This window comes from Natator depressus, chromosome 4 (assembly GCF_965152275.1).
Source record: "Natator depressus isolate rNatDep1 chromosome 4, rNatDep2.hap1, whole genome shotgun sequence".
NCBI classification, from domain to species: Eukaryota; Metazoa; Chordata; order Testudines; family Cheloniidae; genus Natator; species Natator depressus.
In genome coordinates, this window is record NC_134237.1 from 4,404,156 (window position 1) to 4,548,334 (window position 144,179).

Consider the following 144,179-nt stretch of genomic DNA (forward strand, 5'->3'; position numbering starts at 1 on the left):
GACTTCTGGGCTTCCAGAGCCTGGGCTCTAGCTCTGCAAGGTGGGAGGGTCCCAGAGCTTGGGCTGCAGCCTGCGCCCAGATGTCTACCCTGCAATTAAACAGCCCCACAGCCCAGCACCCATAGCCTGAGTCAGGGGACAAGGGCCAGCCATGGGTTCTTATTTGCAGTGTAGACATACCTTAGAGAGTTAGGCAGCAGCTGAACAAGGGGATGCCAGTTGTGCCTAAATGCTGGACTTAGGTGCCTAAAGTGGGAGTTACACACTAAGGTGCCCTTGTGAATCTCACCCCTGCGGACTCTGCAGTAGTAGCAGTGAACATTTATATGATGGCAATGGGCAATGCCCCCTCTTGGGATTGGAGTCACAGCAGGGAATTCAAGATCTGAGCTCCCATTTGTGCAAGGGAGAACTTGCATGCGTAACTCCCATGCAAAGTAGATTGATGGAGAAACAGTTGCCCTGATCTGTGCTGAAATAACCTGTGGGATATCTATTCTGTATAGTTAATGGGAAATTTGCTTGCAGGCAGCCAACATGGCTTTTGTAGCAGGAACATGTTATTAGAAGCCATTTAAAAAAGCAATCAACTAAAAAAAGGTAGAACTAACAAAAAAAATCCAATAATTAGAAACCAATAATTAGACCAACTTCAAGTGCAATGTCTTAATTGCAACTGTTTGACGCTGTCACCATGGTAAATGGGCAAAGGGAGTGCGCAGAAGGAACTGATAAAGGGAAAGGGAACTCCAGCAGTGCTCTCTTTTTCTAGGTGCAATTCTAATTCTTCTGAGACCGATTCATCATTCGCTGCCTTTCACTGAAGGCTTTCAAGAATCATGTACTTCCCAGTGGGCAACGATGCAAACAACATCCCTTGTCTCCCACTTTGTGACTGCTGACTACAGATCAACACAGCAAGAGTGGAACAATTACTAGTAAGTAACTTAAGTTTTACACAATGCCTTCTAAATATTTTCTTTAACTGACATGTTCTAGGCATGGAGAAATGGCTCATTCATCCATCAGCACAAGGAGTTGCCCTTTGGCAAGGGAGAAAGTCTTTGGGAATCTGATGTGTTAGCAATGAAAACAAGAGCTCTCAAATAAATGTTTAACTGCGGGAGGACCCGAGTATCTGTTTCCAAGGCTTTAAAGTTTCCATATACAGACTGAGCCTCTTTGTGATGGAGCAGGTTTTTAATCATTACGGAAAAGAGAGAATTTATGAACAAGAACACCAGGAAAATAAACTGCAGCTGCTTTCCCTTAAAATCAATAGGAAAGCAAAGGGAGAAAGGACAGTTTGATTTTCTGCCACGCTGTTTTTATACAACTACTTGAACAATTCAGTTTCTTTGATTTTTCACTTAACTTATTATGCCCCACTTTTATTTAAATGAACCTGCCTATAAGGGGCAGCTGTTTAAAGAAAAAAGACCTTTGGCAAAGCCTTTGGGAGGAACTCTTCCAGTAACAAAATCGCAATTGATGTTCAAATGCAGCAGTCCAGCAGTTGCTAAGTGTCCACAGTCTCATCGCTTCTAGGTGTGCCATTGTTCAGTGCTGAGCTGGACTTGCTGGTAAGAAATGAGAACCAACACACCATGTTGCAATCACCATTTTTATTTAGCCCGTGTTTGTTGAACTAAATGTATACCCATCTATCTATCTCTCTAAAATTTTGCTAAGTGATCCAAAGGCAAGTTAACAGTGAAAGTTGTTAATAAGTGAAACAATTTACCAAAGGATGTGGTAGATTCTCCTAAATCAAGTCTCTCTAAAAATAGCATCTAGCTCTTGAGGCTATGAACTGGATGCAGGAATCACTGGGTGAAATTCTATCCTCTGTGTTATGCAGGAGGTCAGACGAGATGATCCAGTTCCTTCTGGCCTTAAAGTCTTTCAGCTGATGGAGCAACAGCAGTGATTTCAATGGAGTTTGGATCTGGCTCTGGAGGAATATCTCTAGTATTGCTAAGCTATCCTGCAATAATGTATATGTGAAATCTTGGTCCTGTTGAAGTTAATGGAGAATTCTGCCATTGATTTAAATGGTGCCAGGATTTTACCTAATGAATCTAGTGTTTAAGATAGAAGCAGGGACACAGCAGCGGGTAGAGATGAAAGGATCAGAGGCAGTTACACTATAATGGATTTCAGTGAGAGATCCTGGGCTTGTGTGACCATTTGCCCTGCACGATTTGTAGCGATTTACACCAGCACTGGGTGGATGTAGAGCATCATCATTTTGATATGGTAATGTTTTATTCCCACTGTGTGCTGGTATAAATAAGTGTGCCGCGGAGGTGCAATGGAGACCTGGGCACCAAATCTATACAAGAAATATCCTTAGAAGAAAATAGATTTGTCTCACTGTACAGTTAACAGAAGTAGCCATTATTTTTTTCCGTTTTATACAAAGAAACATTATTGTATGAATATTTCTAATTGGTTTCTTGCTTTTAAACTATTTCAGGGAATACATTGTTCATTAGTGTGTGATAATGTATTGGTTAGTTGTAGAGAATAGGGTTAGGCTCTATTGTCTGTGAGCATTTTTAACCAACACCTCTTCTTTGCTTGGCCTTTGAACTAGTGATAGGTGGATCTTTTGTTTCTTAAATTAGACCAAAAGAGACAAAGGAAATAGGGGTGGGGAAGAGAGAGGAAGTTGGAAGTCTGGAGAAGATGTGTATCTAGCAGATGTGTTTACTTAAAAGTGTTTGCAGTGTGAAGTGTGTCCTTATGGGAAAGGCAAGAGTTAACTAAGTTCATCGTATCATGTATTATTGCTTGCAGGTTTCTAATGATCAATCTATCAAGGATCTTAAAGACAGAATCATGAAAATATACAAAACACAACAAAGGGAGCTGAAGAGAAACAAAGAGCCAGGAAAGATTTCATACAGATAAACTCTCCTTCTCATTGTTAAATGCATTTCCTTAATTTTTCCTACCATATAATTTTTTTCAGTTATGTTTTTATCTCAGATTATAACAATTTATCTTTTTTCTTCCTCATCCCTTATAATGGAGGTTGACAGGGTACCATTATGGGCCCAATCCTGCTGTCTTTACTCATGTCAATGGCAGCTTTGTCTCCAGAATTGGGCCCTGTGGATTTTTTCAAAAACAAACTGACTGTGACTCTAGCAATGAAAGGAATGACACTAGCTAGGACATGGCCAATGTTGAGAAAATATTTGTTTATGCCTTTGCATGATGAATAGGCTAAGGGGAAATTTTCAATGCTTGGGGATTGACTCTGACCTTTGCTCCGTAAAAGTGAATATTCCCCCAGAATAGCTGTGGTCCCTCTGGGCAGCGGAAGAGCCGTACAGCTTCTGGACTGCATTGCTCTCTTTGTTTTGGCAGTTTCAGGCTTGAGTTTCAGAGTTTGTGGTTGTCAGCAATGCTTTCCTATTTACACTGGTGGTAAACATGCATTAACCATGATTATGGATGAGTTTTGACTTGCTGTATGAATTATTCATCCACCATGTATGTTGTTCTGCCTATCCATTCCGTGGCCGGCTCCTTGACTGTTTATCAGGAGTGACAAACAGCAGATGAGGAGAGCGACTAAGATTAGCATTGTCTGAAAAGTGTCAAAACCTTTGGATGAATCTGTAGGGCCCATATGGTTTTTGCCTCTCTCTGATCTATCTGTAGGACTGTCCCTCTCTCAACTCACCTAGTAACACTATGGACCTGATCAGTCCAAGCTGCTGCAACATTCTGCCGTTAACAGTGCAGCATGTTGTGGCAGTTGGCATGCATTGCAGTCAAGGGACATAAACTAGCTTTTCTGCAGTAACATGCCACAGGCTGGGTGGCATCCTTCAGCTGAGCAGTCAGTTTATGATATGCCTTTCACTTCACCGAGCACTATGCCTGGCGACGCTGCACTGCTCTCTTTCATAGAGTCAGTTTCCATACTGTTGTCCCGGCTCCTTCATGGTATTCTTAGATTTTTGAAGGCCAAACGGTCATCTTAACTGACCTACTCCATAACAGAGGCCAAAGAATTTCCCCTGGTGATTCCTGTATATATTGTGAAACACCTACAACAAAGAATATTCCACACTTTTACAGTAATAACTTGTATTAAATTACACTTGGCTTGTTTAGTAAATGGAAATATTTTCAATACAGATAAAATCTATATATACAGCTGCATTTAATCTATTGATTTACTGACCCACATTTCTTTTGGAGAAGGCAACCTGTTCTGGATTAAGCATTCAGAACTAGGAATGTGATAGCGAACAGGGTGTGTACACCTCATGGAGAACAATCCTCAAAATGCGGCGATGGAATCCCTCCCACATAATGCTGCTATACACACAGATCTGTCAAAATAAACACAGCAATATACCACACCATATCAGTTATCCGTTATACAGTTCACCTACCTCCCTGGGTTATTTTGTTTTGTTCACAATGGACAGTATCAACCCCTAAATCTGGTGTTAGCATTGTTTAGCACATGATTCGTTCAGTCTAGATACTTGTTCTGCTTAGAAACCAACAGCACAGAGTATTTTGCAACTTTTTTGCAGCACGATTCCTCACTGGAATCACACCAGCCATCTCTATGCCTCTTCAAGCAGCAGCACACTAACCGGGATTATCAGACGGATTCTTCTCTCATTTATATCAATGGTGTTGATCCTCATTTAAACCAGAGTAAGAAGGAGAATCAAGCCCATTGCTTCTTTTGGCTTCTGCAATAGGAACAGATAGAGAGACCTTTTTGCCAATACCAATGCATTTAATACTTGAGCTTGTCGAACTCTTGGAAATCAGCTGCTGAGCTATGTGATTCGCTATCCTTTAACTTGAACTCCAACAGTCAGGCTATGCTGTATGTATCTCCTGGAAACACTAGGGTGCTGCTGGCACATTGGTTTTCATGCTAAAAAGCACCCTTCCTTATGTTTTCACACTGCAAAGCTGCTCCTGCAAAGCACGGAGACAGAGGATGTATCACTTGTGTCATCATAAAGCTACACCTTTTTACTACCTGTATCCCAGAACCCAAGCACCCAAAAGCATACCTACAGGTTCTGCACCGAACGGAGCAGGCTGCTGAGGTGCAGCCATGTGAAAACTCTCAGGGAGACCAGCCAGGTTAGAATTTGTGCTTTTTAGATCATTCTCTTCACTATGTGCTTCACAGTATAATTGATACCATACAAAGAAGTCCCCATTTTAAAAATAAATCCCTTCAACCTTTCTTTTTATTTTAAACACCCACAATATTACATAAACATTTTCTAGAGGTGAGGCTTTAACTAGGCTTGGAAATCTATTTTACAGAGATGAAATCTACTTTTACAGTGAGATATACTGCCTGTGCTTAACCCTTTGCCTCCAAGGAGGCTTACACAACACATCACTTTCCCTCTTCCTGCGGCTGAGATGTCTCGCTGGGGTAGTGCTGCCTCTGGGCTCACCTAGGAATGGATTTAGTGGCAGACCTCTTTGCCTAATGCCAAGTGAAAAGATTAAGTGTGAAAGCAGGAAGAGTGAGATGCTGCTAATGGCTTTTTGCTCCCAGGATCTATCTGTGAGCTCTCTCCTTTGTCATTGAGAAAGGTACGGGGGAAGTGAGAAATTGTCAATTAACAATGTCAATGGAGCAGCAGCGGATGATATAGGCAAAACGGTCATATTTGCTGATCCTGAGTGGTGCTGGACTTCTGCAGCTTGTAGGAAAACCCGTGGGATTTGCAGCTGCTCAACTTCTCTCAAGATTTGACCCTAAAGGAAGGGTCGTGGGAAAAATGACTGCTTCATCTTCAGTATTGATATAGTAACAGATGATTTATCTTTTGCTGTTTGCCATTTTCTAGACAAGCTGTATGAAATCAAATGCCTGATAGGCTAACTAAAATTGCAAGAGCTGACATCTTTATTTTGTGTATGTGTAAGCGGTGGAATAGTCCCGCTCTCGTGGGGAACTTTCCTGGCTTCTGCACGACCCCGGTGAAGTGGGCTAGCGAAAGGATCTGAGTCCTCGCTCCCACTTCCTTTACCCAGTGGTCTCCCTGCCCTTGAGGACTCCCCTTCCAATCTCCTGTCTGGCAGAGTCCTTGTAACCCCAACAAGTCTGGGCCCAGGATTCCTGGGGGGCTCGACCCCAACCCTGCTACGGTCACCTAGGACAGGGTCTAGGGTGTCCCCACCCTGGGGGGCGCTCTCTGCCCTGGGCAATTCTCTGACCCACTGACCATTACATACAAGTTAAAGCAAATGCAAGTTATTTAATCAACAATTAATTTTAAAAAGAATAAGGAATAATGGGAAAGGTTAAAGGAAACACATCAACCCACTCTGTGGCAGGGAACATCACAAACAGTGTCTCTGGAAAGTCCGGGCAGTTCACAGTCTGTTCCTTGTAAGTCCCAGGCCTGCTGCTCCAGCCCTGGCTGTGCTGCAGGGATGCTGTGGGTTGGACACGTGCTCTGGTGGTGGCCACACGCTCTCAGGCTCCAAGTGGTAGGACCCCTCTTCCCAGTGTCGCCCCCGCCCTGTCGGGGTTACGATCCAAGCCTCGCCTGCAGAGCCCCTTGGCTGAGGTGTCTCCCTGTGCTGGGCCCGCTGCCCAGGGTCCCCCTCGCTCTCCCCAGCTGCTCACTGCACCCAGCTCCGGACGCTCCAGCCCCAACTGCACCACTCTGTCTCTGCACCGCTGCTGCTCTGCCTCCAGCCCACTGGGCTGCTTCTTTGGCCCCTCTGCCTCTGGTTGCTGCAGCTCTCCTCCCAGGACAGGTCTGCTCTGCCGGCTGCTTGTGTGACTCTGCTCCCAGCACTGACCTGCTTCCTGGGCTGCTTTTCTGGCCCCTCTGGCTCTGGTTGCTGCAGCTCTGCTCCCAGGGCAAGTCTGCTCTCTCTGCACTGTGCCTCTGGCTTTGGGGCTGCAGCTCTGCTCCCAGGACAGGGTCTGCTCTCTCTGGATCTGGCACGGCTCTGCTCCCCAGCTCAGCTCGGGCCCCTGCTTTCCCTTTAGCTCTGCCCCACTCTGTCTGACCCAGGCAAATCCAGCTCACATGGAGGACGGAACCTCCCAGGCTTCCTGACTCCCTGATTAGCCTGCCCGCCCTGTCATTCAGGCTGACCTGGAGCATTGGCCTCTCCCCATTGTTCCTGGGGGCTGTCAGTCTCAGGGTCATGATTCCCCATCGACCCTGCCCCCTTTCAGTACTGGAAGCTGGCAACTAAAGCACCGCTCCGGTGACTGTTAGTAGAGGGCCGACAGTCCCCCCTGACATCTGGCAGCCGTTTTGCATTACTATGTTGGAACTACAGCAGCATGAAGACCAATCAGTATTTCTTCTGCACTCAATGGCAATGCATGTTTGTTGCCATCAATTAGACGTACCTGTTCCTGTAATGTCCCTTGTTCCAGGCAGGGCATTAGTGACCTTGTACAGACAGTCACAGGAGCGTGCGGTGTAGTCGCATACACAGTGGCAGTAGTTTTTAATTAAATGAAAAAGCCTCTATTGCCAGGCTGTGATGAATATAGCTTTTTTTTCTTTGATTGTACATTAGTTGAAACCCTACAGGAGTCAGAAGCGGTTTGTACACACGCTCTCTCCCTGGTGCACTCAGAAAGCAGAGTTCTTTTACACACCATGTTATGCATTTCTCTACAGCTCAGTTCAGACAAAAATAATCAGTGCAGCTCACACGAAAAGAGGATGGTGTGATTGCTCACTGCTGACCACCGCATGGCAGCCAAGTCAAATGTAAACCTTGAAAGCCTGCCTCCAGGTGCCCTAGGTAAAGAGGGTTGAACAGATTCCCACAGCACGATTTTCGATGGCCAAACGCTGCTCCGGTGTGAAATCAAAAAATTTCAGACGGGGTGCCGGAATTCTGTCTGATCCTGGTGAAGAGCATGTGATTAGATGGAGGTTCCTTATGGCTTTGCACCGTGCACATTCATTCAGGATTTAACCAGAATCTGGCATATTGAGTTATTATTCTTTGTTTTATTGAGAAGTACAATCTCCGCTTTTCTGGGCTCCCTCCTCCACTTTTCCGCTCTGCCCTCCTCATGACAAAGCAGAATCCCACCTTCAGCTTACTATATTGCTTAGCACAATGAACTTCTCCCTTCTTGTTGACCCCCACAAAAAGTAGGCAGAGGGCACTGCCAGCAGGAAGAAGCATGTCAATTTCTTCAAGAAGAAAAGGAGTATTTGTGGCACCTTAGAGACTAACCAATTTATTTGAGCATATTCTCTAAGGTGCCACAAGTACTCCTTTTCTTTTTGCGAATACAGACTAACACGGCTCTTACTCTGAAATTTCTTCAAGGAGACACTGAGAGGGCTTTTTACAGTGTCAGAGGGCCTGTTAAATTGCCTTTTCCTTTGCCATTCTAGTCTACCGATGTCCTACTTCGGTATCCCAGATGAGTCACACAAACAGTGGGAGATAATTATCTCAATGAAATAAGGAGTCCCTCTAGTAAGGTGTTTTCACTTTACTTCTGTTCTTCTATGCTTTAATCAGTCTGTAGTGGCTTACAAAGGGGAACTGCAGGCATCAGACTTGTGTACTTGGCTAACTGAGCTATACATTCCTCCTGTTCTGATTACACAACATCCTAATTACACTTATAGGAGCTCCTGACTTGACCATGGTCCTGCAAAGCTAATCAATCCCCAGATTGGAAGTCAAAAAGGATTTTCTGGGACATGCACCAATGTATCTGCATTATCTTCTCTAATGCTTGTACATGAGAATTCTCATCGTATATTTCAACATAGCCAGCCCTGAAATCTATACTAAACTCAGGTTCGTAGTGAATTTAATAAAATCACAGGACTGGAAGGTCCTCAAGAGGCCATGTAGTCTTGAGGATTAATTATACCTAGACCGTCATGGCCAGGTGTTGGTCTAATCTGTTCTAAAAAAACCTCCAATGATAGGGATATATATTACACAATTGAAAAAAAACAATCAACCCACAAATGCATTTGTGGAACAAAAGGACTCAGTCATACCACTGTTAAGTCTGTTTCTTGTTTCACCCCTGCCCCTTTGTCTGTTTAGGGCCAGACCGTGCCTTTAGGCCTAACCTCAAGAGGCTGCATCATCTGCAGGGTAGCCCCAGAGGCTTTCTGCCTCAAAGACACTTCTGTGACTTCTGGGTCACAATGCATCCCTTCCTTCCTTCTCACTTGTTGGGATAGTAGTTAGCTGCTGACTTATACCACTATTCCATCCCTACACCACCCAGCTACCTTGGCCAACAAGCAGAGGGTGCGTGTATGTAGAACCAATGCCTTGCCCATTTCCCACCTCTGTGTTCCAGGCAGGTGAGAAGAAACAAGTCCTGCTTACGTTTGGGGTATGCCTACAAGGCAATAAAACATCCGTGGCTGACCCGTGTCAGCTGACTCAGGCTTGGGCTGCAAGGCTATACACGATCGTTCCCCTCTATTCGACATTGGTGAGGCCTCATCTGGAGTACTGTGTCCAGTTTTGGGCCCCACACTACAAGAAGGAGGTGGAAAAATTGGAAAGAGTCCAGCAGAGGGCAACAAAAATGATTAGGGGACTGGAACACATGACTTATGAGGAGAGGCTGAGGGAACTGGGATTGTTTAGTCTGCGGAAGAGAACAATGAGGGGGGATTTGATAGCTGCTTTCAACTACCTGAAAGGGGGTTCCAAAGAGGATGGATCTAGACTGTTCTCAGTGGTAGCAGATGACAGAACAAGGAGTAATGGTCTCAAGTTGTAGTGGGGGAGGTTTAGGTTGGATATTAGGAAAAACTTTTTCACTAAGAGGGTGGTGAAACACTGGAATGCGTTACCTAGGGAGGTGGTGGAATCTCCTTCCTTAGATATTTTTAAGGTCAGGCTTAACAAAGCCCTGGCTGGGATGATTTAGTTGGGGATTGGTCCTGCTTTGAGCAGGGGGTTGGACTAGATGACCTCCTGAGGTCCCTTCCAACCCTGATATTCTATGATTTCAGTGTAGACGTTTGGGCTTGGACTGAAGCCCGAGCTCTGGGACTCTCCCCCTTTGTGGGGTCCCAAAGCAATTTTATAGCCCGGCTACCTGAGCCTCGTGAGCCTAACATGGGACAGCCACGGGTGCTTTATTGCCGTGCAGGCACACCCTTACGGACCTGAACCCAAGGTCAGCCTTAATTATGGAGCTTCCTGACTTCTGAGTACTTTGCTTTGGAACATTCACATTCTTTTAACAGAGCTGTTGAAATGGAATGTCCTAGCTCTCGTTTTAAAGGATGAGGACACGCACAAACTGAGGGACTGTTTGCTGGAGAACAGGAGAATGCTGTGTCCCAGGTGCATATCCTTGTCCAGGATCCTCTTTGCAGTCTTTCCTCCCCTACCACTCTGACTCCTCATCTTATCTATGGCTACCACTTGGCCAAAATTCCCCAGCAGAAAGAACCCTTTTAAGGCAGATTTGGGGCTGACTTTGAAATTCTCTGGGCTTTATGGTTCTAGTTCTATTCCTATTGACTTCAGTGGTTCATATGGAACAGATTCATTTAGATGGCAGTCAACATATTCCGAACCTTAGACATTTTGAAGCTGATCTTTTTCTCACTGAAGTCAATGGCAAAATTCCCTTTGACCTCAATGGAAGCAGAATGAGATCCTTACCGGAGGAGACATATTCCCTTCCCAGAATCACTGTAAAGGTTCCTTTTGGGTGTCTGATTTTATAAATCCATGTTAAACTCCTCATTTTATTGGTATTACTCCATCTTTCATTGTAGGTGATTTTAATGAGTTGATTATTTCATAATACTACAAGGAAGGCCTGTGATATCATCCCAGATAATTATCAATATTATGCCAAATATGTATGATGAATTAAAACTGTTTAAAGCCATAGCAAGGCTTCGTTGTTATGGGCATAATTTGTAATCCTCATTACAGAATAATTGCTTCTTAGCAGGAGTAAGGCAAATGTAATCCTTCCTTCATGTCACTGGAAATTTGATTTCCCCTTGGTGCTCTATCGGTTCATTTGGCTCTCAGCCTCAAAAGCCTATTGCAGAAGTGGGGCAGTAAGTAGTATAAGAGGAAGAATGGTTATATGACCCACGCTTTCTATGATATGCAAACTGATAATGCAAAGTGCAGTATTCCAATTGGAATGCAATAAAATCTGCCAGGGGAGAGTTGCACACCAGGATCCCAGACTCGGTGCTCTGAAGCAGTCAGTGCCTCACTTGACAAGAAGTTGGTTTTCACACATCCATAACACAGGGCCCACTGAGTGCCCAATGGAGTCACAGTGCCACTTCAGGTTCTGTCGAACTGAATTCATGCCACATGGGTGACACGAACGAAGAGCCTCTCCAATCTTGGCCTCTTGAGGCTAAAGATTTCGAAGACTTCCACGGTGGTTTCAAAGCTGAATTACAGGCAACAGTGAAAGCGACCAGCAGCACTGTTAGGTACTTTGCCTGGGACTCAACACCTCTTTGTGACCCTTGTCAGGGAATCCCACAGCTGAACCAGTCCCACTAAGTTCCAGGACATCATGCCTGATGAAGAACACTGTCCAGCCAGCCTTGGATCAACAAATATAGCTGCTGGGCTACCTACTGCAAGTGTCTAAAGCAAACGGGGGGGGGGGGGCAAAAAGAAGATAAAGACCAGGGTTCAGCTGTACAAAAGCCCAGCACGTAGAAGGACTCAGACCCACAGATGCAATGACAGCCACCAGCCAGGAGTCCCCATGTGATGACTGACCCAGGCAGAATCGACTGCAAATGGAAACAGAAGCAGAGTTATTTTAGACAATAGGGGTTGCAAGGCTTGGCGCCTCAATATGGCAAATGAAGCAGGCAGTGTTGACTGCCAATAAAGCTGATACATTACATCTGAGTGTGTGGTGTTGTTGGTTTTTTGCTAGGATTAAGACATGGAGAATTGTAAAGAGATGCAATGTGGTGAGTAAGGCATGAGAGCCAGTGGGATGGAGCCAGGTGGCCCCACAACCTGGAGCAGTTAGTTACAGCAATCCTTCACCAACCCCCAGTCAGAAGGGAACAGGCAGGGAAAATACTAGCCGACACTGTGCCAGCAAAGGGTGTATGGTAGGAGATGTGCCCAGCTGGAATCAGTAACATTAGAACTCTAAGAACTGGCTTTTCCTGAGTTCATGGGGACACAAAACAAAGGCAAATTTGTTAGGGGTCTCTAGACCAATCCTGGACTTGGCCAGGTCATGAACACCACCAGAAGAACTTTCCTCACTCTGATTCCATTCCTACCTGACATTAGGAAGTCTTCTGCAGAGACACACAAACCAAACCAAATGTTTGAAATTCTGATAATGGCTCAGGTTCAATTCTGTCTGAATTCTGAAAGATGGATTTTGGGACATTCCTTTTGTATCCAAATCATTTTGCTCACCCCGAAAAACAACATATCCTTTGGATTACTATATATAATATAAAATATTAGTGGAAAGGACCTTATAAAGAAAACATGATTCCTGCGCTGGGAAAATAAGAGGCAACTGTATGATGGAATTTTGATTTAGAATATAATACACTTATTTTACTGTAAACATCTGAGTTCGTCCCAGTGGAAAGTTAATATCTGCATCACAGCATAGGTCTCTTCAAGTACAATACACCAGAGACTAAAATAATTCCATTTCATTTTGTAGTTAAATACCAAAAAATAAAGTGTTTTACAAACGCTAGGGATCATGAATAGGCACTTGACTTTTATGGGGAAAAAATACTGTAAGACTAGAAAGCTACATTTTCAGACTTTAGGCTATTTTTACTGTACTTCTCAATTGAAAGTTAACCTCAAAGTGTACAATAACTCCTACCTTCAGTGGCTGGTGGAAGTCTGAATTCCCAATGAACACTAACTAAGCCAAAACAAGCCTTAAAACTACTGTTTCAACCACCCAAGATTAGGGGCAGCAAAGTCCTAACAAAGAATGTATAAATGGTTTTATTATATTATCATTATTAACTTACTTTAAAATACACTGACAGTCAAGAGACATTCATACCAATTATTTCCGCATAGAAAAAAGCACTAATTCTTCCAGAATCTTTCCACAGTGAGGGCTGGGCTTCCAATGGCATCACCATTCACTGTGGCATACAGGATAAACCTCGTCCTCTACAGAATGTGAGGACAGACTGCAGTGGAGTGCTGATGTTTGAGGGGTAAACTCTTTGGCCATATCTGTGTTCATCTGTTTCTAATGTGAGAGTAGCAGATTTTTAGCTTATGCATAGGAGTGGCATAAGGTAAATGGAGAATTAGGGATAGAGAAGAGAGAACTGGAATGAGATGCCTAATTCTCCTCACACGGTGCTGATAGTTTGCCTCTTGATCTTTTCAGAATATACTTTTGCTTTGGGCTGTCAGATTTTTCTGGAAGTGGTGACCAACCTACACAATAGAATGGCTGGCTCCTAGCATGGCTTATGGACACATCCACCTAACGAGTCTGTTATGTTTGGGGATGCCCTGGAGTGGAAGATGGCAGCCTTCCTGGGGCCCACTCTGTTAAGTGCGAATTCACTATGAATACCATCAGCTCGGCGACCGAACATTGCTCAGCGATCTCCTGGTCATCAGAGCAGCACCTCAACAAGTCCTAGACTTAGAACTAATCTATGAACTAAAACAACAATCAACATTCCATTCAAGCCGCTGGCAATGTGGGCACAATCCAGACCTAACATTTGTGTCTAAAGATCAAAGTGGTAACACTCTCATCGTAACACGTCAAGTACTACTGGCATTTCCAAACAGCAAACACAGGCCTCTAATGATATACATAGGCATCAAAATTCCTGTGTTCTTTCTGAAACAAGTACCATGATGGAATTTTGCTAAAGCTGATTGTGATGCCTATAAGCAGACTATTCACAGGGCTCCTGAAAGTAGCAGGAAAGAAGAATATTTCCCGAGGCTTCCGGAAAAAGAACACTCCTGCAACTCTCTCATCCAGCAGGGAGTTGCTCTGGCAATACAATCAGACCAGGAGCTCTCAGACCGCAAAAGCTCTGCTACACTCCCTTTACACAGCAAGACACCAGCACTGGCTTGATTGCGTGCAAAACCTTGATTTTTCACATTCAAGTTGTAAAGCATGGACACTACCACGACATCTTGGGGCCGCTATCCCACAGAGTACTGGCCACCAAAACTCTGGCCAAACCAATAGCCTCCAAACTGGTGGAGAACACATAAGGACCACTTGATAAACACACAAGAAGAGAAGTGTACCAACAACTCTACCAAACATTTGCTTCAATCCCCCGAGGAGAACCTTTCACTGTCAGCATTGAGGAAGTAAAAGAAGGACTTGCCACAATGAAAAAAGGGAAGGCTGCAGGGCCTGATGGTATTCCACCAGAATTCTCCACCATCTCGGCCCCAAAGGACTCCAATGGCTAGCAACATTGTACTCTGCTACATTAAGGACAGTAAGGATCCCTGAAATATGGTGTGAGGCAATGGTAATTGCCATTCCAAAGCCTGGAAAGACCCCTGATGAAGCGGGAAGCTATTGGCCAATTTCTCTACTATATACAACCTATCATCCTCAAAAGAATACGCCCTTTTACTGAGTCAATTATCCCTGTTGAATAGGCACTCACAACTCACATTGAGGCTGGCTATTAAAAAAAACCTAAAGACTGGCACAGTATTTGTTGACCTGTCATCTGTGTATGATACTGTATGGATTAAGGGCCCGATGCTGAAACTTGCTAAAATTATACTTTGCTACCAAACATTTCACCTGATGTGGACCATGCTGAGTAACAGATGCCTGCAGGTGTACCTGGATAATAAGACGAGCTCACCCCATATCATAAACAACAGGCTACCACAGGGCTCTGAACTTGCATCAACCCTTTTAAATATTTACATAAGTCACATGCCTCCAGCTAAATCATGAAAATTCAGATATGCAGATGATCTTGCAATAACAATCCAAACATCAAACCTCCATGACATTGAGAGAACATTAACTGAGGACCTCCAAAATATGGAACAATATTTCCAGAAATGGAGGCTCAAACCAAACCCTGGAAAAACAATAGTAAGCGCATTTCATCTTGATAATAAGACTTCCAAAAACACACGGAAAGTAGCTTTCTATGGTAAAAATGTGCAATACGAATACAGTCCAACATATTTCAGGGTGAAACTCAACCACACCCTCTCCTTCCATGATCATCTTGAGAAGGTAGCCACAAAGATAAAAAAGAGAGCCAATATAATCCAGAATGGTGGGGGGCGGGGAGGGATAGCTCAGTGGTTTTTAGCATTGGCCTGCTAAAACCAGGGTTGTGAGTTCAATCCTTGAGGTGGCCATTTAGGGATCTGGGGCAAAAATTGGGGATTGGTCCTGCTTTGAACAGGGGGTTGGACTAGATGATCTCCTGAAGTCCCTTCCAACCCTGATATTCTATGATTCTATGAACTAGCAGGCACAACCTGGGGTGCATCAGCATCTGTGTTGCAAACATCTGCAATAGCACTTGTATGTTCAGTAGCTGAATATTGTGCACTGGTATGGAGCAGATGCAGCCACACATGACTTGTGGATACCCAGATAAATAGAGGGATGCAGTGTATCACAGGAACCCTTAAGTCAACTCCAACACAATGGCTACCTATTTTGTCTAACATTGCTTCCCTGCCGATACGCCGAACTGCTGCAACATTCTGCGAAGCTCAGTGAATCCAAGAAAACAGATGTCTTCCTATTCACCAAGACCTTGACAACGCCCACCCCTGCAATATCTTAAGTCCAGCAAGCCTTTCCGGGAACATTAATTTAGCCTCATGCAATCAGGTTATGATCAAAAGGAGGCTTGGAAAGCGGATTGGTCTAAATAAGCACCTTGTGCTAGATCCCACACAGAAGGTTCCTGGGTTTGACTTTCCATGGTAATCTAGATCAACTCTAAACCGAATTCGAACCAACCATGGCAGATGCGGATAGCTAAAACAAATGGAAAATCAAGGATGCCGCAGTATGCGAGTGTGTGTCCCCACGACAGACCATTGAACATATCACTACCTACTGCCCAATTTATAAATATCAAGGAGGCATCACTGCAATAAATTCTGCTACTGCTGATGCAGCCATTTGCCTCGATCAACTTCAGGTGAAATTGCAGTTGTGCTGCTCTACACCAGCCATATGAAAGAAGAAGGGGATGCCCCAAAGAGTCATCTCACCAAGTATCCTCCAAGCCTTGAGGTTGACCCAGTGTACAATAGTGTGATTGCAGTGCATAGGAGTCAGTTACACTAGGAAACATGCAGACTAAAAACTGTTCCACAGATTCATCTAAAAATGCAAATGCAAAAAGCAACTCTACTATTATTAGGCTTGGAAGAATTTGATTTTCATCAGTAAATGTCCGCAAACATCAATTTCACCATACACATACAAAAAAGACATTTCCATTGATGGGAATCAAAATTTGCAGAGAGGGAAACTAAGAAAAATGTGGTGAGAGAACTTATTAGAGTTTGATTTAAGATATATTTCCTTTGTATATTTTAATGTGCGACTTTGACAATTTGAATCCCTGCTGGGCCTGATCCGGAGCAAGGATTTGAACCTGCATATCCCAGGCCTCTAGCTACTGAACTACTGATTGTTCTGGGTGGGTGTTTCTCTCTTTTTGTCTTGTTTTTTCTGAAAAAATTCAAAATATCTCATTTTTATCCAGGTGAGGAACAAAACCAAATTCTGGAACCTTCGTTTTTTTGGTTTTTTTTTTTTGGTTTTTTTTTTGCTAAGTGGAATTCTTGTTTTCCAGCCAGCCCTGATTACTGATCCATTAGGTCCTTTCCTGATCTCTGCACCATGAAAAACAAGCCTCAACTTTCCGTCCAGTGTTTCCCTGATGATCAACATCTCAGATGCTCAGGTGATCACAGAGAAATGTCCAGTTGGTTGTGTGAAGTCATGGGTGTGATTCTGCCATCTCCCAATCAATTACAGTCAAGCTATTAGAGCACAGATATAAATGATAATTGTTGCTCACAGATGTGTTGATAAAGGCATAAAATGAGAAGCAAAAGCATTTAGGAAGAAAGAATGTGTGTCTGATGTATATGAAAATGCGCATCCCTATTTCTCAGCAATGAAACACTGGACAGCTGAAGCCTATAATTTATGTCTAATCTCAGTTTCATTTGCTTCACTGACAGCTATATGGTAATAAATGGTGCATATAGACTCAGTAATGGGATAAAGAGTACATTCCATGCCCACCTCCTCAGTAGCCATGCTATGGGAAAAATAACAGCACAAGCATCTCTTCAATGATTGGTGCTCACACCACAGGCTCCCAAGAGGCTCCTGCCCCACCCCGCCAGGCTGCTGGAGTTGGACAGCCCTTCACTCTTCAAGCCAGGCACTGCTGTAGCATCGTCTGTTTTTTTCACAGAGGGTCTGGAGCGCCCAGAAAATACTTTGGAGGTCATTATTATTTCCATCATTGATCTGTGTGATGGTCGCACGCAGACACTCCAGTCAGGATAGGCAGCCTGCTGTGCCAGAAGCTGTACAAACACACAGCAAGAGACAATTCCTGCCCTGAAGAGTTTGCAATCAATATGAAGAGAAACATGGCGTGAGTGTAGCAAGTGGTGGAAGGGAGATGAGAGTCACAGTAATAGGAACTCAAGGTGGTATAGACCAGACCTGTGAATAATTTGCCGGTTCTCAGCCAGGGAATTGTGACTCTGGATTTTTCTTTAAGATAAACAGAAGACATTAATGAGCCACATGCCGAGCCACTAGCAGTTTATTTTAAACATTTCTGCAGAGGTGGGACTTGAGAATGGAAGTGAAGGACATAGTAATGGCTTAATGGATAGGTTGGAGGACAGCATTGTATACGGAAGAAGCAGTATGGAAGAAGGCACAGAGGGTGTTTGTGGGAGAAGTTCCTCAACAGCCCATTCCTTGGTTATTGGGGAGCCAGGGCTCCTAGACTGCCCCAGACTAGCCCTGGGCCAGGGCATCTGAGCTTCCAGGCTCTCGGCTCCTTGACAGTCTGGAAGCTCTGGCTCCCATGTTCTCTGAGCTGCCCAACTCCCTACTTGGCTGCTGTGGCTCCTGGCTGCTCAAGGAGCCTTGGAAACAGTTTGAAAAAGGTCGAGACAAGCAGTAGGAGAGCACAGAGAACCTCACAAATTCACAAAAAGCTTGAAAATTTTCACAAAAACATACACACAAATCCTCACCTCCAGAGACGGTTGGGAATCTTCTGATAAAATGTTGATTTCAACAAATCTCTCTATTTGAAAAAGAAATGGAACAAAAGTTTTGAAATTGTCAAGATGTGTCATTTCAACATGTTTTAAATTAAATTTTCGTTTTCTGGCTTGAAGTGCTTTTTTGTTTTGAAATTTTAATTTATAGGAAGAAAAGGTTAAAACTATTTTGAAAGGTCAAAATTGAAACAAAACATTCAGATAAATGGAACCATTCTGATAAGTGGAACCTTAATATAAAGTGTGATAATTCAGAGCTTAATCCTGCACCATTCAAGCAAATGGGATTTTTCTGTTGACATATGTGAAAGTAGCATCAGGACCTAAGTGCCTAACTATACACATGTGTATTATATCTATTCATATTTAGCATGAAACTTCAGCATGTGCTTAAATTCTATTGAAGTCAATGGGATTTAGGCATATGCCTAAAGTTAAGCTAGTGTTTAATTGCATTGCTGAACAGGAATGGGTTTAAACTGCAGTTCAATCCAGCTGAGGTGGCATTCATGTTTGCTCACAGAGGGAAGGATGTAGAAAACTGGAGAGAGGTAGTGTCTGCATCATCAGTGGAGATTTTTGCCACAGTCATATGCTGTCTCAGGCTCTTGATGGGTTCATCACTTTTCCTAGCATCCCATTGATAGGAATAGACCACAGTTCTTCTGGCAACTATGGATGACAAGGTAGTTGTGAATATTCCTCTCAAAATGCAAACCTTGCAAAAGACACACAATGGGTGAAGTGATATCTTTTACTGCACCAACTTCTGTTGGTGGAAGAGACAGCTTTTCCAGCTATACAAAGCTCTTGTTCAGGTCTGTGTAGCTCGAAAACTTGTCCCTTCTCCACTAACAGAAGTTGGTCCAATAAAATGTTACCTCACTCACCTGGGATCAACACACCTACAACACCACTGCAAAGAGCCTTGCATTGATATTAATTATCATTTTTTGTATTACTGTAGCACCTAAGAGCTCCAGTCATGGACCAGGACTCAGCTGTGCCAGGTGCTGTATAAAAATAGAACAACAGAAAGTGTATCTGCTCTGCTTACAATATCTCTAAAGTACACATGGCAGCTCCAACTGATGCAGCGGCACAGGAGCCAGGAAACAGAGCTGTAAACAGGGGAGTCTGAGGGGGAGTTTTCAAGGGGAGTTTGGGGGGAAGACTAAGAGAGCCAGGCAGAGGGACAGACAGGCTAGTGAAGGGAGTGTGTGGTGGCCTGGCAGTGTTGTGGTGCTTGTTGGGGGTTTGTTTTGCTGGGGGGGGGGTGTTTTGGTTTGGTTTGTGTTTCCCAGACTAACAGGACTTAGGTGGGAAGGCTCTGACAGATACAGAGGCAGCAGTGGGAGTGACCCAAGCATTGGAAGACACAGTGAAGATGGATGTAGAAGCTGCGGCATCCCCCTGGAGGGGATACCTGAAAAGAGTTTCATCTGCATGAAGTGCCACCCGATAGAGCTGATGGAAGAAAAGATCCGAGGGTTGGAGATGCAGGTGGAGACTCTGGCTGAGTTTAGAAGGGGGTTTGAATGGATGATGGAGCAAAGACATGAGAAGGCTGAAGGGAAAAACTCAGACTTGCAGATGGAAGCAGGACCAAAGAACTCTGACGGGAGACTGCTGGGTGAGGAAAGTGGACAGTGGAAGCACGGGACTAAGAGAACCAGGCAGAGGAAAAGATGAGCTAGTGAAAGAGGAATAGAGCTCAGGAACAGGTTTGCAGAGTTGGAAAATGAAGAAGGGGCACAGCAGGTCATCAATGAAGGTGAGAGGGCAAGGAAGAAGAGAAGAGCAGACAGTCCTATAGGAAGAGGGGAAGAGTCAATGGAGATAACAACACCAAATATGAGCCCCAGGAGGATATGGGATGGGTTGCAGAGGATTGCAAAGGAGACGAGGAATCGAAAGGACTTGCAGCCAGAGGGAACAGGGGATAGACCAGAGAATTGAACCATCACCAGGAAAAGGCAGGTCTACGTGATTGGGGACTTCATACTGAGAAGACTAGTCAGGCCTGTAACCAGAGCTGATCCAGAGAACAGAAGGGTGTGCTGTCTGCCAGGTGCTAAGATACGGGATGTGGACCTGAGGCTGAAGAGGATCCTAACGGGAGCTGGAAAGAATCCACTGATTGCCCTTCATGTGGGAACAAATGATACGGCTAGATTCTCGCTGGAACATATCAAGGGAAACTATGCCAGGCTGGGGAAGATGCTTATGGAAATCAAGGCTCAGGTGATCTTCAGTGGGATTCTGCCTGTTCCTAGAGAAGGGCAACAAAGGTGCAACAAGATTATGATGCTCAACAGCTGGCTCAGGCAGTGGTGCTATCAGGAGGGTTTGGGATGTATGGCTACTGGGAAGCATTCATGGACAGAGGACTGTTCTTTCAGGATGGACTTCACCTGAGTAGGGAGGGAAATAGACTTCTAGGATGGAGGCTGGCACAACTGATTAAGAGAGCTTTAAACTAGGAATTTGTGGGAGATGGTTGGGAGATGTCCAGCTAATCTCCACGCTGGATTTTAACATTGAGAGGAAAGAAAACAAAGTAAGAAAGGATACAGCCATGGGTAGGAGTATGGGCATAAGGAGGAAGGGTAATGTGGATACCCGTCTAATAAGTGATACTGGCAGTAGAATGTCTGTGCCTAATTGGGTAAAGAATGTGAGTGAAGCCAAACAGCAAAAATTAAGATGTTTGTACACTAATGCGAGGAGCCTAGGAAACAAAATGGAGCTCCTTGTGCAGGAAGTGAAACCAGATATTCTAGCGATAACAGAAACATGGTGGAATAGTAGTCATGACTGGACTACGGGTATTGAAGGGTATGTGCTGTTTAGGAAAGACAGAAATAAAGGCAAAGGTGGTGGAGTAGCATTGTCTATCAATGATGAGGTAGACTGTAAAGAAATAAGAAGTGATGGAATGGATAAGACTGAGTCTGTCTGGGCAAAAATCACATTGGGGAAGAAAGCTACTAGAGCCTCCCCTGGGATAGTGCTTGGGGTTTGCTATAGACCATCGGGATCTGATCTGGATATGGATAGAGCCCTCTTTAATGTTTTTAACGAAGTAAATACTAATGAGAATTGTGTGATCATGGGAAACTTTAACTTCCCAGATATAGACTGGTGGACAAGTGCTAATAATAATAACAGGGCTCAGATTTTCCTGAATGTGATAGCTGATGGATTCCTTCACCAAGTAGTTGCTGAACTGACAAGAGGGGATGCCATTTTAGATTTGGTTTTGGTGAGTAGTGAGGACCTCATAGAAGAAATGGTTGTAGGGGACAACCTTGGTTTGAGCGATCATGAAGGTGGTGGATGGTGGTGAAACACTGGAATGAGTTACCTAGGGAGGTGGTGGAATCTCCTTCCTTAGAAATTTTTAAGGTCAGGCTTGACAAAGCCCTGGCTGGGATGATTTACTTGGGGATTGGTCCTGCTTTGAGCAGGGCGTGGACTAGATGACCTCCTGAGGTCCCTTCCAACCCTGATATTCTATGATTCTATAAGCTAATTCAGTTCAAACTAAATAGACGGATCAACAAAAATAGATCTGTGACTAGGGTTTTTGATTTCAAAAGGACTAACTTAAAAAAATTAAGGAAATTTAGTTAGGGAAGTGGATTGGACTGAAGAACTTGTGGATCTAAAGGCAGAGGAGGCCTGGGATTACTTTAAGTCAAAGCTGCAGAAGCTACTGGAAGCCTGAATCCCAAGAAAGTGGAAAAAATTCATGGGCAGGAATTGTAGACCAAGCTGGATAAGCAAACATCTCAGAGAGGTGATTAAGAAAAAGCAGAAAGCCTACAAAGAATGGAAGATGGGAGGGATTAGCAAGGAAAGCTACCTTATTGTGGTCAGAACAAGTAGGGATAAAGTGAGAAAGGCCAAAAGCCATGTAGAGTTGGACCTTGCAAAGGGAATTAAAACCAATAGTAAAAGATTCTATAGCCATATAAATAAGAAGGAAAAAAAAGAAAGAAGTGGGACCGCTAAACACTGAGGATGGAGTGGAGGTTAAGGATAATCTAGGCAGGGCCCAATATCTAAACAAATACTTTGCCTCAGTCTTTAATGAGGTTAATGAGGAGCTGAGGGATAATGGCAGGACGACAAATGGGAATGAGGTTATGGAGGTATATATTACCACATCCGAGGTAGAAGCCAATCTCGAACAGCTTAATGGCACTAAATCGGGGGGGGGGGGGAAATAATCTTCATCCAAGAATATTAAAGGAATTGGGACATGAAATTGCAAACCCATTAGCAAGAATTTTTAATGAATCTGTAAACTCAGGGGTTGTACCGTATGACTAGAGAATTGCTAATATAGTTCCTATTTTTAAGAAACGAAAAAAAAGTGATCGGGTAACTACAGGCCTGTTAGTTTGACATCTGTAGTATGCAAGGTCTTGTAAAATTTTTTGAAGGAGAAATTAGTTAAGGACATTGAGGTCAATGGTAATTGGGACAAAATAGAACATGGTTTTACAGAAGGTAGATTGTACCAAACCAAATTGATCACCTTCTTTGAGAATGTAACAGATTTTTTTAGACAAAGGAAATGCAGTGGATCTAATTTACCTTGATTTCAGTAAGGCATTTGATATGGTTCCACATGGGGAATTATTGGCTAAATTGGAAAAGATAGGGATCAACATGAAAATTGAAAGGTGGATAAGGAACTGATTAAAGGGGAGACTACAGCAGGTCACACTGAAAGGTGAATTGTCAGGCTGGAAGGAGGTTACTAGTGGAGTTCCTCAAGGATTGGTTTTGGGACCAATCTTATTTAATCTTTTTATTACTGCCCTTGGCACAAAAAGCGGGAATGTGCTAATAAAGTTTGCAGATGACACAAAGCTGGGAGGTATTGCCAATAGAGGGAAGGACCGGGATATCATACAGGAAGATCTGGATGACCTTGTAAACTGGAGTAATAGTAATAGGATGAAATTTAATTGTGAAAAGTGCAAGGTCATGCATTTAGGGATTAATTCAAGAATTTCTGTTAAACTGGGGACGCATCACTTGGAAGTAACAGAGGAGGAGAAGGACCTCAGAGTATTGGTTGATCACAGGATGACTATAAGCCGCCAATGTGATATGGCCATGAAAAAAGCTAATGTGGTCTTGGGATGCATCGGGCGAGGTATTTCCAGTAGAGATAAGGAGGTGTTAGTACTGTTATACAAGGCACTGGTGAGGCCTCATCTGGAATATTGTGTGCAGTTCTGGTCTCCCATGTTTAAGAAGGATGAATTCACACTGGAACTGGTACAGAGAAGGGCTACTAGGATGATCTGAGGAATGGAAAACCTGTCTTATGAAAGGAGACTCGAGCTTGGCTTGTTTAGCCTAACCAAAAGAAGGCTAAGGGGAGATATGATTGCTCTCTATAAATATATCAGAGGGATAAATACCAGGGAGGGAGAGGAATTATTTAAGCTCAGTACCAATGTGAACACAAGAACAAATGGATGTAAACTGGCCATCAGGAAGTTTAGACTTGAAATTAGATGAAGGTTTCTAACCATCAGAGGAGTGAAGTTCTGGAACAGCCTTCCAAGGGGTGCAGCGGGGGCTAAAGACATGTCTGGCTTCAAGACTTAGTTTGATAAGTTTATGGAGGGGATGGTATGATGGGATAGCCTAATTGTGGCAATTAATTGATCTTTGACTATTATCAGTAAATATGCCCAATGGCCTGTGATGGGATGTTAAATGGGGTGGGATCTGAGTTACAACAGAGAATTCTTTCCTGGGTGTCTGGCTGTTGAGTCTTGCCCACATGCTCAGGGTTTAGCTGATCGCCATATTTGGAGTCAGAAAGGAATTTTCCTCCAAGGCAGATTGGCAGAGGCCCTGGGGGTTTTTCGCCTTCCTCTGCAGCGTGGGGCATGGGTCACTTACTGGAGGATTCTCTGCACCTTGAAGTCTTTAAACCACGATTTGAGGACTTCAATAGCTCAGACATAAGTTAGAGGTTTGTTACAGGAGTGGGTGGGTGAGATTCTGTGGCCTGTGTTGTGCAGGAGGTCAGACTAGACTATTATAACGGTCCCTTCTGACCTTAAAGTCTATGATTCTGTGAGAATACAACTACATTCCTTTTGGGTGGGTTGGGCTGACACGAGCATATTACAGCTGTGCTCAAGTCGGTGCATTGGGCCCCATTCTCATCTGGAGTAATTCCTTCAAGTTAGATTTGCAGCGGTTTATCTGAGCTCCAAACCTGGGCTTTCCTCTAGCTTCTGGGTGCAGTTGAAAGTGTTGGTTGTGACCTTTACAGCACAGAATGATCTGGGAGCCAGTTATGTGAGGGATTGCCCTTGACACTACAGCACATTGTGTGAAGATTAGCTGTGAGTCTCCTGATGTCAGTTTCTGCAGCTAATGCTACAGATATTGGCAGGAATTTCTCCATTGAGGGCCGCCATTTTGGAATTCACTTGTTTTAGTAGTAAAGAAATTAATACCTACTAAATAAATTAAAAGCCTAACACATACAGAGTGCTTCACATTTTTCAGAGCACTCTAAACACATTAACTAATTCTTCCTATAATTACATTAACTAATTAATTCTTCCAGAAGCCAGGTGTAGCATACTTCACAGCAGGATGTGCATTGAGCCATTTTTACTTGATAGATGTTTCTATGCTTGCTTATTACATGCTGTTTGTTTATCTGATCCAATGAAAGTTGTTCTTTATTGCTGCTCCTTCAGGATGGTTTTGTGTACTTTTAAAACATTATGTATAATTACCTAGCTGACACAGCGAGAGGCCCCCTTTAAAGTCAATAAAATAAATAAGTAAATATATACAGTCGTTTAGGGCCAGCATAGATTTTCTATGGAATATTTACACCAATACCCTTGTAAAATAAAGTTAGATTTCTTCTTCAATTACATGCAATCCAGCAATTCAGCACATCCTAGCCTGCTCACTCAATCAGTGAAAGGACCAGTGGTATCAACCTTCTTTGAAAATGCTCAGGACAGAGCCACACTTCCAGTGACAGACACATCTGACTGACACTTAACAAGAGGTTTACAGGAAAGAAGGATTGGCTTGACAAAATGTCCTACTGAGATTAGGGCACTTCTGCTGTGCAAAACGTCACAGTTTTGAACATGAAGTTAGAAGCACTTTTGACTTCTAATACTGATGCTACCATGTTTCTGTTTTCAGCCTTTGTGGTTCTAGATTATGGAATGAATATATGAATTTTGCCTAATTCGGAACCCACTCAAGTATCCTGCTTTTAAACTGAACTCCAATATTATTCAAATTCTATGTCTGAGAGTGTGGGAAAATACCAGAATGAGAAACTAATAAAAATCTTAGACACACTGGTGGACCAGACCCTCAGCTAGTTTAAATCACTGTAGTTCCATTGTTTTTAATGAAGCCAGGTCAATTTACCTGAGCTGACAATCTGTACACGCTACCTATAGCATAGCGCCCATTGACCAAATTTCTGAATTTTAGTATCCAACAGTATTTTGGACTCAGCTCATCTTGTAATTTCAGGAAAAAATAATTTATTACCATTTGGTTGTTGCTCAGTGCTATCAGCCCAAGCAAAAATGTACCACGTGTATATGTCCCCATGGGTGAGCATTTAATTCTGTTCAGGTTCTTATACCACCTTTATCGCTACAGCATCTCCGCACCTACACTGACGGTATGCAGCCCTCATGAAGATCATTGCTGCCATTCCCCTTTAAAAAGATCCACAAAAATAGAAAGCAAGGGCATAAAGTAGTTTTGATTTGATTTGTCTGACTTTGACTAATTTTCCTATTCCCTCCCCTCTCTCTGCCTTTATAAAAGTTAAAAAGGATTGTCTTTTTGATATTGTACCATAATCAGCTCCCTAGTAACAACCTCACCCATCTAAATGACTTTTAATTAAGGCTGATGAAAAAATTTCAGTTAAAACACTTTTTGCAATGGAAAACTGGGTTTTCAACTAAACAAAGTTGTTTTTTTAGGTTTTTTTTTTTTTTTGCAAAAAGTGTTTGCTTTCCTCAGAAAAATCCAACTTTTATATTTATATATATATATATATATATATATATATATATTCATTCCAAACAACTTGATGGAAAATTGAAAATATAATAATTCAGAAATGCCCCATTGTTCATCCTGGGAGTTGTAGTTCAGTTGCCTCACTCTCGTCTAGGCACTGGCGGCAACCAAAGCATCCCAAACTTTAGAACTATGGAATGAAAGAAAGAGAGCACATTTATATCTGTCAAGGAAATTGCAGGCAACTGGTGCATGCGATATTGTAGCCTGATCCTATTGGATAATCTCAATACTATTCTAGGAGAAGTAGTTTAACATATAACTCCCGATATGAAGGCTATGGGAAACCAGTGAGGGCCTTACAGGCATAGCTCATCTTTGTGTGGGAAGTTGGGATTGGAGGAGCCATGCTGAATCCAGAATTCCTCCTGGGCATGCCAGAGAATGAATGATGGAGTATGGCCTCCATCACAATCTAAATGCAGGGGCAGGGTATTCTCTGGTCAACTTCCCACCTAACTGTGCTGGGCTGGAGAAAGGGTTGGGGCAGCATATTGCTATGTCCCTTTCCATTTGGGCTGGTTTGCATCATCCCCACCACTAACATGGAGAAGTGGCAGCACTCTGAACAAGGGACCAAAGTGCAGGACACCTTGCATCCTGTCCCACCACCTGGCAGCAGCACCAAAACTCTAGGCATCATATATTGCTATGAACAGTAAGTCATCAAACCAGACTGAAGATAGCAGGAGTCAAATGCAGCATGGAACTACTGTCTGCAGGTAGACAAAAACCCCACATCATTTTGCTTTCAAATGTCAACATTATTTTAAAAACACACACTCCTTTCATGCATTAATAAAGCTTGGGAGTGAGTGAGATAATTGGAAAACTGCATTATATTTATTAAAATGCACTTCAGTTTAACTGAAATACTGATACAGTGCTGCAGTATTACTCCAGGGTGTCTCCTTAATTTACTCCACAGTATATACTTAAAAATAAAAAAAATGATCTCCTTCATGGAATCATGGAAGTTACAGCACAGTACATGCAGGTTCTTAGTCCTTCATGAGGCAGAGAGATCTCTCTTATCTCTCCACCACCAATGCAGGGTATGCTTTTCACATCAGCATGCTAGTCTCCACATGTGTTTTAGTCTTTTTAACCCACTCTGCCTAGCACTAGCTGAGGGGCTGTTTTAGTGAAGTCCATGCTGGCCTCATTGTATATAGTTGTCAAGGTTCCTTCCCCACTCTGAACTCTAGGGTACAGATGTGAGGACCTGCATGAAAGACTCCCTAAGCTTATTCTTACCAGCTTAGGTGAAAAACTTCCCCAAGGTACAAACTTTGCCTTGTCCTTGAACCCTATGATGCCACCACCAAGCGTGTTAAACAAAGAACAGGGAAAGAGCCCACTTGGAGACGTCTTCCCGCCCAAAATATCTCCCCAAGCCCTACACCCCCTTTCCTGGAGAAGGCTTGATAAGAATCCTCAGCAATTTGTACAGGTGAACACAGACCCATACCCTTGGATCTTAAGAACAATGAAAAATCAATCAGGTTCTTAAGAGAAGAATTTTAATTAAAGAAAAGGTAAGAGAATCACCTCTGTAAAATCAGGATGGTAAATACCTTACAGGGTAATCAGATTCAAAACATAGAGAATCCGTCTAGGCAAAACCTTAATTACAAAAAGACAGAAAAACAGGAATATACATTCCATCCAGCACAGCTTATTTTACCAGCCATTTAACAAAAGGAAATCTAACGCATTTCTAGCTAGACAAATCGCTCCACCAACTAAGAACGGCAATGCACCACCACCCACAGAATCGAGAAAGAGCTATCAATCTGTCAGATTACTTACTAACAGAAGTTCTGAGACTGCATTCCTGATCTTAGGACAGAAGAATCCCATGCACCGCTACAGACTAGGGACCGAATGGCTCAGCAGCAGTTCTGCAGAAAAGGACCTAGGGGTTACAGTGGAGGAGAAGCTGGATATGAGTCAACAGTGTGCCCTTGTTGCCAAGAAGGCCAATGGCATTTTGGGATGTATACGTAGGGGTATTGCCAGCAGATAAAGGGATGTGATCGTTCCCCTCTATTCGACATTGGTGAGGCCTCATCTGGAGTACTGTGTCCAGTTTTGGGCCCCACACTACAAGAAGGAAGTGGAAAAATTGGAAAGAGTCCAGCGGAGGGCAACAAAAATGATTAGGGGACTGGAACACATGACTTATGAGGAGAGGCTGAGGGAACTGGGATTGTTTAGTCTGCGGAAGAGAAGAATGAGGAGGGATTTGATAGCTGCTTTCAACTACCTGAAAGGGGGTTCCAAAGAAGATGGATCTAGACTGTTCTCAGTGGTAGGAGATGACAGAACAAGGAGTAATGGTCTCAAGTTGCAGTGGGGGAGGTTTAGGTTGGATATTAGGAGAAACTTTTTCACTAGGAGGGTGGTGAAGCACTGGAATGGGTTACCTAGGGAGGTGATGGACTCTCCTTCCTTAGATATTTTTAACATCAGGTTTGACAAAGCCCTGGCTGGGATGATTTAGTTGGGGATTGGTCCTGCTTTGAGCAGGGGGTTGGACTAGATGACCTCCTGAGGTCCCTTCCAACCCTGATATTCTATGATTCTATGATCTGTTCCTGGCAAAAGCATCACACAGACAGACAGACCCTTTGTTTCCCCCCATTCCTGATTTGAAAGTATCTTGTCTCCTCATTGGTCATTTTGGTCAGGTGCTAGCGAGGTTATCTTAGCTTCTTAACCCTTTACAGGTGAAAGGATTTTGCCTCTGGCCAGGAGGGATTTTATAGTACTGTATACAGAAAGGTGGTTACCCTTCCCTTTATTTTTATGACAATAATATATAGTAAAAATCCGTGCAGGATACAAGCCAGGGAGAGGGTTTCTGACTATAGCTGTACTAGGTGTAAACTCATATCAGATTTGACCATTGGAAAGAAAAGGAAGCATGGCCCCGGGTTTTGATTGTTCGTGTGACCACCATATTAATTCATCCTTCACAATGGGAAGTCCCATGGAGGGGCAGCTGTGGGAAGGGGAGTCCTGGGCAGCCAGGCTGCAGGGAGAAGGAGGAGGAGAAGCAGCCTTGAAGCTCCTGCATGAAACTCAGCACAGGTAGCCTTGTGACTGCAGCATGTTCTCAACATCTGTAGGCAAATCCCGGGGCTCTCATAGAGAAAGTCTGTGAGGCAAACCATGCTGACTTCTGCCACCCAAATCCCCTTCCACAGGTTTTTCCATCAAATGGAGAGATCTGACCCAACAGTATAATGTACTAGCCCAGAGCTCATTATGCTCCTGAAGCCTGATCCTACTTCTGTTGTAACCAGTTGCAAAACTCCCCTTGACTTCAGTGGTGCAGGACTGGGGACCTTTAGGGCCTAACCCTGCAACTCTTACTCATGCAAATGTAATAGGGTGTCTCTCGATTGGCTGTCAGCACAAGGAATTGAACCTGCACCTGTAGATCTAAAATCCTGCACCTCTATTCCTTGAGTTATGAGATGCAGCTGTCTCTTCAACCTCTTTGTGGTCCAGCCACTAGAAGGGAACAGAGAGCCACACTGTGTTAGCATAAGGTACACAAGCAAAGGTTTAAGAACTCCATTTGGCTCAGTAAGGACAGGGAGAAGTTTACCCCATGCAGTGGGACTGCCTAGGTCTATGAAGTACAGAAGTGATGCATAGATCTTACGTGGGCTCTCTGTACAGAGGCGAATTCATGCAGACTTGTGTCCAGTATTTGGGTTTGCATCAATGACTATGCTGACTGTTCCAAGTCTTAAAATCTGGATGCTAATCATCGTGGATGCTAAACACACTGTGGTTTCTTAATTATGTGCTTGCATTTCATTACTCAAACATAAAATACAGCAAACTATAAATAACAATGTGCTCTGGTAACTAACTTACATTCATGTCATAACAAAAACAACAATGCAAAGCAATGAAATGTTAAATCTTTGATGGGAAATGAGGATTTGGGGGTTGGAAATCACTTCACTGCAATGCACCAAGCGTCTGGCCCAGACTGTCAGGGCAGTAACATAAGTGTGTGTATTTAATTAAAAACAACTACCATATCATGATTAGGGTTATTTTTTATATATATATATATATAAATAAATAAAAGGGGTAAAGGTTTACGTTATCCCTACAGGAAATAAAGGGGTTTTGTTTCTATATCCAACATCTATTTAGACTTGCCACTTGACAATCTTAAACATTGAGCTTCTAAATATGGAAAGTTTGCTCAGCAAATCTGAAAACAGTTTTAAAGTCTTCACATTACAGTGCTGTCAAAAATCACTTAAAAATTTGTGTTCTAGTGAAATGCTCACAATCATTATCATTCAAATACACACACACACAGCACAGTGACAAAACAATCTGGGCAGCGCCTGTGGGAAATGCAATGAAATGCATGATTTACTATATTCAGATTTGTCTATCAATGAGATACAGTAGTAGTGATGTGAAAAGAACTCTGAAAATTGGAATTAATTTGCAAACTGGATACAATTAACTTAGGCTTGAATAAAGACTGGGAGTGGATGGGTCATTACACAAAGTAAAACTATTTCCCCATGTTTATTCACCCCCCATCCCCACTGTTCCTCAGATGTTCTTGTCAACTGCTGGAAATGGCCCACCTTGATTATCGCTACAAAAGCTTTCCCTCCCCCCGCTCTCCTGCTGGTAATAGCTCACCTTAAGTCACTCTGGTTACAGTGTGTATGGTAACACCCATTGTTTCATGTTCTCTATGTATATAAATCTCCCCAATGTATTTTCCACTGAATGCATCCGATGAAGTGAGCTGTAGCTCACGAAAGCTTATGCGCAAATAAATTGATTAGTCTCTAAGGTGCCACAAGTCCTCCTTTTCTTTTTGCGAATACAGACTAACACGGCTGCTACTCCGAAACCTGAAAACAATGTTTCTTAACAGCATGCTCAGCCAGCCCCTTAAAGACACACGATCCCAGATTCATGGTGCTTGCAAAGAAAGGGCTATATTGGCCCGAGATTGTCCCTAGACCTTGCACATGGGTGAGATGGGACAAGGAAAGAGCAAGGGGGTCATTCTTTCCTTGCCTCCTTCACCAGCAGAGTAAGGGCCATTAACAATTGCAGTCCCTAGCATGTGGCAACCTGGAGTCTTTTTTTTCCTCCAGTGCCCCTGGAACTCTGCTTGAAGATGTGCAACATTGCACAGACCCTAACTCAGACCATCTGTACCGATATACTTTGCACAGACTCACTTCCCACAATGTACAACCAACAGAACCATGTGGAGTTGTTAAACAGTTTAATTTATTTGGTACAGTTTAACATGGGCCATACCCAGAGCTCCTAATCCACTCCCTGGCCATCCTCACTTTCAGACCTTGTAACCACCTCTTCTGAATCGAGACTAGAATGTATTCCTACCTCAGGACAGCTCTCTACAGATGCACATTCTGGATGGTGGAGCTCACTTTCTTGGTGTTTTCTTAGTGATTGTGTCCTCTTTTGCCATTAACAGGTACCTTGGCATGGCCTCTCTCTCTCTCTCTGATGTCTTTCCAATTCTTATGTTATTTCTAGCCTCTGTAATTTCCATACAGGACAAACTCAAACAACAATTAGCTCTTTTGAATTGTTTCCTTCAAGCCATCTGCTTATTCCCTCCTTTATCTTGCTGTCTTCAGGCTTAGCTCCAACCCTAGCAAGGCAGGCAGATGTTATCTTATTAAAATCCCAGGTATTACATCTATTCATTTCGTGGACCAGCTTGAATCTAAATTAGTAATATATTATAAGATCTCAAAGACTTGGCAAAATTGATAGATATCATCCTTTTGTCTTCTCCAACCAGCTGTTTCTCTTAATAACAACATACAGATTGCTTAATAAATGAAAAATATATATACTGTAGGCCGGGGTGGAAAACCTTTTTGGCCCGAGGGCCACATCTGGGTGGGGAAATTGCTTGCAGGGCTAGGGGAGGGGGTTAGAGTGTGGGGGCAGAGTGCAGGGTGCAGGAGTGGGTGCGATGTGCAGGAAGGGTCTCAGGGCAAGGGGTTAGGGTGCAGGAAGAGTGTGGAGTGCAGGAGGGGCTCAGGGCAGGGGGTTGAGGTGCAGCAGGGGTGTGGGGTGCAGAAGGGAACAGGCTCTGGCCCAGCGCCGCTTTCCTAGAGGCGCGTACTGCGGCCAGGGCAGGCTCCTTCCCTGCCCCTGCCCTGCCACTCCGGGAAGCAGCTGGCTCCATGTCCCTGCGCGGCCCCTGGGGGTGGGGTGGGGGTGCAGAGGGCTCGCATGTTTCCCTTGCCTGTGGGTACCTCCCCGAAGCTCCCATTGGCTGCGGTACCCCGTTCCTGGCCAATGGGAGCTTTGGGGGCGGTACCCGCAGGCAAGAGCGGCGTGCGGAGCTCTCTGCCGCCCCCAGGTGCTGCAGGGATGGGGGGTGGCCGCTTCCTGGAGTGGCGCAGAGCCCGCGACTGTGGCGATCCCGTGGGCCAGATCCAGAGTCCCGAGGGGCCGGATCCGGCCCGCAGGCTGTAGTTTGCCCACCCCTGCTGTACACCGTTTAGTAAAGACTGCAAAGCAAACTGGATTGTCCTTAACCTTAATCAGTTCATAGATGCTGCATTTCTCACCTCCAAATTCCATAGGAAAGAGAGTACCGACCAAAGCAGCCCCGTTCTTACAGCATTACATCAACCCTTGAGCCAGCAGACCTTTAGGGAAAGAGAAAAGAGCTAGATGGTCACAGCCCTTGCCCAGCAGCTCAGAGGAATCGGGGCGTTAAAGCCCCACCCCTTAGCCTTGTGCTGAGCCCTATTCCTGTTCTGCTATTCACTGTGGTAGAAGGCCAAATGCAAGCTGCTCACCTGATCCTGCCCACTGCTAGCAAGTGGGTGGGTGGGTGGGGGGGGGAAATGGAGGGTAACAAGAAGTAGGAGGAGCCCTGATGCTGCCCTGCAATTTGCAGATCAGCTACATGTCGGGGACTAAATTGCTCCATGAAAAGGGGTGAAGTAACTTAGTCCTGTTCCCAGAGCAAAGAGGAGACCAAGGAAGGAATTGTGACTCTCTGGGTTTGCTCCCAGGGTGGTACTGCTATATGATTCCCCTTCGGGCAGAGCATAAAGCTTCAGTTTAGCCCCGACAGATCTGGAGTTCATGAGGAATCAGTGGATTAGTTAATTAACTAAGGACAGGCCATGCTAATATTAATATCCCACATCAATCACCACCACCAAAATGGATACATGCTGTAAAGTAGTTGCTGGAATGCTCCAAGTGGGTTACAATAGAGCTTGGTAGGAAATAGCTTTCCCAACCCAGGAACATGTCTGAGTTATTGAAACATTTTTCATCCTGAATTGAGACAAAAGTCAAAATCTAAAAAAAATAAACTGACCCTCCCAAAATTTTTGATTCAGGTCAATTGAAAAGTTACTTTTTGATCGTTTAGAAACGTTTTATTTTTGACCATTGGAATTTTCTTCACTGTAACTAGCTTGAATTTCAAACCAGAAAACCATTTTTTCCTTTAAAAAAGTCAAAACAAAGTATTTCAACAACTTCAAAACTTTTTTGTTTTGCAAAAAAGAAAATAAAAAAAATTGAGTTTAAAAAAATTGTTATAACCAACCTTTATCCACCAAAAACCTTCAGTTTTGAGGAACTCGTATTCTCCAACAAAGAGTTTCATTGAAAAATTCCTGACCGGCTTTACTTTGCAATTGGCACACCCCCGTTGCGGCTTTAGAACCACTTAATGACAACATGCAAGGAGATTACAAGAATATCCTGAGTCTGGTCTGTACATTCACCACAGAATGTCATGTGAGGTCTTAAATGAAAGCCAGGTCACACTGGTCATCGAGATCATGATGAAATGTGCATACAGATATTATGTAAGGAGTTACATATACATACTGGAAATATGTTCTTAGATGTTGTATCACAGCAAAGGTGGAGAAAGACAAAAAATGTTTATTCAACTGTCTCTCTGTTGTAGTTTTATTAAGGATTGTAAACTGACACCATGGAAGTTGTCAAAGAGATGTGAAGTCAACAGGAAAAACAAGCCATGGGGGTTACCTTGTCTCAGAGCACAAACAATGAAGGCACAGATGCCCCCTCATCCTGCACCTGGGAAGTGAACAGTCAGTATATTTTTATTCATGAAAACAAGACCTCAGCCAGCCTTGGTTGAAGCCGCTGCAGATACTACATGATGTGATAAGCTTCTTTAGACAAAAGAGTAACTTGTTAAGTTTAGCCTAGTCTCTGGGAAGTGTGGTATAATTTTGTTTTATATGTAACCTTTTGTTTCCAATGTCCTTAACATATCACTGGAATCTTGAATCTTTGATAAGCTTATTGTTGTTTTTCACTAGAAATATATCTCAGCTGTGATATTAAGCAAGGTATGGATCCTGAATTGAATCATACAAGCTGATATGTACATTGTCCCTTTGGGGACAGCAGACCTGGTATTTCTGTAAGCAGTCAGTGGAGAAGGGGCTGGACACTACAGGGGAATGTTTCAAAGGAGCTCAGGGACTGGGTTGCACATATAACCTTGAAGGCAAAGTAAGGGCTGGCTTAGCCCAGAGGAGAGTCCTTGGGTGGCTAACGGGCTGGAGATGGGAGAGAGCTGACACCAGCTAAGCACAAGCTGGTCTCCCTCACACTGGAGGCAGGGGTGTAGCAAGGTGACTCACAGTCCTGCTGCCCCAAGAACCATCACACCTATGTCCTTTGGAGTTTGAGTGAGTGATCTTGTATTTGTTGTACAGTGAAGAGACCTGGTCTGAGATCCACGTTGCTTTAAAATTATTTTACAAGTTGATCTAGATTTAAAAAGTTACTCTCAGTCATACCATAACAGCATAATCCGTTGCTGTAGCTATAACGTGTCATCGCCTCTGTTGGAAAAATCATAGTATACACATTCTGGGGGGCTACATGGTGCCAACACTTGGAAATAGTTTCAGCTTAGGCATTGGATATTAGGAAAATCTTTTTCCACTAGGAGGGTGGGGAAGCACTGGAATGGGTTACCTAGGGAATCTCCTTCCTTACAGGTTTTTAAAGTCAGGCTAAACAAAGTCCTGGCTGGGATGATTTAATTGGGGATTGGTCCTGCTTTGAGCAGGGGGTTGGACTAGATGACCTCCTGAGGTTCCTTCCAACCCTGATATTCTATGATTGCCTTAGGCACTGTTCTTGGGCCTTGCCAACAATTTCTGCCATAGCATGTGATCGAATGAGAAAGATTGGTTTGCTACATCCATATTCCTTCATTCATGCATCTTTCTAGTGGGGGAGGTGGGGAGAGGAGGACGCGGAGGAACCTGGGTGACACATTTGTTTTTGTAAGTTTGGCAATATATGCAATTTATAGTTGCACAGGAGTTTTTTTCTGGTGATTAGGGGAAGGCTGCAACCCCTTGCCCAGAAAGAGTAGCAAAGGAAGAAGGAGTAAAAGTACCACAATTTAAAGAGGTGCATAGTTTTCATTGTACTTTGCCCTCTCTCAACAGGAGTGAGCATGCATATTTAGGTTAGCATTGCAAGCATAGGAATGGACATATGCAGAGTTGGGCTGTGTAGTGGAGTCGTATTGGAAAACCTGGGAAGTGGGTGAGTGCAAGCCCACCCAATGCTAAAGGCCCTTCCCCCAGCCTAGTGGGAGGGACCACTAGACCCAGGGACCAACTGATTGTGGGAGACAACTAAGGAAAAAACAGGGATCGGAGTGAAGGTCAGAGGTTCAAAATGAGGATACTGGATGGGGACACCGAGCAGAGAACCCCGGACAGCGCCCACTGCTTCTCAAAGAATCATAGAATATCAGGGTTGGAAGGGACCTCAGAAGGTCATTTAGTCCAACCCCCTGCTCAAAGCAGGACCGATCCCCAATCAAATCATCCCAGCCAGGGCTTTGTCAAGCCTGACCTTAAAAATATCTAAGGAAGGAGATTCCACCACCTCCCTAGGTAACACATTCCAGTGTTTCACCACCCTCCTAGTGAAAAAGTTTTTCCTAATATCCAACCCAAATCTCCCCCACTGCAACTTGAGACCATTACTCCTTGTCCTGTCATCTGCTACCACTGAGAATAGTCTAGATCCATCCTCTTTGGAACCCCCTTCCAGGTAGTTGAAAGCAGCTATCAAATCCCCCCTCATTCTTCTCTTCTGTAGACTAAACAATCCCAGTTCCCTCAGCCTCTCCTCATAAGTCATCGCTGTTGAGGGAGCCAGCGGACACTGCCCAGTAGAACTCTGCCTGGATGTGTGAAACTAGGAAGGAATGGAAATAGGCCCCACAGTCACAGAGCACCACCTTATCCAACATCCTCCTCCTCGTGTTATAGATGGAGACTTTGGCCAGAGCCAGGAGGAGGTTGACGAGGAGGTCTCGCGCCTACGTGGAGCCACAGATAGGGTATGCAAAGAGGAACAAGTGTGGGGAGAAGTGCAGCCAGAACCTCAACAAGAGGTTCTGCAGGAGCCGGAATAGGGGCTCCAACCTGGCGCATTCGAGATACGCGTGCGCCATGTTCTCCCTCACGCTGCAAAAAGGGCAGGCCTCAGGTGTAGGGGTGAACCACGCCAGGTGCATGCCTGTGCTCACAGCTCCATGAAGGAGCCGCCAACTAATGTCCCCGGCAGGCCGTGGGACCAAGGTGGAATAAAGGCTGGCCCACTGGGGCTCCTCACCCTCTGTAGGTGGAAGATAGTCCTGCCGTTTGGTGTCGGGGTGGGACACAAGGGTGAGGAAATGCAATGTATGGAGCACGAGCGTGTACAGATGGTTTCTAGGTGCGGTTCGAAACCAGACCGGCTGCAGGGTATGCAGCTGGCTAGGAGTGTGGGAGCGGGGGGGTCTCGCGGAACAGGGCCTTAGAAAAATGTCCGGCGGGCCAGGGGTGAGTGCCCTCTCGCAGGGCTTGCCGCAGGAAAGAGAGAGAATCGGGTGACAAGGCGGCCTTCACCTCCTGGAGTATGTGCCTAGGGGTCGGAAGGGTGGAAAGCCCCATGTGTCGTCTGAGCGCGTGGGGCTTCCACCCAATCCCCCCTCTCGTAGTCCAGGAGGTCTCCGACTCTGGTGGTTTCCACCAGGACCAACCTTCGACACACCGAGGGAGACTCCGCCACCTGCACGCGTAGATCGAGGTTGTGTAGCAGGGGCTCCGTGAGGAGGTCCACTCCCTCGGTGGCCACAAATGACCAGGTCGCTGAAAAAAGTCCGGAGGAGCTCCTGGTAGAAGACCGGCAGCTCGGAGAGGTTTCTCGGATGGAGAAAAAAGAGCTGCCGGTCATATCGGAGCCCTCGGAGGAAGGCGTGCGCCAACGTGCTCCACGCCGGACTACCTGCACAGTAAAGGAGCCTCTGCAGGGCCTGGAGGCGGAAGACATGGACCTGGCTGCGCAAGCAAACCAGGCCCTGTCCTCCCTCTTCCAGGGGAAGACTCAGAGACCCAGCAGAGACCCAGTGCAGCCCCAGCTAGAAGAACTCCAGAGCCATCCTCTGGAGCCTGGCCAGGATCCTCGGGGCTGGGATCAGGGTGTTGAGTCAGTGCCAGAGCATGGACAGGACCAGTTGGTTCAGCACCAGCGCCCTCCCTCGCAGGGAGAGACACCGGAACAGTCCTGTCCATCTCCGCAGCCGCTCACCCACCCTGGCCTCCAAATCCTGCCAGTTCTCTGGCAGAGAAGGATGCATGGCGGATAGATAAACGCCAAGATGGAGCAGCGGATCTGCGCTCCACCAGATGGCTTGAAGCACGCGTGGGAGGGAGCTCGCCTGCCACCCATCCCCAACCACCAGGCCAGAGCTCTTGACCCAGTTGACCCAGGCGGAGGAGGCCGCCGAGTAAATGGCCTGGCAGGCTTCCACCCGCAGCAAGTTGTCCGGGTCCTTGACTATGAGGAGCATGTCGTTGGCGTACGCCGACAGGACCAGCCACAGCTCCGGCTCCCAAAGCGCCAACCCCTTGAACCTCCGGTGGAGGAAACGGGGGAAGGGCTAGATCACCAGAGCCTACAGCTGGCCCGAGAGGGGTCACCCCTGCCGTACTTCCCGCCCGAAGCTGACCAGCTCAGTCAGGGTCCAGTTGAGCCTGGCCAGACACTCTGCATCGGTGTACAGCACCTGGAGAAAGCCCACAAACTGGGGTCCAAAGCCGAGCACCCGCAGTGTGTTCTGGAGATACCCGTGGTCCACCCTGTCGAACACCTTCTCCTAGTCCAGGGACAAGAGGGCGAATGACAGACCATCCCTAAGCCCCAGCTCCAAGAGGTCCTGGACCAAATACAAGTTGTCAAAGATGGTCTGGCCCAGGACAGTGTAGGTCTGGTCGGGATGGACCACGTCCACCAGCACGGACCCCAGCTGCAGCAAGATGGCCTTCGCTACGACCTTGTAGTCCGTGCTGAGGAGCGAGACGGGACACCAATTCCGTAGGTCACAGAGGTCCCCCTTCTTCGTCAATAAGGCGAGCACAGCTCGCCTGCACAAGAGAGGGAGGACCCCGCTTTGCAAAGACTCGGCCCAGACAATGACAAGGTCCGGGCCGAGGACGTCCCAGAACACATGGTAGAACTCCATGGTCAGCCTGTCCATGCCCAGAGATTTATTAGTGGGCATGCGATGGAGGGCTTCCGAGAGAGCTTGGAGAAGCAGCTCCAGCCGGTCTCGGTCGCCCGCACTGACCGTCGGGAGTTCAACTCCGATGCCCACGGGGTGCTCTGCACCAGTCGGATCCAGGGGGAAAAGGTTAGCCTAGAAGGCCCTGGCCCTTCCACGCATCTCCTCTGGATCCGTGAGGCGGGTCCCGTCCTCCACCAGGAGGCAGGTGACGTGCTTTTTGGCCCCCCTCCTTTTCTCCAGGGCATAGAAGAAGAGGGAGCTGCGATCCATCTCCTGAAGGAGGTGGATGCGGGATCGAACAAAAGCGCCCCGGGCTCGATGGTCCTCCACAGCCCAGAGCTCCTCCCAGTACACTGCGCAGAAGGGTGGATCCTCGGGACCGGAGGCAAGACGCCTCTCTAGCTCTAAAACCTCCCGCTCCAACTGCCCTAACACTGCATCCCTCCGCCAGGTGGCGCCCCGGGTGCAGTCGCAGCAGAAGAGCCGTGCGTGCACCTTCCCCACATCCCACCACCGCTTCGCCGAGGGAAAGGCACACCGCTGCCCCCGCCAGAACTCCCGGAAGGACGCCACAAAGCCCATGTCCTCCAGCAAGCTGTTATTGAAATGCCAATAGGCTGGCCCCTCCAAACTGGGAGAGGCTGTCACAGTCACCATGTGGTGATCCGAGAACAGGGCCGGCCAGGTGCTGGAGACGTGGGCTCGCGCCAGACGGAAATGCGAAATATAACTGCGGTCCAATCCCACTATAACTGGGAGTGGCACGACCGATCGACCTCCACCCGGACATAAGTAAAAGTAACATTGTCATCCGGGTGGTGGTCACACCAGACGTCCACCAGGGAGTGATGATCCATGATCTCCCTGAGGACGCCCGCGGCTGCCTGGGATGTCTCGACTCCTGAGTGGTCCCGGTCCTTGAGGGTGGTGTTGAAGTCCCCACCCAGGACCAGGCACTCGTGAGGATCCAGAGTGCCAAGGAAGGCTGCGGCCTGCCGAGAGAAACACTCATTCCGGGCCCGCATTCGGGGCGTAAACGTTGACCAGGTTTAATATCAGCCCCTCCACGCAGGCCCGGACGTGCAACAGGCGACCCAGCATGACCTCGGCTACTCCCAGCACCTCGGGTCGTAACTTGTGGGAGAACAGGGTGGCCACCCCAGCCGAACGGGCGCCGAGGTGGCTAAAGTAAACCTCGTCCCCCCACTCCAGCCGTCAGCTAGCCTCGACAGCTGGAGCCGTGTGGGTCTCCTGCAGGAAGATCACAGAGTACCCCCCGTCCTGAAGGAAGGAGAGCACCTCGCTCCTGCAGAGACCCACGCTACAGCCCCTAGTGTTCAGCGTAGCAAAGATGGTATCCTTCATAGGGAGGGCTAGGGTGAATCCTCACGGGCAGGGGGATCAACAGTCTCCAGGGGGCCCCGCAACAACCCATGTGCGACCCCAAAGGTCATCAGGGAGTTGCGGCACTTATGGGCCCACTGGTAGGCCGTGAGGCCCTGCCTCCCAGTCCCTCTCCCCTCCCCCAAAATGCCCTTCACGGCCCAGAGGACACGGTGGAAGTCCCCCCTGCGCTAAACGGCGAGCTGCACCTTTCCCTTTGAGCCACGAGTGTCCAGCAGGAAACGGCACAGCTCTTCCCTCAGCACAGAGGGGGACGCGGCAGCCAACCCACTGCCGTCCTCCGGTGAGGCCCCTAAAAGATCTTCGCGGCCTGCAGAGACGGGCAAGCATGGAGCGGAACCCCGGCGCAGGTGCACTGGGAACCCCGTCCCCATCCCTGGCACAGGAGGGGGTGGCGGAGGGACTAGTGCAGCCCCCATGATGTTGGGAAGAGGGGAAATGAAAACTGCCCCCTGAGAATTGTCTGTAGACATAGGAAACTAGACAACCTCGGGGGCGGCAATAACATGGGAGGTGGTGGAAGAGGGGGTGAGCGACTCATTGGGGACGGAAAAAGGATCAAGGGCGGGGACGTGACCAGGGAAGAGGACAGAAAAAGGGGCAGGATCAGGGACGAGGGCCAACATTGGGAGCGGGGCAGGATAGGGGCCGGGAACAAGGGTAGGAACAGGAGCAGGGACACTGATGGATTCGCGGTCCCCGGCAGCCAGGCTATTGGGGTGCGGCTCCTCTCGGCTGGGATTGGGGGACAAAGGGACAGGGGCCTGCACTGACGCCGGGCACGGGAGCTGTGAGAAACATGTCATCCGCAGCCATGGCGTCAGGCACTATGGAAACTTCAGTGGGGCCCCCCTCCGGAGGGGAAGCCAACCGCTCTGTCCGGGCGCCAGAGGGATCGGCATCGGCTCGGCATCGGCCGTCGCCTCTAGGAGCTCGGTGGCCTCAGGTGAGGTGCCATCCGTGACCAGACAAATAGGGAGAGCCAGGGGCGCCCCCAGGACCAGAGCAGGGGCTACAGTTGGGAGTGGGGGCAGGGAGAAGGAGGAGGGGGTGCTGAAACTGAGCCACCACCCGGATCGAGGCCCGCTGACTGGGGCTCGTCCTCCCCCTGGGTGCCCAGGATCAGACCCAGGGCCTCGATCTCCTCGAATATGGAGGTAAATCCAGTCCCCGCGGCCCCAGAGTCCTCCCCGTCAGGAGCCAGGGCAGTAATAGCCCTGGTATCGACAACGGCAGGGGGCACAGATGGCAAAGGGGCCAGGGCAACTCCTACAGAGGCCTCCTCGGGAGGGGACTCAACAAGGGGGGCGGTGACACCTCCGTCTGCGGCCATGGCTGCCATAGCCGGCGTCCCCTGCTGAGCTCCATCCAGAGGCGCGGCAAAAGATGTAACAGCATCAGCCTCCCGCAGCATTTTTCGGGGGGCCTCCTCTCCCTCCTCATCGGAGGGGAGGAATGGAGCCCACGATTTACGGGCGCTGCGCTTCCCCTGGACAAGCACCCAGCCCTCCGCAGTGGAGGTGGAGGGCCGGTCAGCAGGGGCAGGGCCAGGGGGCAAGGGCGATCGTTTTGGAGCTTGGGGCGGCAAGGGCGGGACAATGGGAGGAAGGAAAACCTTCCCCTGGGGCGGGCCCTCTCCCTCAGCCAGCAGAGATCTTGCCGTCCTCTCCTCCACGGGAGGAGGGGCAGCGGCAGTGGCAGCCGGGCTGCCAGGGTCGCCGGCGATGACAGGGCTGGCGCTCTCCTGGGTCTCGGGGGTCCCAGACGCTCCTCTGGGCTGGGCCAGGGGGCAGTCCCTCTGGACGTGACCCGTCGCCCGGCAGAGAAAGCACCGGGCCTCCCCTGTTGAATAATGGACCCGGTAATGGGCCCCCTGATAGGGCATCAAGAAGGACCCCTCGAGCGCCACCCTGCCACGCGTTGCCAGCGGCACTTGAATCTGCACCTGCCAGCAGAAGGACAGAACGTGGCGGAGGGCGGGGTCCTTGCAGCCCAGCGGGAGAGGGCTGATGATGGAGATGGGTTTCCCCAGGGTGGAGAGGGCAGGCAACAGGGCAACGTTGGGCAGGAAGGGTGGGACGGAGGTCAAACCACCCGTATGCCCAAGTCCTCCAGGGGTTCTAGGGCAACGAACACACCTCCACTACCATGCCCTTCTCTGCCGCCTCCTGAGCGGCGGCCTCTGACACTAGGAAGAACACAACCTTACCGTACATCTTGGAGGCTGTCACGATGGCCGTGGGCCCTACCACCCTTGCCAACGCCCATACGTACGTTTCAACGTAGGGCAAGGCTGACACCAGAAGGCAGTGGACGCCGTGCCTCCTGGTCAGCGAGGGGAAGGGGCCCTGGCCACCTGGAACGGTACCGGAGGCGGCAGTCGGGACAGATGGCGCGGCAGCATGCGGGGGGGGCGGTGGCCACCTGGGCGTACACTCTGGAGGCTAGGGATGGAGCGCCCCCAGAGCTGGTGGAGGGAACGGCTGAGGAGGAAGGGGCCATGGCAGATGTCAGGGCCGCGGCAGGGAGGGCAGCCTCACCAACGGAAGGTTTTGTTTTCCGGGCAGGGCCTTTGCCCTTTTTATGCCCCTGGCCCTTTTTACCGGTGGAAGGGGCAGCCATGGCAGCGGCGGAGTCTGGGCTCGTGGTGGCCGAGAGGGTAGCCGCTGGGATGGGCAAGGGTGGTGGCAGGGGAGGAACTATGGGAGCAATGGGGGCAGGAGCAGGGGCAGGGCCAGGGGCAGAGTCCTCCTCCATAGTGGAAAGAGGCAGGAGGAGGCCCTAAATTGGGGGTGGGACAATGGACAACTACTCCTCCCCACTAAATGGCAGGCAGGGGAGGAGGGTCTAGCAAACAGGGTATTGGGAATAGGAAAGGTGGGACAGGGCCAGCCACTCTTCCCTGCTAGACTGCAGGTAGGGGAGGAGGGTGCTAACAACAGAAGGAGATGGGGACAACAAAGGAGAGGGGGACAATCATAGAATCATAGAATATCAGGGTTGGAAGGGACCCCAGAAGGTCATCTAGTCCAACCCCCTGCTCGAAGCAGGACCAATTCCCAGTTAAATCATCCCAGCCAGGGCTTTGTCAAGCCTGACCTTAAAAACCTCTAAGGAAGGAGATTCTACCACCTCCCTAGGTAACGCATTCCAGTGTTTCACCACCCTCTTAGTGAAAAAGTTTTTCCTAATATCCAATCTAAACCTCCCCCATTGCAACTTGAGACCATTACTCCTCGTTCTGTCATCTGCTACCATTGAGAACAGTCTAGAGCCATCCTCTTTGGAACCCCCTTTCAGGTAGTTGAAAGCAGCTATCAAATCCCCCCTCATTCTTCTCTTCTGCAGACTAAACAATCCCAGCTCCCTCAGCCTCTCTTCCTAAGTCATGTGCTCTAGACCCCTAATCATTTTTGTTGCCCTTCGCTGGACTCTCTCCAATTTATCCACATCCTTCTTGTAGTGTGGGGCCCAAAACTGGACACAGTACTCCAGATGAGGCCTCACCAGTGTCGAATAGAGGGGAACGATCACGTCCCTCGATCTGCTCGCTATGCCCCTACTTATACATCCCAAAATGCCATTGGCCTTCTTGGCAACAAGGGCACACTGTTGACTCATATCCAGCTTCTCGTCCACTGTCACCCCTAGGTCCTTTTCCGCAGAACTGCTGCCTAGCCATTCGGTCCCTAGTCTGTAGCGGTGCATTGGATTCTTCCATCCTAAGTGCAGGACCCTGCACTTATCCTTATTGAACCTCATCAGATTTCTTTTGGCCCAATCCTCCAATTTGTCTAGGTCCTTCTGTATCCTATCCCTCCCCTCCAGCGTATCTACCACTCCTCCCAGTTTAGTATCATCTGCAAATTTGCTGAGAGTGCAATCCACACCATCCTCCAGATCATTTATGAAGATATTGAACAAAACCGGCCCCAGGACCGACCCCTGGGGCACTCCACTTGACACCGGCTGCCAACTAGACATGGAGCCATTGATCACTACCCGTTGAGCCCGACAATCTAGCCAGCTTTCTACCCACCTTATAGTGCATTCATCCAGCCCATACTTCCTTAACTTGCTGACAAGAATACTGTGGGAGACCGTGTCAAAAGCTTTGCTAAAGTCAAGAAACAATACATCCACTGCTTTCCCTTCATCCACAGAACCAGTAATCTCATCATAAAAGGCGATTAGATTAGTCAGGCATGACCTTCCCTTGGTGAATCCATGCTGACTGTTCCTGATCACTTTCCTCTCATGTAAGTGCTTCAGGATTGATTCTTTGAGGACCTGCTCCATGATTTTTCCAGGGACTGAGGTGAGGCTGACTGGCCTGTAGTTCCCAGGATCCTCCTTCTTCCCTTTTTTAAAGATTGGCACTACATTAGCCTTTTTCCAGTCATCCGGGACTTCCCCCGTTCGCCACGAGTTTTCAAAGATAATGGCCAAGGGCTCTGCAATCACAGCCGCCAATTCCTTCAGCACTCTCGGATGTAACTCGTCCGGCCCCATGGACTTGTGCACGTCCAGCTTTTCTAAATAGTCCCTAACCACCTCTATCTCCACAGAGGGCTGGCCATCTCTTCCCCATTCTGTGATGCCCAGCGCAGCAGTCTGGGAGCTGACCTTGTTAGTGAAAACAGAGGCAAAAAAAGCATTGAGTACATTAGCTTTTTCCACATCCTCTGTCACTAGGTTGCCTCCCTCATTCAGTAAGGGGCCCACACTTTCCTTGGCTTTCTTCTTGTTGCCAACATACCTGAAGAAACCCTTCTTGTTACTCTTGACATCTCTTGCTAGCTGCAGCTCCAGGTGCGATTTGGCCCTCCTGATATCTTTCCTACATGCCCGAGCAATATTTTTATACTCTTCCCTGGTCATATGTCCAACCTTCCACTTCTTGTAAGCTTCTTTTTTATGTTTAAGATCCGCTAGGAACTCATTGTTCCTGAGGCTGGCGATTCTGCTTTTTAAAGTAATTTTCAAACCTTTGTGCCTTCATCACATGAACCATGTGTAACTGGTGCTGGGCAGATCTGTAGGGGAACTCTAATGTGCTGCAACAGGCCTCACTGCACTGAATCCGGCTTCTTCAGGGAGATACTGTGGGCCTGGCCCCTACCTTCCTCATCCCTGGCAGTCTTCTCCCATAGCCAGCCTTTCCCTCTAGGCCTCAGGACGGGGGCAGAGAGATACATGTCTCCTCACAGCACCCAGTGAGGAAACTTGATCCTGGGGGTAGAGGCTGCAGGAGCTGCTGCAGCTATGAAGGGAGAATAGATTTGGCAAGGAAGAGAGCTGATGACTTGGAGGGAACTGAGGGGTCAGAGGGCATGGGGGGGGGGGCAGCTGAGTGAAGAAGCGTGTGTGTTTGTGCAAAGTGGTATAGTGACTGAAGTGGGGATGAGTGAGCTAATGGGGGTGACCGTATGGAATATACATCCCCCAGTGAGGATGTATGTGTATCCAGCCTGGTATGCCTGAATGAGAAATCATGTCTCTCTCATTTCAGGGGCAAGTGGGAGTGTGACTGATTGGCACTAACCTGTCAAAGTTTCACATTTGATATAGAGTAGAAGGGAGAATTTAAACAGAGGTAACTCCTGTCCCTTTAAACTCATATCAAGGCAGACAATAAGTTAGACCAGGTCTACACACTGAAGTTGCACTGGTTTAATTAAAACAAACATGCTAGTATACTTACTGACATAAGCTAAACAGACGTAAGCCTGTGTTAAATGGATATAAATGCATCCAAACAGTTGTTTGCACTGATTTAATTAAATTGGATTTTAAACTGATTTTAGTTAAATCAGTGCCAACTTTTGTGTGTAGAGAGCCCCTGATTCAGGATGACACCTCCAGCTATGAGGAGTTAACTTGTGAAAGCATGGCCATTAGGCTAGAATAAAAGGTTTTCTGTATAAAATGTATAGCATTTTTAAATATGGATGTGCTCCATATTTTCATTTTAAAACATTAGCACTAGAAATGCAATGTGAGGTAACAACCTTCTGCTTTAGAGCATGGGGAACGACTGGACAACAGCAAATGGTAAATACAGATGAGGGCAGTAGACAATCTGAAAAGCCATGCTTGACAGATTTAGCTTGGATTGAGTCATGGGGAATGCACAGTGGTGACTGACTCACACTTTTCTGGAACAGTCAGGGTAAAATATTAACCAAGAATGAGAGCAAGGATGAGTTCTGACCTACCTATGCGATAGCCACTGCATGTTTAGAGCAGTCAAGACAAGCTGTGACAGAAGAGCAAAGAATATCCTTCGTGGTTGCAATTTGTATTTTAAAACATTTTGAAGGAATATTGTCAAGGCTGATATGAAAGAATTTACCCTTTGAATTCTATTGAGAATATATGAATGGTACTACAGATGCACACACAATATCATGCAATTGTTACTGCATTAAAGTAACAAAGTTAAAGAGCACAAAAATGCAGGTTAACTTGGGGAAGTTCCAGAGTAGCAGCCGTGTTAGTCTGTATTCGCAAAAAGAAAGGGAGTACTTGTGGCACCTTAGAGACTAACCAATTTATTTGAGCATGAGCTTTCGTGAGCTACAGCTTCATCCGATGAAGTGAGCTGTAGCTCACGAAAGCTCATGCTCAAATAAATTGGTTAGTCTCTAAGGTGCCACAAGTCCTCCTTTTCTTTTTGGGGAAGTTCCACATTCCTGTTTGAGGTATATATTTGACAACACGAACAGCAGTGTTTGATGCTAGCCATTAACTAAGGCAGGAACAGGAAATACTACATACGGGTGAGACTGTGGATCATACCATGTGACCATGCAGCATCCTGAGGGGCCATAAGGATCCTCCTTGCACCCCTGTCTGGGTTACAGGCATCACTGGAGACTGTGCACTAGGGAGAGCAGCCTCTGCAGGGCCATATTCTCCCTCCAATGCAGGTGGATGGCAAGTGGGTGGCACAAGGAAAAGGGAGTAGATGGAGCCACCCCTCAGAATGGCAGCTGGCCAGTGCACATGAACTGGTGTGGAGGGGGAAGGATGCAAATGCAGATAGGGTACTGACATTGAAAACTTCCTCTGCCAAAGGTAAAGGACTGGCACAGATTCCTCCCCCTGTAAGGGGATGTATCAACCCAGCACTGGGCCAACAGGGCCTGACCAATCACTATGGGCCCAGGAGACCACACCGCCTACTCCAGGGGGAAGGGACAGATAAAAGGAGGCAGCCCGGCTCAGTTGGGGCTGGCTGAGGAGAAGGAAGGATGTGTGCTGCAGGCTCCTGCAGAGGCGCCTGCGACTGTCCAAGAAGTGGGAACCGCAGACCCAGATTACGCTGCAGACAACCAGCCGACTGCGGAGACCTACAGACACCGAATCACTACCAGCTGACGAGGTGCCTGAGATGCGCCTTGCGGTAGAAAGTGAACCAGGGAATACATTAGAAGCCAATGCTTGAACCCTTAACTGGGAATTTCCTGGCTTCATGGAGTCCTGGGTTGGAACCCAGTGCAGTAAGGTGGGCCTGGGTTCCTCTACTTCCTCTCCCCATACACACTTGCCACTAGGTGTGGTTATTGAGGGCTACAGCCATAGACTGACTGACTTTGCCCTGCCACATCCAGGGGCTACAGAATGATTGTTTGCTCTGCCCTGTCTAAAGGGTTAGAAGCCCCTCACTGCTATTGGCTGCCCCAGCCAGGAGACCCAAGGGTCATAGACTGTTTGCTTTGCTTTTCCCTGCTCAGTGGCTACAGACTGACTGTTTGCCCTGCCTTGCCTAGAGGGTCAGAGCCCCCTAATTGCTATTGTTTGCCCTAGCCAAGAGGCTCAGGAGACTAGAGACTGAATATTGGCTCTGCCCTGCCCCAGGGGCTGCTGGCTGTTTGTTGGCTTTACCCTGCCCAGCGGGTCAAAGCCCCAACCGTGATGGTTTGCCTCAGCCAGGAAGCTCAGGAGTCATAGATGGAGTCTTTACTGGGCCCCACCAGGAGCCCCGAGTCCCCCTAACTGCAATTGCCTGATCCGACAGGGACGCCAGATGATTGTGTGACAGGATGTATCAATCCTGCACTGGGCCAATGTGGGTGGCCCTGCTTCACATGCAGGGCCACCCACATTAGTAATGTCATGATTGATCCATGGCCAACACATCACCTCTTGTGCTCATTGTTTGCACTTCTCAGTTCCTAAACGACCCTCATGTAGCATTTCATTGGTATTACAAACTTTTAGCCCTTGAAAATCACCCTATCTAATCTAGTAAATTCATGTCTGCAGTTCCAATAGTCTCTTATAATTGGACAGCAACTGCTTATTTCCTCTGGCCACCCTAGTTATGACTTCTTAAGGATCCCCAGTGATTTGTCATTGTCTGTTTCCCCTCATATATGTGACAGGTTTTTTGTTATCTACAAGAATTGATTTTATAATTGGATCTACATAGGTTTGTATCTCTGTCTCTGAGGTGTTGGTTTCATAGTGGGAGTCACCGCTCTGGAAATTGCATCAGCAGTAAACATGGTGTAACCCTTCTACCAATGCATCAGCAGTAACAAGGGCCAGGTCCTTATTTTAGGGGATTTTCTTCAAGTTTGGCTCAAGCCCCCACCGTATAATCGCTCTGGGTGCCTTTGCCAGGCAAAGCTGTACCCACTCGCAAGCACAGAAATTTAAATAAACTTGGGGTGAGGGTGAAGGGGGCAGTGTGGAGAACAGGGAAAGGCTAGCTTAAACTGAGTCAAATATTTACAATTTAACACCTTCCACCACCAGTCTCCTCAAGGTACATAGGCCACAGTCCCAAACAATTGGACCCTGAATGACTGAAGCAGTTTGTTCTGCCCCCCAGCCTCAATTTGTGGTTCCCGGAGTCCAGGAAAATCAGAGTCCCTGTTTTGTAGGCAGCCCTAGGGCTCTCCTGCCTGTCCTGCTACGGTGATTTCAGCAGCCAGGACAAGGAGGCCTCACTGGAGTTGTTAGGCTGAAGTAGATGGTTTCTATGAATTCCTCTGCTGCCGCTGCAGTGCACGCAGCTGCTCTCACCCTGCTGCTCTCCTGCTGGAAACTGTGGTCTGTGGGTGAATCCACCTGCTGGTTTGTTCTGCCTGCTACTCAGGTGACCAGAAATTCTACTTGCCACAGGCTAGACAACTGGAATCTCTGGTAAGGGCTGCCCACAGAAGGCAGTTATAGCTCTTAGCTCAGCTCTTTCAGAGCCAAGAGGATCAGTGGTTTCAGGAACCCATCAGAGCTCCTACCAGCCAGACCATTATTCCCTGCAACAAGCCAGAAAAAGTTTTCTCTCTCTCTCTCTCTCTCTCCCCTTGCCCCTTAGCATGGTCCGGGCCCTATCACCCCACCTGGGCAAAGATCAGTTTTCATCAGGGTGACCCCATATCAAGTCATTGTCCAGGCAGGTTTCTGTCAAAACTATAAAGGGAAGGGTAACCACCTTTCTGTATACAGAACTATAAAATCCCTCCTGGTCAGAGGCAAACCCCTTTCACCTGTAAAGGGTTAAGAAGCTAAGATAACCTCGCTGGCACCTGACCAAAATGACCAATAAAGAGACAAGATACTTTCAAAGCTGGGGGGGACAAAGGCTCTATCTGTCTGTGTGCTGCTTTTGCCAGGAACATCTCAGAACTCCTGTAAAAAGTTAGTAAGCAATCTAGCTAGAAATGCGTTAGATTTTCTTTTGTTTAAAGGCTGGTTAAATAGCTGTGCTGAATGGAATATATATTCCTGTTTTTGTGTCTTTTTGTAACTTAAGGTTTTGCCTAGAGGGATTCTCTGTGTTTTGAATCTGATTACCCTGTAAGGTATTTACCATCCTGATTTTACAGAGGTGATTCTTTTACTTTTTCTTTAATTAAAATTCTTCTTTTAAGAACCTGATTGCTTTTTCATTGTTCTTAAGATCCAAGGGTTTGGGTCTGTGTTCACCTATGCAAATTGCTGAGGATTTTTATCAAGCCTTCCCCAGGAAAGGGGGTGTAGGGCTTGGGGGGGATATTTTGCGGGGGGAAGACATCTCCAAGTGGGCTCTTTCCCTGTTCTTTGTTTAATACGCTTGGTGGTGGCATCATAGGGTTCAAGGACGAGGTAAAGTTTGTACCTTGGGGAGTTTTAACCTAAGCTGGTAAGAATAAGCTTAGGGGGTCTTTCATGCAGCTCCCCACATCTGTACCCTAGAGTTCAGAGTGGGGAAGGAACCTTGACAGTTTCCAACAGGGTATTCTCAGAGACATGGGTCTCAAGAACATCATTTCGTCAAATTACACCCCAATTTACCCAAACTACCTGCAGTTAATATGCAGATGAGGTCCCGCCTCAGTCAGTCGACTCCCCTTGCTCTCCAGTAGATGACAGCACAGCACACAAATGATATTTAAAAGAGTTGCCGCCTCACTGAGACAACTCCCCTTACTCTCCATCAGCTCTCATCAGAGAGCTCACTCGGGTATGGTCTACGCTACAGACCTTTATCGGTATAACTAGGTCACTGAGGGGGTGGAAAATCCACCCCACTGAGCAACGTAGTTATACTGACCTACCCCCCCCCCGCCCCATGTAGACAGCTCTATCTCAGCAGGAGAGCTTCTCCTGCTGACATAGCTACCACCTCTCAGGGAGGTGAATGAATGATGCTGATGAGAGAGAACTCTCCTATTAGCATAGAACAGCTTCAGTAACATGCTCAAGCGGCGCAGCTGTGCCAAGGCAGCATTTTAAGTGTAGTTGGGCACTCAGTTACCCCCCTTTGCGTGTAGGCTTCAGGGCACAGGGCTTACAAGGAATTTACTGGGTATGCAGGTCACAACCAAATCATACTTTTGCAGCTTTATCATAATTCTTTGTATCCTTAAGGTACAATCATTTAGCAGTTTGCCAGATAATGCTATCAAGGGCTGGTGGTTCTTTTCAGCATCCATTGTCTGGACGTAAATATATTGACTGAATTGCTCACAGGCATATCATATGCTTAAAAGCTCCTTCTCAATCTGCACATATCAGGTTTCTGCATCAGTCCATGATTTGGACACGTATGCCACTGATCGTCAACAATTGTGGCTCTGTATAATCATTGCACCTAATCCAGACTGTGAAGCAAATTGTAATAGGCTTGCTTGATACCTAGAACTTCAACACAGGCTCTTGCATCAGTTTTCGTTTCAAATCTTTCCATGATTCCTCCTGTCCTGCACCCCAGTACCATTCATTTTTATTTTCTAGGAGTATCCTCAAAACCGCTGCTTTTGTAGATAGATTAGGTATGAATTTTCAGGGATAATTCATCATTCCCAGAAGCCATTGGGCATCTTTGTTTGACTGGGAACATGGCATCATTTCAGTGGCTGAAACCTTCCTCTTATCAGGTTTTACACCTTCATTGGATATAATAGCTCACAAAAGTCAGTTCTGTAATCCCTAAAAGACATTTCTCCTTATTTAGTTTCAAATTTCCAGCTATAGTTGCACCCAAGATTTTTCCAGTCTGAACTCATGTTCCTCTTTAGTTGAGGCCCAGATGAGGATATCTCAGCGTATGAGTAGGTGGCCATCATTTTTCTCCACAATTACTAGGAAGCTCACACATTCCACTGGCTCCTCAATGTATTGTATTACTTGCATGCTTCCATCCTTGAGAGCTCAGCCTTGAGTTTATCAGAGTGTAAATGGTACCTTCTTACAGAGATGGACATGCTTGTCTACCTGGATTGTATGTTCACCCTGCAAGCAACCTAACGCTTGAAAAAGATTATCATAGAATCATAGAATATCAGGGTTGGAAGGGACCTCAGGAGGTCATCTAGTCCAACCCCCTGCTCAAAGCAGGACCAATCCCCAATTAAATCATCCCAGCCAGGGCTTTGTCAAACCTGACCTTAAAAACTTCTAAGGAAGGAGATTCCACCACTTCCCTAGGTAACGCATTCCAGTGTTTCACCACTCTCCTAGTGAAAAAGTTTTTCCTAATATCCAACCTAAACCTCCCCCACTGCAACTTGAGACGGTTACTCCTTGTCCTGTCATCTTCTACCACTGAGAATAGTCTAGAACCATCCTCTTTGGAACCACCTCTCAGGTAGTTGAAAGCAGCTATCAAATATTATGATATTCCCAGATGAGTGCCTTAAAGCCAGTATGATTTTGTAATAAGAGCACCCATTTTACCAGACTGAGTTTTTCACAGGCGGCCATGTCTAAAATCAGTCACCTCCTTTGGTACTACAGTGAATGGGAATTTTACATGGTGTTTTTTATATTTGATGCTAGCAATCCACCTCCCATTCACTGGTATAGTTGTTCCAGAATAACCAATTACTTTTATTTTTGTTGGCCCCAGCTTTGGTCTTATTTTCAGTCTCTCATAATCTTGTTCAGACATGATATTAACCTGAGCTGCTGTGTCCAGTCTGAGTGGAATAATTCTTTCATTCACCATCATCATCAGTATCCTAAGTCCCGCTCATCAGTTTTGCTCAATCCCAGCACATCTATTTAAAATTCCTCAACCAGGGCATCTTCAGCTGCAGGCACTTGGCTTTTCTGCATTTGGGATCTGCAGCATTTTGCAAACTAATTATTTTCCCCACACTTATGACAGAGCTTCCCAAAGGCAAAACATTGTTTGGGGTCATGCTGAGATCCACGCTGTCCACATAACTGTCTCTATCCACTCTCCCCGCTAGTAGTTGCTTTCATAACAGGTGGTTCCACTTTTTAATGTGACCTTTTCTGGCTATATCCTTTTGTACTCACTACATGGATAACCCCTTCTGGTGAATTCAGCTCTTTGACTTGTGCTTTCACAGTTTCTGCTGCCCTGAATACCTGGAAAACTTTTTCTAAAGTTAACTCTCCTTCATGGAGCAGTCACTCTCAACACATTGCCTTTAATGCCATAGTGATTCTATCTCTGACCAGAGACTCTATCAGCTCACAAAAATCACAGGTGTTACTGAGTCTCCTTAATTGTGCAACATATTGCTCTATGGTATCATCAGTTTTTTGCATGCAGAGTAAAAAGTGTGTCTTTCTCAAACATCTCATTCCTTTTTGGCATGCAATGTTCCTCAAATTTAGTCAGTATTTTACTTAACTTCATGCTTTCACCTTCTTCAAACTTGAAGTTGTTACACATATCCAATGCTTCCTCCCCAGCAACATGCAAAAAGATTGATTATTTCATTTTACCATTTTTCTCCTCTGTCCCTGTGGCCATTAAATACAATTCAGTTCTCTGTCGGAATTTTTTTTCCAGTTCTCTGCGATAGCCTGACAATTGCAGATTGGATGGACTTCGCAAGACATCCATTTTTGGCTTTCCTCCGTTATGAAGCTTGTCAAGCTACTATTAGAATCATAGAATATCAGGGTTGGACGGGACCTCAGGAGGTCATCTAGTCCAACCCCCTGCTCAAAGCAGGACCGATTCCCAATTAAATTATCCCAGCCAGGGCTTTGTCAAGCCTGACCTTAAAAACTTCTAAGGAAGGAGATTCCACCACCTCCCTAGGTAACACATTCGTGTTTCACCACCCTCCTAGTGACAAAGTTTTTCCTAATAGCCAACCTAAATCTCCCCCACTGCAACTTGAGACCATTACTCCTTGTTCTGTCATCTGCTACCATTGAGAACAGTCTAGAGCCATCCTCTTTGGAACCCGCTTTCAGGTAGTTGAAAGCAGCTATCAAATCCCCCCGCATTCTTCTCTTCTGTACACTAAACATCCACAGTTCCCTCAGCCTCTCCTCAGAACTCATGTGTTCCAGTCCCCTAATCATTTTTGTTACCCTCTGCTGGACTCTTTCCAATTTTTCCACATCCTTCTTGTAGTGTGGGGCCCAAAACTGGACACAGTACTCCAGATGAGGCCTCACCAGTGTCGAATAGAGGGGAATGATCACGTCCCTTGATCTGCTGGCAATGCCCCTACTTATACATCCCAAAATGCCATTGGCCTTCTTGGCAACAAGGGCACACTGTTGATTCATATCCAGCTTCTCCTCCACTGTAACCCCTAGGTCCTTTTCTGCAGAACTGCTGCCTAGCCATTTGGTCCCTAGTCTGTAGCAGTCCATGGGATTGTTCCATCCTAAGTGCAGGACTCTGCACTTGTCCTTGTTGAACCTCATCAGATTTCTTTTGGCCCAATCCTCTGATTTGTCTAGGGCCCTCTGTATCCTATCCCTACCCTCCAGCATATCTACCACTCCTCCCAGTTTAGTGTCATCTGCAAACTTGCTGAGGGTGCAATCCACACCATCCTCCAGATCATTTATGAAGATATTGAACAAAACCAGCCAGAGGACCAACCTTTGGGGCACTCCACTTGATACCGGCTGCCAACTAGACATGGAGCCATTGATCACTACCCGTTGAGCCCGACAAGTTAGCCAACTTTCTATCCACCTTACAGTCCGTCCATCCAGCCCATACTTCTTTAACTTGCTGGCAAGAATACTGTGGGAGACAGTGTCAAAAGCTTTGCTAAAGTCAAGGAACAACACGTCCACCGCTTTCCCCTCATCCACAGAGCCAGTTATCTCATCACAGAAGGCAATTAGATTAGTCAGGCATGACTTGCCCTTGGTGAATCCATGCTGACTGTTCCTGATCACTTTCCTCTCCTCTAAGTGCTTCAGAATTGATTCCTTGAGGACCTGCTCCATGATTTTTCCAGGGACTGAGGTGAGGCTGACTGGCCTGTAGTTCCCAGGATCCTCCTTCTTCCCTTTTTTAAAGATTGGCACTACATTAGCCTTTTTCCAGTCGTCCGGGACTTCCCCCGATCGCCATGAGTTTTCAAAGATAATGGCCAATGGCTCTGCAATCACAGCCGCCAACTCCTTTAGCACTCTCGGGTGCAACGCATCTGGCCCCATGAACTTGTGCATGTCCAGCTTTTCTAAATAGTCCCGAACCACTTCTTTCTCCACAGAGGGCTGGTCACCTCCTCCCCATGATGTGCTGCCCAGCGCAGTAGTCTGGGAGCTGACCTTGTTCGTGAAGACAGAGGCAAAAAAAGCATTGAGTACATTAGCTTTTTCCACATCCTCTGTCACTACATTTCCTCCCTCATTCAGTAAGGGGCCCACACTTTCCTTGACTTTCTTCTTGTTGCTAACATAACTGAAGAAACCCTTCTTGTTACTCTTAACATCCCTTGCTAGCTGCAACTCCAGGTGTGATTTGGCCTTCCTGATTTCACTCCTGCATGCCCGAGCAATATTTTTATACTCATCCCTGGTCATTCATCCAACATTCCACTTCTTGTAAGCTTCTTTTTTGTATTTAAGATCAGCAAGGATTTCACTGTTAAGCCAAACTGGTCGCCTGCCATATTTACTGTTCTTTTTACACATCGGGATGGTTTGTCCCTGTAACCTCAATAAGGATTCTTTAAAATACAGCCAGCTCTCCTGGACTCGTTTTCCCCTCATGTTATTCTCCCAGGGATCTTGCCCATCAGTTCCCTGAGGGAGTCAAAGTCTGCTTTTCTGAAGTCCAGGGTCCATATTCTGCTGCTTTGCTTTCTTCCTTGGGTCAGGATCCTGAACTCGACCATCTCATGGTCACTGCCTCCCAGGTTCCCATCCACTTTAGCTTCCCCTACTAATTCTTCCCGGTTTGTGAGCAGCAGGTCAAGAAGAGCTCTGCCCCTAGTTGGTTCCTCCAGCACTTGCACCAGGAAATTGTCCCCTATGCTTTCCAAAAACTTCCTGGATTATCTGTGCACCGCTGTACTGCTCTCCCAGTTTATTGTGCTGATAAAGTATATACAAAAGGCTTTGTTCTTCTTTATTTGCTGATCCATGTGTTCACCTGTCCTCTGTTTTCATCTTCAAACTCAGGAGTTAACCTCAAAATTACTGCAATGTCTTTTGCATTCAGAGTTAAACAACAAACCAGTGAATGAAAAAGGAATGAGACCTTTATTTAAAAAAAAATAAAAAAATAAAGCATCTCTGGTGAATGGCTGTACACGGCTAAGCTTTGCTCTCCAACCCCTGCTTCCAGGGCATGTCTCAAAATTCCTACATTCATAGTACTGTCCCTTATGAGGGAGCCTCTCTAAATTGTAATCTTTCACAATCCTATCTCCACAGCCTGTAGAAATAAACCTGTGCCTGGCCTGGGAGACCGCATCACACTACATAGCAAACATGGACAGTGCTGACCCGGACCCAGGGACTCAGATCCTGAATCCAACAATGTGTCTCCATCTTGGGTGGCTCAGGCTGCCCTGACAGACATCTGAGGTGTCTGGCTTTTTTCTTATAGCTTTGGCAACCCTTATATAGCTTGTCATGACAATTCACTGAATGGACTGGTAGTTACTCTTTGCTTGCAGGTACCCATGTTGTTGTTAGGTTATCAGACAGACCCTTTAATGACAGGACAATGAAAGACTGACATGCATATCAGACATGCCAAACCCGTGGAAAAAACACAGAAATTGGGCTTGTTTTTGGCTTAACTGGCTTGCAAGTTGCTTATTGGATATTTTTTTGGCTTGTAGCTTGTTGCTTTTTTTTTTCCTTTTTGATCGGCTCCTGGCAAGCAGGGGCAAGAGGGGGAGAGAGTCAGGGGTGCACAGAGGGCCCACCACAGTCCCAGACTGCACGCCAGGGGATCTAGTCACATAGAGTGTTGAGGTTCTGAGGGATTGGCTTGTTTTGGCCTTGTTTTGAAATGGGATTAGCTTGATTTTTGGCTTATTGTGAAAGTTGGGGTGCTTATTTACCACGTGAAAGTTGACAACTGATACATATAGCACTCTCTTCTGTTACCGTTGCACATTGATAGGCTAGACAGTGTGCTAGATGAAACTCTGCCATTATGGATATTAAGAGGGGATTATACAGTCTCTTAATTTTTTATCTGTGCTCCCTTAATGCTGGTGTCTCCTGTTTCCCCTCTCCTGAGGGATTAATGGAACAACCTTCCCACTCTTACTCAGAAAAGAACAGTTCCTTTGAAAGTAGTGCTGTTCTGAATGCTGTTCAAGTCATTACCCTTTGAAAAAAAATCCTGAATAGGGAAAGTAAGTGTCTGCTGGGTTTTTTTAAATTATTTTGTTTTTGTAAGTATGTGGAGCAAATAGGTTTTAGGGCACTGTTCAGCTCCATCCTGAGATCTCTCCTAACAAATGTGTGTCACTCAGAAGAGCAGCAGATGACTTCTTGATTTCAATTGCCATTTCAGAGGGCTAGTAAAGTGACCTGTGGTCTTATTATACTTGTGTCTGGTGAGATGGGAAACAGTAATTATGGTGTAATAAAGCACATGAGGACTCTATTTAAATGTCAGAATTTGCATTTAAATGGAAGTTTCAAAATGACAACATGTAAGAACTTGATAGATGCAATATTTGGTATACGGCCTGAGCTGGCAATCAGAAACTGCACTTAATGGTATGACATAAGTGTTTCTTTTATCCATAGGTGGGTGACACATTGGCTCATGAAAAAATTAAGGATAAATTTTAGGTCACAGAACTAGCTAGGGCTTGGAAGTATTTTGACCCATTGCACAGTTAGCATGAGAAATAAATTGTCTAAGCACTCTACAGATATCATAAATGATGATTTGATTGGCTGGGCAGATTTGTACTTCACTATTGTCTATGTTATTGGCACCAAAACGGAGACCTATTTTAATTTAAGAGAAGTTGATCATTTTGTAACAGGGAATACAAGGCAATAAAAAGGATGGTTTAAACACACACACACACACACACGGCTAGACACTATTGACCCACACATTTACTAAAAGGACCTTTACTTCCAAAACCTAAAACTAAAGCCTGAAATAATAACAAATAGAGATCTGATTGGCTAAGATGTTTGGCCCAGTTTTAACCAACTCAAACATCCTGAGCTGGAGAGAATCACTGCAAAAAATTATCATGCATCCATTAGGCTTGGAGGAGAATATGAAATCCCATGAAAAGTATAGGCTGGGAAACTGAGTGGAGAATGTCCAATGTGAAACATGACAAGGGCTTCAATCTTCTCTCACTTGCACTGGCGTACGCTGGGAGTTAGAGCCATGTAACTAAACGCATTCAGGCCCAGAGACTATGAGAGAGTAAAGCAGAGGGGGAGAGAGAAATTCTAATAAAAAACAGTATAGGGTATATACTGCATACAGGCCCTCTGCTTGTCCCAGCCAATCTTTTGGGGAGGTTTTTTCTGTCCCTAGATCACAGCACAATCTTCTCGTTGTCCAGAGAAATCAGTGAAGTTGCACCAGTATAAAACTGGTGTGAAAGGAAAAATCATACCCCATGTGATTAAATTATAGGGGAAAACATGTCTGCAAATTGGACTAGTTTTTCAAACTTCCAAAACCACAAAAAATAGATTTTAAAGAAATGTGCATGGTTCACCCAACCCTGAACCAAATAAATGAGGGAAGCAGGCAATGTGCTCAACAACACAGGCAGAAAACAATCACAGTGGCTTACAAACCTATTTGAAATAGCCCATTTCTAGAGGTTATTGAGTCATCTGGAGATGTTACTTGCAGACAATTACAAATACCCTCTTTTAGCCAATTCCTTATCTCCTCAGATAATCTTTCAGAATTCAGGCTACCTGTCCAACAATTACATCAACAGCCATCGGTCAATCAGTGCATCCCGTCAAAATGCATTAATTTGTTGTGCATCAAATCACATTACATGATGCTTTTCTTCTGTTGCAGAAACATTAATGATGGGGATAATGCACCTTCATGTTTTTAGAATTTACAGATTAAAAAAGAAACCACTATTTTTTAATTTGCAGTGTTACAGAAACAGTGACAAAGTTTGTAGGCATAAAGTGTTATATATCTGAGAATGGGAGGAATTCTGAAACCACCACCATTCATTATATTTACAAATGGAGTATTATTTTCCCATATCATGCAAAACTAAATGCAAAGGGGAAAGATGTATGCTGTCCAACTCAGGGGAGTATAACATACACGTTAGCACTCCGCAAACTACACTCTCTCGCTGATGTACAGGGATGGTTGAGGGTGTACTCTTCGACAGTGGTGCACGGCCCTGACAACAGGAAGGGACTGGAGGGGTACTGCAGTAAAATGTTCCCCACTTTGGGAGTTCTCATGAGAAGCAGCCATTACCCTCACACAAGGAAGTGGGTCTGGTAATTCATCTCCCAGAATTACTCAAACAAAATATCTAATGGCTACAGGAATAAAAAAGCCAGTGACCCTATTGCTTCATTGCAGCTTATGCTTATCTTCCATTGACGTCAATGGGGATGACGTATACCCTGCAGTGGGAGAAAAGGCCCTGAGGAGGATAGGAACAGATAAGCATAGGAGGGCCACAACAAATCAGGCCAACTAGTCTGATACCACATCTCCAGCTGTGGCCAGCACCAACAGTGGAAGATGCCTGGAACACCTGACGAGGACAATTATGGAGTAACTTGTTTATAGGAGAACTTTATTTCTGACCATCACCAACCAGAGGTTGGTTTATGATTCAAATCAAAAAGTCCAGGGCACTTGGCACACCCCAGATTGGGACCCCATGACCTTAGCCCCCATGTGTTGGCACGGCCCCTCCTCATGGTGAAAGGACTACCCAAGGAGCCATCATCTGGATTGGAGGGGCACACCACCACTTCTCTTTTAGTAGGTGGTAACCTACCCAGACAACCACTCTGTCTCCAGGTGGGGTGGGTCTGTCTCACAGTAGGGAGGACTCAGACCCACCCAACTGAGCTGAGAACTCTATGTGGGGACCCCTGCTAATGTTACCCTACTGGGGCCATATGACAGCATAGAACAGGGGTGGCCAAATTTATTGACCCTCCAAGCCACATACGATAATCTTCAGAAGTTTGAAAGCCTCAAGACATGCACAACCTTTACACATGCATTTTTTAAAAATATTAACATCTCATTTATTGTATCATGGCTAATTACTGCTAGAGTTAGAGGCCTTGTTGGTCTCCATCCTGGTCGTAAGGCTTTGGAAATCTGGTTGATATGCTGTCAAGGTGGATGGAGGAGCTTGGTCTGATGTTGATTTGGAAGGACTGCACAATGTTTCAATTTTACAAACATCATCACAAAGTAAAGCGATTTACAGTAGTATGTTGTGCTGAAATTTGAAATGAGAACATAAGAACAGCCATACTGGGTCAGACCTAAGATTCATCTAGCCCAGTGTCCTGTCTTCTGACTGTGGCCAATGCCAGGTGCCCCAGAGGCTATGAACAGAACAGGTAATAATCAAGTTATCCATCCCCTGTTGCCCATTCCCAGCTGCTGGCAGACAGAGGCTAGGGACACTATCCCCGTCCATCTTGGCTAATAGCCATTGATGGACCTATCCTCCATGAACTTATCTAGTTAATTTTTGAACTAGTCGCACACTAGTCTTCTTGAGTTGAGGATACTTCATTCCTGACACTTGCTTCCAGAACTCAACTGTAGACTGATTTATACATCATCTTTAGAGTCTGGTTCTCCTGGAGTTCCAATAGTTCCATTTCTACAGTAGATGTTTCCATAACCATGGTTTTGAGAATCAGACAGCCATTGTTGATCACATCAACCATGAATGGGCTTACAAGAAAGGTGAAGCAGGATCTCAACTTCTGCGCGTCTTCAAACCTAACCCAAAAGTCATCAAGCAGTCCTTGTAATTTACATCTGTATTCCTCATGTTTGTGATCTACTTTGATTTCAGGGAATGTGTTTACCCTAATCATGAGATGGGGAAAGCAGTTGAAATCCCTTGACATTATGTCTCTTTGCAGAAGCTTTAACTTGTTCTGGAAGCTGAAGACTGAGTAAGATCAGAAATACTCTTATCCTTCCCTTGTAGCGCCAAGTTGAAAGTTTGCAGATGTTGTATAATATCAGTGAAAAATATCAGATCCTGCACCCGTTGTGGATAGGACTTTTCCTTTTCTTCAAGGAAAGCACTGATAGGCTCCAACAAATCTATTTAAGACATTGCTAATTGATAACCACTTCACAATACAGTAGAAAGAGACATCGTTAAGTTTGTCTTCAAGATCAAGCTCTTCAATGACATTTTTGAACTGTCAATAAGTCTTCCCATTCAAGCAGATGAAATTGACAATTTCTAGGATCATTTTCATAACATTTTTGTGCTTTTTGTGCTTGAAGTATCTACCTGCCAAATGTTCATGAGAGACAATGCAATGAACAGGGATCAACTCAGGAAATTTGGGATTACTTTTCAAGAGTCCGATAAGGCCTACATTTTTCCCCACGGTTGCAGGTGCTCCATCGTTTGCAATACTGACAAGTTTATCCAGAGGTTAATCAGCATTTGTCAATGCTTTGTAAAGTGTGTTCTTTACAGCAACACTGTTTCTTTTAGCGCCACCAACTCCACCATTTCTTCTTTCACAACTGCAGCCGTGGAAACATGGCGAACAAATATCGCTAGTTGTAGTTTATCTTGTATATCTGCAGATTAGTTGAGAGTTAGGCTGAACACTAGAGAATTCTTTAGATTGTTCTGCATGTTGCTTGCAACATCTCCACTGATCTGGGAGATCTGCCTCTCCGTAGCATGGCAGAAAATTGGAATTTGCTTTATTAGTCATTGAAGTTTTGTGTTTGGATCTAAAATTGCAACCACTTCTGCAATATTCTTCTTAACAAATTCATCATCTGAATATGGATGTTTAGCATGAGCGATATAAACTAGCTTTGTTGTGTTAGCTTCCTTACTGAGCATAATGACAGGTTTCAGAGTAGCAGCCGTGTTAGTCTGTATTCGCAAAAAGAAAAGGAGTACTTGTGGCACCTTAGAGACTAACCAATTTATTTGAGCATAAGCTTTCGTGAGCTACAGCTCACTTCATCGGATGCATGCAGTGGAAAATACAGTGGGGAGATTTATATACACAGAGAACATGAAACAATGGGTGTTACCATACACACTGTAACCAGAGTGATCACTTAAGATGAGCTAATACCAGCAGGAGAGCGGGGCGGGGGGGGGAGAAAACCTTTTGTAGTGATAATCAAGGTGGGCCCTATGCCTAATCACATCAGCCACACTATCAGACGCTCGTTCACCTACACATCCACCAATGTGACATATGGCATCATGTGCCAGCAATGCCCCTCTGCCATGTACGTTGGTCAAACTGGACAGTCTCTATGTAAAAGAATAAATGGACACAAATCAGACATTAAGAATTATAACATTCAAAAACCAGTCGGAGAACACTTCAATCTCTCTGGTCACTCGATTACAGACCTAAAAGTGACAATTCTTCAACAAAAAAACTTCAAAAACAGACTCCAACGAGAGACTGCTGAATTGGAATTAATTTGCAAACTGGATACAATTAACTTAGGCTTGAATAGAGACTGGGAGTGGATGTGTCATTACACAAAATAAAACTATTTCCCCATGTTTATTCCCCCCCCCCTGTTCCTCAGACGTTCTTGTCAACTGCTGGAAATGACCCATCTTGATTATCACTACAATCAAGTGATTTTATGTGAGTTTATTCTCCCCCCCGCCATTGTTTCGTGTTCTCTGTGTATATAAATCTCCCCACTGTATTTTCCACTGAATGCATCCGATGAAGTGAGCTGTAGCTCACGAAAGCTTATGCTCAAATAAATTTGTTAGTCTGTAAGGTGCCACAAGTCCTCCTTTTCTTCTTACTGAGCATAGAAAGTAGTGTCTGTTGACTGTTTAGGCATAATGTTAATGCAGTTAGCTTGTTTTTCCTTAATTCTGATTCAGGAGAGTATTTAGATGAAAAGTTCCTACGATTTGTTTCGTAATGACATTTCAAGTTTCTTGCTTTGGACTGAGTGAACGATGCATTGCAGATAAGGTACAGGGGTTTGCCACCATTAAGAGTGAATGCAAAATTTTCTTCCTATTCTGGCTTAAAACTTTGGTTTTCTTCTTCATACTTGCATTTCTTACAATTTGAACATGTCATTGTTATCCACAACATTTACATTGGGTTAACACTTAAATCTAAAACTATTCAAATATGATTTATGAACAGTAAACACAGTCTGTATTCTATGGAATGTAGGGAGATCGTGAGCACATGAGGTCCACACAGAACAACACCTGAATACAGAATGATGCAATTTCCTGATATAATGTGCATCTGCGAGCTTCTCTTTCTATAGGTCTCACTCTCACACTATTGGGTTCATTCAATAAAAGTGAAAACTAGTTTTGAAATTCTTTCAACAATTTGTATAGCTTTGTAAAATTTCAGATTAATATTAATTCTAGCCACAAAGCATCACTTTAACTGTAAAAGAGCCACATGTGGTTTGTGAGCTGTGGTTCAGCCATGCCTGGCATGGAAGCAATGAGGGCCATGACATCCAGACTCAGAGCCCTGTACTTGGCTGGTATTGGCAGAGGCTGGCCAGATTCCAGACTTAACTACCCAGTAATTAAGATGGATGGGGAAGTTCACAGCTTTCAGAGCTATTGTTTCAGGCTCTCTGCAGACTGAGGCAGACAACACTGTGTCATTTACACTCAAGTCATGTTTTCAGGGTTCTCAGAAAGCTGAGATTCTGAGGTCATCCAGGGACTCCAGGAACTGAACCTCTGGGCATGGGCCTATAGAACTGATGTCTTAATCCAGCCCTGCCGGAAACATGCAGGTGCAAAGCCCTTCTAAGGTGTGTCTGAGCTGCTGAGTGATGGCATAATGGCAAAGAGCACTGTCTCTATCCCTCCCTGTCAGATGTCTTTCAATAGAAACTGCTGTCGCTGCTGTCAAGATAAATAGAGGTACCAGCATAAGCCAGCACAGAGTGACTGCTTGGGGTCCCCCTAGATCAGCAATGCTAGACCCACTCTACAATGGTCTCTAATCTTAGAGCATGACCACCACACAGTACCTAATGTGCCCACAATTGCTGAGTTTTTTCCTATAACTGACGGTTCCTCATGAGACTGATCTACAGAGCAGGAACACTTGGGTTTGAGGAATTGTGTGCTCAACGGAAAGCTGCTGGCAGCTGCCTTCCTAGTGCTCTATGTATGCATCATTTGGATGGTGTCCTGGGAGCACCATTCAGCTCCAGGACAATTCCCTACCCTGTGACCCCTTTACCCATGTCATGCCCCTTTATTTCCAAAGTGCCACACACTTCTGTACCGCCCTGCTTCCAATGGCACGCTGTGTATTCTGCACATTACCTGCAACATTTTTGTCGAGTCTGGGCACCATTTGCCAGAGGGACCCTGGACATTTAGAAAGACAACTCGGTCCAAATACTGTGCCTTTTCCATGGTGCATAATATGTCCCCAGGGAATCTCATTACCCCTGCGCAGGGCCAATATCTGGCTTGGTCTATTTATCTTCCCACTTGCATACAGGATCAGCTTTCAGCACTGTAAAGCAAATGGCAAAAAAAAAAAAAAGTAAGCAGCAGATGTGCCATAGCTTTCTGAGATGCATAATTAATGGGAGTAAGGGAATGTATGACAGGGAGAAAGCAAGGATGTATCACTCACTGGATATATGGGTGTGTTTTTGGGTGACACAGGATAACAACACACCCTCTTTTCCCAATCTGGCTGTTGCTCTGTAAAAGTGCAAGTCCTATTACTAATTATTTTCCAATATAATTGCCGGTTCAATGAAAGTTTATATATTGCAGGGGGAGTATATTTCATGTTTAACACAGAACAGAGTCATTATTATTCATAAAATTATAAGTGGGGACTGTAAATCAAATGCAACATAGTGACTGGAATCATTCTTTTGGGGGAGTTGTTCTAGAATATTTTATTGGAGTAAAGAAAGGTTTTGTACTTCTATCAAGTAAAAAAGGACCATTTCAACACGGCGTGATAAGGACAAGCCATGAGAAAATCTCTCAAGGGTTTGTGTCAGGGTCCTGTACAGTAAAACAACCCAAAACATTTAACCTTAACTGTATTAACGTTAGCAGCAGCTCTCCTATGCTTTGGCAGATTTGTTTTCCTAAGCTCCACACTGAATATTTTCCCCAGTCTGAGAGCTCATTCCTGGTCTGCAAATGTTTTCTTTAACAAGATTTTCATCCCTCCAAGAGATTAGAGTGATTTCAGTTAAAAGAGACCAGTGTTCTACTTTCCTTCAGATAGAGAGATGCAAATGGAAAAGGGCTTTAAAGGGCTTTGTCCAAATCAGCTTCCCCCCCCTCCCTGCACCTGTTCTAGGAGAATCAGTCATGTCTTAGCAAATCCCACTTCCATTAACCTTTCGAGTACTGCTGACATTCTTGTACAGTAGGTCCCCAGCACCATATGTCAAGAACCGGCTGACATATCCTTTAAAAGTCTCCCTTGCTATATCCTGACTATTGCAGTTAGTTTGCAGGTCAGGTGATTTGAGAATATTAAACTGAAGGCCAATTTAGAACTTCAGAATTAATTCCCAGGCTGAAATGATTGCTTTCTATCTTGCTAACCCTGTTCAGTTCTCAGTGGTTAAAGTGAGTCAAGAGTGAGAGTATTTTTGAAAGGTAATAATAATATAAAAGTGAAGCAAGTCCTGGAAAATTAGCTCTAGTAAGTATGTACAACAATGGAGGATGGGGGTGGTGGGAAGGATAATCCTTTGCCTTGTTTATTTAGCTGCTACAGTATTTCTAAAGATAACTGTTGGAGCACAGCAGTCTTCCAAGATACTATTATTATTACAAATATATGATTAATATATCAATATATTGTATCATTACATTATATTGATATCATTAATCATTTGTTTGTCAGTAGTAGCCACACTTAAAGATAGTCCCGTCTCCAAAGAACTCACCAGCTAAAGAAAATGCCTTAGCCAAGCTACAGCAAGAGCTAAGAGGGGGATTTTTCTAACACACCTTTCGGTGCCTCTACACACCCCATGGCAGCAAACTTCAGAGCCCGGGTCAACAGACTTGGGCTTGTGGGGTCCCATAACAGCACTGAAAATAGCTGTGTAGATGTTCACGCTTTGGCTGGAGCTCAGCCACTGAAGCTCACCCCCTTCCCTACTCTTCACAGCTCGAAGTCCGGCATCGTCTACGCCATAGCGCAAGCTCCATGAGCCCAAGGCTGTTGACCTGGGTTCTGAGACTCGCTGCCGCTGGCTGCCACTCGCTGTGCAGATGTACCCTTTGTGATCTAGGTGCACAAATCCCATTGAAAGTCATTGGGGCTTGTGCTCCCATATCACTTAGAGCCAGAGTTTTGAGAATTAGGCACCTTGGTGCATTTTAATCACCCCCTCCACCCCCACCCTCCCCATCCCAAGGTACTTATCTGCATCTTTAGTAGCCAAAATACCATTAAAAATCTAGCCCTTAGCACTTTTGACAATCTGATTGTAAATTCATTGCTAAGTTTAAACCTGAAGGATAGCTTCTGAGATAAATAATGGGGGGCGGGGCAGGGGGGACAAAAACACCCAAATGAAGTAAAAGCACAACTAGGGTCAAATCATGCTTGTCCTTCTCAAGTGAGCACTTCTAATGAAGATGAGTGGGATGGCTGGAGTAGAAAGGTAGGCGAAACGTAGCATGCGGTATGAGTACACGGAATCCAGTGTCATGTCTACACTACTTTATTAGGTCGATTTTACAGAAGTCCATTTTTAGAAATTGATTTTATACAGTTGATTGTGTATGTCCCCACTAAGCACATTAAGTCGTCAGAGTGCGTCCTCAATTCAGTGGCTAGGATCAACTTATGGAGCGGTGCACTGTAGGTAGCTATCCCACAGTTCCCGCAGTCTCTGCTGCCCGTTGGAATTCTGGGTTAAGCTCCCAATGCCTGATGGTGCAAAAACATTGTCGAGGGTGGTTTTGGGTACGTCATCAGTTGCTCCCCTGCCACCAATATACACACATTATTTACACATACACACACACACACACACACACACACACACACACACACACACACATTGCAGTGACAAGCAATGAACACCAAATCTCACAGATACAGAGAATATCAAGAAAAAACAAATTAAAAAGGAACTTGGTCATATGGGCCATCACAATGTACAAAAGCTGCAAATTACAATTGTAAAACACACATTGAAAGTTAAAGGGAAAATAGTTTGACTTCATCGGAAGTTGAGCAATTTACATCAGTTTAAGATCTGGCCCTTCTCTCCATATGGGGGGTCAGGAAGGAATTTTACCCCAGCCAGGTTGGTAGGGACCTTGTGGGGTTTCACCTTCCTCTGCAGTCTGTGGGTACAGGTCCCTTGCCAGGATTATCTGGGTATATCTCACTTAATCATTCCACTGCCATTGTGGGGGCCTCAGACACTGGTGCACCTTGGTCCCTCCTGTTCTCTGCCTATGGCACATATTAGACTAGTCTTCTGAGGGTTGGCTTTGATCGAATGCATTGTCTAATGGTTGTCAGGTGTAGCGTGTGGGTGCTAGGTGGTGCTAGTCGCCTGTAATGTCCAGGAGGTCAGACTGGATGATCTGGTAGTCTCTTCTGGCCTTATACTCTATGATTCTATTGTACTTGAGATAATAGGGTCAGATCCAGCAAAGCTATTAACCACCTACACTGTCCCATTGAAGCCAGTGAACCTACCTGTATGCTGGATTGGACCCCAGTGTTCAGTCCATCACAGAAATGAACCATGAATGAGAAGAATTTTTTTTCTAGTTGACCCAAATATAGTACCTATAACATGGGCAGATCACACTCCAATTTCTATTACTTTGTCTGTCTTAATAGGCTACTTTTACTAGGTGATGGCAGTATAACCCCAATCTAATGAAGGTGATGAGGCATGCTGTCAGGGTTCCTTCCCCACTCTGAACTCTAGGGTACAGATGTGGGGAGCTGCATGAAAACCTCCTAAGCTTATTCTTACCAGCTTAGGTTAAAAACTTCCCCAAGGTACAAACTTTACCTCGTCCTTGAATCGTATGCTGCCACCACCAAGCATTTTAAATAAAGAACAGGGAAAGAGCCCACTTGGAGACGTCTTCCCCCCCAAAATGTCCCCCCAAGCCCTACACCCCCTTTCTTGGGGAAGGCTTGATAAGAATCCTCACCAATTTGTACAGGTGAACACAGACCCAAACCCTTGGATCTTAAGAACAGTGAAAAATCAATCAGGTTCTTAAGAGAAGAATTTTAATTAAAGAAAAGGTAAGAGAATCATCTCTGTAAAATCAGGATGGTAAATACCTTACAGGGTAATCAGATTCAAAACACAGAGAATCCCTCTAGGCAAAACCTTAAGTGATAAAAAGATACAAAAACAGGAATATACCTTCCATCCAGCACAGCTTATTTTACCAGTCATTAAACAAAAGGAAATCTAATGCATTTCTAGCTAGATTACTTACTAACTTAACAGGAGTTGTAAGGCTGCATTCCTGATCTGTTCCCGACAAAAACATCACACAGACAGACTAACCCTTTGTTCCCCTCGTCCAGATTTGAAAGCAACTTGTCCTCTCAATGGTCATTTTGGGTCAGGTGCCAGAGAGGTTACCGTAGCTTCTTAACCCTTTACAGGTGAAAGGGTTTTGCCTCTGGCCAGGAGGGATTTTACAGCACTGTATACAGAAAGGTGGTTACCCTTCCCTTTATATTTATGACATGCTCCCCAAATCACAGATAGGGTGAAACACTGGCTGTGATTTCTTCCTGGAGCTCTAGGGGAAAACAGAGTTAAGAAGACACATATACCTTTAGATATACTACTGACTATATAAAAACTAACAATATTTTTGACATTTCAGGGACGATTTTAACCAGTTGATTCTGGGAAACTTTCATGGGAGAGTGTATCAGCCAGTTTCTTAGAAGCTTCTGAGATGTGTTGTATGTCGAAATGAAAATCTTGGAGACCTAAACTTCACTGAGTAAGTTTTTTGTTATTTCCCGTGGTGGTATAAAGCCACTGTAGCGCAACATGGCCGGTTTGCAGGTGGAAATGCCATCCCCAAATGTACGGGCATAGCTTTTCCAGAGCGTAGACAATGGTGTAACATTTCTTTTCATTGATTGACCAGTGGCTTTCCCTCTCAGACAGCTTCTTGCTGAGAAACACGATAGGATGGAATTCTTGATTCAGTCCTTCCTGCATTAAGACTGCTCCAACACCACGCTCGGACGCATCTGTGGATACTAGGAACGGTTTGTCAAAGTCTGGGGCTCTTAGCACAGGGTCAGACATGAGTGTCACTTTAAGCTGGTTAAAGGCGTTCTGACACTCTTCAGTCCACTGAACTGCATTTGGCTGTTTCTTTTTGGTTAGGTCTGTCAGTGGGGCAGCGATTTGGCTGTATTGCGGTACAAATCGCCTGTAATATCCAGCCAAGCCTAAGAGGGATTGGACCTGTTTCTTTGACTTTGGGACAGGCCAGTTTGGGACAGTATCCACCTTGACCTGTAGGGGGTTGATAGTTCCTTGACCCACCTGGTGTCCAAGATAAGTCACTCGGTTTAGGCCTATTTGACACTTCTTAGCCTTAACAGTTAGTCTGCCTCCCTTATGTGCTCAAAGACTTTTTGTAGATGTTCCAGGTGTTCTGCCCAGGAATCCAAAAATATGGCCACGTCGTCAAGGTAGGCGACTGCATATTCTCCCAATCATGCTAGGAGACCATCTACATGTCTTTGGAAGGTGGCGGATGCATTCCGCAGCCCGAAAGGGAGCACATTAAATTCATACAGCCCAACATGTGTGGTGAAGGCTGACCTTTCCTTGGCGGATTCATCTAGCAGTACCTGCCAGTACCCCTTGGTTAAGTCCAAGGTAGAGATGAACTGGGCCCGTCCCAGTTTCTCCAATAGTTCATCTGTGCGTGGCATTGGATAGTTGTCTGGGCGAGTTACAGCATTTAGCTTATGGTAGTCCACGCAAAAACACATCTCCCCATCTGGTTTGGGAACTAGAACCACTGGAGATGCCCATGCACTTCCAGAGGGGCGGATTACACCCATCTGTAGCATATCCTGGATCTCCCATTCTATAGCAGTTTTAGCTTGAGGAGACACCCGGTAAGGTTGGACTTTAATTGGGTGAGCATTACCTGTGTCAATGGAGTGGTATGCCTGTTCAGTCAGTCCTGGGGTGGCTGAGAACGTTGGTGCGTAGCTAGTGCACAGCTCCTGGATCTGCTGTCGCTGCATATGCCCAAGGGTCTTGGAGAGGTTCACCTCTTCCACACCACCAGCACTTTTCCCTTCATAGTAGACACCTTCAGGCCACTCAACGTCAACTCCTCCCTGGGCTGTAAACTGACAAACCTTTAATTCTCTGGAATAAAAGGGCTTTAGAGAATTAATATGGTACACCTTAGGCTTTCGGTTGGAGGTGGGGCATGCTACGAGATAATTAATAGCTCCAAGGTGTTCATGGACCATGAATGGCCCTTCCCACGGCACTTCCATTTTATGGGCCTGGAGCGCCTTTAAGACCATGACCTGGTCTCTTCCTTTGAAGGACCTCTCTCTGGCATTTTTATCATACCTTTTTACTTTTTTGAGCATCCTGTAGGTTTTCTTTAGCAAGGGGTAAAGAGGTTCGGAGGGTGTTTTGTGGGTTGGTTACAAAGTCCAGAATGTTAGTTCCTGGAGAAGGTGTAAACCCCTCCCATTGCTGCTTCACCAATTTTAATGGACTCTTAACCTTGTGGCCATATACAAGTTCAAATGGTGAAAACCCTAAACAGGGATGGGGTACAGCTCTGAAGGCAAAGAGCAACTGCTGCAACACTAGCTCCCAATCATTGGAGTGTTCATTTACGAATTTACGTATCATGGCCCCCAAAGTTCCATTAAACTTCTCCACCAGGCCATTTGTTTGATGGTGGTAAGGAGTGGCAACCAAGTGATTCACCCCATGAGTTTCCCAAAGGCTTTCCATAGTTCCTGCCAGGAAATTAGTTCCTGCATCTGTAAGGATGTTGGAGGGCCAACCTATCCTGGCAAAAATGTCCGTTAGTGCCTGACACACACTTTTAGCCCTGGTGTTGCTTAGAGCTACTGCTTCTGGTCATCGGGTGGCAAAATCCATAAAAGTCAGTATGTACTACTTTCCTCTTAGTGTCTTTTTTGGAAAAGGACCCAGAACATCCACAGCTACTCACTGATATGAAACCTCAATGATGGGGAGTGGCTGGAGAGGGGCTTTGACCTGGTCTTGGGGTTTTCCCACTCTTTGGCACCCCTCACAAGACTGGACATAGGTAGAAACCTCCTTGCCCATTCCCTCCCAGTGGAACGACTTTCCCAAATGGTCTTTGGTCATGTTCACCCCAGCATGTCCACTTGGATGATTGTGGACTAAGCTTAATAGCTTTACTCGGTACTTAGTTGGAACTACCAACTGTCTCTGAGGATGCCAGTCTTCTTGGTGTCCACCAGAAAGAGTTTCCTTGTACAGAAGTCCTCTTTCTACAACAAACCTGGATCGATTAGAAGAGCCGAGAGGCGGTGGGTTGCTCCGTGCCACCGTCCAAGCTCTCTGGAGGCTTTCATCTGCTTCCTGTTCAGTCTGGAACTGTTCCCTTGATGCTGGAGACATCAGTTCCTCATTGGATTGTGGACCTATGATTAGTCCCTCTGGAAGCGATGCAGGTGATGGGGGTGTTTCCGTTGACTGTGAACCGCTCTCCACTGGTGCACTATGTTGGGGTTCAGGCTCTGGCTGAGCCTCTTGTGTAGGGTTATCTGCTGCTGCTGGTGCAGGTTCGGTGGAGCCCTCTGGTGTTGGGGTTGCAAGTATTGGATTCAGTGCTGGCAATGAGTCTGGTGCTGGTTGTTCCGCCGGTTCTGGTTCTGAGACTGGCTCTATCTGGGTCTCTGACTGGATCCACTACTGCTGTTGCAGACATTGGCATGGGGTCCGGGACCATCACCTCTGACCGGGTTCTGGTAGAAGTTTCCAGAACAGAGCTAGGTGTGACAGCTTGCTTAGCCTGTCTGCGGGTGACCATTTCCACCCTCTTGGCTAGCTTCACATGATTGGCCAAGTCTTCTCCCAACAGCATGGGGATGGGAGAATCATCATAGACTGCAAAAGTCCATGTTCCTGACCAGCTCTTGTACTGGACCGGCAACTTGGCTGTAGGCAAGTCAAAAGAGTTTGACTTGAAGGGTTGAATCGTCACTTGAACCTCTGGGCCGATTAAATTGGGGTCCACTAAGGAAGCATGGAAAGCCGACACTTGTGCTCCGGTGTCCCTCAATGCTGTGACCTTCTTCCCACCCACGCTCACAGTTTCCCTCTGTTCTGAGGGTATCTGGGCGGTATCTGGGCCTGAGGGCCTGAGGACCTCTGGTGTGATTCTGGTACAATGAACTGTAATCTCTTGGGGTTCTTGGGGCAGTTGGCCTTCACATGCCCCGGCTCGTTACATTTAAAACATCGTCCAGTTGACGGGTCACTGGGGCGAGGTGGGTTGGTGGACAACGGTCTGGTGGGATGAGAAGGTGTCTGGAGTGTTCCTTGGTGTGTAGTTGGGGCCTTGGGCTGCCCCCGGTAGTAGGGTGTGGTCTGAGGGTGTTCCTTCTGGTATCTGCTCCAACTGCAATTAGGGTTGTTTCTCTCTCCTCCCTCCACCCGTTTTGTTCCTGTTTGCCCCACCTCTCTGGTGGTCTGGGACTGCTCATATTGATCAGCATAAGAAGCAAGACTTTCTGCTGAGTCCATTTTCTTATCCCATAAACACTGTTTTATATCCTCCTTGGACATATTCAGGAATTGCTCCTGAGTCATCAAATCACACATTCCTTCAAAGCTTATTACACCCCTTCCTTTGACCCATTTAATCTAACAGATCTGGTTTATATAAGCCACATTACTTAGTCCAGGCCCTCTCTTAAGGGCTCTAAATTTTACTCTGTAAGTTTCAGGTGTAACTTGAAATTGCTTTAAAAACAAATCCTTGAATTTTTTATAGTCAAAAGCCTCATCAATAGGCATCTTATTGAATATATCCAGAGCTCTTCCAGTCAATTTTGCGACCAATGTGGTCATCTTGTGAGCTTCGGGAATTTGATGGAGTGTGCACAGTCTCTCAAGGGTGAGAAAATATTCAGCAATATCACTGGATTCATCATACTGTGGACATAGTTGCTCCCATTCGTGGATTGTTGGGGAAGGATTGTTAGGGTTATTCGGTATACTCTGCTGAGCCGTTGCCTTCTCCATCTCCAGTGCATGCTTCCTCTTTTTCCTTCTCCTCCTTTTCTTTTTCTTTTGCCTCCATTTATCTCCTGTGGGCAGCCTCCCTTTCTTTTTCTTTGGCTGCCATTTCTTTTTCTTTTGCCTCCATTTCCATCTGTCTGAGTTCTACCCGTCTTTCATGCTCTTTTTGTTTTTCCTCAGCCTCAAATCTGGCTAATTCCAACTTCTGTTGAACATTGCAGTCTGTCATCCTAACATATCTGTTTTTAACTAACTTTACACCCAGGAGTTAGAAAGAAAACAAAACAAAACAAAAACTGGCTTGTAAAATTTCGCTGTGCTGTAACCTGATACCCTTTTTTTCTTAATAGCTTCTCAGCCTTCACAAATCCTTTTGTTATGCCTGCTGCTCTGTCCCCTAAGCAGAGAGACAGAATCTACAGCTGCAATCACCTTTTACAAAACCTTTTAAAATCCTGCTGTTCTTCTGGTTCAAAATGATCTCAAAATGATCCCACCGCTCTGCAACCATGTCAAGGTTCCTTCTCCACTCTGAGCTCTAGGGTACAGATGTGGGGAGCTGCATGAAAGACCCCCTAAGCTTATTCTTACCAGCTTAGGTTAAAAACTTCTCCAAGGTACAAACTTTGCCTTGTCCTTGAACTCTATGATGCCACCACCAAGCGTTTTAAACAAAGAACAGGGAAAGAGCCCACTTGGAGACATCTTCTCCCCCAAAATATCCCCCCAAGCCATACACCCCCTTTCCTGGGGAAGGCTTGATAAGAATCCTCACCAATTTGTACAGGTGAACACAGACCCAAACCCTTGGATCTTAAGAACAATGAAAAAGCAACCAGGTTCTTAAAAGAAGAATTTTAATTAAAGAAAAAGTAAAAGAATCACCTCTGTAAAATCAGGATGGTAAATACCTCACATGGTAATCAGATTCAAAACACAGAGAATCCCTCTAGGCAAAACCTTAAGTTACAAAAACGGGAATATACCTTCCATCCAGCACAGCTTATTTTACCAGTCTTAAACAAAAGGCAATCTAATGCACTTCTTGCTAGATTACTTACTAACTTAACATGAGTTGTAAGGCTGCATTCCTGATCTGTTCCCGACAAAAACATCACACAGACAGAGCAACCCTTTGTCCCCCACCCCCCTCCAGATTTGATAGTGTCTTGTCCTCTCATTGGTCATTTTGGGTCAGGTGCCAGCTAGGTTACCTTAGCTTCTTAACCCTTTACAGGTAAAAGGACTTTGCCTCTGGCCAGGAGGGATTTTATAGCACTGTATACAGAAAGGTGGTTACTCTTCCCTTTATATTTATGACACATGCTAAGTAAATTGAGGAGGTTATTAATGAGTACCCAGTGACACATCCTATAGATTGAAATGGAATACCCTTAAAGCGAAGGCACATGATCCCTCTGTCTAATGAAAAGCTGTATAGAAGAGCTAGGTATTACTGTTATTATTAATGTTCCTTTCCCCCTCCTATTTACTATGCATCTTTTATCCATTGTCCCAATTAGGAGTATAACAGCTGACTTAAATGGATGTGAAGCATGTGCCTCATGTAATCCATCAACCAACTTCATTATAGCTCTTGACCTAAATTTACCTGTTTCAATGTGGTTTACTTAACCAAAATAGCCCCCATCCAGCCAAGTAGCAAAGTATGTGAGTAGTCACACTGAAATCAAGTATACCACTGCCATCTCCTTCACCTACAGTAGACACTCCTATGGCAACTGCCCCCAGACTTATAATGCAGGGAGCTGACTCCAGAGCTAATGGGGCATGGCTGGGGTTTCTGTGCTCTGCCGCAAACTTTCCTTTAGGACTGTTGACAGTCAGAGCACTGATAACACATATATCTGGCCTAGGATTGCGGAGCACAAGGACTCCCTAAAAACATTTCTGCATTCCTCCTTTGATGCACAGTGCACTCCTGAAATGAGGTCCAGGTTGTGGGTCTTTACATGTGACCCACATGCCTAAATTAAATACATAAGCCTGTGAGTATGTTTTTGTAAGACAGAAATAACAGGAAAGACAACTCTTAATTCACTCCAAAAACCAAGGAGGAATAGCGGGCAAACAGAGACCTTCCAGGAGCAGCTCTCTGGAGCATACTGCAGATAATACAGGTTAAACTGCACAGTATTTTTAGAGTAGCTGCACTCTGGAGCCCGAGAGTGAACTAAAGTCAAATGAACAAAAACACAGGACCATAGAATATCAGGGTTGGAAGGGACATCAGGAGGTCATCTAGTCCAACCGCCTGCTCAAAGCAGGACCAATCCCCAACTAAATCATCCCAGCCAGGGCTTTCTCAAGCCTGATCTTAAAAACTTCTAAGGAAGGAGATTCAACCACCTCTTTAGGTAACGCATTCCAGTGCTTCACCACCCTCCTAGTGAAAAAGTTTTTCCTAATATCCAACCTAAACCTCCCCCACTGCAACCTGAGACCATTACTCCTCGTTCTGTCATCTGCTACCACTGAGAACGGTCAAGATCCATCCTCTTTGGAACCCCTTTTCAGGTAGTTGAAAGCAGCTATCAAATCCCCCCTCATTCTTCTCTTCCGCAGACTAAACAATCCCAGTTCCCTCAGCCTCTCCTCATAAGTCATGTGTTCCAGTCCCCTAATCATTTTTGGTGCCCTCCGCTGGACTCTTTCCAATTTTTCCACATCCTTCTTGTAGTGTGGGGCCCAAAACTGGACACAGTATTCCAGATGAGGCCTCACCAATGTCGAATAAAGGGGAACAAACACGTCCCTCGATCTGCTGGCAATGCCCCTACTACACTGTTGACTCATATCCAGCTTCTCGTCCACTGTAACCCTTAGGTCCTTTTCTGCAGAACTGCTGCCTAGCCATTCGGTCCCTAGTCTGTAGCGGTCCATGGGATTCTTCCGTCCTAAGTACAGGACTCTGCACTTGTCCTTGTTGAACCTCATCAGATTTCTTTTGGCCCAATCCTCTAATTTGTCTAGGTCCCTCTGTATCCTATCCCTACCCTCCAACGTATCTACCTCTCCTCCCAGTTTAGTGTCATCTGCAAACTTGCTGAGGGTGCAATCCACACCACCCTCCAGATCATTAAGGAAGATATTGAACAAAACCGGCCCGAGGACCGACCCTTGGGGCACTCCACTTGATACAGCCTGCCAACTAGACATGGAGCCATTGATCACTACCCGTTGAGCCCGACAATCTAGCCAGCTTTCTGTCCAGCTTTTAGTCCATTCATCCAGCCCATACTTCTTTAACTTGCTGGCAAGAATCCTGTGGGAGACCATGTCAAAAGCTTTGCTAAAGTCAAGAAACAACACGTCCACTGCTTTCCCCTCATCCACAGAGCCAGTTATCTTGTCATAGAAGGCAATTAGTCAGGCATGACTTGCCCTTGGTGAATCCATGCTGACTGTTCCTGATCACTTTCCTCTCCTCTAAGTGCTTCAGAATTGATTCCTTGAGGACCTGCTCCATGATTTTTCCAGGGACTGAGGTGAGGCTGGCTGGCCTGTAGTTCCCAGGATCCTCCTTCTTCCCATTTTTTATGATGGGCACTACATTAGCCTTTTTCCAGTTGTCTGGGACCTCCCCCGATCACCATGAGTTTTCAAAGATAATGACCAATGGCTTTACAATCACATCCGCCAACTCCTTTAGCACTCTCGGATGCAGCGCATCCAGCCCCATGGACTTGTGCTCGTCCAACTTTTCTAAATAGTCCCGAACCACTTCTTTCGTCACAGAGGGCTGGTCACCTCCTCCCCATGCCTTGCTGCCCAGTGCAATAGTCTGGGAGCTGACCTTGTTCGTGAAGACAGCGGCAAAAAAAGCATTGAGTACATTAGCTTTTTCCACATCCTCTGTCACTAGGTTGCCATTTCTTAGAATGCTCTACAGGAGGAGCTGAAATCAAGCTGAGCAGCTTTTCACAGAACTGCCTCTTGGGTGTGCTCTAGGTTAACTAGTATAAAATGATAAATTAAAATAGAAAATAAAATTTAATGAATGGTTTCTTCAAAAGCAAATGCAATGAGCCAATAATCATAATGAAGGGGGAATTTCAGCATCATCTTCTACATTTTAAAACATCTACACAGATGGTGTCCTCCTTATTCATTATGGGCCTGATCCAACGCCCACTAAACACACTGGAATAGCTCACATTGACTTCAATGGGCATTGGATCAGGCTCAGAAAAACAGAGTGGGAGGTTTTGGGGAGCTCAGACAACAACTACACTGCAGGAGCTCCGGATGGGAAATTGGAGACAGTATGCTGCCAGCCTCCAACACAAACAAACAATACACGTATCCATATTCAGCAGAATCCCGAGATACCAGCACATAAACAAGCCAGTGTTAGGAAGACTAAACAAAAGAATCTCCAGTCAGTCATGTGCTTAGTTAAATGTGCTTTAATACTATTCCTCTTCAGTTGTGTTATCCCAGAGACACCTCCTTCGCCAAGCTATTGTTGTGGATCAAGATCTTGAGCCTTGACAAACACACAAACATTTTGCTGGGCTAGCTGAAGTCTATGCGTCTTCCAAGAATCTCTGTGGTTTCTTAGCGTGTAAGATCTTTGGAGCAGGGCTTGCAAATGTAATTTTATATTGTATACCACAAGGGGTATTGGGGACTCCATGCACTACAGTATTATAAATCTTCAATACAACTAATAACAGTACTGCAAGGCATATTGAAGAGCACAGCTTGCCAGATACTGCCTTTCCCAAGATAATTCAGCTGAAAGATCTTGAAAAAATAAACAATGCTTTTCATACATAATTTCTTTTTATTTTGGAACATTTTGAATGCAGATTCTTTTTTTGTGAACTTTTTTTTTCAAAAACACCATAAGAACTGTTGTTAGTTCCTTGTCACTTCTGGGCTTGTTGGTGGGAAGTCGGTGAGCACTTAGCATCGGAGTGTTAAGAAAACAGGAGTTGTCCTTCCAGATAGATCCATGATCAGAGGGTAAATGAACTTTATTATATCTGTGCCCTCGGTGTGCAGTGACTCAAATCTGACCTCCTGTGGCAATTTTCCAGGTCATCAGTTTTATGAAAGAGCAAATTTTCATGTTATGCATTTTATTCTCTCTTTGGTGGCCTGTAATATTAGCCTCATTGCTGCTAATTCTATCTTCTGCAGCACTTGTCCCGGCACTTAAATCAGGCAGAGATAGTTTAACCCTAGTCATTTCTCCTCAGCACATTGTTCAGCATTAGCCATTACCCAACCTGATTTCGTTCAATATTAAAACAAGTCAGCTTTATTTCTTTCTTCTGCCTCCTCCATGTCAGGATCTTGGCAGGAATCCTTGTCTTGTGAGAGATGAAGAGGTTAGCCCGAGTGATACGTGGTGCTGGACATTGCCAGAGAAACATGGAGGCCAGGGAAGCAGAAAAACTGCTGCAAAACTTCTTTAAGCGGAGTGTAGAGGTATTTTCGTGGAAGAAGGAGAGCCAAAGAAGGGTTCAAAGACCCTGAAATGGAGAAGACATGCCTGCTACTCTTAACTGGAACGATTTCCATGGATTTCCACAGAGAACATATTTCTGACACATATACCCAGACCCGGCATCTCTCCCAGGGGAACCCAGACAAACCTGAAAGTAAAAAGAGTTAGGGCCAAATCCTCAGTTATGCTAAGGCCTCTTTACACCACCATGGCTGTGTAAAGGAGCTTTAAAGTGGATGTAGATATAATTTAAACCCATTTAAGGCCTCCTTTACACTGCCAGTGAGATGTAAAGGGGCCTACATGTAAATAGAATGGGGTGAATTGGTGATATTGTGTAGCCCTTCCTCTAAATGGTGAGCATTTACACAAACAGTACCTTTGACATCAGTGAGGTTACTTGTAGGTGCTCACGAGCTTGCTACGAACTAAATGTTTGTTTAGACAAACCCTACATGAAATGTTTCCATTGACCCAAGCTGAAAAATAATTCAGATGATCAACTTGTGCCAATTTTTGAGATTTTGACTTTTTGTCCAATTTTGGGATGGGAAAAGAAGTGGATGTCTAGAAAACTCTCATGGGACTGGAAAACAGTTCCCCACCCAGCTCTACGTGGGAGTCCTTCAAGGGGGGCGGGGATAACATGTGCATTCTGGGGCTAACTATAAGGCGTCTGTGTGTATGGCTGGGTCACAAAGATAATGAGATCTGCTGTAAATTGTCTGTAATGGAGAAAAACCCAGGGCCTGCTGGATTTATACATTCTGCATCATGTTAAAAATGACTTGCATACCTATTTTTTCTGAAAACCATGACTGAAAAAGTCAAATAGTGCAAATGACACTACATACTTCTTTGCAATGCATTGTCTTAAAAGATACCTACTATTAAATGAAAAACATGTTTTGGCATTTTACACAGGGTATTCTCAAAGTTTTGATTTGTAAGCATTGCTTTTATTTTTGAGTGGACAAAAAGTAAATGGAAAACAAAGTATTCAAGGTATTGAATTTGTTCGATATGTTTAGAGCAAAGAACTGAGAAGCAAAGAAAAACCTGTTTATACCATGAATGTAAAAGTAATCTAAGAAATTAGATATAATTTACATGCTCATCTTTTTTTCAGTGAGTAACCAGATAAAAATAGCACACCTCCTACCACTTCCCATCCTGAAATATATATTCCCCTTTAAAACATTCATTCTAGTTTTAAAATCCTGTGAAATAACTATATTTTCCTCCCTGCTGGTACATCGAATGCATGAGTATGACCAATACAGTTGTCATTTTGTTTCAGATAGTTAACTTTCCCTTCAAATGAAAAGCTCCTTACAGAGTTTATGAAGTATAAAGTAAACTTTTTTCAGTCCAGTAGAAAATTGGGTTTTGTTTTGAAAAAGGAGAGCAAGGAGTATTTCAGGTATATAAGTGATTTATTACTAACATCACAAAGTAAAACAAATATTTCATAGAGTAATTATCTATATTATGGCCTTTAATTTACCTAATGAATATATTTTCATGTTATGATGATTTCAATAGTTTTGATAGTTATTCTCCTGCTGTCTCCTCAGTTTTCCAGGCCAAAATAAAACAAAATAAAGGATTCTGGAAATTACCACTCCATAAGTCTATCCTCCATCCTTAGTAAAATAATGGAACACAGCCGAAGAGAGAGAAATACTACATATCTAGAAGATAAGAAGACCAGGAACAATACACTGCTTGAGTTTATGAAGAACAGATCTTGCAAGACACACTTGATGGCTTTCCCTCCCCCCGCTTTTTGATAGAATTACAGAATTAGGGAAAGAAGAAATTGTCACATATTTGAACTGCACTAAATTACTGGTGCTAATTCATTTGGAAGTATTTTTGTTTTCCTAATCAATGAGTAAGATCAGCTCATTAACTGGCAGATTCTCAGAAGGTGTCAAAGGAGAAGTCAGTGTTGAGGAAAGAACAGTAGTCTGATAGTTCAGGGAGGGTACTCCCTATATAAGCAGCAGACTGAATATCTTTGTCAAGGATCTAGAAGAGGGAGCAAAGAGTAAATTAATTATATTTGCAGATAATTTTGAACTGGGAGGAGTTGGGACACCTACCAAAACAGAGAAATAATACTAGGAGCTGAGAGAAGTTACAGGTGCAGCAAGCAAATAAACAAACTTCAAGCTGACACCATGGGGTGGGGGTCAATCCAGAACACATTTACTCAATGGCAGGGTGAAACTTGAAACGCTGTAACATTGGGAGAGACCTAGGGATAATAGTAGTTTGCAATGTGATATGGCGGCAAGGAAAGCTAGTGTCCTAAGAACTATATCATAAAAGAAGCAGATAGTTAGCTTCTTTCCCTAGGGCTCTGGGGTAACCACACCTGCAATATTGCATTTGGCTATGGGCACCCTGTTACCATGGTGACAAAATGGGAGGGAAGATTAAAGGTGGGATTTTCCAAAGCAATCAGCATTGGCCTAAATTATTCACTGAAGACAAAGGGAAAAACTACCACTGCTCTTAGTGGGAGCAGAGTTAGGCCAATATTGAAGGCTTTGACAAATCCCACTACAAAAAAGAGAAATATGCTCAGCTTGCTAGTTCTATCTATCTATCTGAGGGGCTTACCTGGCCCCCCTTACTGCAGTACCTGAACATCCCTCAATTTTTAATGCATTTGTTCTCTCAATAATACTCCATTGAGGTAGGGCAATGCTATTGTACCAATGGGAAATCAAGCACATATAGACTAAATGATTCGCTCAGGGTACACAAGAAGTCTGAAGCAGCAAAATTTTCGAAGAGATCCCTGTAGGTCTCCCTTTCCCTCCAAAGGACATCAGCACTCTTCCTCCTTCCCTTCTTCCATACACACCTCACCCTTCCAGATGTCCCAGCTCCTCCTAATGTATTCTTGGAGGAAGGCCTGCAAATAAATTGATACTCACATCCTCCAAGCATTCCAGCGGAGGTGGTTTGATGGACTATCTCCCCTTTTAGTGGCAGCCTGGTGAGTTCATAGATTCATATATGTTAAGGCCAGAAGGGACAATTATGACCACCTAGTCTAATCTGTATAACACAGGCCAGAGTATTCCAACCAGTGATTCCTTCATCAAGCCCCCATCTTGGGGTTGAGCTAGAAAAAGACAACCAATCTTGATTTAAAGACGCCAACTGATAGAGAACTCACCACATCCCTAGTTAAGTTGTTCCAATGGTTAATTACCCCCCACTAGGATTGCCAGGTGTCTGGTTTTCGACCGGCATGTCCAATCGAAAAGGGACCCTGTCAGCTCCTGTCAGCACTGCTGACCGGGCCACTAAAAGTTCGGTTGGCAGGGCTAAGGCAGGGTCCCTACCATAAAACTAGGAGAACAGAATTTCCTTCATCCCACCACTTGCCTGTCTTGTCTATTTGATTGTAAGCCCCTCTGCCAGGTGCAGTTTGTTGCTGTGTAGATAGTGCCTGGTACAACTGGGCCTTGATCTCAGCTGGGGCCTCTAAAGTGCTGCTGCAGAATAAATAATAATTACAATAAAATAGTGGGGGAAAGCAGGAGCTGAGCTTCAATCACCAAACTTAATAGATTTATAGATTGTAAGGCAGGAAGAGACTATAGATCATTGAGTCTGCCTTATTAGGTAGCACAGGCCACAGAATTTCATCCAGTGAGTCCTCTGTTGAGCCCAGTCACTTGTGGGGTTTGGCCTAGTTTAAGTTTTAGTCAGTTTTTATTTTATCCAAACTGGTACATCAGTGTCTAGTAGTCCTGAGCCACTGAGAATGGCATGTACCCAACAGCTTCAACACAGAGCAGTGTTTAACAAGCCCTGCAGTATAGGCAGAAATATACTGTGCACAGTATTGCATTTTAAACGGAATAATATGTAAAAAGATTCAAGAACAGATAAAACCCCATAGGTCATAAAGGCTTGTATTTTGTAGGAATCAGGGGCTTAAAGAATCCATATTAGCAGCAAAGTAATATGCTGGTCATGAAAAGCAGCCCAAAATGGAAAATAAAACTCCAAAGCAAGACCTGAGTAACAGTCTCTCTCTGCATCCCATTATTACTATTATTACAGATTAGAGGGCACTGAATTGCAAACACCTACTGTAGCTCCTCTTTCGATTCAGTTCATTACTGGCTATAGAAGTGTCTGCTTCTCCCTCATTAGCTAAAACTTTAAAAATGGCAGAGAATGCCACAGGGTGCAGCAAAGAACACGACCAATTCCTCTTCCGCCCCAACTGACAGCTAGAAAACCTTCATAATAGCCAACATATTAAGCTGTGTATGTCCCAAATTGATTATCCTAGCACACCATTCTCTGTGTTTCTAGCTGCTGGGCATTTAGGTATTGCAGTGTCTAATTACTTGGTGCCCTGCAGCCCAGTGCAATCCTCATCCTCAAGTTAGGTGCCTGGCTTCCCCAGGCAATATGGGTAGGCACCTTAGAATAGGATTCTCAGAAGCCAATAAGCTGTGCAGGCAGCTGCTCAAGGTAGCCAGGAATGAAATGCTGAAGAAACAGGCAAAGCATAGAGCCCAGATTCACAGAAGTATTTAGGTATCTAACTCCCATTGATCTGGGCTTAGGTGCCTGAATCATAGGACAGTGGGATGCACGTATCTCCCCTCATGATTCTCAGCCATGAAGCCTCTCCTGGAGTTAGTTCTTTCGCAGAAAAAAATGAGAGGGGGCGCAGGGGTAGAGGAGAGACCCTAATCCCTGCCCCATGCTCCATATCAATATCTACCCATGGGGCTGGGACAGACACACACACGCACACAGCTGTCTGAGCACACTTACCCAATTAAACCCTGCTGGTGAGATAGGTGGGGGAACACCAGGTTTGAGAATGCCGCCGGGAAGTAGGAATGAGCCAGGGCTCTGAGCAGCTTGTTAAAAGTGGGTCACCCCCAGGACTTACATGACTTTAGGCATGCCTACTGGCAGCAACCTAGGCACCTGCAGAGTTAGGCAGCTGGTGAAACTGAAAGAGGAAGGTAGGTGCCCAAATTCTTTTGTCAATCTGGCCTCTGGTCTTGCATTCTCATCCCACCTCGTACAATGACCTTGCCAAAATTTTCAAAGGCATGCAGGGATGGTTAGTGCCCACTTTCCAAAAAAACTTCCAAAGGATCCTTTGTGCCTGTCATAAATCTAAAGGGAAGGGTAACCACCTTTCCGTATACAGTGCTATAAAATCCCTCCTGGCCAGAGGCAAAATCCTTTCACCTGTAAAGGGTTAAGAAGCTAAGGTAACCTCGCTGGCACCTGACCCAAAATGACCAATGAGGGGACAAGATACTTTCAAATCTGGAGGGGGGGGGAGGCGTTTGTCTGTCTGTGTGATACCTTTGCCGGGAACAGATCAAGGATGCAAGCCCTCCAACTCCAGTAAGTTAGTAAGTATCTAGCTAGAAAATGGGTTAGGTGTTCTTTGTTTTGGCTTGTGAAATTCGCTGTGCTGGAGGAAATGTGTATTCCTGTTTTTGTGTCTTTTTGTAATTTAAGGTTTTGCCTAGAGGGATTCTCTATGTTTTGAATCTGATGGCCTGTGAGATTATCTTCCATTCTGATCTTACAGAGTGTTTCTTTTATCTTTGTGTTGTTCTTCTAATAAAGTTCTGTTTTTTAAGAATCTGATTGGGTTTTTTGGGTGTTAAAAATCCAAGGCTGGTTTGTGCTCATCTTGTTTATTCTCAAGCCTCCCCAGGAAAGGGGGTGTAGGGCTTGGGGGGATATTTGAGGGGAAGACGTCTCCAAGTGGACTTTTCCAGGATTCGTTGTTAAATCGCGTGGTGGTGGCAGCATACCAGGTTTTAACCTAAGCTGGTTCCCAAGGCAAGAAAGGAATCTGTGCCTTGGGGAAGTTTTAACCAAAGCTGGTAAGAATAAGCTTAGGGGGTCTTTCATGCGGGTCCCCACATCTGTACCCTAGAGTTCAGCCTGGGGAAGGAACCTTGACAGTGCCATTGAAAATCTCCCTCAAAAGAGCATGTCTGATGGGTATATTGAAGGCCAGTTTTTCGAAGAATCATTTAGAGGGCATATCTGCAAATTAACTCTCCCCCACACACATTATACTCCAAAACCTCACAACATACATTTCACATATGCACTTAGGAATGCAGTTACTTGTTCTGCATATGCAAGTTAGGAGGGAGAGATAGCTCAGTGGTTTGAGCATTGGCCTGCTAAACCCAGGATTGTGAGTTCAATCCTTGAGGGGGCCATTTAGGGATGTGGGCCAAAAATTGGGGATTGGTCCTGCTTTGAGCAGGGGGTTGGACTAGATGACCTCCTGAGGTCCCTTCCAACCTTGATATTCTATGAATAGACATGCAAAATGTAGGGCTTTGCAGATGCACCTAGCTGCAACTCCCTTTAAAAATTTCACCCACTTAGTAGGTTGGTGTGTTCTGCAGCAGTGAATCTGATATCATTCCCATTTGTCCGAAGGAAATGTTCACGGGTAACCAAAAGAGTGCATGATGCCACAAAATTAGACCATATTTAACAAGCATTTTTGGGGAGAAATCTTCAGGTAGGGACCACCAATTAAAAGCACTTTGAGATCCTCCAATATTAAGTCAGTGCAAATTAGTTGCAGGAGTAGTATATAAATCAGGGGACATTTGGTACAGGAAATCTCCACTCAATTCCAAATAGTTTTTTGTCTTTGGCCATCTCAGAAGGAGAACTCAGGGGGAGGAGATCTTGCAGAGAAACTTTTAGGAACTACCCCACTTATGCAGAGATTTGTATTTTCTGTTGCTATTTAGGTTATCAGTGAAGGTAAACCCCAGGAAGGGAGCATGTCTGGAATACATAACCTATGAACTCTGTCTGCTGAAACCCAATATCACAATTGCCATGGTGGATGCCACCACCGGTTAGCTGGATGCTACCACTGCATTTAGACAGGAGTTCCCTTTCTGGCAGGATCCAATAGCTGATGGATCCCTACAATGTAAATAGCCATATTTTCAGTGCTGTCAATGAATGCAACTGATTCCTGAAGCAGCAATCTTTACACTCTGCAGATACAAGTATCAAAGGAGCGTACCTAGAGACACTTTCCTAGACAAAGCATCACTGTGCAGGCATACTTCACTTCCCTGTTATTATTCCTGTAGAATGCAAAACAGATCTTAATGAGATAGATCCAAGAAAAAAATTAAAGTAAAATAATTGCTAATACGTCATTTGCGCAATTTACTAGTTTTATTCTAAGTAGCTATCTGTATAATTACCACCACTTTCTTAACAAAAGCAAAGATTTGGTGTGGTATATTTTGTGTATGCTGATATCCCCAGGTCCTGGTATAGACAGAGAGAGTATTTGGAGGGGCATGACAGCAGCTAGAAGTTTAAGGTTACTGGTACCAAGTTATACAGGTGTAACAACTCCCAGTATTGTCTGTAAAAATGGAAATGTACCAGGAAGCATTTTGTAAACACACAAGGACCTCTGCATTATTTAGTAGTTGTCTATCCCCCCTCACCAGCAGACCTCTGGCAACATTCTCTGAGAGCAAGAAACTTTATTTGGCACTTGACAGAACTAGTGCAATCTCAAATAAATGAGGTGCATCCTAGAGGGCTGTCATTTGCCTATACACAACAATCACTTATCTCTGCAGTTAACATTAAATTGCTGCTGCCACAGGGATGCTTTGGGAAAGTGTCCAGTACGGACGCAGTCAATTCCAACATTCACAGGGTTTTAACGTTTCGTTGTTGTTTTCCTGTTCATTAGTTAGCATGAATGAGTGGATGGAATGAGGAAGAAATATTCAGAATGAAAAGGAAAGCAAAGTATTTCCACGTATTAAATCGGGAACTAGTCTCCTGGAAGTTGCTGAGTCTTGAACTCCCATAGGAATACATGAAAGTTGAGTGCAAATCAGTGAGAGTTAGGTGCCTAAATACCTTTGAGGGTCTGGGCCTCTGCACCTTGCAGAATTGGGCCTTTAATACTAATAGAAAGTAGAACAACATAATCCACTTTAAACCAAATGTGCTAAAGTCTTAAGTGCTGGCCCTCTGCATTGGGGTGAATTTCCACACACAAAGTGCTATGAGATATACGGACAGGTTTTGGAGTAGCAGCCGTGTTAGTCTGTATCCGCAAAAAGAACAGGAGTACTTGTGGCACCTTAGAGACTAAGAAATTTATTTGAGCATAAGCTTTCGTGAGCTACAACCCACTTCATCGGATGCATAGAATGGAACATATATTAAGAAGATATATATATATATATATACACATACAGATAAGTTGGAAGAAAGGCTAAGCTAATTAGTTAAGATGAGCTATTATCAGCAGGAGAAAAAAAACTTATGTAGTGATAATCAAGATGGCCCATTTAGACAGTTGACAAGAAGGTGTGAGGACACTTAACATGGGAAAATAGATTCAATATGTGTAATGACCCAGCCAAACCCAGTCTCTATTCAAACCCAAGTTAATGGTATCTAGTTTGCATATTAATTCAAGCTCAGCAGTTTCTTGTTGGAGTCTGTTTTTGAAGCTTTTCTGTTGCAAAATTGCCACCCTTGAATCTTTTACTGAGCGGCCAGAGAGGTTGAAGTGTTCGCCTACCGGTTTTTGAATGTTATGAATCCTGATGTCAGATTTGTGTCCATTTATTCTTTTGCTAATGACCAAACTGCACAGTCTCTACGCAAAAGAATAGAGATGGGGAGTGGCTGGATCATTACACGTATTGAATCTATTTCCCTAAAGTGCAGTATCCTCACACCTTCTTGTCAACTGTCTAAATGGGCCATCTTGATTATCACTACAAACGTTTTTTTCTCCTGCTGATAATAGCTCATCTTAACTAATTAGCCTCTCACAGTTTGTGTGGTAACTTCCAACTTATCTGCATGTGTATATATCTATATCTATATCTATATATCTTCTTACTATATGTTCCATTCTATGCATCCGATGAAGTGGGCTGTAGCCCACGATAGCTTATGCTCTAATAAATTTGTTAGTCTCTAAGGTGCCACAAGTACTCCTGTTCTTTTTATGAGATATACTGTAGCTTGCATTACTGCAGCATTAGAGGGGACTTTCATGCTATTTGTATGTAAAATTTGGTAACAAAAAAAAGAAGAGGAATGAGAAATGAAAGAAGCATTTGCACCTGGAGCTTCTATATCATGGTCCATGCTATTCTCAGCCTCTCTTCTATATGCTATGGCCTGGGTACACCTCATCCCACAATTAAGGTTCTGGCACATTGTACTTTTGTCATCACACTATCTTTGTATTCTGGGTGGTGCTGTAGTCAAAGACCATTTTAACAATGACTTCTAAGGGCTTATGGTCAGGTCTGTGTCATATTTATCACAAACAGGGGTGAACTTCCCAGATCATGGCAAATCGTCTCTGTGTCTATTTGAGCAAAGATTTTTCCCCATTGGAATTATTGCTCTTGTAGCATCATGCTGTAATGAAGCAGATGCCAGTCCACTCTGTGAAACTTCAGCTGTCAGTTTAAATGCTTTGTTTTGATGAAATTAATGAAGGCTTCTATTTTGCATTAACAGACCCTTTAGACTTCCCACTGTTTTAGTGATTAGATATTGAGCTCTCAGGGTTTTATTAGAACCCACTTTTCTTTCAGACATTAGACAGTTCATTTTGGTTTTGTGGATTTTTGCAAAGGGATTTAGTGCAGCTTTTCCATAAGCAACTGGACAAAAAAATGCTTTTCAACCTTTGTGAAACACAAATAAAAGAAATCCTAAAAAAAGCCCTGTTCATATTAAAATACTTGGAAATTGAAAGGAACAAGAACATCATTCTGAAAAGATTCTTTTTTCTTTCTTTGGTACTTACATGAGATCTCTTCTCAGAGTTTCCCTTTAAGGTCCTCTGGTAGGGAAAGGTCTTTTTTGGGAAAGGGAAGAACTAATTAATTACTGAATTTAGGTTCAATTGTCTTGGTAGGGTCAATCCTGCTAATAAGGCAAATAGAAAAAATATACACTGGAGGAAAAGAGGAAGGATCAAAAAGGGTGGGAAAGTTACTGTGTATATCTGATGCTTACTTCATTCATGTGCTGCAGACAGGAAGCAATACACGGAAAGATGAGGCATGAATTTTAGCCTCTGCACGCTGGCTCATATCCCACTCTGAAAGGACATCTGGCTGGGTTGCTCTAGGCACCTTTCTTCTCACAAGGATCAGGATGTTCATATGATTTCAGCCTCCCATATCAGTTACAGCAATGCCATAATGGAGCAGTCCATTCCAAAGCTGATCGAGCTTAGAACCCGTCAGAGAGCAAACCACAATAAGGCGAGGATGGGAGAAAAAATTGTTATAGGGTTCAGGTTTGATGAAAACTGAAGTTGAGCCTGTATACCTCTGGGGTTTACCAGGTTCTCATTTATAAGGCTGAAAGTAACCCTTCTACCTGTCGGCATTATGGAATTATTTTGTTCAAGAACTTCAGAGATTCATTTCCCTATGGTCCGTTCTAATCGTGTCATGGCACACAGATATGGCTGTGCTCCACTGTGTCAATATTTTACATTTTCTCTATGACAGTCCTTTATGGCAAAGCATCTTGGAAAGGTTTCTCTTTCTTTCTTGGCATACACAAAGCTTTCTTCTTTCAAATATATTCTTAACAAAAGCAAAGTATGTCCTTTCAAAATGTTCTCTTTTTTGTGCTTTTACACTGTATGTATTGTATTGTACATCTGTCTTTTTCCTCTGTACTTGGGAGACACTACAAGGGTACAAGGGAGACACTAATCCTTGCTTTCCATTCTTTATCACTATGTTTTCTTCTGTCTTTGAAGCTTCTCCAGTGCTATGAAGCAACTAGACTGACCACACATTTAAAATGTAGGGGGATGATCTAATTAGATAGACCAGTTCCTCAAACAATTTGTATGCTGGTATTCAGGACCCACAACTTTGGATAAAACAGTCAGAAGGACTCAGACTCGGAAGGTTTAGTTTGCTCTGGCCAGCTGGCACATTTGCTTCCTTTTTTAGCTCTTTTTTAGCTACTGAAACCCAGCGACATCAATGCAGCACTCCCAACACTGGCTGTGACTCAAAGCTTATTGGGCCAGATTCTTAACTAGTGTAAATCAGTTTAGCTCCCTCGGTCAATGGAGCTCTGCTGATTAACACCAGCTGAGGATCTGATCCACCGAAGTCAATGAGCTTTGATTCCATAACCATTGAATCAGGCCCTTTGGGAGCCATTTTGGAGGACTAATTCCAGTTCTGCAGTTCTAAACCAGCACAGCCATAACACCCTGCCTCAGTCATTTCATACCTTATGCACAAAGCCGCTTAGTCTACCTACTTCATCCGGCACGCATCACATCCTGGTGAATGCCATTCTAGCTTAACAAAGTGACCGCTTTTCACAACCTGATTTGATTGTGTTTTACAGCAGAAATTTTTACAAAGTTCCATGAAAATTCATAAGTTTCACCCAGGGGACAATTTTTATCTAGAAACCCTCAGCCCAGCAGAAAGAAAGAAAAAAACTAGTTACCCTTCATGGAAATAAAATGCGGAGGAGCTGTCTCATCAAGTTTTCTATTATTTCTTTCACTGGAAAAGGGACAGGTGTTGTTTGTACCTCAAATCTTCCTCTGTGGCAGAAGCTTCATGTTCTGCTCCCAGAACCCAGGGATCCCCTGTTATCCATACAGATCTAGGAACATAAGAACGGCCATACTGGGTCAGACCAAAGGTCCATCCAGCCCAGTATCCCATCTACCAAGAGTGGCCAATGCCAGGTGCCCCAGAGAGAGTGAACTTAACAGGTAATCATCAAGTGATCTCTCTCCTGCCATCCATCTCCACCCTCTGACCAACAGAGGCTAGGAACACTATTCCTTATCCATCCTGGCTAATAGCCATTAATGGATATAGCCTCCATGAATTTATCCAGTTCTCTTTCAAACCTTGTTATAGTCCTAGCCTTCACAACCTCCTCAGGCAAGGAGCTCCACAGGTTGACTTTGCCCTGTGTGAAGAAGAACTGCCTTTTGTTTGTTTTAAACCTGATGCCCATTAATTTCATTTGGTGGCCCCTAGTTCTTATATTATGGGAACAAGTAAATAACTTTTCCTTATTCACTTTCTCCACACCACTCATTATTTTACAGACCTCTATCATATCCCCCCTTAGTCTCCTCTTTTCCAAGCTGAAAAGTCCCAGACTCTTTAATCTCTCCTCATATGGGACCCGTTCCAAACCCCTAATCATTTTAGTTGCCCTTCTCTGAACCTTTCCTAATGCCAGTATATCTTTTTTGAGATGAGGAGACCACATCTGTATGCAGTATTCAAGATGTGGGTGTACCATGGATTTATATAAAGGCAATAAGATATTCTCCGTCTTATTCTCTATCTTTTTTTAAAAATCTCTGGGAATCCCTGGAAGGAAGGGGCATCCCAACATACATGCTTACATTCTTCCTGTTCCAGCTGGAACCTTTGCCCTTGTGATATTTCCCATGTCATCCTTCAGCCAGCCCAGGATGGAGCTGTAGTCTGATGCAACCTCCACCAGGGGTACCTTTTGTTTAGAGGAGATGTATTTAACAGTTGTGCTCCTAAACCACAGTATAGTTGGAGGATATGAAATAACAAAATGCATTCAATTCCTCTTCCCACCAATAAGGAAATCCTCTCCTTTCTCACTGGCTCGCAGTCCTACCCCACCTTATGTCTGTAGACCACATATCTTCTTTAAGTGATAAATGCCTTACCTCAGTCTTCTCTCCCTCCTTCCCAGTTTCCTTAGTAGTCTCAGATATCAATGATCTAGAGTCAATTGATGGTCTAGTTCAGTGACTTGAGTTTGCACTGTGATCTTACAGTACTGGGATGCGGAAGTGGGACTTCTCTGAACTCCTAGAGTACTCTGAATACCTTAAGGAAAGACCACGTAGTACAATGGCACAGCGAAGCCTCAGTGCACAAGTAAGAGGTCATAGCAACTGGCACCTGGGCACCATGATTATGATTCCATATAAAGGGTCAAATCAACAATGCCGTGATCAATGATGAGCTAAACCAACTCTATGTGGATATCACATTCCTCCAAGAAACACAGCTAGCATCAAGCGGATCTCTCAGAGAAAAAGACTACACATTTTTCTGGCAGGCGAAATGCACAGAAGAAACACGAAAGCATGGAGAAGGATTTGCCATCAAGAACTCACTTCAGGGGATAATTGAGCCACCTACAAATGGATCAGAGAGAATTTTGGCACAACTCTTGTTCACAACTGAGGGCCCAGTCAACCCTGTGAATGTGTGTACCCCAACACTCGTCTTTTGACATCAAGGACCAGTTCTACAAACAGTTGAATACCACCATCAGCAAAATTCCAAAACACAAATATGTTTTTCTGCTAGGGGACTTCAATGCAAGGGTGGGAGCTGATCATGAAGGACGGACAAACTGTCTTGGTCAACACTGAACTGGTGGTAAGATGAATGGAAATGGTCAGAGACTGCTAGAATTTTGTTCCTATTATGACCTCTGTGTAACAAACTCATTCTTCCAGACAAAGTCACAACAAAGTGTTTTGGAAATATCCAGATTGGATATCCAAATATCCAAATAGCCACTGGCACCAACTCGATCTTATCATCACAAGTTGTGCCAACGTTATCCTCATCCTCATTACCTGCAGTTATCAAAGTTCTAATTGTGACACGGACCACTCTCTCGTATACAGCAAGGTCAGACTTAAACGAAAGAAAATATATAGATCTAAAGTAAAAGGATGTCCTTGTATTAACCTCAGTGCAACAGCAGATCTAGAAAAGTCACAGCAGTACAAGAACATGCTACAACAAGCCCTTGACCCCAGTGATTGTGCCAGAGGCACCCAGCTGAAGTGGGAGCAACTGAAGAACACAGTCTATGATGCAGCTCCACCAGTCTTTGGGAAGAAGGAAAACACGACCAGTGACTGGTTTGATACATATTCCAGTGTGTTGACACCAGTCATAGAGGCCAAATCCACAGCCCAAACCAACTATAGAGAGACCCAAATGTAAAAAACTTGCAAGAGCTGAGAGTGACAAGAACCAAGGTACAACACACTGCTCGACGCTGAGCCAATGACTATGCACTTATGTAAAAGCATCCAAGTAGTAGCTGATGCAGTCATCATCAGAAACATATATGACAGGATCAAGAAAGCCTTGAGTCCAACATCAAAGAAGACAGCCTCACTGAAATCAACAACAAGGGAAACAATCAACAACTGCACCAAACAGATTGATCGCTAAATAGAACACTACTCTGAGATTTACTCTCATGAAAATAGTGTTACAGACGCAGCCATCAACACTATCAAAAGCCTGCCTATTATGAAGCAACTCGATGATGAACCAACTGTCAAGGAGCTTAGCCTTTCCATAGATGGCCTCCACAATGGAAAAGCCCCCTGAAAAAAACTGCATACCGTCCAAGGTCATAAAATGCGGAAAACCTATTCTACTGCAACATCTTCATGAGTTACTCTCCCTGTGCTGGAAAGAAGGCGAAGTTCCACAAGAAATGAGAGATGCCAACATCACTCTCTGTAAAAATAAGGCTGACAGGAGCAACTGTAACAACTATTGTGGTATTTCCCTTCTTAGTATTATGGGAAAAGCCTTTGCCCATGATGTCCTGAACAGACTTCAGACCCTTGCTGACAGAATCTATCCCGAATCACAGTGCAGCTGCAGAGCTGAAAGGTCTATCGACATGATCTTCTCGCTGAGAGAACTATAAGAGAAATGCAGAGAACAAAAGAAGCCCCTCTACATAGCCTTCATCGATCTCACAAAGGCCTTTGACTTTGTCAGAAGAAGTGGACTATTCACGCTTCTAGAAAAGATTGGATGTTCCCACAAGCTCTTAAGCATGATTTGATCCTTCCATGAAAAAGTGTACAGCTCAGTCCAATATGACGGCTCAGTGTGTGAGGCTTTCCAGATTCGTAGTGGAGTTATGCAAGGTTGTGTACTTGCCCCAACTCTGTTTGGGATCTTCTCCTCTCCGCTACTGAAATAAGCTTTGGTTCCTCAACCAAGGGAATCTACTTGCACACAAGAGCTGATGGAATGCTGTTCAAGCTTGCAAGGCTCAGATCTAAAACCAAGACTTGGGAGGCCCTTATCCAAAACCTTCTCTTTGCCGATGATGCAGCAGTGACAACCCATCCAGAAGCTCATCTTCAAAGCCTAATGGACAGTTTTTCCAAAGTCTGCCAAGACTTCGGGCTTACTATAAGCCTAAAAAAGTCTAACATAATGTGCCAAGGAGTTGAGGAAGCACCCTCCATCAGGATCAATTATGAACTTGAAGTGGTGAACGAGTTCACATAGCTGGGGTCCAGTATTGCAGTCAACCTTTCACTTGAAATGGAACTCAGCATCCACATTGGAAAGCCGCCACAATAATTTCTAGACTGAACAAGAGGGTCTGGCAAAACAACAAAGTGACAGAACACACACAGATCTGTGTGTATCATCATGCGTGTGCTTTCAGCAGACTTTTGTATGGGAGTGACACATGGACCTTATACTCTCATCAGGAAAAGAGGCTCAACAGGCTTTCATATGTGTTGCCTTTGTTGAATCTCTGGAAGCTCCTGGAGAGACAGAGTCACCAACACTGAGGTGCTCAAGCAGGCCAGCATACCCAGCATGCAAACACTCCTCAAACAGAGACACTTCTGCTGGCTTGGGCATGTGTGCCATATGAATAACAGGCACATCCCAAAGGACATCCTCTACAGCGAATTGGCATCAGGAAAAAGATCCAAAGGACACCCAAAATTGCGTTTCAAGGATGTGTGCAAGCGAGACCTCAAAGAAATGGACATGGATGTGGACAAATGGGAAGATCACACTCAAAACTGCAGCCTTTGGAAATAAGAGCTTAACAAAGATTTCTGGAGTTACGAGAGGAAGCCATCCAGCTTAGCAGAGGAGAAAAGACCTCACAGAAGGCAGAGCCCAAAGTGTTGAACCACCACCTTTAAACGTGACAGATGCGGCAGAGATTGTCTCTCTGAAGTGGGTCTCTTCAGCCACATTCGCAGCTGCCATAAAACCAACTGAGTAAATTCTTTACCTCTCAGGGGTGCATACCCATAGTCTCAAGACTGAAGGATGCCTACTATAAAGGGTAAATAAAGATCTAATGGTACGATGGGAAGTAGTGTGGGAACAAAGATAATGCATTATGCCAAGAATTTTCAAAAATAGGAACCTAACTTTAAACTCCTAAATCCCAATTTAAATGCCTAAATAAGGGCTTGTTTACACAGCAACATGCAGAAAACATAATCCAAAATAGCAAAAGAGGTACATTTATAGTGGGTTAATTAAACTGCAATAAACCCCCGTGTTGATGATTTCATTCAGAATTAAAGTGGCCTGAGTAAATTTTAGCTTAACTCACTTCCAAAATGAGTTAAACTAAACCAAATTAAGGCCACTTTAATTCCCAGCATGGGGATCCACTTTAACAGTTAATTTGGATTAGTGTCCCTCTGAAGACCTGATTTTCAAGAGAGCTGAGCTTTAAAGTAGCTCACGCTGAAATAAGTGGTACTCAGCACCTTTGAAAAACAGATCACTTATTTAAGCACTTACCTTTAATCTTGGTTTTAGTCAGTATGCACTTATTGCTGAAAAGGAGGACCATGGATAATGGGATAACTTGATAGCCTGAGGCACTACTTTTTTGAGAAGGGAAAGAGCAGAAAATTAAAAAGGAATACCAGAAAAGATTGAAATAAAGTTAGGATTTTCTCAGAGCTTAGCCAAATCTTTTAGACCTGCTGTACTGAGCACGGGGTTGGACTAGATGACCTCCTGAGGTCCCTTCCAACCCTGAGATTCTATGGTTCTATCTTTTGAGGTTCACTCATCTCTCATAGGCACGGTATGTAATCTTTGAGTGAAAGGTCTGGAAATAACGAGCTTTCTCAGCCTGGCAGGATTTCTTACAGGATTTGCCGTGAGGCAGGATTTTCAGATAAATATTGTTATGACATTCAAAACTGCAAAGGGTTTAGAAAAAAATGTTTTGCTTTGTCTGGTGTCCTGTACCAGTTGCATTCTCAAAATAGAGACCATTAAAATGTTGTCTAGTAGTTAAAATGACTTGTTACTTAATACTAGGTTACATTCCTCATCTAACATCTGGGGTCTACTGTGTTCAGAAAGAGAGAGCGCGAAAGAGAGAGAGAGAGGAATTACTATTACATTCTGTACTTCTCTGGCCTATTGTTTAGCTCAGAGCTTAATTACAGATCTACAATTTTGGTTGGCTAAAGAAAAATATATTATTTTCCTCATCAAATATGAGAAGCACATATTAAAAGACTTATTTGTGTATTCCATTCCCTGCTTCCTTAAGTGAACTAGTTTTCAAATGCAAAATATATATATATATGTTAAAAATTCTGGATTTGACCATAATATCTCTTTGCCTTGAAGGCTCATGGAACAATTTTCCTCTTAGATCCATGTGGTAGATCTGGACTACAATATTCGACTGCATTTGTACCTACTGTTATGATCTTGGTGAGCAGTGGTTTACATATGTTGAGAAGGGTGAATATTGGGAGCAAGGTTCTGTTATTTTAAGGCTCAAGAAAATGTAAAGATGGGCAAGCTGTTTCAGTGAGAATGGAATTAGAAATTGCATTGTGTATTTTTAAATAGGAGACACATTGTTTACAATTAATCGAACAAGCAGGAGAGTGTGGTGGGAGATTTACTCCTGACTCAGTGTGCCTGAAAGAACTGATTTAAGAGAACAACTCCAATTTCATACCAATAATAAAGATTTAACATTGTTACTCTCCAAAAACACACCTTTATAAAATATTAGAAAAACGTGCTCTTTGTTTCCATTCCAGAACTTTTACAGTGCTGCCTGCCGAAAGGTATTGGGGTATAGCAGAGCTAAGAGTTCTCTCATTGCAATTTTGTATGAATAAGTGTGTGTGTGCGCATGTGTGTGTGCGCACACACACACAGAGTCCTACAAGTTAGCATAAGAGCTGAGGGCAAATTTCAGCCAAATATTTTTAAAATTGAATTGTTTTGTTTTGATATTTTCTAAAGGAAACATTTGGGGCAGGATTTGGTATGAAATTACTTATTTCACAATTCCTTTTATAAAAAAAAATTAAAAATGATCAAAATCAAAATTAAATTTCTCATCTTGACAAAATGAAATGTCTCACTTTGACAAAATGAAACGTTTGTTCAACCTGAAGTTAATTGGTTAAAAATCGTTTTGGTTTTGGCTCAGCTTGAAATCCCCCATCCCCTCCCCAATTTTTGGAACTGCAGCAAACTGAACAAAATTATTCACCCACCTCTACTTAGCACGCTTTACAAGGTGCTGAGTGCCCTTCAACTCCCACTGACTTCAAGGAGAGTGGAGAGAGTGAAGCACTTTCCAGGTTGAGCCCTTCCTTAACCACTTCCATCTGAAGATCTTAATGTGACTTAAAACATTAATTAAGCACCTAACCACCTTTGTGAGATAAATATTATTCTACTCATTATATCAATGGCAGGCCAGATCCTCAGCTGGTGTAAACCTATATAGCTGAAGACAACAGTCTTCAAACACATTGAGTAATTCCAATTTACACAAGCTGAGAAATTAAATGTTTTCTTAAGGCAAAATGAAAGATGTGACTGCCAAGGGAAATTATGCTCCACATACAGTGTAAAAATAATAGATTACAGAGCCAGGATAGATTTCACTCCACCAGCAACAGATCTCAAAGTAATTTATTCTCCAGGCATTCCCAACATGTAACCAAACGAGAGGCCTCTTCCAAATCCCACTGATGTTCTTCCCATGGATTCCTATAGGTTTGGGATCAGGTCCATCACGCATAAAGTTTTTCACAGAATAACTGGAAACACCTGAAAGTGTTTGAAATGTGTCACAACAGTCCATCCACCATTTGCAGAACAAGGGGATGTCTAAAGCTATAATAGTTATTGACTAGACTGCCGTAGTGCCCAAATATCCTAGACATTTTCTAGACACAGAAGACAGTCCATGGGATGTGGGAAAAGCATGCAACCTATAGGCAAACTGATTAGGGTGATGATAGGCGCACACCTATTAGTCACACTGATTTCCAGCTACAACTCCAGTGTCCTCCTAATGTTCAAACCCATATAGATTAAGCAGTTTACTCATAAGGTAGAGAAATAGATGACTAGTAGGTAAAGTCCTATACTGCTGTAAACTCCAGTGTGACACTGAGGCATGAAAGGATTAGTGTAATACTTGGATGTATTAACAGTTGAGCAGTGAGGCGAGGGAAGTGATTATACTGCCATGGTGAGACTGCTTTCAGTTCTGGTGTCCATGTTTTAAAAAGGATGCTGAAAAATTAGCAAGGGTTCAGAAAAGAGCCACAAAACTAATCTGAGGCCTGGAGAAAATGCCTTACAATGAGATCCTTAAAGAACTCAATCAATGTATTTTATAAAAAGGAAGATTGAGGGCTGACTTGATTACAATGTACAAAGATGTTCATGTGGAAAAAACACCAAAGGGCTGTTAATCTATTGAACAAGCACCAATGGCTGGAAGCTGAAGCCAGACAAATTCAAATTAGAAACTTTTCTTTAACAGTGCAGATAATTAACCATTGAAACAATCTGCCAGGGGAAATGATGGCTTCTCCATCTCTTGATATCTTCAAGCCAAGACAGGATACCCTTCTGGAATATATGCTCTAGTAAACCCCAAAAGCAATTATTGGGCTCAATACGGGGGTAACTGGGTGAAAATTAATGTCCTCTGTCACACAGGAGGTCAGACTTGATACTCCAATGCCCCTTCTGGCCTTAAAATCAATGAACCGACAAATCCATGAATAATATGGTTAGTTCTTTTAATAACAGCAAATCCAGGTGTTAACCATACTTGGGCTGTGTGCATCTTTCTCCCGTTTTAGTAGCTGGTCCAGAAAAGAAGTAAAAAGTCTACCGCTCCCTGCGAGTGGAGGTGCCCTGATCTCAAGCAGTAGCAGCTGATGCAGTTAGGAGTGAACATGCTAGATTCAAGCGCCACTGGTGACAGTCTGGAATGTTCTTTGTACTTTCCTTTTTCTTTTATAGTCTCTCTCTCTTTTTAATGTTGGAAAAGGATGCCTTCCCTGTTGTTCTGTGCCTTTGTATCTTCTGCTTCATTTGCTTGACAGAATTCTAACTTCACATCACAAATAGTTTTTGAGGAGGAAAATCGTGCAGAATTTCAAGGATAAATCGCGTGAATGTTTTTGTTTTTATACTTCACAAGCTCAGTTGGCTTTGAATCTTAGCTTTATGTTTTTCTATTTGTTGAGCAGATGCCTTTAAAATTCCCTTCTTCCTCTCATCCTCAGCCCACAGATGCAGATTCCAATACAAACAATCTTCAGATGAATGTGTTTATTAAGAAGCACAATACATCACCAAATTGTGTAAGCCATTATCAGGCTTCACATCCTTGGGAACATCACAGGTTTCCTAGGGCTCCTTCATGTATGTAGACAGCCTCCAGGAGAAGTCACCCTATGTCTCAATACTATAAAGAAAGCCAGCCATATTTGGGTCCAAGTTACATCAGGATGGTGCAACCGACATCAGAATCTGGTCTTCTGATGTATTTGCCAGAGATTAATTTGCATGCAGAGACCATGTGACAAAGATGGGGGTGAACTTTGGTGCTTGTCAATACGGTATGTGGATCTAGCAATACCATGGTGTGTCTGGCCCACAATCAGAGGTGGACATTTCTCTCTAGAGGGTCTGTCTGGGTCACAGAGCCAACCTACCCACCTAAGGAAAGAGAACGAAGACACTTGCTAAGATTATGTCTACACTTAATACACTTCAGTGGCACAGCTGCAGCTATACCACTGTAGCACTTCAGTGTAGACACTCACTATAGAGGCAGGAGGGGCTCTCCCATCACTATAGTTAATCCACCTCCCTGAGAGGTAGTAGCTAGATTGACAGAAGAGTTCATCCGTTGATCCAGCACTGCCCACACTGGATTTTTCAAACTCCTGAGAGATGTGGCTATGTCAGTGTAAGCCTCCACTGTAGGCCAGCCCTGAAAGAAAAGCAGATTGAGATCCCTTCAGACACTCAAAAGGATGTGAGCAGATTCTGTTCCTGTATCTTCAGAGCAAAGTTTATCAAACTTAGTTGGTTTTAAAGCCTAAGAGTAGATGAGACTAAATATGCACACAGGCTGTTTTAAAATCCGTGTTTGTCTCATGCTGTGTTCCAACTGCTAAATGAAAATACTTTTTGTTGAGAGGCTTTTGGCTGCAGGTTCCCAAAGCGAAGAAACATGTCTGAATCCCAGTCCTTATTACATGGAGTAATAAGTGGGTGGCATACACAGAGTGGTGTACCCAAGTCCTGATCTAAGACTGGGAGAATCACCAGAGGCCACCCAAGCCTGGTAAGGGCAAATGGCCCAAGATTTGAGAGCATGGTCCCAGGGAGACCCAAAAAGGGAACAACATAACAGATTAGAATAGGGAGCAGAATCTTTTGCCCAAGTACTCATAGGCAAGTACTCTGTCGTTTCAGTGAAAGAAGAAGGCCTGTTAGCATGAGCCAACAGAAGCTGATGCATACATTACCCATAATTCCTAACACAGAGATATGGACAGATGTCTGAAGGGAGCCTTAGATAAATATGAGAAGTTCGGAAACAGAAGGAATTCCTGGTGGAACAGGAGTGCCTGAAATATCCTCATGCCAGATGGGTTATCATTTCAATACTCCAAGTTCTCGAATTTTTAAGGTAAACATCTAGCTGAATAACAGAGTCTGAAAGATCATATGTTTGCCTTAGAAGCAAAAAGAAAATATTTTTAGAAAGTGATCTCTCTTTTAGGCTAACAGAAAATGTTGTTTTAGCTTCTCGGACCTCAAAGAATGCTTTGGAAGCACAGTAGTGCTTTATAAGGGGTTTTCTTTTAATTTTGAAAAGACACTTTCACAATTTTTTAAAAAAGTTAAATGGACTGTCTAGAAGGTCAAATTGAGGGAGAGATTAAGGGACATGAAGACAACACAATTCCCTTTCTTCATACATACACACCCTGATTCCAAGCCCATTGAAGTCAAAGGAAAGATCTCCATCTACTTCACTAAGCTACGGACCAGACCCTACTTTAGTGTGCAGACATGCAAATAACGCAGGGGCAAAATTCTCCTTATTACATAAGATTTGGTAGACCCCTGGTGGTGTCACGTGCTATACTGTACAAATAGTGGCAAAATTCCCCAAATGGGTCTTGAAAGTTGTAACATCAAGAGCTGGTTGAGTAAAAAGCAGGGGCTATTCCTCTTGTAGTCTGACATGGAAACTGTGTGATATTGTTATTTACTCTGGTTTTCAGTAATTCAACTACCAAATGTAGTTTTAATCCAAGTTGCCAACTGGTAGATGTACTGACTATGAGTGAAATAAATGTATTAATTGTTAAAAGAAAGAAAAGAAACAAGGGGTCAATAAAAATAGCAAGATGATTATTAACCTTTGTTCCTTAGTCCAATATAAATTTCCCAATTAATGGCCAAATTTGGCTAGCAGATGTTCCTCTGCGTATGGCATAGAAGTGAATGAAAGGGAAGTGTGAGATGAATCATTCTGAACCTGTCTCTACCCATTGAAAGGGTCTATTGTTAAAATATAGGCTAATCAAAATAATTAGTAGTAATAATAAAATAATACTAGGTCCTCTATAGTCCTAGGAGGAAAGGGTTTTTCTGGTAGAAAACAATTTTTTCAACAAATCTGCTTTTTGTTGTTTCAGTTTATTCAAGCAAAATGCCAGAAATTCCCCTTTTGCTTTTGTACTAAGCAAGTATTAAACAATCCATATAGTTCTAACATTAAAATCACTGTAGAAAAAGAGTAATGGATTAGGTCACTTTCAAACGCCTACGTATGGCAAGGGTCAGGGAAAATCAGTCAGGAATCCATGTAGCTGATGGAACAGGTTTAGTGAAGAGGCTCACACTTTAGCTGTGCCCTGAACATGGACCAAAAATTCTCACGTTTGAAATAACCTCTCAGATCAGTGTGCAGCCGGATCCTGCCTGCCAGCCAACTCCTACCCCACGGCAAGAATTCTTCTTGAGAGTGGGGATTAGTCTGAACTGAGCCATTGTTGGGGTAGAGGTTGTATGAACAGACACACCCCTTGACCTTTGTTGCATCTCAGCACATTTTCCTGTAGCACTAGAAGAGGGGAGTGGTCTCTCTTCAGGGCTATGGAGGGGGCAAATGGGATAGGAAAGTTCTGACATTCCTCCTAGTCTTCGAGCATTTTCTGATCCCCTTTACACAGTGATTGCCAGAATTAGCCCATTAGCTACAGGTACGTGTGTGTATATATTAAATCCCAATTGATAGGCACAGCCACCAAAAGGGTGGACTGCAAACAGCTTTGGCACCACTTGTTCACTTGCAGAAATCTTCTTAAGAAGAACCAGATCTCAGGTGACTGGCTTCCCCAAAAGCAGAGACCTTCTTTTCCCAAACCTGCATGTGAGGGCACACGGATTGTTGAAGCCTGATCAAAATGACTGATGCCCTTTTGGTCCTTTGTGATGGAAAGATCAGATTTCAAATCTGGGGCTATTCCAAACCCAGTGGCCCATCATGAATGAGGGTACCTACTAGCATGATGCTCACTCAATTGGAAAATGGAAATGGGCCATGTCAGTAAGCCAGAGATTGACATACTGCAGGCATCTGTGCGCCTGGGTACACTTAGCCATTTAGCATGCATTATGCACTCTCTCAGGCACCCATGATCAACTCTTGAAAATTGGGTTTTTTAAATGAAGTTTTATAAAAATAAAAAATCATCCTAAAAAGAATTTTAAATCAGTGCAATATCACTGAACAGTTTGGGCCACATAGAATCATAGAATATCAGGGTTGGAAGGGACCTCAGGAGGTCATCTAGTCCAACCCCCTGCTCAAAGCACGACCAATCCCCAACTAAATCATCCCAGCCAGGGCTTTCTCAAGCCTGACCTTAAAAACCTCCAAGGAAGGTGATTCTACCGCCTCCCTAGGTAACGCATTCCAGTGCTTCACCACCCTCCTAGTGAAAAAGTATTTCCTAACATCCAACCTAAACCTCCCCCACTGCAACTTGAGACCATTACTCCTCGTTCTTTCATCTGCTACCACTGAGAACAGTCTAGATCCATCCTCTTTGGAACCCCCTTTCAGGTAGTTGAAAGCAGCTATCAAATCCCCTCTCATTCTTCTCTTCTGCAAACTAAACAATCCCTGTTCCCTCAGCCTCCCCTCATAAGTCATGTGTTCCAATCCGAGGTATGCAGGCTCGGGAACTGGGGTGGGCAAGGTGGCTCTCAGGGCTTGCCTAGATGGTGAGTCATGGTGCTGGGTGTGAATTACAAGAGCAATTGCTGCTTGCCACACAGCAGTGTGCTGTACAGACACTGCTACAGTGCAGATAAAGTTTTGGTGTGTCACCTAGTATACACGCGGTACCCTCTCTTTCACTCTGCAGCAGCGGTATTTTCCTGTGACATTACTGCATGACAAAGCACCATGCTATAGATTCACACCTTAGCTTGCACCATAGTAACTTGCTATGCAAGACAAGCCCTTAGCCATCTTTCCTCTTCCCCAGTTTTGGAGTTAAAATGCTTGCCAATATTCCTATACTTCATGTATTTGTTCATAAATAAAATGAGTACTTAATAGAATAACCATACAGTCCTAGAGCTATTGCATGAATGGGATTTGGCAAAACTCAATTTTCCCATTCAATTTTTTAAACTGTACTTGTGGGGGAGAGTTTATTCATTGTGACACACATTAAAGCTGTATGTCATTGTAACATACTTTTATTGCGACCCTGCATCATATCAACAGTGGGGTTGACAGCATTTAGAATAATACTTCTATGTAGCTCAAATACTCTGACTATCCATCCTCAGTAGGAAACACAATTTCACTAACTTATTGCTTTGTAACAAAATCAGCCTTGCATCTGATGGATTCCAAAAAATGGAATTAAAAAACCCTACATGTAAAGGAATTGAATCAATTTGTTCATTGTTTAACATCCCTAAAGAGTTGTGATATGTACAGTATTTTCTTATAGCCTCAAATGCGATACAAGTATTGTTTTTCATGGGGCTCAGCCTTGTGTATCTAGTGGCAATTCTTACAGTTTCATATACCTTACCTTAGACCTTAGTCCATCCCGTGATTTGCTGCACATTGGGCTACCCACTTTTGCCATCCTTGCCTATCAACTGCCCTTCTCACCAAATCTTCCCATTTCATGTTGAGGTGCTTGATGTTGTTCAGAACTGTTCATTTCATGCTATTCATGGTCTTCTTCTCTTACTTCTTGCATTTTCTGGCTTCCATTCAAGGGCACTATTTGGTAAGCATTATTTTTCCATTCTCTGCACACATCCCAGCCACTGATATCTTCTTTTGTAGATTATTTGTGAGAGGGTGCCTTGTCCAGTCATTTTTCTGACTGCTTCATTCATCTTCCTATCTCTATATGTTATTCCCAATATTCTTCTCAGACATTTGTGATGAAATGCATCCAGCTTCTGTGTATCTTTCTTCGTAAGTTGCCATGTCTCACTGCTATATGTTGTGCTGGTGATAACAACTGCTTTCTACACATTGTTTTGTCTTGAGGGAGATGTTTTTGAGTCTTCCAAATGCAGCATTTGCCTTCCCAATTGTTGTTCTTATTTCCTCGGAACTGGTACCATCATGGCTGATGGTACTTCCAACATATGTAAATTGTCCACCTTCTCCAAGTATCAGAGGGGTAGCCGTGTTAGTCTGTATCCACAAAAACAATGAGGAGTCTGGTGGTACCTTAAAGACTAACAGATTTATTTGGGCATAAGCTTTTGTGGGTAAAAACCCTACTTCTTCAGATGCATGGAAGAACCTTCTCCAGTTTCTCTTCTTCAATTTTGATTTCTATCCCTGTAGTCCCCATTAACATGACTTAACATTTATTTGTATTGTATCTCAAACTTATCTTCTCCATTACTTTTTACTTGGTTTGTGCATTTTTGTAGTCCGTTGGCATCTTCACTGATAAGAGCGATGTCATCAGCAAAGTCTAGATCAAATAGCCTTGAATTGTTCCATTTTATGCCATATGTATCATGTTTCATATTCAATGAACTGAAAAAACACATTCTCCATTTATAAAACATCTGGTATCCTATCTGAGCCGAGATTTTTCTAGTATTGCTAGCTTGGACAGATGGGTTATATTAAATAAAACGTGAACTAATAATGAAATAATTATTAAAATTACCCAGTGTATAACAAATTCAACATGGAGGGCAGTGAGTTATGGAAAACCTTTTTATTCATTCTGAATCAGACTTCTTGCTTGTGGAGAAAGATATCATTGGCATCTCACCCATTCATTAAAAAAAAAAAACACTTTTCCCTAAGAAAACAATTCTAGGACCTTCTCCCAGGAGAAAATCAGTGATCAGACAATTGTTTCATAATTTGTTTTGCTCTTGTACTGCAGAACATTGGCTTAGTCATGACATTAATTCCAGTTGTTGACATTTATTCTCTCCAGTACTTCAAGCCATATACTTCAGATCATAGCTTTGGGGTAGAATTTTCTAAATATGATTTCTGTTTTTTGCATGCCCTAGAATTTAGTATGCAAAATTCATAGCATTTACACTCACAAATACCATTTGTCCATACAGTTGAGTGCAAATGGGTTTTGTATATCATTTAAGAGTGCAAGCCTCAATGTACCAAAACTGCTCTTACAAATGACTGGCAATGTTTTTGTGCATACATAAAGATACCACATTGATGTCCTTTTGCAAATTAAGCCTGTGAGGTTTTGACTGGCTGATTTCACTATGTGTTTTGCCAGCATAAAGAATCCAGGATTAGGCCCTTTATTAGTAGGCATGGAACATGGTCATTTACCAGCCAAAAACTAGGGTAAAAATAACCTAAAATGTTGATTAAAAAACCAGAAAGTGAGAGAACTATAATGGTGTAGAGTGCTATAAAGGCTCTACTGCCAGGAGTTACGGCTGACTAGCCTAGTCATGGAAAGGAAAGGAAGAAAGACTGGGGCCGTTTATTTTCCATGATATAACAATGCTGGAGAGAGAGGTCTCAGAGTGCCCTGTAAATTCTGAAGTGGCAGCTGAATAGCAGAGTGGCCAACCAGGCTGCCTCCTAGAGAGCCACATGCCAGATTAGGGGATAGCAGACGGGAGGAGAAAGTCCTTCCCAGGAGCTGCTGTAGAGCAGGGTGGAGGGAATCTGATGCAGTAGTAAGAGTCCTGCTGCTGATCAACACCACTAAACTGCACATGACTAGTCTATACCAAATCACATTTGTATGATTGGTACCTCAGGCTCCCTTCTCCTTTCCTCCCATCTGATTGTTTCACTGCCCTGTTGTGTCTCATTCTTAAGACTGCAGACTCTGCAGGGGCCTCATGATGGCTGAAGTCCCTAGACATGAATAAAAATGAATATTATTAGTAACTGTCCAAGCCAGAGCCTGATTCTGAGAATCTGGGGCCAGCTCCCCTTGGTTCCCCCATACCTCTAGCTTCTGTCCCCAGGAAGGGGGTGGGGTTCCTGGTGGTTTGATTTATATGTTTTCCCATATTTGCATTATGATGGCAGGGTTCTGGGTGTTCTCACTTGTATTTTTGCTGTATTGACAATAGGGATTGGTGTGTTTGGGGTGGGGGTAGGGGCAGAGTTGGCAATTTATCTTATTCCATTTATAATGTTTGAAAGCGGTATCAAGCGGAGTGCCCCAAGGGTTGGTCCTGGGGCCGGTTTCGTTCAATATCTTCATTAATGATCTGGAGGATGGCGTGGACTGAACCCTCAGCAAGTTTGCAGATGACACTAAACTGGGAGGAGTGGTAGATACGCTGGAGGTAGGAATAGGATAAAGAGGGACCTAGACAAATTAGAGGATTGGGCCAAAACAAATCTGATGAGGTTCAACAAGGACAAGTGCAGAGTCCTGCACTTAAGACGGAAGATTCCCATGCACTGCTACAGACTAGGGACCAAGTGGCTAGGCAGCAGTTCTGCAGAAAAGGACCTAGGGGTTACAGTGGACGAGAAGCTGGATATGAGTCAACTGTGTGCCCTTGTTGCCAAGAAGGCTAACGGCATTTTGGGGTGTATTAGTAGGAGCATTGCCAGCAGATCGAGGGACGTGATCATTCCCCTCTATTCGGCATTGGTGAGGCCTCATCTGGAGTACTGTGTCCAGTTTTGGGCCCCACACTACAAGAAGGATGTGGAAAAATTGGAAAGAGTCCAGCGGAGGGCAACAAAAATGATTAGGGAGCTGGAGGAGGAGAGGCTGAGGGAACTGGGATTATTTAGTCTGCAGAAGAGAAGAACGAGGGGGGAATTTGATAGCTGTTTTCAACTACCTGAAAGAGGGTTCCAAAGAGGATGGATCCAGACTGTTCTCAGTGGTAGCAGATGACAGAACAAGCAGTAATGGTCTCAAGTTGCAGTGGGAGAGATTTAGGTTGGCTATTAGGAAAAACTTTTTCACTAGGAGGGTGGTGAAGCACTGGAATGCGTTACCTAGGGAGGTGGTGGAATCTCCTTCCTTAGAGGTTTTTAAGGTCAGGCTTGACAAAGCCCTAGGTGGAATGATTTAGTTGGGGATTGGTCCTGCTTTGAGCAGGGGGTTGGACTAGATGACCTCCTGAAGTCCCTTCCAACCCTGATATTCCATGAAAGAGTTGATGACAGGATTAGCTAAAGGGGAAAATAGAACTTTATTTCAGTTTGAGCAATAAATGCAGGGAAACTTGGAAAGTGCTAAATACTTCATATTCTGCAATCTGTATCCAAAGCTGAAACCATTCCCACTCTATATTTCAGTCATTCAGCTGGTGTGAACATGTTGCTTTCACTTTAGTAGACTTGTCCATAGCCTTTCATACTTTGTATGCATGTGGATGTAAAATAAGAGAGTGTGAGCATCTTATTGAAATGAATGTAACAGGTGCACAAATGTATGTGATGACAGTTTTGTATCCATAATATCCCTGCCAAGAAACAATTGTACATATGCCAAATGGTTTATACACTTGTTATTTTTTAACCTGTGCTTTATTATTATAGAGGCTTAGTAGCGCCTCTGCATTTATAAAGGTTGGGTTCCATTTTTCACTTAAAGCAGGGATTTTTTTTTTTTTTTGTAAGAATACCACACTGTGTCTTTAAAAAGCCTGCAGCACATAAGGTGTGTAAAAATACCGAGTTTTCTAGGGGTTTTCATCTCAACCTGTCTGTACCACTTCTGAATTGTGGATGACTTTATGGAATTGTACCATGGAGTTACTATGTGCGGGAAAGCCTATATGTATGTGGATCCACCCTAAATTAGCAGAGTTGTGTCAAGTGTGTGTGTGGGAGGGGGGAATCAGGACTCACTTATGTCTTGTCAAACCAACCAACCTTGGGCTAATAGGTTTGCTGTACCTGGGAGAACACACCTCCTCTTGTTTGAAGGGAGAGGGATTGAGAGGAATGGGAAGCTACCAAAACACAGAACAGGAGCAAGTGACCACAAAAGGAATCTATAAAGGGACTCACATGATGGAGATGGCCATTTTGCACCAGGTTAGGACAAGAGAGGGGCATGGGGACAACTTTCCTGCCCGCACACAGTTGATCGCCATCTCCTTTAGGGTGCTTTATATAGTCTGGACTCTCCTGCACTTTACAGGATTAGATATAAAGCTGTGTGACTGGGAAATGTGTCTACTAACTGCTTCACAACAACTGTATGCCCATTAGAGAGTTAATTGCAAAGCAAAAGCTTCACAGCCGTTGGGTGGCGTTCTGGCATTGGGGTCTGAGTCCTGGGGTGCCTGCAGTGTCAGCACTGCACCCCGAGGGGCCACATGGGTGGACAGCAGGTTTCAACACTTGGAAGGGGGTGCCAGGCAGAAGACCTGGGCCCTGAGAGGGTGAGTAGGGGGCAGGACACCAGGACAGCAGCTGGACTGCAATCGGGCTTCAGGAGCTTGAAACACAGCAGAGGATCTAGAGCAGCATAAGCTAGGATTCCCCTGACAGCAGTCCTAGTGTGGCCAGGAAGGGGCACTCACTCAGATCTGGGACACTTCAACTTCATTTTAACCCATAAGCTAGTGAGAAGGCAACTGTGAGCCTTTTTCTCTCTGTCTCATCTGGCTTTTGTGCTGTAATAGGGTCAGCCACCTCCAGAAGGCCCCCTCATGGTCTGGGGTGACTCTGCAGCACCCTGCCTCAGTTTTCCCTTTGAGAAGAGGACCCTTACAAAGTCCACAGTCCAAATATTCCAAGTCTTCCTCTTGCAGCACCCCTCCTATTAAAACCTGCAGAGAGTCCTCACTCCAGTCCCAAGCTGGGCCCACTCCCCCCTCTCTGAAAGTCTGTCTTCCCCTCAGAGCTCACACATACCTCAAGTCAGGAACCCCCAAGCCCTCCTTTCCAGAGCTGGGTTACAATCAAGCAGATCCTGCAGGAGCCAGACTTGTTCCCTGTAGCACCCAGCCACCCACCACTCCCCAAGCTTCTGCCCTGCCCAGCAGGCCCAGCTCCACCTAAGTGGAGGAGTTCTCACACACCATCCCTCCTAGGTTCCCTCCCCCCAGAAGCCAACTAGGCAGCTGTTCTTTCCTTTCTTATATCCTTAGCCCTGGCCTAAATTAAATCACATGACCTCATTACCGCCTTATTACTCATTCTTCCCACCTGGGGAAACGAGCTATGTTTATCACAGCTAAGGGGAGGCCCATTGCCCCTTAGGGGGGCCCAGCCACTTTGTGACACACCCTGTTTGCTCACAAATGGCTAGTTTGTATCATTCACACTTCCCATGTAGTTAAAGCTCATCATCACCTGCATTCCTTGAATTTCACTAAAGAAAGTAGGTTGTAACTAAGCCAAGTTCTTAAAGGTGATTCCCCCCCATCTTTCTTATTATTATATCACTTCACAGTTTCCCCTGGCTCAAAATGGCTGTGATTTTCCATAACTTGCAATGGGACTGAAGCTACCAAGTTGCAGAGGTAGGAGACACTCTGGGCTGTGTCTGTATGGTAGATGCAGTACTTCTCTGGCTGGAGTCTTCCAGAAGACCCCACCAAACAAATAATTCACTGCACACCTAACCAATGAATTCCAATGAAAGGGAGGTCCCCAGGTCCCTTGGGAATCTTTAAAAATCCCTGTCTAAATCACATGCTTTCCATGTATATGTTTTTAATTGTTATAGCCCTCCTATGCTCCCACCAGGGCTAGCCCCCAAAGGAAAATATTTGCTCGCTGTTTTAGAATAGAATGAATTATAGTCTGCTTGTCCCTGTATCACATCTGTAATATGTATCATGCCAAAATGAAAAGTCAACTCTGACACTGAAAATCTCATCAAAGAGGGGGTTTCAGATTCTGGGACTGAGGCCCAAACTCTCATGATTATCTTTAATCCCTTGAATAGTATCATATAAGACTCAGGCGATTTTTTAAAAACGCACATTGGTGTATGAAATAACATCCTTATACAAACAATTTTTACTTGTACTGTCAAGGTTACATAGTTCTCCAGCTTTCTCATGGCTTTGGAAACCCCCCAAAGTGATGCCATTGTATTAAATTGTAATTCAGTATTTATATGAGGGCAATGCCTGCAGTCCAAGGTTCCATTGGGCTAGGTGCTCAACAAACATCGAAGAGGCAGTCCCTGTCCCAAAGAGCTCTTCAATTGCCAAGTTTTGTATCTATACTGAAGCCATTAAAAACATTGAGCACAGAACATATTCATACTCTGTTGCCAAGACACCAACATCATCTCACTGCACACACCAAAAGTCTATTCTGCCCCATCCCCATCTTCCCGAAGCATCACAGCAATCACTGGACATTTTACAGACATTGGAGGGTCTGATCTCCTGTAGTAAATTAAAAATGACACTGCTGTGACAGGGGTGTAAGAGAAGAATCAGGCCTTATGTTTTTACCTACCACACTGACAAGGATCCCTGCAACTGCTGATGCCTCAGACACTGTACACCAGGGGTCTCAAACACGCGGCCCATGGGCCGCATTCGGCCTGTGGAGTTATTTCCTGGGGCCCGCCATAGGCGCAAACTCCACCGGCAGCCAAGCCTCTCTCCCCCTCCCTCGAGCATGCCGCGTCCCCGCTCCTCTGCCTATCTCCCAGCGCTTCCTGCCGCCAAACAGTTGTTTGGCGGTGCTTAGGACTTTCCAGGAGGGAGGAGGGAGGAGTGGGGACACGGTGCACTCAGGGGAGGAGGTGGAGAAGAGGCAGGGCTGGGCGGGGATTTGGGGAAGGGTTTGGAATAGGGGCAGGGAGGGGGTGGAGACTTTGGGGAAAGGGTTGGAATGGGGGCAGTGAAGGAGTGGGAAGAAGCGGGGCAGGGGCAGGGCCTCATGGACTAGACAAGCAGTCTGAGGTATGAAGTTCAGCATGTATGATTCTTTGCTGTGAGTCGTTGGGAAGAATGTTTGTTAAAAGTGGCAACGTATTGTGTATGAATAGTTACTTTAAAAAGTTCCTGCCATTACAGCTATGTTGATAGACTCTTAGTGTAGATCGTCAGTGTTCCTGACTACATAAGGAATAGTTACAGGTGTTTATATTTTATTAAAACCCCTCTTCAAATTACAGTTTTTAAAAAGTTGATTTTTAGTAGCATACTATATTACTCTTCATTTTTGACTATACTTTTATATCATTGTACAAAAAGTTTTCAGTGATGCCACTCTCGGGCCAATGTACTAGTCCTCATGTGGCCCTTGTGGTGATTTGACTTTGAGATCCCTGCTGTATACACTGGCTACCCTGCTCCGTGAGCTGTGGGGGGAGATTGTTACGGATATCCATGGACGCTGGTGGCATGGGTAAACCACAAATATATACAGGATTGGAGCTGTCCCAAACATCAGGTTTCCTAATGCAGCCACCAATTTTAGATATAAAGCACTGCAGTTGTGACTGTTGATGCTTTTTGTAGAAATGTGCACTGGGTGGTGGGGGTATGAGGGCAGAGATCCAGTTGACTGAAGAACCCAATGGGGCATTTTCAGACTGTCCAACTTTTTGCTGGAGTTTTATGTGACTCCATATTTTCTAGTTTTCCAGTGTTTGACTTTGTAAAACTCCAGCGATAGAGTCTCTCTGCCTAACGGGCCGGCCTAGAAGTTCCCCAGCTTCAGGGAACTCTCCACTGGTGTAAAATCTGCATAGCCATCTCTCAGGTCAACCGCCCTAACCCCTACGTGGCACAGGGACAAACCAGGGGCTTCTAGAAGAGCCTGAGCTCCACTAGTTTTAACTGGAATATGGTAGATTGGGCACCACAGAGAGCTAGCATGAGTGAGAGGAGGAGCGAGGCTGCTCTGATTTATGCTGGTGCTGGAGCAGATGCAGCTTGTCAGTCAGGGAGCTGTAACTAAGCTGTGCATGGGACAGGAGAGAATCAGAGCTCCAATGTTCTCTTTAGTTTTCCCTTACAAGGGTAAGTATGTACCACTAGCTTAACCACCACCTAGCAAGGGGTTTCACCATTGAATCTCTTTGTACTTTGCTTGTTGTAAACCACACCTAGGTCTAGGCAGACATTTTAAAGTCCACACAAGCCTGCAGATACATTGAACCCATGCACATAACTGCTCCTTTGCAGAGCCCCAAAGGCACTTGCAGAGGGGCAGGGGGACAAGGTGCCTCAGACATAATGAACATAATGAAAATAATCTCTGCAAGGTCAGTTCCTCCCTAGGTCCTACAAGGCTTATTTACTCTGGAGGTTCTTTAGCTTATTATCCTGCAGAGTTCAACAGGATCTGACCCCCCCCCCCACACACACACACACTCTTCCTCTGCCCTCACAGTTAGACAATGTTTGGACAAAATGGTTTTTCATCAGAAAATGCCCATTTGTCAAAACCCAATCTTTCCCTGGGAAAGTGTTGGTTTCAAGGTTTGGGTGGTGCACGACGTAATTTCTGATCAAAACCACCTAGAGAAACAGACACTGCCCCAGAATAGCCAATAGCTCAGTGATTAGAGCATTCACTGGTTATGTGGCAGACCCAGATTTGAGTCCAAACCCTGCCTGATTTGGAGCAGGGATTGGAACCTATGTCTCCCGCATCCCAGCTGAGCACTCGCCTCACCAGACTCTAGAGGCAGCCTCTCTTTCTCACTCAATGAATACTGAATTATTTATACGAAGCAGAACAGCTTCAACAGGAGTGACTGAGGCTGATCCATCCCAGAGTAGCCAATAGCCTGGTGATTACGGCACTCTCACCTTCAAGTCCCGCTTCTACATCAGCCAGCACAGGGACTTGTTAGATATTCATTGGGCTGAAGAGAATCAGGCAAAGTCAAGACATGAACTTAGGCCTCCCAGTTAAGGGCCTGAACCACTGGGCTGTGGGCGGTTCTAGGGTGGGGAACTTGGTCTTTTCTGCTGTGGAAAATTTTGAAAGATCTCAGTTTTGTCCCAATGAGGAACTTATTTGAAATCTCAGAAATGTCTGAGGAATGGGAAAACAGGTTCTACTCTTGAGTTCCACAGGGCACTTGTAGCGGGGTGGGAAGGAATCGTCTAAGCTGGGGAGTTTCGGCTCTCTATAGGATGAGTGCTTTCCCTGCTCCCATGCATTCAGCCGCCACTCATACATGTCTCTCTGCATCCATATGCATTATCTTTCTGCAATAAATCCATGCAATATGCTGAAAGCTACTCAAAGGCATTCTAGTGCTTGAGGATCACTAAGAGCCATGTCTGAAGTCCTATGTCAATCCGTGTTTGTTTTATCAGGTCAAAGAAACATTAACAAATCTCCAAAACACCTCCTTTTTAATACTACCTCCACCAAACCTTGCTTAATTTTTTTTTATGGCAAACAAAAAAAAAAACTACCCTGAAAAGGGAACAAATTTTCATTTGATTGATCAATGGTTAGCATGACTCATGACAGCAAAGGAGATTCAGCCTTAACTATTTAATCGCTACTATGTTTTTAAAATAAGTACTTTCATTGTTTTTTCCAACATGCATTTCTTGCAATGACCTATGCTGAATTTCATCTGTCATCATGCCGCTCTATTTAGTCAGAGTTAACTTGAATATTTTATGAAAGCCCAACACTGGAATCAAGACTAATCTACAGCTGACCTCCCCATAGCTAATTTACTTATCCCAATATAGAATTTTTGGCTCACTCTCCACGTGAAGGTTAAACTTCTGCTTTCATAACATTCACTTTAACTGATTTAGCAAGATGAGACGCTGTAAAAGAAATACTCCCAGCATTAAGCAATTGTTACATTAAAAATCACCACAGAAGTTGACTAGAGCATTGAAACATGCTATGGGCAAACGAGCCAGCTGTTCACAGGATGCTGCTCTGCTGAAGTCAAGGAAAGATGCTAAAATAAGACAGACATTGTAAAAAGGATCAGCTTGCAAGGGCATTCCTTGTGCTGCTGGCATGCAGGCTATTAGTTTTGGGGTATGTAAAGGTTAAGTAAAGACCTGGGAAACCTCTATCATGGTAATAGGGAGTAGGCACAGGCATACACTATTTCTTCTCTTGATAGATAAGTTCCACCCTTTTTCCTTCCCTTCTGCTTGTTAAGGATAGATGAACATTGCAGCTGCATAAGGAATATGGTTGTTTAAAGGATCCCCTTTGAGTAAAGAAGTATCTCCCCCTCCCTTCCTTTCCCAGCTACATAGATGAGCTCAGGGTCATGGCCCCTTCCTCTCTCCCCTGCTCATTAAGGGAACTTGTGGCTCAATTACTGCAAAGAAATGTATCTTCAAGGTAAAAAATGTCTGTATAATATGCTTAATGCTGTAAACAGTAAACAGGGATGGGTATAGTTATATTCAGTATAGCTATTAATATTCATTGTATAGGTGTTCATATTATCAAATAAGAGTTTGGGGGGCATTGTAGTAAGTGTGGGTATTTACAGATTAACTTAGATAAAAGTGTGATGTGATTAACTTGGCGCTTACTGCAATAAAGAAGCCCATTTACTCAATCCACCTCTGGGTCCCCCTGCTCTTCCTTCTGTCTCTAACAATTAGTACCATGGTCCACTGGCTAAGTTTGGTCCATTCATCAACCGTCAAGAAAATGTGACCCAAATAGATGAGTACCGGGTATAATTAATGTCACTTAAAATATACTTATTTAGTACTTTATCCTTGTGGACGTCACTCAGGAAGCCAACCAAGTAGAAGACTTCTTTGTCGAAGCATATACATCTTCTTTAAGCTATAAATACCATGAACACACATGGTAGGTTTCAGAGCTAATTAAATTTCCAATGTCATTTTTAAATGTTGATGGAAGAGACAAGAAAGTTCTGGAACATTCGTCCATTATTCCAATTTTTCACGGCCCTGTAGCATATGCTTGGCTCACACTGATTGTCTAAGCATGTGGTTTGTTCAATGACTTCAGAATGGCTCTTCCTGAAGCAGGTCCAATGACATCTTCCTAAAGATGGCCATTGGTTCAGGATACTTCACAAGTCCTTTGATGGCTGGGAGAATGTTTGCAAACGCACTTAAGCAAGTGTGCCCGATAGCTCAGTTTGATTTATTTACACAACATTTGAAGCTTTCAGAGTGTTAGAATTGAATCTACAAATAGCCATATAGATAAAACGTACTAATTGCCTTCTGTAAAAGGATCCTGGAATCTGTTTTTACATGTTGGGTGAGTATATGAGAAGCATTATAGTCTCTTGCTTTTTGAATTGATTCAAATGTATGTATTTAACACATCCAATTGCTCTGAACTTCACTCCAGCATATCCTACTAATGAAAAGAGCCTGTTCTTGCTAAGATGTTGCATTTCCCTTGTGTTGTTGAGGGGAAAAAAGGAAATTTTAAAAAACAACACACATTTGAAAAGGAATACAATATAATACAATTTATTTTTATATAGCATACTTCAGAGGCCACATCACAAAATGCTTTAGAGAAAGATGGTACAATAGAGAGAATGCAGTACAGTGACGGGCATACAGACAAAAAGGTACAACAAAGTTCAGAGATGAAAGAGAGGAAAAGAAACGAATGTTGAAAATTAAATGGGGTAAAGATGCAAATAATGGAGGTAGAATGGACGACGGAAAGGAAGCAGCGCAGAACTGACTACTCTTTAGAGCGAACTGCAAGTGAAGGTGAAGAGGCAGCTTTGTAAGGCTCGAGATGATAAAGAGGAAATGGCAGTGGTTTTAGGGGAAAAGATAGGAGAAAATTCCCAGTATATAAGGGCAGAAAATGGGGGTAAATGACTCCAGATCACAGAACAGAGATCGAGGAGTCTAAGCCATGTTTACTTTACAAACCTTGGTTGATGCAGATTACATCAGCATAAGGCAGCCCCAGTCATTATACCATTCGTGCGTGTGCGTACTTGGCTCTTTGCATTGGCGCTGCTCATGCTCATCAACAGTGCTTGTCTTGTTGCTCCATGGGTAGGTATCCCAGTGTGCAACTGGCCATCATCCAGTGTGCTGGTTTTTGGGAAGTTTTGGCAATACATGGTGGGGCAGAAACGAGTCACGCAGGGTGACTGGGAGCAAGATCCTAAGTGCCCATCATGCAACTTTATCCATTCCATAATGTCATCCGTAGCCCATAATTTTTGCACTTTTAAAACAAATCTCATAAACCCACACAGCACTTCTCATTGTCTGCCAACTCCGACAGAAGCAAAGAGCCTGCACTGCTCTGCACTATTGTCATAAGCATTGTATGCACAGGACACCCAATCCTCTGGTATGTCTAGAGCTGCAAGAAGAACCGAATCAGTGGGGAATGTGACAATTTTGTGGAGGACAGATTTCTGAGGGACACAGTGAGAACCCATTCAAGATTGTTGGTGGCATTCACGGAGCAGCTGCAGACAGTGGAACACCACTTCTGGACCTTAGAAACCAACACTGATGGGTGGGATCACTTTGTCATGCAACTTGGGATGATGAGTAGCGGGTGCAGAACTTTCAGATGTGCAAGGCCACATTCTTGGATCTATGGATTCTTGGGATGATTTAGTTGGGGATTGGTCCTGCTTTGAGCAGGGGGTTGGACTAGATGACCTCCTGAGGTCCCTTCCAACCCTGATATTCTATGATTCTATGTGCCAAGCTCACCCCTGCCTTCCACTGCAGGGGCTCCAGAATGAGAGCTGCACGGACAGCAGAGAAGCGAGTGGCAATCGCTTTGTGGAAGCTTGGAACTTGGGATTGATACTGGCCAGTGGGAAATCATTTTGCAGCCAGGAAATCCATCACTACCTGACATGGCCACAGGAAAGGGATGTGGCTGGAGCATTATTATGCTCTCACAACCCCTGGCTGCCAAAACAGCACTTAAGGGGCCATTGCAGCTGCCCCTACAGTAAATAATACAGGGCCTATTATATTTACATTGTGTTGAACAATGGGAAGCCCTCATTTGCAGTATTGTGCTCCTTTCTAATTGCTTCTGGTGAATTACCAGGAAAAGCAGGGATGAAATGTGGGGGTGAAATTGTGCAGAAAAGGGGGAGTTCCAGAGAATACTGAATAAAGATATGGTGTGTAAGATGACGCAGGGCACCCTAAGAACTGACCACTCCCTTCTTTTTAAGATGTGTCATATAATAGTATGCTAGAGATTGTGCCGTTCAGACACTGTCCTGAGTAGGAAGCAACATGGAGCCGCCTCGACCTGCCCAGAAGGAGCTCAAGGAAGAACGGTGCCATAATACATCACAGCACCCTCTGCCAGTTCTCAGGTGCACAGGGGTTCTGTGCAGGATGGGGAGTGGGGTGTTATAACCTCCTTCTGCCCTTTTTGGGGGTGTTGTATGCCTCGGGGTGTATAAAGGTGCAGATTAGAGGCAAGCCAACAATCAAACGTTAGGCGATTCAGAACTAAAGCTGTCCGTGCAACCTTAAGTTAGCCTCTTGTATGTATGCATCATGACACAGTCATTAGTTACATGATCACTATTATAGTTTTAAACTTTATATAAAAACAATCTGAAGAAAGCACAGGGCACAGGTGGGTCCCAAATAAAAATATTTACCAACAGACATGCAAAACCTGGCTACATAAACACCACTGCTCTGAGTGATTTCTGGCAGCTTCTCAAACATGGAACAGGGTGGATGCCATGAGAGAGCTCACAAAATCCTACCTCACTGCTATATGCTACAATTACATACTTAATTTGCAATCATGTTCTTAATTGTTCAGAGTGTTTAACAGACTGAGCCAGGCTAGCTCAAAGGTCACCACTCCATCTGCAACCACAATGTCCGGAGAGAGCTGTACCCCGAGGGGTGATGGCACACTTGAGGAAAGCTGCCTAATTAGTGAATACCAGAGGCAGGACATTGCAGGTGGTGGCCCATGGCAATACATCTGTCCCACCCCAGGAAGGGCTAACTCCTTACCCAGGTCTCTTTCAGGCCCTTCTTTCAGGGCAGTTTATTAATTTCAGCAAAAAGCTTAACACAATTAAGCTTTCCCCTTGCCCTGCACAGGCTTCAGAGGGCGAGAGGCCTTTGACTTTATACCTCTCTCTGCTCCTGGACCAGTAAGAGGACCCAACCTCCTTCCTGTAGTTCCCCTTCCAATCAAATTCTCCCAGCCCTTTGCAGGGATCATCTGGCTGCTTCCTAGATTTCCCATAATTAAATCAATATAAAAAGCAAACAAAACACCCTCCGGATCCTGGGGGTGAGGAGAGAAGAGGGATGAATAGACAACAGCAGACCCTTCAGTGTTATATCCATTTTGTTAGACCCTCAGGGCTAGATCCTCAACAGTATTTAGGTGCCTAATTCCCACTGAAAACCAGTGGCTCCTAAATACAACTGAGGCTCTGGGCATCAGCTACCACAGCGATGAGCACAGCGTAAGCAGGTCAGAAGTACAGCTCTCAATTGTAATAAAGATGTCACAGGCCACTCACACCTCAACTGCAGTGTGACAGGGAAGAGGCTTGTCAGTGAAAGGCCCACGCCGCTTCCCGCAGCACCCATTGGCCTGGAACGGCGAACCACAGCCAGTGGGAGCTGTGATGGGCCGAACCTGCAGACGCTGCAGATAAACAAACCGGCCCAGCCCGCCAAGGGGCTTACCCTAGTGGGACACATGCCAAAGGTTGCCAACCCCTGGCATAGAATCAAATGAAGTAAAATCGTAAATGAACAAAACTGTACCATAGAATCTCTATGGACAGTAATTCCATGCTCTCATAAGAATATAGCAGTAGGGATATATTACTGACCAGGATGTTGATAGTGACTGTGAAATGCTCAGGGAAATTAGGGAGGCTATTAAAATTAAAAAACTCAATAATAATGGGGGATTTCAACTATTGCCATATTGGCTGGGTACATGTCACCTCAGGACGGGATGCAGAGATTAAGTTTCTTGACACCTTAAATGACTGATTCTTGGAGCAGCTAGTCCTGGAACCCACCAGAGGAGAGGCAATTCTTGATTTAGTCCTAAGCGGAGCACAGGATCTGGTCCAAGAGGTGAATATAGCTGGACTGCTTGGTAATAGTGACCACAATATAATGAAATTTAACATCCCTGTGGCGGGGAAGCATCAACGATGTGACTACACTGCAATCAGAAGGGACAACTGCAGCATTTCTAGACATGCTGGCACTAGTTTTGATCCAGTTTGTTCACAGCTAGCCAGAGTAATGACAGCAGTGACACTCCAGCAGCATGGCAGCGGCACAGGCTAGACACTTCTAATTAAGTACGCTGCCTTCTGATCGCTGCCACTGCCAGAGTCTCAGGAGGGAATGACCAGAACAGATGATTTTGATTGATCCATCCCGTCCTCCACTCCCACCTTCTGGCAGTTGGAAGTTTAGGGATACCCAGAAGCAGGGTTGCATCTGTGACCATCTTGGCTAATAGTCATTGAAGGACTTATCCTCCATGAACTTACCTAATTCTTTTTTGAACCCCATTATGCTTTTGATCTTCACAACATCCCCGGCAATGAGTTTCACAGGTTGACTGTAAAAAGAAAAGGAGCACTTGTGGCACCTTAGAGACTAACAAATTTATTTTTCCACTGAATGCATCCGATGAAGTGAGCTGTAGCTCACGAAAGCTTATGCTCAAATAAATTGGTTAGTCTCTAAGGTGCCACAAGTCCTCCTGTTCTTTTTGTGAATACAGACTAACACGGCTGCTACTCTGAAACAGGTTGACTGTGCATTACGTGAAGAAGGACTGCCTTACATTTGTTTTAAATCTGCTGCCTATTAATTTCATTGGGTTATGCCTAGTTCTTGTGGTATGTCATTCATGATTTTATAGCTCTCTATCATGTCACCCCTTAGTTGTCTCTTTTCAAAGCTGATCAGTCCCAGTCCTGTTAATCTCTCCTTGTACAAAAGCTGTTCCATACCCCTAATCATTTTGCTGCCCTTCTGTGCACCTTTTCCAATTCTAATATATCATATTTGAGATTGGGTGCTTAGAACTCCACACAGAATTGAAGATGTGGGCATACCATGGCTTTATATAGTGGCATTGTATTTTCCATTGTATTTATTTATATTTTCTCTTTTTGAATGGTTCCTAGCATTTTGTGACCTTTTTTGACTGTGACAGGGTGCACTCACCTCTTGTGAGTGCCTCCTGTTGGCTGGGTGCGATCCCGCACTCTTTCCTTGTCCTGATGCCCGCTATAGGTTGTTGCCCTCATCAAGCAGGTCTGCTGTGGCTCAGCCATCCAGCCAAGTCACACAGTCAATAAGCATGAATGAACCCCTTCCAGGATAATAAAATTTGACACACAGTCTGAGCTTCCTAGGGTCTTCAGCACTTTCTCTGGGCTCTTTAAATCGCAGCCCTTTCATGGCCTTTAATGAGGAGTCTATCTGGAACTGTCACTCTGTCCTCATCGGGGTCTTCAGCCCTGCCTTCAGGCCCCTTTAAGTCCTGCCCTCTGCTTGGGTTTCCCAACAGAGCCTTGTCTCCTTATTGGGACTTTGACCACTTCACTAGTGGTCAGAGAGGCAACCCTCTACGCCGGGTCCCTGCCCACGGTCCCTTCACACAGCAGCCATGTACTGCTTCCTTTACTTGGTTACTGCTGTTAGTCCCCAGGTCTTTTCCCACATAAACCCATCTCTTCACCCTTACCAGAGGGCTGAAGTTTTCAAACCCTCTCCTGCCTTGCTGCATGCAAGTACCACCAGAACCCTCCTTCTAGTTCTCTTCTTGAGCTCCTATGACCAACAAGAAGCACTCATCCTTGCTCCTCTGATCCCAACCCAGAACTGACTTGCTCAGGCCCAGCAACTCCTTTTAACTGAGCCTGCTGTGCTCTGATTGGCTGCTTCCCCACAGCCTTTCTAGGCAGGCCTGGAGACTCTTCACTGCTTTTATCCTGGGGCCTGGTGTGGTTGGACCACAAAGCCTCCAGCAGGGGGCCTCAAAGGGTTTGGTATACCCTGTCACATACTGCCACTGCACATTGAGAGTATGTTTCAGAGACTATCCATCGTGACTCCAAGATCTCTTTCTTGAGTGGTGACACTTAATTCAGACCCCATTGTTTTGTATGAACAGTTGGAATTATTTTTTCCAACGTGCATTACTTTGCATTTGTCAACACTGAATTTAATTTGCCATTTTGTTACCCAGTCACCCATTTTTGTAAAATCCCACTTTTGTGAGATCCCTTTGTAACTCTTCACAGTCTTGAGTAGTTTTGTATCACCTGCAAATTTTGCCACCTCTCTGTTTACCTCCTTTTCCAGATCATTTACGAATAGGTTGAACAGCACAGATCCCAGTATAAATCTTTGGTGAACTTCACTGTTTACCTCTTTTCATTGTGAAAGCTGACCATTTATTCCTACCCTTTGGTTTCCTATCATTTTAACCAGTTACTGCTCCAGGAGAGGACCTTCCCTCTTATTCCATGACTGCTTAGTTTACTTTAGAGCCTTCAGTGAGGGACTTTGTCAAAGACTTTCTTAAAGTCTAAGTACACTATATCCACTGGATTCCCCCTTGTTCACAGGTTTGTTGGCTCCCTCAAAGAATTCTAAAAGATTGGTGAGTCATGATTTCCCTTCACAAAAGCTGTGTTGATTCCTCCCCAAAATATAATGTTCAGCTATTTATCTGACAATTATATTATTTACTATTGTTTCAACCAATTTGCCTTGTATTGAAAATGGGCTTACTGTCATGTAGTTGCCAGGATCACCTCTGGAGCCTTTTTTTAAAATTAGTGTTACCTTGGTTTTCTGCCAGTCATCTGGTACAGAGGCTGATTTAAGCTATAGGTTACACACCACAGTTAATAGTTCTGCAGTTTCATTTTTGAATTCCTTCAGAAGTCTTGGATGAATAGCATATGGTCCTGGTGACTTATTACTTTTTAATTTATCAGTCTGTTCCAAAAACTCCTCTACTGACACCTCAATCTGGGACAGTTCCTCCGATTTGTCACCTAAAAAGAATAGCTCAGGTGTGGGAACCGCCTTCACATCCTCAGCCGTGAAGACAGATGCAAAGAATTAATTTAGTTTCTCTGCAATGGCCTTATCTTCCTTGAGTGCTACCTTTAGCACCTTGATTGTCCAGTGTCCCCACTGACAGTTTGGCAGGCTTCCTTAAAAAAATTACTTTAAAAAAATTGATGTTAGTTTCTGTGTCTTTAGTTAGCTGCTCTTCAAATTCTTTCTTGGCCGCTCTTCTTATTCTCTTACATTTGACTTGCCAGAGTTTATGTTCCTTTCTATTTTCCTCACTAGGATTTGACTTCCAGTTTTTAAAGCAGGGGTCGTCAACCTTTGGCACCTGGCACGTCAGGATAAAGCCGCTGGTGGGCTGGGCCAGTTTGTTTATCTGGAGCGTCTGCAGGCATGGAGCCCTGCAGCTCTCACTGACTGTGGTTCACTGTTCCCAGCCAATGGGAGCTGTGGGAAACAGTGGCTAGCACATCCCTCAGACCGCACCGCTTCTCGCGGCTCCAGTTTGCCAGGAATGGTAAACCGTGGCCAGTGGGAGCTGCGAGGCTCCATGCCTGCGGACACTCCAGATAAACAAACCAGCCTGGCCTGCCAATGGCTTTACTCTGACGGGCCGGGTCCCAAAGGTCGCTGACCCCTGTTTTAAAGGATGCCTTTTTGCCTCTAATCACCTCTTTCACTCTGTGTTTTTCCATGGGGGCATTTTTTGCTTTTTGGTCCTTCCACAATTCTCACAGACTCTCTTTTCTATGTAGAAACCATGTTCTTCTGTCAGGCCCCACAGGTACACTGTTACATCTCACCTCCGCACCAGTTGTTCTGTCCAGGTCTTTGCATCCATTCTGTGATAGGGTACACAATCTGCCTATTTCTGTTTGCTCCCCTTAATCTCCTCAGTTCCTGGTCCTTCACTTTATTCTCAGATATGCCTTGCATCTTGAAATGTAATTTTCATCCCGGATGTCTCCATGGTTTTATTAAGGTTTTGCTCTGAGTTTTTATTTGGTTTATTTGAGACACAATCTGTTTGAGCCCTTTCAATCATTCACTCATTTGTTCTCATAGTCTGTCACTTTTGAAAGTCACTTGATTGTAGGATGCTCTCCTGAAGCTCTTCCGGATGATTTCTACATTCCACAGCAAGTTTAAGTCCAACCCAATTCTTCCCTCTGATTTCTATGTATTCTAAGCATTTCTTTAAATCAGATTTATCATCCAATGGGTGTTCTCACCAGCATATCCTGTTTGATTTCTGTTAGGCAAGATCTCTATTTTGAGGCTAAAATTATGCCTTCAGCTACAGTGATGTCAACTGGATTGCAGGGGTGTATCACAGAGCAAAATCTAGCTGTACAGGTTGTGTTCAGAGGTGAGTATAAATGAGATTATGAGAATCTAAGACTGGCTAATTTAAACCCAAACTGAGGTAGGAGGTAACATTCTGTTACTTGTGGCACCTTAGAGACTAACAAATTTATTTGAGCATAAGCTTTCGTGAGCTACAGCTCATTTCATCAGATGCATGGAGTGGAAAATACAGTGGGGGGATTTTATATACACAGAGAACATGAAACAATGGGTGTTACCATACACACTGTAACGAGAGTAAATACAGCATTTACATGACATTAATGTTAGACTCACTTAGACTCATCTCTGAATTTGGTCCCATAATTTGTTATGGTGTAAGTCTTCTATCAACTCTTGTCGCATAGTGCCAAGATAATATTATGGGATATCAATTCCCATTCCAATTTTGTACCTTTTCCTTATGTTACTCATTTCCATCTTGCTTATAAATGAAGTATCATTTTCACACATTTCTTTATAACAAATATAACCTGTACTGATGGCTTCAGCCCAGAATTTTTTACGTAGTGCCTAGCTCTGCTGCACAGTAACCTATCTGATAATCAATGATTTTGGCTTTGGCAATTTTTAATTATATTCTGATCTAAAAGCATTTGATTCTTCTGGTTAGACAAAATCCAGCATGCCTAATGACATGTAATCTTTGTAAATGGAAGGTAGGAAGCTAATTAAGGTGTAGTACTGTGCAATTTTTTTTGCCAGCTTTTAGAAGTTGAATATTCATAATATTTCTAACCCCTTGGCAGATGAGGTACACTGAATAGTTATCACCAGAAACATGTGTGGACTGGGGAATGTACCTCTTTCTTGCATCCACGGTGTTAATTCTCAGAGATTTCCGCATTTCTCTATTGAAACACACTGGACTACTTTTCCCATTAACAACACTAGAATCTTATTTGACAAGGGGTTATTCCCATATGGCTTCTTTTATTGCCTGCTTTGACTTTATGCTTATCACATGGAAGATGTAATTTCTCTCTTTACATGCAGGATCCTCAACAATATTAAAGACATAGATGCTTCCTATTTGTTTAGATATATTCCTGTGGAAATGCTTGTAAAAATAAATATGCTCCTTGAGGGATGCCACGTCTGTTTGTGATTGCTGTTCCCTCACTGCCCTTTAGGGAAAACATCTGTGATGGCCGACACCAGCTGCATCTCCCTGTTCTATTTCTGCTTGGAATTAGCATGGACCATGTAGACATGTGCCTTTTGTGATTTGTTTCCTAAGGGTCTTGTAAACATCATTGTATTCAGCAATATCTCTTTAATTGCGATCTGTCTTCACTGATAACTTTGCTGAACTTCTGGAGTGGAATATAGTGTCTTTGGCAAATTACAGTGCCTGTCACTCATTGTTGTACACATTGGACTGTAGTGATTTTTTTTTTTTTGGTGGAAAGTGGACCAGTCTGAGTCGCCATGACAAACAGCTGCACTGCTCTGGCTGTGCCCAGTTGCCATAAAACTTGGCTGACTGATCTGCTGAAGATTCCTTTAGTGTTGGGGAATCCCTGTGTTTTGGTGGTCTGTTGACACCCCAGCATGAGGGTTGGGGAACGGGTCAATGATGGGCTCTAGCAATCCCCATGGCATGTCGCAGGGCGACAGCTCACCGCTGTGGCACCTCCTGCTGGTTGTCCAGGGAATTAGCTCTTTTCAGCCAGGAGCGCCTTCTGCCGGTTGGTGTCTTACCTGCCACTGGCTCCGTGCCCCAGTGTTTCACCTGCCACTGGCCCCATGCCCCTCCCGGTGCCCTTCTAGATTAGGGTTCTGCCCCCTGGCAGTACCCCCTCAGTCTGGGTCTCCCCTCCCCGGGGGAACCCCCAACGCCCTATCCCTCCCTTGCTTCAGTGGGTACTATCAGTCATCGTCTAGCCCCCACTCCCTGGGGTGGACTGCAGTCTGTACCACTCATAGTGATCAATGGCTCCATGTCTAGTTGGCAGCCGGTATCAAGTGGAGTGCCCCAAGGGTCGATCCTCAGGCCGGTTTTGTTCAATATTTTCATAAATGATCAGGAGGATGGCGTGGATTGCACCCTCAGCAAGTTTGCAGATGACACTAAACTGGGAGGAGTGGTAGATACGCTGGAGGGTAGGGATAGGATACAGAGGGCCCTAGACAAATTGGAGGATTGGGCCAAAAGAAATCTGATGAGATTCAACAAGGACAAGTGCAGAGTCCTGCACTTAGGACGGAAGAATCCCATGCACCACTACAGACTGGGGACCGAATGGCTCAGCAGCAGTTCTGCAGAAAAGGACCTAGGGGTTACAGTGGACGAGAAGCTGGATATGAGTCAACAGTGTGCCCTTGTTGCCAAGAAGGCCAATGGCATTTTGGGATGTATAAGTAGGGGCATTGCCAGCAGATCGAGGGACGTGATCATTCCCCTCTATTCGACATTGGTGAGGCCTCATCTGGAGTAGTGTGTCCAGTTTTGGGCCCCACACTACAAGAAGGATGTGGAAAAATTGGAAAGCATCCAGCGGAGGGCAACAAAAATGATTAGGGGACTGGAACACATGACTTATGAGGAGAGGCTGAGGGAACTGGAATTGTTTAGTCTGCGGAAGAGAAGAATGAGGGGGGATTTGATAGCTGCTTTCAACTACCTGAAAGGGGGTTCCAAAGAGGATGGATCTAGACTGTTCTCAGTGGTAGCTGATGACAGAACAAGGAGTAATGGTCTCAAGTTGCAGTGGGGGAGATTTAGGTTGGCTATTAGGAAAAACTTTTTCACTAGGAGGGTGGTGAAGCACTGGAATGCGTTACCTAGGGAGGTGGTGGAATCTCCTTCCTTAGATGTTTTTAAGGTCAGGCTTGAGAAAGCCCTGGCTGGGATGATTTAGTTGGGGATTGGTCCTATTTGAGCAGGGGGTTGGCCTAGATGACCTCCTGAGGTCCCTTCCAACCCTTATATTCTATGATTCATCATTGGCTAGGGGGGTTGGACCAGCTGCCTCTATCTAGGTCTGGGCTGCTCCTCTGCCACCTTAGTACCCTTTCCTGGGCCTTTACCTCAGCCTGGGGCTCTGCTAGGCCGGCACTCCCCAGCTCCCTCTGCCCTTCCCCAGCACTGCTGTGCCCTAGGTACCCTCCTCAGCTTCCCAGGCAGCCAGGTCCTCCTCTCTCCATGTAGCTAGAGAGAGTGTCTCCCTCAGTTCCTGGCTAACAGCCCTCTTATAGGGCCAGCTGTGGCCTGATTTGTGCGTGGCCCCACCTGTGGCTACTTCCTCCAATCAGCCTAGGTTTCCTCTGGCTACAGCCCTCTCTTAGGGCAGATTTAAGCCCTTCGAGGTATGGCCCTTTAGGGATCAAACCAGCCCAGAAATACATCTTTGCACCTTTTTAGGGTCTGCACCAAGCCTAGTTCAGCCAGACTTCTGCACAGCTGCCTGTTGTCTTGTGCTGATTCTCCAGCCTCCATGCAAATCCATGCAAAGGGAGTGGCAGGGTTCCTATGGGCAGAGATGCCCACAGAAATTTCATCTATGTGAGCCTTTGCCAGTGGGTGCTAGTGTAGAAAGGGGGGATTCAGCCCATGGGATTTTCTTCACGTCAACATTTCACTTGAGGGCTGGTCCCTCGTCGCTCGTGTATCTATCAGTTCATTGGCAAATCTCAGTGGTATTTCTGTCATTCAAAAGTAACCATGGACAACGTTTAATCAGCTATAGATGAAAAAGCCACACTCTGATGTTCATTACAGAGACAATTTAAAATTCATGAATAACCCCCCTTCTTTTATAGTTAGTTACAGTTGCTTTCATCAGTAGACTAAACCATAAAAACACAAAACAAATGCCTCCCCAGGAAATACAAAGTTAAGGATTAAAAGATTGCACAGTCAAGCACTCTTCAGTTAGGAACAGCCAGAATAAATGAGACTCATTTTGAACCCCGAAATGTCACACCGATGCAACCTTCACTCAGCCCCCTTGTGCATAGAGCCTTTAATCATAGAATCATAGAATCATAGAATATCAGGGTTGGAAGGGACCTCAGGAGGTCATCTAGTCCAACCCCCTGCTCAAAGCAGGACCAATCCCCAATTAAATCATCCCAGCCAGGGCTTTGTCAAGCCTGACCTTAAAAACTTCTAAGGAAGGAGATTCTACCACCTCCCTAGGTAGCGCATTCCAGTGCTTCACCACCCTCCTAGTGAAAAAGTTTTTCCTAATATCCAACCTAAACCTCCCCCACTGCAACTTGAGACCATTACTCCTTGTCCTGTCATCTTCTACCACTGAGAATAGTCTAGAACCATCCTCTTTGGAACCACCTCTCAGGTAGCTGAAAGCAGCTATCAAATCCCCGCTCATTCTTCTCTTCTGCAGACTAAACAATCCCAGTTCCCTCAGCCTCTCCTCATAAGTCGTGTGTTCCAGACCCCTAATCATTTTTGTTGCCCTTCGCTGGACTCTCTCCAATTTATCCACATCCTTCTTGTAGTGTGGGGCCCAAAACTGGACACAGTACTCCAGATGAGGCCTCACCAATGTCGAATAGAGGGGAACGATCACGTCCCTCGATCTGCTCGCTATGCCCCTCCTTATACATCCCAAAATGCCATTGGCCTTCTTGGCAACAAGGGCACACTGCTGACTCATATCCAGCTTCTCGTCCACTGTAACCCCTAGGTCCTTTTCCGCAGAACTGCTGCCTAGCCATTCGGTCCCTAATCTGTAGCTGTGCATTGGGTTCTTCCGTCCTAAGTGCAGGACCCTGCATTTATCCTTATTGAACCTCATCAGGTTTCTTTTGGCCCAATCCTCCAATTTGTCTAGGTCCCTCTGTACCCTATCTCTGCCCTCCAACGTATCTACCACTCCTCCCAGTTTAGTATCATCCGCAAATTTGCTAAGAGTGCAATCCACACCATCCTCCAGATCATTTATGAAGATATTGAACAAAACCGGCCCCAGGACCGACCCCTGGGGCACTCCACTTGACACCGGCTGCCAACTAGACATGGAGCCATTGATCACTACCCGTTGAGCCCGACAATCTAGCCAACTTTCTACCCACCTTATAGTACATTCATCCAGCCCATACTTCTTTAACTTGCCGACAAGAATACTGTGGGAGACAGTGTCAAAAGCTTTGCTAAAGTCAAGAAACAATACATCCACTGCTTTCCCTTCATCCACAGAATCAGTAATCTCATCATAGAAGGCAATTAGACTAGTCAGGCATGACCTTCCCTTGGTGAATCCATGCTGACTGTTCCTGATCACTTTACTCTCGTGTAAGTGCTTCAGGATTGATTCCTTGAGGACCTGCTCCATGATTTTTCCGGGGACTGAGGTGAGGCTGACTGGCCTGTAGTTCCCAGGATCCTCCTTCTTCCCTTTTTTAAAGATTGGCACTACATTAGCCTTTTTCCAGTCATCTGGGACATGCAGAAATGGCCACCTGTGAAAAATTAGGTATCCATGACTTGTCCAGTATTCCATAGGAACTCTGTGGTGGATACAGGGCCAGAATCCAAGTCTCCAGGTCAGAATTCAACTACCCTAAACACAAAGCTATCCTTTTGCTTCCAGTAGTCCCTGCCTCATTCAGTACAAACCTTCCAGCTTCTGAAACAAATGAAGCAAGGGTCCTAGAGTCAACAGACTCCTTTACCACACAGTCCTGATTCATCCCCGGAGTATCCCACCCTGTGCACTGAATGAAACAGGGGTCCCGTGTAAAAAAGAACATGGGGCCATGTAATTAAAGGCTGTCTCATGATGCATAAAGGGGCTGAATGAAGGTAGCATAGATGTGACACTTGGGAATTCAAACCAGACCAGTGAGGGGTTATGTCAGTGCCTGCCTTCAATGCTATGTTTCTATGGCTCACAACTTGCACACCGATAGCCAGCAGACAAGCATGCAGGTCACACCCTGGCTTCCACTGCTCCGTGACTGTTTGCCGAGTGGCCCCAGCACCCTCCCAGTTCTGAGTTTCCCCAAAAGGTGTCTCCCTGCTGTGTCCAGCCTGGTCCTGGAGCACTCTGAGAAGTTGTGAAGTTCTCTGCCCCTTTAAAGAGACAGGGACAGCAGCTTGTTATCTTGACTGGAGTTACTAATTGCTTAGTAAATCCAAGCACTGGGCTGGTGTAGATAAAAAATAAAACAAGGCTATTCAGTTAGAAAGGGAGAGGTTTTAAGCGAGTTCAAGTAAAGGGATAAAGATAGGAAGGGTTACAAACAAACAAAAAGTGAACATTCACTTTCTAATGACTAAGTCCCAACTTAACAAGCTCCAGTCCTTGTTCGAGGTATTTTCCTCACCAATCTTCCTTTTCCAGCAATGGCTGACTAGCTCTTAGCCAGGATCCCCACAGAGACTCAGGAGCTGGATTTCCTTGTCTCAAGTAGAGGGGTAACTTATGGGTTCTCTGCCCTTCTCTTTATAGTCCAGTGAATCTTGGAAAAGTACCTCTCTCAAAGTTCATTCAAAAGGCAGGAAGGTTCCCTCGGGATGCAGTGTCTCCACCCCCAAAGAGATTGTTAAGTGATCACTTCCTCACACCCCACTTTCTGTCCTGAATGCAAATGTGCTTTTCTTTGTCGGTGTTCACACCTTGCTGAATTTACATTGGAGGCACATTCAAGCAAGCAGAACCTCATTCCTTTGTCAGGAAAAATCCTGTTGATAAACTCCCCCAGATGTACCTGATTTAAACACATTTTAGTCATAATTCCAGCACATCTGTATAATCCTTTGCCGGTTGACTGTACAGACGTCACACAAGAATATCAATGGTCAGGGACCAAGTATCAGAGGGGAAGCCGTGTTAGTCTGTATCCACAAAAACCACGAGGAGTCCGGTGGCACCTTAAACACTAACAGATGTATCTGGGCATAAGCTTTCATGGGTAAAAAACCTACTTCTTCAGACTCCATGCATCTGAAGAAATGGGGTTTTTACCCATGAAAGTTTATGCCCAAATAAATCTGTTAGTCTTTAAAGTGCCACCGGACTCCTCATTGTTTTAATGATCAGGGAGTTTTTAATTTTCCAATGATATATTACATGCCACCTTTTGGTTAAATATCCTGACAACAGTGTTAGGTGTAGTGATTATGTCTGGCCTGGCATGAGCTGCTGACACAGAGCAGTCAACCACCAAAGGCCTCTGTGTTTCAGTTGGCAATGCTCTTTCTGGCACTTCCTAACTGCAGAGTGCTTGACTTTGCAACCATTTAATCCTTAACTTTGTATATCCTAATTGTTCATGGTTTCATTTATTGATAAGAGCAACCTTAACTAACATTAAACTTAACACAAAACACAATTTTTGTTTGTGAATTTCCTTAGTTTAATGGAAAAAATATTTTATGTGTGTGCCATTTAAATCATGAAACACTTATACATTGAAGACAATTTTGAATGTGTATTTATTGCCATTGTTATCTTTGTGAAGCTTCATATTTCACCACCTTATGCCATGCTGGGTGCATTTTACAGCATATTCTAAATGACATCTTTTCTAAAAAAAATTGCTTAACAGGGTAGAGTATTCTTATCTATAATTTTCTGCTTTCTTAAAAAGGTAAATACTCAGAAAGTCACAACCCCCAATTTGTAAGCAGCCGTCTGCAAAAAAATCTGCACGAAGTGGAGCTGGAAGTTTTTATCTTATTTTCATGTAACCATGTTTTGATGAAAATAACAAACCATGATCCTTTGAAAAGGAACAAAGGTAACTTACCCCCAGGACAAACCCAAGGAAGCACAGCAGGAGCTTATCCAAATACAGTCTGCTTTCCTGACTGCACCTCCTGGGACCCTGCTCTATAATAATGTTATGGTTGTCTGGGGGAAATCAGTTATCAAAGGCAGCCATTGCTATGACAACCAGAGCAATAGTGACTCTCCAAGTATGCAAATAAACCAGAAGGAGTAAATGGCTGATTATTTCTCATGTCCCAATGTTATTGCTCACACAGGAGCCTGGGGTTAGAAAATGTTCACTGGGGGGTGGGGGAGGGAGGAGGAATCAGGCTTTTTCAAAGCTCCAGTTTCCCCAAATTTCCTAAAAAATAACAACGATACAAACCTAAAACACACACTGGAAATCACTCCACGTACACACTAATCAGTGGCTGAAATTTAGTTCAAATGCCCCACGGCAAGTTTACAGAAAAGGGTTTTAAAAACAGTGAGAATACTCTGATGCAGCCTTAACTATGATCTCACTGCTCCAAGACCATAATGTAAATCTTATAATACAATGCCCTCTTTGCCCCTTCTCTCCCTCTCTCTTGCAGCTGCTACTTTCTTCATTTGAAATAAAAGTGTGGAAAGATGAGGGAATAGATAAAAAGTTGCATGGGGAGAAAAAATGGAAATTACCTGTGTATATTACACTGAAGGGCTTTGCTCAGGTTTTAGAGACGCATTATGCTAGGTGCTGTACAAACCTGACAGACATCATTTTGGCCAACACCAGAAACTGAACCATAGACCTCCCGAACTGAAAGCATAAGCCTCTGGAGTTTGAGCCAAAGAGTCACCCTCTGAAACTAAGAGTTGCAATAGAGCCATATCCTCTGCACTGAACACCGAGGGGCATATATAACACACACTGACCAGTGTGTTCCATAGGCAGATATTAAAAGACAGTCCATCCCTTACAGTCTAGGGTCTTGAACTTGCATTGAGCTCTGTACAGGTAGACCTCTATACCTGCACAGATCATAGCCTAGGTTATTATCCAGTATCTATCTGTAATGCAGATAGTCATCTATACTGATTCTCCACCCATGTTAGTTGGAACTGAAAAATCAATTTGCATAAGAGTAACTCTCCTTTTTATAGAAGAAAAATGTTGGTCTGTATGAAACAATAGTAGGGGGTTAGTTTTGTTTTTCTGTTTTTTGTTTTGTTTTGTTTGTTTGCTCATTTTTAAACATCCTCCGTACTTAATGCTATATTTACAAGTTAAAATTCAAGAATCTCTGCTTATAAGATGGAGTAAGTCCAGGTACATCAAGAAATATCATTTTCTCTATGTATTATGGGACTGTCAATAAAGTTGTACAACCCAGACCCTCATTAGATCATGCAAAAGTCACTTGGTTCAGTGGCTACTCACATGCATAAAGATGAGTATGTGCCTAAAGCTGGGATTTACAAAGTAGCATAAGAGAGTTAGGAGCCCAAATCACAGACAAATACTATGTTGTATTTGTCTTTGATTAGCTTGCGTCTCAGAGAAAGTTGGTAGGACCTCCTGCTTGGTTTGAACTTTTAGCCTAGTGGGAAAATGACTTATTGATGGCTTCAGCACAGCTCAATGAACGTTGCTGGTATGTTATCTTCTATGCCAAAGACTTCACTTGAAGGTTGTGGATGTGTATAATGTGATTATGTGATTTCAATTGTTCAGTGCACTTTTTTGGTGCATATATTATATCTGGATTTTTGGCTGAGAGAAATTTGTACTTACATATTCTATAGGTATAATCTCATTGCCATCTTTAGTCTTCTTACTTCTTTCAGAATATAGCGTAACAATAACATTCCCCTGGTATCTGCTGTCATTTATGCATGTGCGTATCTCAACACACGAGAAGCCCCCCTGAAGCCATAAGTAAAGATAAATATGTGGGTAGTTATTTTCAGGATCTGAACTTTAATCACTACATATTTATGCATTTTAATTTTCTGCTGTACTGTCTTGCTGTCTTGCTTTCAATGTTTCTGTCTATCATATCTATCATATCTTCTGCTTGTTGTAACAGCATCACTCCATCTTAATTTCAAATGTAGTCATCCTACTATAATCAATGCCTGTTATGAAATGCTTTCTCACTATTCAGGTCTAGCTTATAGAATTTTTGCCATTTGTTATAATATCCTGTTATCTTTTACATCTCTTACTTAAGATTATACCTTTCCCTCACAACCCCCTGTTATCTGTAATGTGTCATGTTTTATATCTGTTCAGATGATAATTTTGTATTTAGAATTTTAACTGCCTACCAAATGTAAATGAGCCCTCAGCCAATTTTAAAGGTTTTTCCATAAATCACAAAGTTTCATTGAAATTCCAATGAAGCTAAGAGCTGGATTCAAAACAGTTATAAACCACAGAACCAACACAATGAAACATTGTTGTTTGTGGTTTTTAAAAGTGTGCTTAGTATGCTTTTTCACTCTAAAGAAACTTCAGCTTCAGGATGTTCTCAGTCAATAGAATAATAATTGGAGGCCTACATTTTAAAACATAGTTAGTGATTTTGGGTGCCTCAACTTTTCTTTGCACAACTTGAGACACTTTAAAAAGGCCTGATTGTTGGAGGCCAGGTGCTCCATGTAAGTGTCTTGCGAAAAAGCATGGATCACCCTTTTCCATACACGTCCACTCCTTCCATGTTCATGGATTAGCTTTCTGCAGTCTTTTGCACTCCTGGTTTAACCAGGAATTCTTCTTTTTTTAAAATGACTTCAACTGTCAAATATGTTTGCTCAGTTTCCCAGAAATGTTCAGGAAAAAATCTCTTTCACCTGGAGAATGAACCTTAAAACCTTGAAAATGTGAAAATACAGTTAGTTACAAGTTGTAGGGAAATTAATTTTGGTCCTTTAATGGAACATTGACTGGACCCTTAAAAATGGAGGGGCCAGATGCTCAAAAAAGACAAAGACCCAAAAGCTTCTACTTAGGCAACTAAATAAGTATAAACTGTTGGATGCTGAGCTCTTTTGAAAGCCTGAATCAGAGATCTCTCCAAAATAAGTTCTTCCCTTCTCTTCCTCTTCCTGCTTCTTATGTGTGCCTTTTTCTACTTCCCGTCATGGCTTACAACTTGAACTCTGACCTCTAGTGATATACAGTAGAACTCATAGAATGGACTAGAGTTACAACTAATAGTAATTTTTATTATTAAAGGCAAACTTGAACCAGAATCCAAACTTTGCACGTGGCTAAGAACTGGGCAAGATTTTTCATACAAAACATTTTTTTGCGATAAAGTGCAGATTCACATTGACTGCAGCATGTCACAAATCTGTTTTGAATCCAAATTATTTTAGTCAAAACAAGAAAATTCAAAACCAAAAAAGAATTGCAATGTTTTGTTTCAATATTTGTAGAGGAAACATTTTGTTTTTTCAATTCAAAATGGCTTTTCATTTCAAAATTTGCCTCAGTTTTATTTTAAAAACATTGTTTCAGTTCAAACTATTTAAAACTTATTTGTTTACCAAAAATGTGTTAAATTTGTAAAAGTTTTGTTTTGATTCAACCCAAACAATTTATTTATTTATTTATTTTTGGGAGTGGAGAATAAGGGAGATCAGCCAGTGAACTGAAATTTTTTTACTCACACAGCTTTAATCTGGCTCCTATCTCTGTAACGGCTCAACCAAAACCCAGATCCAGACTCCCCTGAGGTGTATGTAAATTGATTATAGAGCCAATTTTTTTTCAGTTCCATCCCGTCTCTAACCATCATAGTTGGACTAGTAATGAAGTGCCCAATCCAGCGAACTCATATAACTAATCTTTATACAAATAACAATCTCACTGAAATCAGTAGAATTATTCATGAGCAAGTCCTGGTTTTATTCATCAGCAGGGGTGGGGGGATGAGTTCAGTTCACTGTTCTTTATGGGGTTACATTATGTGTTAATTGCACATCTTTGGAAGCCTGCCAGGTTTGTTTTTGTTTGTTTCTTTGTTTGCTTGTTTTGTGATTGATTGCAAATTCTGAAAGTTTTGAGAATTGTAGCACCAATGAAAGTTACTCCAAAACAATGCATTTTCCAATAGTCACTATTCATTCATTCTTCTCCACTTCCAAAAAATTCATTTATCCAGTCAGAGAGATGAGGCAATGGAATGTGACTTGGATAAGCAATAAGGGTAGTCAGGAATTTTTTGACAAAACTTTTTTTGTCAGCAAATGCTAATTAATTGAAACTAAAACTTTTTATGGGAAAGGGTTACTTTTGACAAGTTTTCCAGGTCAAAAAAAATCTGAAATTATCCAACACATTTTATTTTGATATCTTTGAAATGAAAAAAAATCTGGTTTTGTCTCGAAGCAACATTTAAAATAAGTTAAAAAAAAGGTCGACATTGAAACAAAACCTTTCCAGATTAACAAAAGAAAAGGTTTCAACTGACCAGTTTTTCACATTTTCAGTTCATAAATTTTTTTGAGATTTTGACCTTTCATCCTGATTTGGGACAGGACATGCTTTTGATATTTTGAAAAATTTCCTGCGGCAGAAAAACCATATCCTGCCCAGGTCTACTGAGCAATCACACATCAAGAGTAACTAAGAGTGAATGGCTGAAATGATCATTTCACAAATATTCCATTGGCTGAAATGTGTCCACATAAACTATTCTGCAAATAATTCATGTTGCCAACTCTTACAAGTCTTGCAATATTTGATGTTTTCCTTAAAGCCCCAAGTCCTGGAGTCCTCTTATTACAGGAAAATTCCAGCTTTCATTTTTTTTAAGACAATTTTTAACCTTTATGGTTGTGGAGAAAAGCTTGAAAATGTGGCCCAAGTGCACCCATAAATGCTCAGAAGCCAGAGGGCAAATAAAAAGAACCCACAATTTATTTATTTATTTTAAGTCTCATGATATTTGGAACCCTGACTCATAATTTTGAATGCCTGGATTTGACAATAATGTAACTGAACTACAAACATAGCCACAGCGATAAGTGTCACTTTGGGAATGATTTGCCGACATAATAAAGGCTACAGCTGAGATTTTCAGTCACTTAAGGAATGTGGATGCACAGTTCCCATTAAAATTAGGCAAGGAGCCTTCAAGGATTGGTAACTTGAAGTGCTGGATATCCGCAGTTCCATGTGGGAAAGGCAAGTTTGATAGCTGGTGTGGTTTCCCAGCACCACAAGAATTTTCAAGATTCAAAATATTTTTCCATACTGAATTGGGACACAGTCAACATCTGAAAAATGTTCATGAAGCAATAAAAAAAATAATTAATAATTAAGATCAGGCTAGTCTCAATGTTTAGTTCTGATAACTTTAAAACATTTGTTTTTTATTTCAGCCTTTTAAATATTTTTAAACCTTTTTTAGTATACATTAACTAAAATCTGTAAATGAAAAGTTATTTTGAACTGGAAACCCTACCTCCCCCTTTTTTTAAGTCAAAATGGGACATTTTGAAACTTTCTTCCAAATGTTTTTTTTAATGGGACGATTTGTCAAAACTGACCCTTTCCAGTTTCCAGGCTGACAAAAAGAAAACACATTTCCTCTGAAAATACCCAACCAGCTCTAATGGAAACAGTACTAGTGGGATGTTAACATGGATCATGGCAATTCCATCTGTCATTCAACAGTGACCCCTACAGCAGACTGAAAAGAGTGTTCCTAAATTCTGAAGGGATTCCCACTCAACGCTCCCTGGGTCTCAGGCTGTGGCAGAGTGGGAACAGAAGGGTGCAGGAAAATTGGGATATCTCCAGAGATCCTTGTGGGAGGCAGAAAATTCCCCAGACAAAATTAATCACTGGATTCTAAAATCATTAGATCATCTAGCCTGTCTTCCTGTATAAGACATACCTTAGAACTTTACCCAGCTACTCCTGCATTTAGTCCAATAACTTACATTTGACTAAAGTGTATCTTCCAGAAAGGCACTCAGTGGCACCTCAAATACTTCAAGTGATGGACTCAAAGGGGAAATTTTTCAATAGAGCCCACAGGGTTTTGATGCAGGAGTCCCATTGAAAGTGTTCCTAACTCCCCGTGGTACTTCTGAAAAACTCACCAAAATCTGTTATGTGGTCTGTAGCATGTTATGCCTGCTGAAATTAAGCTAATCCAATAGCACTTCAATCGTTTTTCTTCTCTAAGATTTTTTATATAATCAGACTATTAATATAATGCACATTGAAATGCTCTTTTGCTTGTCTACAGTGATTTTATTATATTGCACACAAAAAAATGTATCTAATGCTGCTCCTATCCCTCAAAAGAGGAACTTAACCCTGGTGGTTGAGTTGAAGCTGTTTACAGATTGCTCAGATCTGACCTCTAGCTATGGGAGCATTCAATGAAGCTTATGTTCAAAAATCTACCAGTGCACTGATGCACACAAACACAGCAGTAGAATTTCTGTGATCCACAACAGCGCACAGCTGCAGCTCCCAGAGCAGACCTGAGCCGTAAATCAGTACAGTACACACACACACATTTCTCTCTGTGATAACACTTCTCCAGGTTCTCAAGAGAGTTCTGAATTAAACCAAACCACTTTTTGCACCAGGATCATTTCCCTCTTTCCTTCTCTTTTCTATGTTTGTAGGGTGAACTTCACCCCTGTGCAGGGAGCCAGCACAAGTTCCCTCTAAATCCCATTTGAGGGATTAAGTGGGATTTGTGTGGTGCTCAGGCTTTGTGCTGTGTAGGAATTGGGTAATATCTCCTTAAATAGGAGGATTCTTCCACCACACCAGCAGCTGCCTCTTGGTGAAGTGGATTTACTACAGTGAGGGAAAACCCTCTTTTGTTGCTATAGTAAGTGTCTACACTACAGCAGTGCAGTCACAGCATTTGCTGTGCAGACTTATCCTAAAGCAGATGGCTATTGAAAACAATCCTTAAAGTATTGTATACAATTGAAAGGCCAGTTTCATGGACTTCAGATGGAGCTGTGCTGCTTTACATCAGCTGAGGATTTGGTCCTTTCTATTACTAAATTATTTACAGCAGCTCCCAATTAATCCACGGAGTAACTCAGTGGCGAGACACCAGCAAGAGTTGCCGGATATTTTCAAGATCAATTCAGTGTGTGTCTGCTTCCTATTTATCACCTTAGCTAGAAATGCAGACCTCAAATAGGTGTAAAGAGCAAATCAGAGCAATCTCTATCCAGGAATCTTCTGGTCTTGCATCATCCTTTAAAGTAACCATTTGAACTTAATTATAAACCTGTGAGGTGCTACATTACAATCCCTTATTCACCTGACACAGGGAAGAAAGGTAAGCAGCAGAATACGGACCCTGGACTTCAGGAAAGCAGACTTCGACTCCGTCAGGGAACTGATGGGTAGGATCCCCTGGGGGAATAACATGAGGGGGAAAGGAGTCCAGGAGAGCTGGCTGTATTTCAAAGAATCCCTATTAAGGTTACAGGGACAAACCATCCCGACGTGTAGAAAGAATAGTAAATATGGCAGGCGACCAGCTTGGCTTAACAGTGAAATCCTTGCGGATCTTAAACATAAAAAAGAAGCTTACAAGAAGTGGAAGATTGGACAAATGACCAGGGAAGAGTATAAAAATGTTGCTCGGGCATGTAGGAATGAAATCAGGAGGGCCAAATCGCACCTGGAGCTGCAGCTAGCAAGAGATGTTAAGAGTAACAAGAAGGGTTTCTTCAGGTATGTTGGCAACAAGAAGAAAGCCAAGGAAAGTGTGGGCCCCTTACTGAATGAGGGAGGCAACCTAGTGACAGAGGATGTGAAAAAGCTAATGTACTCAATGCTTTTTTTGCCTCTGTCTTCACGAACAAGGTCAGCTCCCAGACTGTTGCTCTGGGCAACACAGCATGGGGAGTAGGTGGCCAGCCCTCTGTGGAGAAAGAAGTGGTTCGGGACTATTTAGAAAAGCTGGACGTGCACAAGTCCATGGGGCTGGATGTGTTGCATCTGAGAGTGCTAAAGGAGTTGGTGGCTGTGATTGCAGAGCCATTGGCCATTATCTTTGAAAACTCATGGCGATCGGGGGAAGTCCCGGATGACTGGAAAAAGGCTAATGTAGTGCCCATCTTTAAAAAAGGGAAGAAGGAGGATCCTGGGAACTACAGGCCAGTCAGCCTCACCTCAGTCCCCGGAAAAATCATGGAGCAGGTCCTCAAGGAATCAGTCCTGAAGCACTTACACGAGAGGAAAGTGATCAGGAACAGTCAGCATGGATTCACCAAGGGAAGGTCATGCCTGACTAATCTAATCGCCTTCTATGATGAGATTACTGGTTCTGTGGATGAAGGGAAAGCAGTGGATGTACTGTTTCTTGACTTTAGCAAAGCTTTTGACACGGTCTCCCACAGTATTCTTGTCAGCAAGTTAAAGAAGTATGGGCTGGATGAATGCACTATAAGGTGGGTAGAAAGTTGGCTAGATTGTCGGGCTCAATGGGTAGTGATCAATGGCTCCATGTCTAGATGGCAGCCGGTATCAAGTGGAGTGCCCCAAGGGTCGGTCCTGGGGCCGGTTTTGTTTAATATCTTCATAAATGATCAGGAGGATGGTGTGGATTGCACTCTCAGCAAATTTGCGGATGATACTAAACTAGGAGGAGTGGTAGATATGGTGGCATGTACGGATAGGGTACAGAGGGACTTAGACAAATTGGAGGATTGGGCCAAAAGAAATCTGATGAGGTTCAACAAGGATAAGTGCAGGGTCCTGCACTTAGGACGGAAGAATCCAATGCACCGCTACAGACTAGGGACCGAATGGTTAGGCAGCAGTTCTGCGGAAAAGGACCTAGGGGTGACAGTGGACGAGAAGCTGGATATGAGTCAACAGTGTGCCCTTGTTGCCAAGAAGGCCAATGGCATTTTGGGATGTATAAGTAGGGGCATAGCCAGCAGATTGAGGGACGTGATCGTTCCCCTGTATTCGACGTTGGTGAGGCCTCATCTGGAGTACTGTGTCCAGTTTTGGGCCCCACACTACAAGAAGGATGTGGAAAAATTGGAGAGAGTCCAGTGAAGGGCAACAAAAATGATTAGGGGTCTGGAACACATGACTTATGAGGAGAGACTGAGGGAACTGGAATTGTTTAGCCTGCAGAAGAGAAGACTGAGGGGGGATTTGATCGCTGCTTTCAACTACCTGAGAGGTGGTTCCAAAGAGGATGGTTCTAGACTATTCTCAGTGGTAGAAGATGACAGGACAAGGAGTAATGGTCTCAAGTTGCAGTGGGGGAGGTTTAGGTTGGATATTAGGAAAAACTTTTTCACTAGGAGGGTGGTGAAACACTGGAATGCGTTACCTAGGGAGGTGGTAGAATCTCCTTCCTTAGAAGTTTTTAAGGTCAGGCTTGACAAAGCCCTGGCTGGGATGATTTAATTGGGGATTAAGCTTTGAGCAGGGGGTTGGACTAGATGACCTCCTGAGGTCCCTTCCAACCCTGATATTCTATGATTCTATGATTCACCTCTGCCTAGAGATCAATAGCACCAAGAGAAAGGAATGTTGTCATTAGTCTGGCTCTTCTTTGACAGCCTTTGTTTCACCAACTCTACATCGCCATCTTCTGGAACCATGTTTTGTGGCCTTTCAAGCAGGGAGGGATAGGTCAGTGGTTTGACCATTGGCCTGCTAAACCCAGAGTTGTGAGTTAAATCCTTGAGGGGGCCATTTAGGGATCTGGGGCAAAAATTGGGGATTCATCCTGCTTTGAGCAGAAGGTTGGTCTAGATGACCTCCTGGCGTCCCTTCCAGCCCTGATATTCTATGATTCTAAGGCTGAATTGACATTTAAAAACTGGGCTGAGAACAGGACAGTAAAGTTAATTTGATGGGTCTGGACAGGTCAGGAAGGTGACTAATGACAAGTGTAGCTAAACACTGGCTCTGTGTGTGCACATCCCACATTTGCTCACCCATGTTGGGCAGCACACCTATGTGCATAAGCAAAGTGTGCACCTCGCTTCGAGAGTCTGACCCACTCTGAGAGAAATGATAACACACAAATGCTGCTCTCCTCTCCTGTAGCATTCCAGAGGCTGCGACAGGGGAAAATGCACACACAACTACACAGGCACAGTGATATGCAGCCTACCTATCTCCTCTCCAAAGCTCACAGAGCGAGCAGCCGGGTCAGGGAGGGGAACAGCTGCCGTGGCAAGATAAGGCTATGCCGTCTACAAATCCACCACAAATATGGCTATGGGGGCGTGTGAGGAGAAGCAGCAGCCAGAGCTAGCCTAGTAACCAGCCCCTTACTGACTAGCTGCATAGGGCACTATACCTCCTTTTTTATGCAGTAGACTAGAGCACCGGGGAGGGAGATGTGCTGCCCAGGCCGAAAGTGTGACCACCCGGTGGCAGCACTCACTTCCCAAAGCTCTCAGGTACGTGAGTGTGTGTGTGTGTGTGTGTGTGTGTGTGTGTGTGTGTGCACACGCGTGTAAAGCACCTAGCACGGGCAATGTGCTCTGTACCTATTGGACCAGCTGCTGGAACCAGCATAGTTCCAGTGGAGTCAATGGGCCAGAACCCTTGCTAGTATAAATCAGCGCAGGTCCTCTGAAGTCACTGAAGTCCCCAGCTGAGGATCTGGCTCAGTAACAATCTATATACACGACTGTCACTCTGGGTGTTGTTGGGAGGCCTCGGATATCTGTACAGTCAGCATGAAATGATGGAAACAGTGATAAGCATGGCCGAAAGCTCCTTCTGGTCAGAAAATCACCAGAGCCAGTCAGCACTGGGATTTGTGGTCTGTCACAGCTCAGTTTTTTAATTCTCAGCCGTTTTTGGCTTTTACACTTTACCCATGCGATAGGTGGGCTTTCACCTAGTAATACTCCTAATAATGATTAGGCTGTGCGGATGTGTGGTTGTGCATCAGAAGACTTAAATCCCCGTGTGTGTGGCCTGTGTAGACTGAGGGTATGATCCTCACCCCCTTTCCGGCCCCTTTTCACTGGGCAAAAGAGCCAGAGCAGCAGAAAGAGACTCTAGAATGAGGGGTAGTAGTAGTGCCATGGAGTCTAGGAACCCCAGCTATGGACCAGGGTGCCATTGTGCTAACTTCTGTTTGAACACAGAAACTCTGGTTCTGGCTGAGGGAGGATTCCCCTGGTGCCAGCACTGTGGAGGACAGACATAAGGCTGCTTTCAGGGGACCCCCTCACAAGCTGTGCTGTATGGGATGTGCCAGGGGCAGGAGGGGCCTGCCAGGGCAGGGCCACAGCATGCAGTGCTGCAGAAATTCTGGGCAGACCAGGGAATCTGTCATAACTTAGACAAGCCCCCAGGTCTGTATCAGTTATGTCAGGGGCTGCTCCAGCTCCCAGGACAGCCCAGGGTCAGCTGCGCAGATAGGCCTCTAAACACCTCTCTTAGAGGTGCAGTATGGAAGCTCACCCAGCGGGTTTGGGTAACTAGACTGGCAGAATGCACCCAGGAGTCCCATGCTCTGCAGTGCTGATGCAGCTGCAATAACCAAGCAGGTTGGGGAGATGCAGTTCCAGGGAGTAGTGGCTAGCCTGGAACATGATTTAAAGTGCTTGAGGGTCATCACAGCACAGGAACAGAGAGAGACCCAGGTTACAGGTCCGACAGTTCCCTTCACTTGAGAGCCAAAAATAACACGGCAATGAAGAGAAATCATTTCAGATCTGGGGATGCCAAAGGGGATGTCACCTGCCTGAACTCAGCACAGTCATAAATGGTGCAGGGATTGCCATCTTTGTGGCCTTGCCTGGAGGTCCTGGGCTCTATTCAGCATAGAGTAGGAGGAACATTGTATAAGTCAGGGTCAAAATTAGTCCACTGGTGAGTGCTCACTGTAAATCAGAATGTCAGCCCTCACACAGGAAAGCATCTCTGCTGAGGAAAGCACTTAAACACGAGACAGGAATAGTCGTAAGTATGTGCCTAAGTGCCTTGCTGAACTCAGGCCTCACTTGTGTGTACAGCTGCTGACTCAGAAAAATTACTTACACCTGTATGAGTCTCCTGTGGCCATTCCCCGTAACTGGTTTAACTGAAGATTGACAGAGCAGGAAACATCAGGCAGGAGTCACTAATAGTCGCGAGAAACGAGACCCATAATGTGTGAGGAACACACAGGAGGGCAGTTAAGTCAGATAGAGTCTACTTGCGAATGACTTTAACAGCTGAAAGTAAACCATGCAACAGGCAGCAAGAGAAATTCACCCTCTTGTCCATCCTAGTCTTAACAGGAGCGACTCACTCCCTCAGGGAGGTATT

The 144,179-nt window shown here is 44.3% G+C and overlaps 1 long non-coding RNA gene across 1 annotated transcript; it reads left to right on the forward strand.

Annotated features, from left to right (window-relative positions):
* Positions 1–775: 775 nt before the first annotated feature.
* On the forward strand, positions 776–82,188 carry LOC141985714 (uncharacterized). The gene is made up of 3 exons (XR_012638997.1): positions 776–938; positions 69,232–69,354; positions 80,706–82,188. It is a non-coding gene; the product is annotated as an uncharacterized LOC141985714 (long non-coding RNA).
* Positions 82,189–144,179: the final 61,991 nt, after the last annotated feature.